The 134,859-nt window shown below is 46.6% G+C and overlaps 5 protein-coding genes across 5 annotated transcripts; 4 read left to right on the forward strand and 1 right to left on the reverse strand.

Moving 5' to 3' along the window:
• Positions 1 to 23,219: 23,219 nt before the first annotated feature.
• LOC104259219 (pinopsin) lies at positions 23,220 to 50,421 on the reverse strand. The gene is made up of 4 exons (XM_059822838.1): positions 50,079 to 50,421; positions 46,804 to 47,132; positions 30,564 to 30,797; positions 23,220 to 23,462 (listed from the first exon to the last, which is right to left on the reverse strand). The coding sequence occupies exons 1-4, from the start codon at positions 50,419 to 50,421 to the stop codon at positions 23,220 to 23,222; spliced, it is 1,149 nt and encodes a 382-aa protein (XP_059678821.1).
• A 27,123-nt stretch (positions 50,422 to 77,544) lies between these two features.
• Positions 77,545 to 78,477, forward strand: LOC104253048 (G-protein coupled receptor 35). Its single transcript, XM_009817848.2, has one exon. It carries the CDS (start codon positions 77,545 to 77,547, stop codon positions 78,475 to 78,477), a length of 933 nt encoding a protein of 310 aa, XP_009816150.2.
• A 4,094-nt stretch (positions 78,478 to 82,571) lies between these two features.
• On the forward strand, positions 82,572 to 83,519 carry LOC104252587 (G-protein coupled receptor 35). The gene has a single exon (XM_009817849.2). The coding sequence runs from the start codon at positions 82,572 to 82,574 to the stop codon at positions 83,517 to 83,519; it is 948 nt and encodes a 315-aa protein (XP_009816151.2).
• Positions 83,520 to 86,886: 3,367 nt separating this feature from the next.
• LOC104256901 (G-protein coupled receptor 35) lies at positions 86,887 to 94,240 on the forward strand. Its single transcript, XM_059822839.1, is given in 4 exon segments — positions 86,887 to 86,918; positions 91,662 to 91,923; positions 91,926 to 91,956; positions 93,279 to 94,240. Coding segments are annotated over 4 exon segments (1,287 nt in total).
• A 27,759-nt stretch (positions 94,241 to 121,999) lies between these two features.
• LOC104254925 (G-protein coupled receptor 55-like) lies at positions 122,000 to 122,926 on the forward strand. Its single transcript, XM_009808824.1, has one exon. It carries the CDS (start codon positions 122,000 to 122,002, stop codon positions 122,924 to 122,926), a length of 927 nt encoding a protein of 308 aa, XP_009807126.1.
• Positions 122,927 to 134,859: the final 11,933 nt, after the last annotated feature.

A 134,859-nucleotide genomic window follows, 5' to 3' on the forward strand; every position in this document is an offset into this window, starting at 1 on the left:
AGGCTGTGTCATTTGTTATTTCTCACAATGTTATTTTCTCCCACCTCCCCTGTTGGGGTAACCGGACCAGCCGCCCTCCTCGGCTTGGGCCGTGTAACGGGTGGCTGGTACCTTGCTGCAGGGGAGCAAGCACAGCCTGCCTGCTGTTCACCTGGAGGTCCCCCAAACCACCTTCTCCTCTGCAGTGCTCCTGCAAGAAGACAAAACGTCAACCAGGCTCCCCAGGGTCTTTCAGAGCCCTCCGTTACTTACGGGCAATAGTGTTGCACTGGGCGTGAAATTTCAAACGTTATGCTAACAGTTTTAGCTAGATCCAACATGTGATTCATTTACAATCTAAACAGAGTTTTACAGGAATTATGGCAGAGCTTAAAATAGGCCAGGGTTAACCCTTCTGTTTTTTCTTTTTTTGGCTACGTAGATCCAAATCTAACATAAATTGCAAGTGACGACAAGTCTGGTATTTAGAAAAGCCAGGTTTAAGTTAGTGGGTAATAATAGCTAGACTGTAACAAAAGCCTCATCCCACCTGCAGTCTCTAACCGTTTCCAGAGCATGAACAGCTTTCTATCCACGCGGAAAGCGGGAAGAGGGCAACACTGCCCTTGCCAGTTAGCCACTGAAGGGCTAACAACTGGGAAAGACGCTCCATAATGATATGGGAAGGGTGTGGGGTAAGGTCAGCAAGTCTGGGGAGGAGGAGAACGAAGGGATTATTTTAGGTTTTGATGTAGGAAAGATCTCTCCTCTTGATTATGGTGGTATTTCTGTTTCTGAGTAATGCTTAGAAATACTCGTCCTTAGCTGTAACTTCATTACTCCTCCCTGCAGAATAAACTAATCTGTAGCACTCGCAGAAGCTACAGGCTTTGAAGTACTGAAAGGGAAGGGGAAAGGAAAGGGAAGGAAAGGGAAATACTGGAAGGTGATGGGAACTCTAGGTTAATTTCGAGACACATCACCCCTGAATTGTCTGGACTTCAAGTTTAAACTTTGCATTATCCAGTATTCCACCTATTTCTGCAGCTGTGCTGATTAATGGGCAAAAAGTTTATTTTAGTATAACAGTGGATTGGTCAATAAACACTGTCAAGATAGCTTATTTCTAAGTGTGGGCTCTTGGGAGCACATATCGGTCCTTGCTTGCCATTTTGAAAACCTAGCTGATCCAGATTTAAAAAATAGCTTTAAAGACCTAGAATTCCAAAACCAGAGGCAGTTTCTGGAGGAAATCTCAACCTTTGATAAGACTTGCAATAGTCAAATATTATAATTTATTTAGACAAGGCAGTAGAAACTGATTTGTGATGTTAAGATATTAGGAAGTGAACGGGTTTTTTTCTCCACATTAGAAATATACCCATCTTACAAAAGAGTCTAGTCTTATGTATGAATATGCAATACGGAGCAAAGATTGGTCTTGATCTGGCACTCCAGCTGGAATCGTTTCTTCCTCTTTGCCTTTAGGTGTACTAGAGAGCATGGGGCATGGATGGGGAGAGGTTATCTGGTAAGACCAGAGCCCAGAGGAGGTGAGGTAAGTCCAGATGTCAGGGGCTCATGATTGAAGGAGGAAATATTTGGGCAATGTAGAAGCAATGACGGTATGTTACTGGCAGAGGAACACTGGCCTTCATTGTCTTTGAAGGAGAGCTTTCATTGTCTGGGCTGACAAAACTGCCTGTGGTTTTTTTGTTTTGCTTTCACTAAAGAAAAAGAAGGGAGAAAAGTCCCAGAAGTTCAAATTGTATGCACATGAGTCAACACACCTTTCCTCACCTCCCTGGGAAGAATAGAGTGAGTGAGTGGGAACTAGATGTGAAAAGACACTAGTATATCAACAGTGATGGTTAAAACAAATATACGCTGGCACTCTCTGGTGAGAAACACAAGCTACCCCAGCCACATATTCCTTTTGTTTTCTGTGTGTGCACCCAACTAAAGGTGTGGGTACAAGAAAGATGGCTTATTCTTCTCTGTTGTGTACCGTGAAGTCTGATGCGCTTGCCCAGCACTGCGGATGTTTGTTTTCACTTGTGAATTGTACCAGCCTGGCAGGGAAGCATGTTCACTCGCTTCGGGTGATGATACAAGGCACAGCGCAGAAGCATCAGGCTTCATTTTGGAGCAGGTAATTCATGTGCATGGCCAAATGTATCTTAGATCCTAGCAAATGCTCCAGAAACAATATCCCACAGGGATGGAAATGCCGTGGTGCATTTACAGGGGAGATGAAAGTGGGAAACAGCTTGTGGGGGTGTGAACATATTGCCTGCTGTCCTGAGAAGGGCACTGCCTGCAGTCACCATGTTCACCATGGCATCACCTGGAGCTGATGGGCTCACTGGGCAATGCTGGGAGCAAGCTGTGACCCAGCTGGCTTTGTGTCTCACTCCGCGTGAGAAGGAGCCACAAATCAGGACTCCTTCTTGAAGACAGAACTTGCAAGGAAGAAGATGTTCTTGTTTCTAGCTTGCTTTTAAAATACAGATGAAGGAAAACTGGTAAGTGGCCCTCTCTGCTCTGTAAGCAAATAGCTTTTCTTTGAACTAAACTCAACGAGCTGCTTAGCCGCCTTGTCTTGTGAAAGGTATGGAAAATGGGTTCAATACAGAAGGCTGTGGCTGGTCATCCCAATAATGCCACGGAGGGAGATCTGATGTCTTCTGGAGTTGGTAATGCACAGCTCATGTCATGCACAACTTGTCTGCTGTTCGAGAGTTGGGTGTGGAGGGCTTCTTCCAGGGGATTGTGCCAGAGGGTTGCAAACAGCACCCTCACACCATCTCCACAGAAAAAGGAAGGAGCCCTCGCAAGGGCCAGCTTTCGCACTCCATCTTTCATCCAAGTCCTGTGAAGTGCCTTCCCTCTATAGATAAGTGGCCCCTGCTCCTACTTATCCTCCAGGATGTCAGCTCTGCATTCAGCTGGGATCTCAGGCCTTAGTCCATCCGCTCCCACAGGGAGAGCTCTGAAACTTGCACGTTCATCCTTCGTTCACCAAATTTGCTTTTCTGAGTGTGTGCGCTGGCAGGCCTTCATCTGCCTGTGGGCAGCGTGTCTCCAGAGCAAACACTCCTACCCACCTCTGGTAGAGGGTGAGGTGGTGCAATAGGATGTTTGTGTCTCCACTTGTTGTATGAGTTGGTGTCTGTTTGTTCACTTGCCTAAACTTATCTTGCAGCTTCATGTGTGATAAAGGGAGAATTTCACACCAATTGCATCTTTTGACAGTCAGGTCAGACTTGAAGCTCAGCACTCCACCATTAACTTGTGTTCGGTGTACAATGAACAAAACTAATCTGGGGAGAAAATTTAAGCGATGAGTATTTGGAAAAAAAAAATCCTCTGTTCAGGGTATGTTTTGGGAGGATACATGGGTGTTTGCAAAGGCAGAATGGAAGGTGAACAGGGAAAAACTGACCTCAGAAATGGTTTGGAAAAGTGTGTGTCTAGTGCAATTTGTTCCAAATAACTCTCTGAAAGCCAGGGAAGAGGAGGAGCGGAGGGAGTAGACTGAAAGTGGTTTGGTTTGGTGCGAGTAACTTCTGGCAGAAACTAGATCTCTTTAAACAGAAACAGATAGTTCCCAAAACGCAGTGAACTTGGCTTGCTGTCTCCGTGCCAGCTCTGAGCATGCTGCTGGTTTTGAAGGTCAGTGTGCATTGAAAGCTGTCCTTCTGGGAACAAAATCAACTTGGAATGTCTTTATTTCCATTCATGCAAATATCTTGCAGTGCTTTTCCTGCCTGGCCGTGTTGTCCTTTACAAAAACAGTAGCGAGGCCCTTCCATGAGCCAACGCCGTCTCAAACCTGTGACAACCCCCTTTTCAGTAGATGCCGATGGCTGTTCTACATGTCAGAAAAAGTTACAATTTTAGCGTGGGAATGCGTAGTTTACGGTTCCAAGGAATTCTAAAACCTCATGTGCGTTTGTGAAGCCCCTGGGGTGGAAAGTAGTTTGCTGTAACAGAGCAAAGGGAGTTTTCAAAATCTCCATCGGGGTTGGTCGCTCTATAAGCATAGCAAAAGTTATCTCCGTGTCCTCTCTGAGCGGGTGGACTTGGGAGGATTCATGGGGTCACGGCTGTCAGCGCATGAAGGAGAAGGTGACACTTCTCAGTGGTGTGAACAGGCACATTGAAGGAGGACGGACAGCGCGTTGGCTCTGCTGTACTGGCGGTCCTCCTCTTCCCGTGCGCTCCCGCGGGCCGCGGTGGCTGTGCCTGCTGTGTGGCATCGGGGTGAACGGAGGGATGAGCTTCTACCCCCTTCAGCACAGGGGACACAAAAGTGGTCAGTAGTGGTATTAATCCTTCCGCATCTCCCTTGTATTGGTGCAGGAGAACCTCAGAAGGAGGGTCCTCGTAACGAGGTGATTAAATCAGCCAAGCTTTTGCTAATCCTGCTCCAAAAAAGCTCTCTGGTGGGTGTTATCACCCGTGCCAAGCCTTAGTAATTCACTCAGAACCCTCCACGGGGGCTTACCTTGTACCGCTCTGGTGATGCTGAAGTGCCCTAGGCCACTTCAGGTCTATAAATTTAACCTGTCAGAATAGAAGTATCTGAGTCCTTCTCTAAAACTGAAAGACTAAAAAGAAATGCAGAGCCCTGAATGGTGAAAATGATACTAGCACTTATTTCCATTCCCAAAAGAAAATACAGTCACTAATGTGTGTGAAAGTAGGCTATATTTTATTAAATGCCAGTTTCAGGTACATCCAGCAGCATAAAAATAGGAAAACTGAATTGCACACTCAACATGTGATTTATATATTACAAAATCAGTGTTATTTATGGTGTCTGAAGTGTTACATAAACACTAACCTTAACAAGTGTACGGAGGAGGAACTTACTTAGCTTTTTCCTGCTCAGCTGAGCATTTCATACCTATTCTTAAATGCTGAATAGCTACATTACCACTTAAAATACTTCTCAAAAATGGAGCCAGATCTTTAACTGGGATAAATCAATGAAGTATCCTGCCTTCAAGGAAGCTGTAAATCATTTTCATGAACTGAGAATCTCTTTCCCCTCTCAGTTGCCTGGTTTTTCCTCGGGTATCTTCATGGATGTTAACCTATTTGATTCTCTCTTGGTTTACCAGATATATTAAAGGCCCACGTTTCTTAAGAAAATGTGTGAGAGGGCATTTGCACTTGAATTTGGGAAGAAGGCTGAGCAAGCAGTTAAAGCTGGACCTCCTGCGTCTAGGACAAACTGCAAAGCAATTTGTTGTTAGAGGAATGGAGTTTTCTAGGTAATTTTGAAGGTGCTGTCTCGTCCTAGCTGCCAATTCAATGCTATTTGTATGGGCCCTGTGAATTGGAACTCAAGCAAAAGAAATTAAGGAAAATGATGAAGAAAACATCTTTATTTGTTAGGACTGAGATGTTCAAAGCAGTTTTAACAAGAAACAGCTTAATCTTGTTAATGTAGGACTGTCGTGGCAGAGAATTTGAGCCTGACCAGGCTAATGGTGACCAGTAGTTTAGAGAAACTCTTTTCTTATTTTTAATGACTGAGTAAATGTTCTAACTTGCATAAATAAGTATAGTGGTCTCTTATCTTCACTTTTCCTACTTCAAATTCTAGGCATTGTTTGCATAGGAAGGTTGGTGAGCGACTCGGGCAACGAGATAGCTATTTGGCATTCTTGCTTTTGAACGGCATGAGTTAATGCTATAGGTAAGTCGTGTGTCCTGGCAGCAGGTCTGAGCTCTGTGTGTTCAGCTGGTCTCCAGCTGTGCAGGTCTACAGTGGCTCCAGAGATGCCAGGCGTGTGGAGCACTTTTTCTGCCCAGTGCTTTCAAGACTTCCATAGGTCCCTTCTCCCAAGTGACAAGTGATAGGACAAGAGAAAATGGCCTCAAGTTGCACCAGGGGAGGTTCAGGCTGGATATTAGGAAAAACTTCTTCACTGAAAGGGTTGCCAAACACTGGAACAGGCTGCCCAGGGAGGTGGTGGAGTCACCATCCCTGAAGGTTTTTAAAAGACGTGTGGATGAGGTGCTTAGGGACATGGTTTAGTGGTGGACTTGGCAGGGTTAGGTTAACGGTTGGACTTGATGATCTTAAAGGTCTTTTCCAACCTAAATGATTCTATGATTCTATAGTCTTACTTAATAAGCTTTGAAGCTTGAGCTGTCTTTGAGCTCACCTCACACATGAGATGAGCCATTGCCTCTGAGCTTCCATATTGAGCTTGTGTCCAGGTCTGAGCTGTCCCTGTGGCCCAGGGGGTAGACACAGTGCCTTTTGGTCTGAATCATTTTAGTTCTGCCAGCGAGTGGAGGTGACTCAGCTGTAGCTGGGAGCGGCTGCTTTGCATGTAGTGGTCTGACTGCAGGTACTGGTGAGGGATGCCAACAAAAAGCCACAAAATGGGTATGTATTAATAAATGAAGCCTATGCAGTCATTGTTGGCTTGACTTCTTGTTGACCCTACCCAAGTTCTGTTGGGACACCAACATTGGGTGGGGTTGGCTGGGTGGGTGCTTCATGCAACCCATATTACAACAATGCCAACATCTGGGTTTCTCTTCTCACAAATATGAAACTCAAAAACAGATCCTCTGTGCCAGACCAATAAAACCATGTCCTCCCTAGCTGTGTCCTACAAGGAAGGAAGGAGGTCTCTCCAGATCTCAGATCTCAAGATGTGTAAAGCAAACAAGGGCAGAATGAGTGAATGTGGGTGGGTCTGGGGTACATAAGGATGCTTGCAGCTGGAGGATGGGCTTTGATGCGGGTGTGGTGCTCCACGTTTCATGGTTAAATTTTCATCCAGCTCTACACACCAGACCGTTGCCTCCTGACATCCTCCTGCCTGTGTGCTCCCATACAGGTGGAGTTCTCATTTACTCATTGTTTTAATTTTGCTCTTTTATTTAATAATGAAACTTAATGATGGTGCTATAATACAGCACTGTCTCATGTGGCAGAGAATGTACTTTTTTTTACTGTAGTGGAAAAAAAGCGCAAATGAGTAGCTTTGGTGGTATGTGTGAACAAGGAAGTGGTATGTCAAGAAATCAGCTATTTTCATTGCTGTTTGCCGTAAGATGGACAATACAGGAAACAGCTTTAAGTTCAATTCATTTTCAGTTCTCTTATATGGCTATTAATATTAAAATGAAGCTTGCGTTGTCCCTTGCCTCCCCCCTCTCTGACCGACCCTTGTCACCCTACGAGTGTGAATGGCCACGCTGCGTTTCCAGTCCCTGCAGGCACCCGGGGACTCATGCACCGCTGAAGGGACGTGTTTCACCCCACCACACCTTTCCCTGCCCTGGAAGGTCTCTGGGGAGTTGGAAAGAGATAGTGAAGGTCATGGATGTGTTTTTCCTTTATGAAACCTGTGTGTATGTAGTGGTCTAATCCTGTCGTCATTCGCTATCCATCCTACATTGTGAGCAGATGGTTTCTGTAGATCTGTGTTTGGTATTTCTGTAGCCTCAGCATTATGTGGATGCTTTATTCTGTAATCTTCCAGCGTAAGCAATAGAGCGTCTTTGGAAAAGCTGATACACAAATTAATAGCAGCTGAGCTGATACTGTCACCTGAAGTCACACTTTGTTTTTGCAAAGTGTAATTTGCCAGCATACTCCTCTGTTAGCTGAGGTCTTAAATGCCCTGCTGTGCCCAGCTGTAACTGGGAGTGGGTGGTCACAAGGGAGTTGCTCAGAGAAAAAACAATAAATAAATACAGAAAAGTTCTAAAAGTGGGTCCAGGAAAGGTCAGCCTCATGGTTTGCTGAAGCAGATGAAGCTGAGGTTGTAATGCAGCGAGAAGATCTTTAAAGGGTGGGGAGAGGGATACGACTGTAAATGGATTTTCAAGTACTGAGAAAGAGGTATTGGTTGTGTACAAAAATACACGTAGGAGCATACGCACACTGCTTTCAGCATAAGGAAACTGTATGGGAGGGCAGATTTATTTGCATCTCTGGTACGAAGAGGTGAATACAGCTGTGTATGCCAAGTGGTTTGTTCCAAAATCCCCATACTGCATCATTAGCTTAATCAGTCCAGACTCCCCAAAACAGTTGGGAATGCCTGGGTACCTTCTTGCTTGAGGTTGTTGATTGTGATGTAGTTGTATTTCAAAGCTCTTCTCCAGATCAGCAAAAACCAGAAACACTTTATATTTTGCTTCCAAGGAGAGCTGAGACTGCAGGGACTTCTCAAGACAAGGTTTAGAGCTGCAATGCTTGTGGAAGCACAGAGTCAGTGAAATCGGTCTGACCCTGTGCACAGAGAGACCAAAACCATCAGGAGTTTGCTTGCTCAAAGTGTGCCCTGGAGAGTCCCCCCCACCACTTGCCTTACTTTCTTCAAGTTAAAAATTTGCTCTATATTTATTTGCTAACGTACCTTTTGCTTTGATGCATGAAGATAGTGATCTGGCAGAGCTGACTACAGCAGTTCCAACAACACTGCCCTTAAAAACAGATCTTGCTTTGAAGTTGGAAGGTGTTTACTGCACCAAGGGCAGCAACTGGCACTTGTTCATTTCTCAAACAGTAACTAAAAACTTAACAAGCATCAGGAAACATAACCACGAAATGGCATATTTGATGAGAATGGGAAGAGCTGTGAAATGTTTCAGGAAATTTTATGTATATTTAAAAAAAAACAAACAAAAAAAATCCCATCTTAACAGCCATATATCTAGTGGGGAAAGTACTTGACAGACAGCTTCATGGGCTGGCACTCTGAGTCCCAGTTGGCAGTCATGAGGGTCCTATGTCAGTGTGATTTTGCTGCAGTATTAATATTTTAAGGCCCTTTTACTGGAGCAAATGTACAGGCGCACATCAAAAATCCTGTAGTGCTACAGAAGCTGTTTCCATTTGTAAACCTGAATAAGCCTTTGCCCGTTGCAGAAACTGGAGCAATTCCCCTTGAGTAATTGATGTGAGGACCCACCTCTCCACGAGGAGACTGCAAGAAGCGATTTTGTGCCAGCGTGTTGGGTTGCTTCTCAGTGAACCACACTTATGACATTCAGTGTGATTTAAGAAGTCTGTTCTTGTACTGTTGAGAGTCTGCCAGCTTTTATTGCCGTATGATATATATCTACATACACACACACTTGCACAAGGGGAAGAAGCAAAAAGCTGCACAACGAAGCAGCAGTGTCTTAAGCAAGAATGACAGTGAGGGGCATTCCTGGCTCTGGGGATAACTTTTGGGGTCTGAAGGGCTTTGCTATTGTATGTGCTTCCTGCAGCGCACATTTTCCCATAATAGTGCACTATGTGGCCAGATTGCACTCCTGTATTATACTTGTGATACTTGTTAGTCTGGTGTGTATTTATGTTTTAGTTTTGAAGTCTGGGAAAGGTCGCTAATCTCTCTTGGTAACAGATAAGTGCCTATGTGCTACATTCAGACCCACAAGCCGGAGGGTCGTCATAGGCTGAGGTTCTCTGTATTTTATGGCAGTGTGTTGTCAATGCATAAGAATTTCTATTTTTGCCACATATAGCCTTCCTTTCTTGTCTTTTTGGATAGGATGGAAGTCTCCAGGTGCTTTTCTCATACATGTATTCAGTATTTCATTATGAGGATGGAGCACAGGTTGGAATTTGGGTACTGGAAGCATTTGCACATGCTTAAAATATGAGCAGGTAAAATCGGTGGGAATTTTCACACTTAGACTAAAGGACGTGTAAATGAAAATGAGTTTCTTTCATTCAGCTACTGTTTAACAGATTTTGCCTGCCTTAATTGAGTTTCCAAGGTCAGTGCTTCCAATCCTTTCAGGTTGTGGTACATCGGATTGTGTTTTCACTGCTGCTTTGAAGACAGTTTGTCTGTTTAGTTTTGTAGTATTTGAAGTAACTGGAATTGCTAGTGTGGTCTAAAACTGCCTTTCTAATGTCTGTTACCACAGCTGTTCCTCAGTGTCTCTCTCAAGATTAGTCATTTGGTGCTTTTCAGTATCTAGCTGGAAGAGAAGAACTCGAAAGCAAGCGAGTCGATATATCAAATGGGATAAAACCACAGCCACCCCACACACACAACCACAAATAGATACTTCCCACAGAGAAAAATAGCATTTAAAAATACATTTTTAAATGAAAACAGCCTCTGGTATGTATTACAAAAAGTTTCACAGTTGCAACTTTCTCAGTACCAAGCTAAGGAATCAAGTATTTAAAATGAAGGGTCACTTGAATTGTTTGAGAGCCTTGAAAAACCTGATGGTTTTCTCTTCTGAAGAAATTTAGCATCACCCCAGAATGGCAATTGTCCTAGTTTGAGGAACTTGCCTAGCCCTAGTTTATTACTTTTAGTTTGAATACCAAAATAATTGCATCCCCAAATACCTCGATGTAGAGCCAAGGGGTGGTGTTGCAATGGCAGATGAGCTGGACCATGGATGGTGGGAAGAAATAACATGCCATGGATTCCTCTACGTTCTCTTGCGGGCTGCCGCGTGAGAAGGGGGGTGCAGCTGGGAAGGCGCTGCCCCCCATTGCCCCCCAGCCCCTTCTCCCCGCTGCCTCTGGGGCAGCAGTCCCGGTTGCGCGGGGGCTCTTGGGGCGGGGGGTTCCCTCTTCCTTGCTACAAGCACACGGGAGATGCACTGTCGTACAGGGTCAGGAGTCTCATGTTTCTGTCTGTTTTTAATAAACTGGGAGAAGATCACACCATTTTAGTGTTCATCTCAGCCATTTAAATATGGGCACGTGGCTTTACCCCTCTTGCACGTTTTTTTTTTCTAATTATAATTTTCTAACATACTTTCGTCCTGGAAGCCAGAGTTATTAATGTTTATCCTCCCAGGACTCAATGCCTCTGGTTGTCTCTGAGTCACTTTTCCAATTACAAATTAATTTATCCAGTATTGCTCTTCCCTGCTATGAGCAGTAACAACAAACACACCAGGCTCAGACTGAAATTTGCTGAAGGGAAGAAGTAACACGTCCGTGGTCTGTCTTTGGGGTGTGACTTTGTGAGAGGTATATTTATTGAAACATGTGGGATGTTTGGGAAGGTAATCGGGGGAAGCACGATGACTGATGTACCCCAAGGAGCTTTGCAGTGTGGAAGTGGGACCAGCCCCCGGGGTGCGGGGAACTCCCCAGGGGTTTTGTGCCTGTGTGTCTTCTCCCCCTCGCCTTCCCTCCCGACACTTGGGACGGCAGCTTTTAACTTGGCCTTGGCTTTCTCTCTGCAGAAGCTTTACTAACCTATTTGGGAGAAGATATAGATTGCTGAAGGCGTCTCGTGCTCTGATTTACAGATCAAACACAGACTTGCAAAAGAAATGGCTTGTTACCTGAGTAGCTTGAGATTGCTCTTTCCTCATTATGAAGAATGTAAATACTTACCTGTTTATGTTATGCAAAATAAAAAAAGCTGTTAAAAGTGTTCTTGAAAGATAGTGGTGGGAAAAATAAAGGCTAAAAAGCTTTAGTTGTTTTCACGGCAATTAAACCCACAGTGTCTGTGGCCCAAACGTTGGACTGACTGGCATGAATATCTCTTGGAGCAACAGAGCTGATTGTCCTGAAGAAGCCTGCGGGGAAATCGTATGCCTGAAACATGGAGAAATGGCATTTGCTTTGGGCTTGTCTGCCAACACAAGTCGGTAAGTCGGTATCTGAGGGGCATCGGCACATGAACCTGCCGTGCAGTCAGGGTTATCAGTGAAAAGACATAAGCTAAAATCCCCTTGGGGTCACTTGAACTGCAGCGAGGATGCTGCCATAGTGTGGTTGCACATTGCCCAAAGACAGAACTGACATCTGACCTAGGGAGCTGCTCATTAAAAGCTAACTGTTTAGGGAGCTGTAGTGTTGCTTGCCTGGATCTCAGTTACTCTGTAAATAAACCTCTGCCTTGACAGATGGGTCAGACCTGAACTCCTAACTGATGGTTTTCGTCGGGTTGCACCCATTCAAGAGAAGCACAACCTTGCAGAGCGTGTTAGTTCCTGCAACTGCTTCGCTCTTCTGATCTGCTCCAGCAGGTCTAGATGGATTTCCTCTATCCCCCATGTCTTAATTATTTCACTCTTATCTGGGAGCAAATTCAGGGAAGTACAACTAAAATAAACATCCCCTCTCTTTTCTTGGAAACGCAAATCCCTGTTTGGCAGACGTGTTTATGACCTTCTAGGTTAATGAGCAACTTTCTGATGCAGCGTGGGGGTAAACCTCTCCTCTAGTTTGGTATCAGATGGAAAATTCAGTAGATGAAGGCATTTCCCGCTGAGAGGGGCTCGGAAATTTGTAGAGTGATGAACAGCCTTGATAGAGATGTCTGCATCAGGCGGCTTTGTGCAGCACAGTTCCGCGGCGCAGGGTCATGGCCAGTGATGGAGTGAGGGGCAACTGCCCCTCTCCCGGAGCAGTGAATCACTGGTGTTGCTGGGGTGGCTCCTGACACCAAACCAGGAGCCAGTGCTCCCAGTTTCATCAGCAGTTACAGACTCAGCTACAGATATTTTGGCACTGAAAAGCCTGTCTTATAAATCTTATTCTCATTGATTTACTAGTGTGTTGTTTGGGGTTTTTTTAATGGAAAGTCCTTTTTTTTGGGGGGGGGGGGGGGGGGGAAGGGACTCATCTATTTAGGTAAATGATATTAGAAAAACAATACATAGAAATAAGATTGAATGGAACTTTTACTGTTGCTTTGATTAATCAATCTTCCTTTGTTCCATAAACATATTTGTATTCTATCATCTTCTGTGCTTTTTTGCAAAGTGACATTTTTTCATAATAAAGTACTGTGCTATGTTAGATAATTCTGATTATAAAGAAAACTTGGACTGTTAGTCCTCCTAACTGCATGCTTTCAAATGTTCTTGGATTTTCCCTAGACCTTGTATATCTTATGATACTCTTTTGAGATGTATATTACATATGTTCAATAGAATAACCAGCTGATTGTAAAAGATGTGGGTTTTGTACTGCCTTTGTACAGATCCAGCTATCAAACGCGATGATGGGAAGGCTAATGCGGGCATGATTGCCCTCCTTTTTCATGTTTTGCAGTAAAAAAGCACGATTTTCATTTAGTACAGTGAGAGATGATAGACTTCAACTTGATCAAACAGAAAGACTTTTCCACTAAAAATTAACTGCACTGAAAGAAGGGGTGGAAAATTATGTGGATAAAAGGAATATATTAAGACCTGAATAATTGTATTCCAAACCTTTTTATTCCCTGTTGCTTCAGGAAGAACAGCAATGCCTGGTAAACAGGAATTAAGAAGAAACTTCCTATAGGCGTACCTTATGTGGCGGTGGCTCGCTATAGGGTTTCTCCTGCCTTTTTCTGGAGTTGTCAGAGAAGTCTGCCTCCAGATGAAAGCAGCATTACTGAATGCCTTGCTGCTCTTGAGGAACGTGGCAAGTCAAGCACAGGGCTTTTAATACTGTACCTAAGACCAAATCCGAGCACCTTCGGTGGAGAAGTCCAACCCCACTCACAATGAGTGGGGTCTCTCTGGAAACCAGGCAAGTGTGAGGCAGTCTGGTAGGCATCTTCCTGTCGTGTTCAAAGCCTAAACCCAATAGTAAGTTTTAGGATAAGTCTTAATTAAAAAATCCTTCCTATTTTCTGCTTTAGTAAGTGTCAATCAGATGAGGCTATATTTGCCGTTAAGATGCTATGTAGTAGATTAACCTTATGGGTTTATTCTGGTATTTATAGCTGAATATGGTCCCATGTTTGGATTAAATAGGTTTTATCTGAGTTTACCACAGTTGACTCTGGCAAGTAGAGTTGCTTTGGCTTGTAATTGCTTTAACACCACAGTTCCACTTAAAGAGAGTGGTTCTTAACAGGTTGAAGAAAGCAACAGCTTTTGTTATATTGGTTAATCAAATGCTTGTTAAAATCCAGGAAGCCTCTCTAGTAGCAGTAGAGCACGTTATATTTCAGTTATTCCTGAGATTATTAACAAGGGTGGAGAAAATGGAGTCCTTCAGCAGACATCACTGTATTGTCACCAAGCTCCAAATAAGCGTTCATGAAATTTAACCTGCCTGACACTTCTTTTTCAGTGCTTTTGTTGGTAGGCCATAGACAAGTCACCTGCAGCCACCATTAGTTTTCCCTGAAGCACAGCTTATTTGGAGGTGTTGCAAACAGCTAAGCCCTTGTTCTCAAAGATCACGTAAGGAGAAATGCTGTAAGATATTTTTTTTCTTCTTTTTTCTTCCTACTTTTGTGCCTGGCATAGGTTTTCATGGGTGTCTGAAATCCTGATGTGAGAGTTTGCAGCAATTTAAAGTCTAATAAAACTGCTTCCTAACTGCCCTCTGTTTGGACACAGCTTTAACAGCAGCCCAAAAGAGTTAAATAGTACTGGGGATGATTTTACCAGCTCAGGAACAAATGGGCTTATATAGTAAGTCATAAAAGCTTTTTATAAGACATGATCATCCTATTGGGAGGAATAACTCAAACCTCAATTTCATAAAAACCTAAAACTCTCATCTTTATTTATACTAAAATTAAACCTGTTGTTCCAAGACATTTTCTACTTTTGGATTGAAAGGAACATTTTTGTTGTTTACCGAATTTATAAGTGCGTTATCTTGGCTTTTTCTTTTCTGTCTTCCTCTACCTCATTTGTATTTCAGTTTTAAGATAGCCATTTCAAGATGAAAACAATGATTGATGTTGGGTTTCAAAGGGGTTACCTGGACCTTGGCACATCGAATCTGCAACTGAGTTGGGCACCTTGGTTTAGCCCAAGCACGGCTGGGGTTGAGCTGTTGGTGTCTGTGCTATGGTGGGGCTCTGCCAGGGGTGGAGACCCTCAGCTGAGGGAAGGGCTCTGTGGGGAGCAGCTGTGGAGAGGTTATTATAGGTCTTACCACGGAAAAAGATTGTGAAACTTTCTGCTGAGATAGTTGAGATCGCAGTGTCTTTCATGCTAATTTTAAACTTTAAGATGTTTCTCATGGACTATATATAGACTGGCTGGCTCTTCAAAGGCCCAGAGGGACTTCTTCTGTAGAGCAGGCCTGAGAACTTCACCCGGGGAGACTGGCCAGGAACCCGTCTTTCATTTTTTTATACTCAAACGTACAGCTCACTAAACAAGCTGGATCCTGCACAGACTGAATGCAGCTCCTTAACTCAGACTGACCATACTGATGCTGAGGGCACTACTCAAAAGCCTTCAAGTGAAGCTATGTATGTGTGTGGGACTGGGGTCAGAGATACTGAGAAACTCCAGTACCCCAAAATCTTTACCTTTTGAAAACTAGGCTACTGGGTTATTTCCCGAGTGAAGATCTTCTCCAGCTAGCATGCTCCTAAAAAGTTAGGAGGAGGCCACATACATCCTCACAGACCAAGAACAACTTATTTCGGAGAAGTCCGTTTTTATACCTGACTTACTCAGTACACAATTGTTTCTTCCCTGATTTCTGTTATGCTGAAAAACTTGCAGCATGGCTGGATCTGAGGTTTTGGAGTTTAAGGGTGAGAGTTAAATCCCTCTTCTGCTTGGTCGTACATATGCAGAGGTTTCATACGGGAAGCAAACACCTCGGTCTGGTGAGGATAAACATCGAGGGGCAGAAATAAATATAAAGAAACAGGCAGTCCTCTCTGTAAGGTCATTATAGAAGGCCTTATACAGGAATACCTCAAGTTACTGACTGCATTTGGCTTACATGAAAGATAGGATCTTTTTCCTCTGTGTAGGAGTCACTCCCGTTTGATGTGAATGAAATGCCAAACCCAGGCAGCTCCACAAAGCAAAGGCAGGTAATTGGTCTTATAATGCATGTATAAATCTATTTCCAGTTCTTGTAATAAACGGGATTGTGTGCACTTTGACTTTAATCCTCTTCTATCTTTCATTTTACATCTTTATTTTAATAGATACTGAAATTCTGGCTCCATTGTTCATCCATTTTGGGCTGTGTAACTGCGTCAGCTGATAATTTAAAGCGAGTGAGAGAGATAGGATCCTCTGTAATCATTCCTCCCATGTCTCCTTTGAAAGGATTTTTTTCTTCTTGGATTACAGCGACTCCTGCTAGAGCTGTTTGTGGCTCACGCTTGGTGCGTTTTTACTGCATTTAGATCGTAAGTGTGACACTTGAATGAACCCTCATCAGTGGAGCTTTTTTCAATGTCTTTGCCTTCAAAAGCACTCCAGGCTTTTAAATCTCATACCTGGGAGGTATTTTGCAAGGGTTCATTAGGCATGAGCAGTAGGCTTTGATTTATTTGATGAAAACATGGTTATCATGTGTAATGCTGGCTGCTGTGGAACTGAAAGCCATGAGAAGTCTCATCTTTCAGCAGCATCAAATGTGACGTGGCAAATGTGCTGCCATTAGGATGTAGCAACAGGCATCCTTTGAGCTTGTTAAGATCTTTGGCTTCATTTTCATCTTTGATTATAGCTGTGGATTAGGGTACAGTAGGCATGCAACTGGGTCACGCTGTCTTGTCCAGAAGCCTTCAACAAATTTGTGGTGGTACCTCATTAAGGCTTTTGAGGTCTGGAGCATCTCTAGTGGCTGGGGGAGGCCAGCCCTGTGGCAGGGGCTCTCTTCCCACCCGCGTGCCCGTGTCGGTATCGGTGTGTCTGTGGTGCGGCTGTGTGGTGGGGGTACATGGTACCCAAGCCGGCGCAGAGCTGTGGGGGTGAGCGCTTCCCCCACTCAGCCCAGCCCTCTCTGCACACAGCGGTCCCCCTGCCAGGCACCCTGCAGCTTCTGTTGAGTAACAAAAGCAAATAAATACAATGGTGTTCACCTCACAGAAGGAACGGGAAAGAGCTGGCGAGAGCAGAGCTCTGTGATGGATACGTGCCCTTTGACAGCCCTTGACATGTCCAGAGCTGTGGTGCATTTTGCAAATTAAAGAGTGGATGCTCAGGGCCAGACCCAGGCATTGGCAGGGTAGGGACAGACTCTGTTGACAATCCAGTGTTTGCTCTTTGGGGGGCTTTTGGCTACGTGAGGACATTCAGGAAAGTTGATCTGAATTAACTTTTTAAAAGCAGGTTGCTTAACTTGCGTTAAACCCTCGCGTGGACTTGGATTTCAAATAGTCTCAGTTTACTGGAATTTACTTCAGCTTAATTATATCTTAAAGTGGAGTAAGGACCACTTAGAATTAAAGCAGCTTAATGCAGATTAACCAATTCATTTTAAGTCCATACCCGTTAGTTAACTGGGACTGATTTCCCTGTCTCTGAGCAGGCAGGTCCAGGGTCCCGGTGTCCTGTAACGTGGCACTTCTCTCCCAAGCAGAAGCAGCTTTTAAGTGAAGGACTCTGATGGCCTAAAACTGCCTCATCTTTACTTTTTCCCCTGCTGAAAATAGTCTTCCTCCCTGCTGAGGAACATACACTGTACATTACAATTAAAACCTCCGTTGTAATTAAATACTATCTACAAGACGCCCTCTGGTCCACTTAAAATTGAAAAATCCTGTGGAATGACCTGGAGAAGCTCTCAGTCTCTATCAAATTTCACCGGCAGTCTCAATGCTGCTGCTAATGTGTTCCTTTTGTGTTTAAATCACAACCGATAACTTACACTTTACGCAAGAGACAGGGGGTTCACGCTTACCCGTGCATTGCCATCTAGCCTTCTGGCAAAGAGCGTAAAACTAGTAGTGTTATTTTAAAGTAAAATTACATGTGAACGCTGCGGATAGAGCATTTGATGCTGTCTCCTCTCTCCTTCTATGAAAAGATGATAAAACTTCTTCTGCAAGGAAACTTAGGGCAAAAAAAAAGCACTGTGCAAAAGTCAGCCATGGACTGCAAGTCCGACTAGCCCTAACAGCAGTACTTGCTGGTGTTCAGTAGTCTTGAAAACAGGGCTCTGCTATTCATATCACGCAAAGAAAAGGGGCCACCTGGTGTATTCTCTCTGCTCTGGTTGCCAAAACAGCACGAAAATGCTGCAGAACCCTTTACGGGCTGGTTAAGGTGCTGGTGTCATTCTGCTGTAATTTGTCCGTCTGCTATCGAATTTGCTTATAGTTTGATAGGAAAAAACCAATAAATTTAGAAACATTTTCTGGGGGCTGGGTGTTATTTCAGTTGCCAGCTGTGTGACCAAAGAGCGCCGCTTTTTTTGGGTGATGTTTTCTAGGGCCTGTAGGAGAAAATAGCCATCTATCCCATGGAGGAGATAAATAAAATCAGTCACTACAGCAACTGAAGTAAATCTCAATCACGCTAAATATAGTTCTCCCCTGGCACTACACTATGTAAAAATAACTTGTATGTCAGCTCCCTACCTTTCTGGGTGCTGTCCTGTCTGATTCCTGCACTGACCAAAACTGGTCTGCTGCTTATTGCCGTAAACTCTGCAGAATAACTCAAGAGTGTGAGCTGGCTGTCCCCTCTCACGTGCCATCAGTAAAACCAACTTTCCTTGGGATTTACTTCCCTGCATCTCCTGCAGGTCTTCATCCTTCTCCCAAAGGACTTCTGCTCATTCTGCTTCTAACGTGGGACCTAGGTCTTTTATAGCTAAGCTGGTATTTATGTTTAATTCAAGGTAAGGGAGAGGGTGACTGAGAACAGGTTTGCTTAAAATTAAGATTCGGACTATGGGTCTGAAGCAAGCCCTCTTACAGTTGGTGAGAAAATCCCATTGACTGAAGAGACTTCAGCTCAGGCACATTTCTTTCTGAAATGGGGCCAACACTCAATCCAGATATTAAAGGAGAGAGTATTTAGAACTTCTTTCTATAATAAGTACAACGTGGTTCATGCCTCTGGTGGGCGACATGCAGTGTGTCCCATGGGTCAGTACAAGGCTCGTTCATGTACAGGCTGCAAACGTGGTGTTTGTGCTGTAGATACGTGCTATAATCATCCTTTGTTATTCTTGCCTGATGCTAAGAAAGGACATCTCTAAAAAAAAATGCGGCTACTTGGAATGGTTTGATATTAATTTCCTCTTGTATCAGTTTAGCTTGACCCTAAACTTTATTCTTAGACTTACATCCAAATACTATGCAAAGTCTCTCTTGGGACGTCCTAGGGGTTTACTAGGGATTGGTTCTACATGCAGTGAAATGCCTACTTTCAAAGCTATGTAGCATTTCCATATCACAAAAAAGGATGCAAAATAGTGCTAGGAGCAAATTTTCAGTCATTTAGCTCTTTTTTCAGATGTTAGAGGTGCTGAAGAGCAGATAAGAGAAGGCTGAATGCTTCACTGCTTGTTGAACACCCCGTAAGACTGCTTGTTACACTGCTACGATGCTTAGTTTTGAAAAAATTCCACGTAAATTGTTATGAAATGATCAGCTCTTTTAATGAGCACTGTTGCAGATAGCAAATTTACTTGCTGAAATGAAATGATGAGCTGCTCATAAATATCAGAAGATATAGGGCCGTATGCTTTTTGAAACAGATGGGAGCTGTACCTCTTTTTCAAGGAGAAGAATCTTACCCCTCACTTTAGAGGTGTAAGTTGTAATCTGGGGGTTTTTTGTGTTGTTTTGCTTGTGGTGGTTTTTGTGTTGTTGTTTTGATGGGGTTCTTTATTTAACAAAATTGATATCACCTAGATTGTATTATCCAGCCAATTGGTTAAAATATCCCAAATGCAACTATTGGGCAGCAGAAATGAAGTGCAGCTGCCGCCTCTCGGGGGTCATGTATGGGGAGTTGTGTGCAGGCTGTGGTAGTGAATGACGTGCCTGAACACTTCGATGCGCAGAGCTGGACTCCTGCTGGGTTTCTCGTGCTGCTTCAGCATAAAACTGCTGTCCGTACCCAGCAGCACCGGTGCTGGGCACAGCCTGCAGCCAGCCAGTAAACCGCTCTCATCGGCGGTGTTGAAAGCCCAGCGCGGCCCTGCCCTGCCTGTGTGCTTGAAAACCACGAAGGGCGAAGCAAGCATGCTTAAAAAACAGTTTGCATGCTCACTGGACTACGTGCTTGACGCATTTTCTGCTGAAGGGGTGTGTGCACGACAAAACCTTTCTGTAGCTCCCAGAACAAAAAACCTCTTGGACCTGCTATTAACCCGGATAGTACCATCCTGCGCTAACTCGTGTCCAGTGCCACTGGTTCCATATCCGTGGCACTACCTCCTTCTATCGCAAGGCTAAATATCATTTTCTGTGGCGGGCTAAATTAATGCTAAGTGTAGACAGAGAAAGCTGAATCCTTTTCTGAAAGTGGATTTTTGTTGTTGCTGTTACTGCACCCAACAATGGGAATTTATTTTTGCCTAAGCTTTGCCAAACTGTTTGCCTGGGAAGAACGCTGAAGCCTCCCAAATGTTTAGGAAGCATTAGAAACCTTCTGGGGCTGTAATGTTTTACAGCTGTTCTTTCTGGAGTATGCTGAGTGGTGGCAATCCCATTTCTCAAGTTGCTATTCCTACTCCTATTGCTACTGCGAAATTCAGCCTCAAGTCCTCTGTCAAAACAGCTTACCTGTGAAAGCATGGTGAGACCAAACTGTTCTGCTTGCACGTAGGAAATAAGGCTAGCGAGATACAGCACGAGAATTTTTTTATTTATAGCTACAACGTCCTGCACGTTTCCAAACAGCATTGGTGCAGTTATAAGCTGCTTGCTGGAGCAGCGTTGCAGGTGGTGTTTGCCACAGGTTACAGGGTTAATGGAACAGAAACTAACAATTTGTGTTGAAAACCTAAATATGTATCACAAGCCACAAACTATTTAACACCTCAAAGACATGTACCAGAGCCAAATTTGTATACTCTAAGACAGAACAGATTCTTGCATATACGAAAATCACCAGTCACATAGTTGCAAAACTAATATTAACGTAGAAACACATATTGAAATTTAATAATCCACCTATTGACAACATCAAGGAAAGGAAAGGATGAACTGAAAAATTCCTGGTGTGCTTTGTAATCTAAAAATAACAAACCACCCTTTAAAAATGTGTGCTTGGCAATAAATGATGTGTATTCATTAGCAGTAAGGGTGTCTGTTGCTTTGATTTCATCCACTAATATAACCTCAGCAGAAGCCTCACTTCATGGGTTCAGTTTCTGTATTTGAAAACATTTGGTGTTATTTAGGTTATTACTACAATTGTGGCTTAGGGATAAAAAAAGAAATAGGTTGTGCAGTAATGCGTGGGTATGAGAAGGCTTTTGGTAATGTTGCAAAGAAAAAATAAACCCACATCCCTGGAAGGAGAAGACAGCTTACAATCACCTGTAAAAAATCAAAAATATCTCTTTGAAACAGGGACTCTCATAGCGATGCGCACAGAGTGCTTCGTGGGGGTGAGATGACAAAGATGGAAACCAGCCTGAAGGACGTGGTAGCACTGTGCTGTGCCAGCCCTGCTGCTGGCGAACACCCTCTGCCTCCGAGGGGGCAGGCGAAGGGCTTCAGTATTTGGTGGTGTTATATATTCCTCTGAACGGGAATGACTTTTGATTGATTTGAGTGTATTTGGCAGGCCCAGGGAGGGGAATGCAAAGATGCAGGGGCTTGCATCGTCCCCGGGGGCTGTTCGGAGACATCCAGCCTGGGCAGCTTGGGGAACCTGCTGAGCCTGGGAAGGTTTTGTGGAGTCGTTTCTCAGTACTGCTCTCTCTTAAATGTGATATTCCATTTTAAGGTTGTCAATGGTCTGGTCTGGGGCTAGATGGTTTTAATTCCAGGAAAGAATTACAGGCAAATGCAGCACCCTCACTCTTGGGCACCTGCAACTGGTGACTGTGCAGAAGTCCTTAGCGGTTTGCTTATTCCCGAGTGTGATGTATGTACATATATATAGGGGAAGATCTAACTTGGGCAATTTGAAATGGATCCAACTCAAACAGTGATCAAAAAAATCCAATTAACTTTTTCTCCCAAATTACTCATTCACCCAGACCTCTGCGTTTCCCGGTTCTGGCTTGGCTAATAGAAAGTAATTAAAGCAGTGTGATACCAATTTTTGATATCTACCTTGGCAGTGGTGTGGACGTACTTCAGTATGAAACTTATCTGAAAGGTAACATTTCCCTGTAGTTTGGTATTTGAAAAGTAATTCTCCACAGAATGTTGCTATTTCACATTTTTTTCCCCATTTGGGATGACAAATATTGCCAAAATATTGGGATTGTGCTCAGACTTAATGAGGGAGAAGGTTGTTCCATGTTTGTTTGTTTTTAATTCTTCCTTCGGCTCTACTTCTGAGGCTTTCCAAGACTTTTCTGTTTATAGAAGATACCATCTGTCGCTCCCAAAGATGGTCCAGGAGGAAGATCCTCTAAAAGGTCCCCAACCAGCTTTCCTGATGGGGTCACTGGGACTATTCTGGGCAAAAATCCACCATACCTGCTATTGCTCAGTGCCGCAGGGTTTCATCTGCTATAAATGAATGCAGCTGCACTGCACACAGCCTACACCGACTGGCCTGGCCATTTCGGCCTCACAAATACTCAGGTAACCACACTTCTAAGAAGAGCTGCAATCACTCTTGCTTTTGTCTTAACACGTACAAACTGGCAGATTTCCAGAGGCGAGGGCTTTACCCGTCGGAGAGCTGCGTATTTGGAGAGTTGTTATGAGGAAATTATTCTTTGGTGCAGTAAACTGATAATTAAAAAAAAAACCAACCTGAAATACTTGGTTTCTCAAGTTTCAGCTGCAATTTTTATGCTTTGAAACATATCCGATATATGCACTTTAAATTTTAGTAGAGCTTTGATTCGTGACTGCAGTTCTTCATATTCTATTCACGTTTGTATTGAAAATTGAAGTGAGACTTTTAAGGTTCAGTATAATCCAAACCAGAGAGAGACCATCTGCAAGTTGATAGTTTCCCAATTAGAGAATAAACCTGTTTGCTTCCCCTCTTCGCATGTACATTTTTTTCTGGGAGCTTTTCTGCATCAAGGTGCTCTGGATCTCTGTTTTGTTGTTGTTGTTGGGTTCGGGGTTTTTTGGTTGGTTGTTTTTTGGCAGAAAGTCTTTAGAACATGGGGTTTGGTGGTTGGTTTTTTTTTTTAAAACTTTTTCTAGAGGCATCTGTGGTTTTTATTTTGTTTTCTTCCAAAACTCCCATAAAACTGGCGTTTGATTAGGGAAGAGACTTTGAGCAACAGGGAAATGGCTTATTGGCGAAACCAACCTCTGAGGAAGCAGATAGGCAATTCTTCATTAGAAACAAAGCCACAAACTGAGGTCATTTGGCAAAACTCTCCCGTCTGGACTCAAACTCCCCAAACACAGCAGCAGCTGGTGGCGTTTGCCCGGCAGCCTGCGTCAGGCGCTGTAGTGGGCCACCGGCACAGCTCTTTTAGCTCTTGGGGTCTCTTCCAGGGGCGGGTGGGGACTCCCGGCGGGGTCCGCGCTCTCGGCCGAGGGCTGCCTGGCCAAGACAGCCGCCGCGGGGCCGGCGTCGCCCTGTGCCCGCTGCAGTGCGCGGCAGGACCTGGACGAGGACTTGTTGCTGGAGTTTGCGGTGGCTTTGTTGCATCTCAGAAGCGCCAAAAAGCACCTGTAAAACTATCACATGCACATAGAGAACAGCAAGTTAGCAGGAATTTTATTCATTTCGCTTTTTCTAAGACAGGCTTCATCTTATGGTCTTTATATTCATTTAAATACCTGGAACAGTCCTGAAGAAAACATGGATGTAATAATATTTTGTATTAGAAGTTGAATTGTTTTGTAGAGAAAGTATGTCCTCGTGCGAAAAGGCAGCTTGTGCTGAGGTCAAGGTCTCTATAAGCTAAGGTGGGATGGGGTCCTGGGGAGCAGGAGCTGGGGGAAAGAGCTGCCTGCCTTTTCCATTCATCTGGGCACACAAACCAGGCACATCAGTGAAAGAAGAATAAATCCAAGGAAAATAAAAGAAGACGTTTTGGCCAATGATATGTCATGAACAAGGCAGTGTTAGCACCTCTGCAATATTTCAGCACTACAGGGAACAGGTAAAGTGCTAAAGTCCAGACCGGGCATTTTGCCTGCTTGCAGATTGGATGCTGTATTTATTTTGGGGCAGTTGGGTTTTTAAATTCATTTTTTAGATCAATTTATATTTTCATTGTCCCTTGATTAAAAAGTAGTATGGAGAGACTGAAATGAAATTTTCAGACAGGTCTGTAACAGTCATCCTGTGTTTTTAATTAATACAAATATTACTGACTATATAGTATTACAGAGACTAGAAAGGACTCAATGCTTTTCAGCCTGTTTTCAGCTTTGTAGGAGCCTGTTACCTGACTGAGCTGACTGCGTGCTCAGAGGCAGACACCGTTGGTCTGCCCCGGCACGGAGATTTCAGGGAGCGCTGGCGGATCACTCATGCTAGCCTGCAGTCAGGTTATTGATATATCCCATTACTAAAAGCGTGGTGGGGATTGAGGTAGTTGAATCGCCAATGAAAGCGATGTTGGCTGGTTTGATTCGTGTTTGACCAGGGAAAAGATGAAAAGTTGTGTAATGTGCTTGGTTTAAGCTCTCAGACGAGGTTGGTTCAACATCCATTATTCGAGGGATTTTTTCAGTTGCATGGCAAAACACACTGTGCATCTGACAGTGGAGGGGTTCTGTTGCATGAAGTTAAGGAAACTGCCTGTAGCAGAAGACAGACGTTTTTTAGATCTTACGGATTGTCTGCATGGCCTCCCTACACCGGCAGAGGCAAATACTGATAGCTGATCTCTCTAGGGTGAAGAGTCCAAACCCGCATTAATGGTAATTCTCTGTACAACACAGCTGATAGCAACAAGCTCTGACAACTCTTGCTATCAACAGCCAAGTCAAAAAATCACGCAGCTTTGCTTGCTGGGGAAAACGGCTTTTGAAAAGTTTCACACCATTTTTGCATCAGCTGAAATTTCTTTTTTAATGAGAAACTGAAATTTCTCAGGAATTAAAGACTTTTTTCCTAATAAAAATAATTATGATTTTTTCATCAGCCTCTCACCACTGAGCATTGAAATAGTAAGCAGCTTGAAAACTTGTGGGGAATATTGTCTATTTTTCTGGGGTTTGCTTTCCCCCTGCCTTCTCTTGTGGCCAAGTTCACGTGCGTGAGTGAGGCTCTTATCACCCACCTTTCTGTAGTTGCTTAATCACCAGAAAATTTCTGTTACTACCTAAGAGTCTCTTTTACCTGTTTAACCTTCACCTACCCCTTGCCTGGAGGCATTTGCTCCATGCAAATGTTACTTTATCTGGCCTGTTGTCTGATTTTATCCAGCCTGATCAGAGATTTCTGAACATTTACTGAAGTAGGGGCGGGAAGCCTGGACATAGAATTGTTTTAGAAATACCATGAAATCAGAGGGAGATGAAAGCTGCATCAGTTATCAAGGTTATCTCCTATAGATTTCCATAGCATGAGGAATGCTCTCAGTGTTGAACACGGTTATCTGGATCACCAGCATCTCCTGTTTGCGCCGTAAGTCTGCCTGGCACTCCTGTGTGCTCCCCCAGACCCCGGGGCAGGTGGGTGCAGCCGTGGGTGCAGCGCTTCTCCCGATCCTTTCTCAGCCCCGAGTTTGCAAAATGCCCCGGGAATATTTTGCAAAGCAAAAAGGCAGCAGGGGATGCTGCCGGAGAAAAACACCCCGGTTTGGGTGTAAGGGCAAGGGGGTGATTCTGGGGCAGGTCTGACGGTGCCGGACAGGCTGTAACTCCCTGGGTGCTGGATTGCTGCTGGCAGATGGATTTTCCTGCAAGAGCTCCTCTAGCGAGAGCTGGGCTGGCTCCCAGCTAGTCTGAGCTCCGGTGCTCGTCGGCATAGCTAGCTCCTATCCCGGGGGCTGCTGGCAGTTACCCAGGGGTCAAGAAAACCCCTTCTCAAAACAGGAATAAAACTTCTGTGACCAGTTAGATGATCCAGCAGCCAAAAAGGTCAGACATCTAAAATGTACATATAAATAAACACTGGCATTTTGAGTGCTGCATGAACAAAATACGCTACCTCTTGGGAGTTCCTCTTGTGACCATAGTCGTAGAGCTTAATTTAGGGATACGAAAAACATTGACCTGCAACGTTAGATAGGAAGAGCAGGCTGTGTGAGAACGTGGATGTGATGGAGAGGGTGGTGGAGGAAAGGTGGAGGGAGCACTGAGTGTTGTGCTGAAACATAACCTGAGACAACACGGGTTAACTTGTTTGATTATCTTGTGTGTTTTGGGGTTGGTTTGGTTTTTCGGTTTTGGGGGGGTTTTTTGCATGGCTTGCAAAATAATAATAATAATGACATAATAAATCTCACTTTATCCTGCTCTGTCCATCCCTCCTCCCTGCACATAGTTCACTTTTGAACCAGTTTTGGAGCCAGATCTAACAGAGGAATTAGCAACGCCACTCTTCCTGATGAGTTTTATGAAGACAGGCGGCTGGACAGAGGTGGGAGAACCGGGAAGAAACAGCAGAGTAAGCACGAAGGATCCTATAACCCACCAACGAGCCTTCCCTGGGCACTGCCGTGACGCAGAGCCTGCAGGAGCCTGCGTTTCCGTGGCTCCGCTGCTTGTGGAGCAGGCTCTGGGCAGGCGCTTGGTGTGTGTCCCTTGCGCAGAGGTGGGTACAGCCCCTGTGCTCGCAGGGGAGCCCGAGGAGCAGCGAGCTGCTCTCTTCAGGGAGCAAAGCGTTAGCAGAAAAGCTCAGGTGTTTAATGTGAATGAACATGTGTGTGAAACATTAAAACAACCTATGCCAGAGGTTTCTAATCTGAGGTGCTTCTGCTTCCTTCGCTCTCGAGTGTAATCAAACTCAGAGTATTGGCTTCTTGGTGGTCTGTACTGAATATAGAAACCTGAACACTGATCACTGCTAAAATACTAACTGAGCAATGAAAACTAAGTGGCATTTAGAAAAAAATACGTAACTAAGCACATACCTAACCCTAGAAGTAAAAGTTTATGGTGAACATAAGGAATATGTTTGACATGGAGAAAACCAGTTTAATTTGTGTCTACCTGCTGCCTCTAAGCAATCTATTTAGTAAAAAGATTAATTAAGCATCTATAGAAAAGATAACTCCTCTGCAGAGTCTGTATTGTTTCATAGAGTAATCCTTTCAGTTCATGAACATGTTAAGATTATCTGGTGATTTTTAAACTGCCTGTCTTGATTTACCTGGGGTTGCACGTGTTTGAAGTGATGCACAGTTATCTTTGTGGGGTGAAGACTGTGGCCATGGGAATGGGTAAGGTGCAGAGCAAGCTGGTGAGTGGCGACTCAGCCAGACTTCATGTCCCTGCAATGGGATTTGGGCTGAGATGACAGTTACCAGCTACTGTAGTTAGCTCAGGGCTTCCGTCTCTCCCCTGGGTACCAGGATCAACAGGTCACGCTGCTGCAGTTTATAAACTTGGCTCTGGCTGGTGCTGCTCCCAGGCGTGGGAGCAAGGCTTAGCGCTGCGGTAAGCACAGTGAAGCACCAGCAGCTGTTGGTCTCTTTGGATGCTTTTCCCCTGGTCAGGGACGGCAATATCTCTTCAAGCGTTCCAGGCAGCTTCATGAGAGAATTTATTTTTAAAAATAAATAAATAAAGGAGAAGGGAAAGAATTGTTCGTGTCGTAGGGAGAAAGCCTGGGAGTTCTGCAGGAGGCTGAGCATGAGCAGAGAAAGCAACGTACTCCCCTGAGCTGTTAGTGACAGTGAGTAGAGCTGATGGACGGTGTCATGGAAACTTCTTACTCCCTGGGAATTTCTCATGCCCCCGTAAAAACACCCACAGTTACTGCCAGACTTCAAATCAATCCTTTTCCATCATAATTTGTTTTCAAGAGAGAGTGATTGATTTACTACCTGTGCTTCCTAACAGCTTCCAAAAATTAATTAAAGTGGAAGACTTGCTGAATTCAGGGAAACAGATTATCCACCTGCTATAATACCAGAAATGCAAAGATCAGTAAAATGTGCCTGACTTAGCGGGCTGATGGAGCTGAAGATGGTTGAGGGACTGGACCAGGCGTGATGCTGTCTGCTTGTTCTCTGTAGATCTCTGTTCACCCCCACTCCTCTTCTGAGCTTTTATACTCCATCCCTGCGCAAGGGCTACCCCAGCCTCTGCCCGTTGTGTGCTGTGCATCGCCTTGTCGTTTCTTCTCACGAACAGCATTGCGTTTTCTTGCACAAGAAGATGTAGCCTACCAGGAGGGGAAAGGGGAAGGGGAAGGTTTTGTGATTTTGAAACCTTTTCCCTGCTGGATCATGAGTTTCCCCCGTGCCGGGTGTGGGACTACCGCTGGACCAGCACACGGTCCTCCTCCTCCCTGAGCGCGGGGAAGGGCTCGGGTGAAACCCAGCCCTGCATGGGAAGGATGTAAGCTGTCTCCAGCCCAGCGGGGGAGTTGCACACATCAGCTTCCCTCTCCCGGGATTGCTGGGTGCAGTTGACACTATTTGCCAAAATCCCATGTGTGCTGATTAAGGGAGAGTATATTTTCTGGTTTGGCCACTTCTGGGAACTTTTCAGACCAAGTACAACTAAGTGTACCGAGGAAGAAATCTGCTCTTTGAGCCCTGGGGGCTAATTAGCAGCAGAAGGAGGAAAGAAAAACAAATATAAACAGTACTGTAAGAGGCACGAAGGACAAAGGAGTTATAGGGCCCATTTTTACTGCGTCAGGAAAAAGAAAGGAGAGAAACCTTTGCACAGAGCGGGTGACAGAGGACCAGATAGATGGCCTTATAAAGCTTCTTCTACTCTATTCCTCTGCTTTATCTAATAAACAATTTTCTTCTGCAGAGATCAGACACTGGCAGCCTCCTGACTGTACAAGCCAGAATCTAGTTGAGGAGTGCATTAGCTTAACAAACATGAGCTAATACCATGTGTGTTTCAGGGGGTGCAAACTCGGGTCAGCAAGGGGTTTTCAAAGCAGTCGAACAGACACAAGTTGTCACGGGAGGGTCTGTCTTTGCCCCCGTGCCGCTGTGTGAAGGCTCTGGCATCCTCCGGAGCGGGCAGTGGCACAGGTGGAAATGTGACCCCGAATCTGCACAGCATCTTTAGTCTTCACCTCACCTCCATTTGAGGGGCTGGGAGGGCTCGAAGACTGGAAATGGCATGCAGGGCAATCAAATCCCAATTGAGGAGATAATCCTCCAAAATCCAATTGAGGAGAAATAGTCTTGCTACTGGTGCCTGGGTACCTGTTCCTGGAGTTTCTAAGGCGAGAAAATTAGGGTAGAAGCAAAAGTGGGTACTCTTATGCTGAACTGGCAGCTGCATGGTGTTCTGAAGCATTTCTCTCTTCTATTCTGTGTTGAATATAGTTAAAACCCATGTTCTCCTGGCATGAGTAGAGTCTTCACCAGAAAAAGAGGTGTTATTTATAGGCATCTTTCAGGAAGGTAGAAGTCCTGAAAGATTTCCAGGGGAGCTCCAACGCCTTCTTGAGCCACCTAAAGATGGGGGTTTCCGTTCCCCTTTGGCATCGCAGCAAAGCCGGGGAGTGGCTGGTGAGCAGTACCAGGGCGAGCTGCCAGCACCGCAGAGCCCAATCCCCGTTAGCCAACAGCACACTGGGGTCTCTTATCCCTGCCTTTAGCATCAGACCTGAGGTGCCACATCTGCCCTGAAACAGGGCTAACGGCACCCCGGTGCTGCCACCAGCAGCACGCCGCTCATCGCAGGGATGAGGGCGGTGCTCAGGACGTGCTGCTCTGCCTGCTGACGCTGACAGGGCTGAAATTCATCCTCTTGGATGAATAGAAGGGATCATTTGTTATGCACACAGCAATTTTTTTAGACAAAGTTTCCAAAGGGCATGAATCAATACATGATGTTTATTGTGAGATGGAGCTGGGCAGGCCAGAAATGCATGTCTTGCTGGAAGAGTATGGAGAATCACAGTTATTCACTTATTGTGCACAATGTTGAAGATATTATCAAGCCTCTGTCTTGTGTTTACCATCTGGTGAAGCTAGTCCTGAGGCCAGCCCTCTACCTGGAAGTACAGCCCCAGCTACATCTACAGCCCCTTGCCTGGTACCCTCCTGCCGTCTATTTTTTGGCTCTCTAAATGGCAGAGGGAGGGAAGGGCAGGATTTGAATCAAGCTGTGCGGTCCCCTGCTCCAGGGTCAGCTCCTCCAGCAGTGTTTTTAAACAGATCGCTGGTCGTGGTTCCCACCAGCTGTTAGGAGCGGCAGAGTAGGACAGAAGAGTGACTGAAGGATTTGAGAGGGGATTAAAAGAGTAAATTGGGAAAAAGAAAGTTGATGTAGCAAAGAAGAGGAGTTACTGTGGGCAAGGCACTATGCTGGGGCATGGCGTAGGGTAGCAAAGGCTCATGTCCTTACAAGACTTCATGTATCTGAATCAACTTCAGACAGTATTCTGATGCCTTCACGCTTGCCAGAACATTGATTTCTTCTCCTCCACGTTTAACTTGCTGTTCATCAAATTGTGTAGTGGAAAGGAAGGAACCATCAGTTGCTATTTTGGGAAGTTGGTTATCTAACTTCCAAAAGTCCAGACTCGTCAATTAAATTTGCTCCTCGTAGCCCTTTTTCTGTGCTGCCCTCTCATATGGTTTTTCAGTGATGTCACTGATACACTCTTTATTTCCCCTCATTATTTCTTTACTTCTTGTACACATTGAATCTGAGTAAACAGGATAGCATTTCACTTACCTGTTTGTTCAGAAATATGTAGATGATGGGGTTGTAGACTGTGCTGCTTTTGGCAAGGATGGATGGGATGATGCTGGCTGCAGGGGTGATGAGACCAGGTTTCCCAAACGTAGCTATTAGTGCCACGGTTGCATATGGCAGCCAGCAAAGGAGAAAGCAAATTATCATCACCACCACCATGATCAGGATGCGCTGCTCCCGGGTCCGGCCCATCCCTTTATTGATGCCACTCACCTGGGTGGGAGAGAGGCACAAATATACCATTAGCGCTGCTCATACTGGGAGCAGATGACAATGCATGGGAGATCCTGGAGTGGCCTCACTAGGGGCAGGGTTGGCAGTGTCACCTGAAATGTTGGCTGGAGAAGAGCTAGCCAATGTGGGCAGGGTTTGTATGTTATGTACCCAAAGTCACAGGATCACAGAATCACTACGGTTGGAAAAGACCTGTAAGATCATCAAGTCCAACCATCAACCCAACACCACCATGCCCACTAAACCATGTCCCACAATGCCACGTCCACACGTTCCTTGAACACCTCCAGGGATGGTGACTCCACCACTTCCCTGGGCAGCTTATTCCAGTGTCTCACCACTCTCTCAGTAAAGAAATTTTTCGTAATATCCAGCCTAAACCTACCAGCAGTGATGCTCCCAGTGAAGGATGAAATGCTCTATACCCAGAGGCTACTGGGGCAGGACAGGAGACAGGCAAGAACATGAAGAATGAGGGTTTGAGAGAACATTCTCCCCTGAATCCACTGGAAAAGTCAGCAGTTGAATTCAACTGATTTACAACAGGCTCCTTCTCTGGACTTGGGGCTCACGCATACTCGTAAGTAAATCATACTGATGTCTTATGCCTCACCCTTGTTTCTTAGTTTTCAGTGTGTTTTGAAAATTAGACCTTTTACAGGTTGTTATAATGCCTGCACTGCACAGTGCTGCAGTAAGCACGAGAAACTATTACAAGCAGTTTTATGGGGAATCCAGTGGGATGTGTTTGTGTGCTCAAGTCACCTTGAGACTAATTAAAAAACCAAACCAAAACTGTTCAAAAAGTAGAACATATCTGTAATTGCCTGCTGAGGGAACTCTAATACCGAGTACTTTATAAATATCCTGTTAAAGTGCAAATGAAATCTTTTATGACACTTGTCTGTGATTTAAAAGAAAAAAAAAGTGGTATTTGCCACTAGGCAAATAAAGTTGTTAATCAAAATATTTCCATTAGTGAGAGGTGAATATTTCATTCAGAGATACCCACAGGCATCAGTAGCTCAGATTTATTCACAGACATCTCAGACAGAAAGCTCACATTTATCTTCTTGTCTTTCCTGGAGTTGATATGAATTCTGTATGACATTTTCCCTGTGTTCAGATTTTTTGAAAGTCTGCCCCAACTTGGTATAAAACGTTACACAATGTTTAGGCTGTGGGATGAAGTAGAAGCAGCTGGATTGGGACACATGGGTACGGGGGTGGAGATGGAAGAGGAGTTGGATTTTGCATCATGTGTGGTTGATTTTTAGGCTCCTGAGAAGAGGTGCTGCAAGGCAGCCGGCTGCCAGGATCCTTTATCCCCACACAAAATCTCAATTTCTTTGTGCCTTACTGAGACCCTCCTGCCCACCCTCCCGTGCCAGGAGAGACCCGGGGCAGGTGGTGGGTGATGGCTTGCAAGCAGTGCACCTTCAGGAAAACCAAAGCTCCTTTTTTTTCTATTGATTTTAGAAAAGACAACCCAACAATCCTTTCCCCTTCCTGCAGGTAAGGTCAGAGAAGACAAATGTTTTCCGGATGTTTTCCAGGTCACAATCAGCCTGGTCTGAGGTTGGGCGTGAGAGGAGGACTCTGGAGGTATTTCCCATTTAATAACCTTTAGCAGAGCTCAGGTCACAGGGCAGCTGGTGTGCCGCTTGGTCTCCACATCTCCCTCTGAATATCCTGATGCTGTGTGGCACAGCTAAATGGGGAGAAAAAGCTGCTTTTTGTCACGGGCTGAACACTGACATAAAGCTAGCGGGGTATTTCTGATGGTATGTGTTCTGCCACTGCAACACACCCTTCTCAGGCAAACCTGTATCATGTATTACTCTCTTTACTTTTTAAGTATTTTCTCCTTTCCTAAAAAAAAGAAAAGCCTGCAGTTTTCAAACTGATGCTGTCAGGAAATGGCTTCATGGCTAAGTAAGGAAAGGTTTTAATTTCCTTGCCAGCAGTAGGAAATTATTATTTTCATCCTATGAGGCCAGAAGTTTTGAATATCCTCCCCCTTCTGTAATTCTGCTTGAAGCATTTTTGCTTTCAATTAAGAGGCTCCCCTGGTCAGCCAAGGAAACATGAGACCTTGATATTAATATTCAAGGCACTTGCAGAAAGCTTCTGCAAAACTAAACGAACTCAGCAACCTTGAAATGTTGCTGGTGCTTCGTCAGCGGATGGTGACTTGGATGTACCACACAACTCCTGGGCTGTACTGAGACTTCTGCTGTCGGATCGACTTCTGTAGATGGACAGAAGCAAAGAGCTGTGCGATGCTGAGAAGTGATGCTGTGGGCTTTTATTTTAATTTTGTCTCAATAACTTCCAGGGAAAGCAAAAGCACAAGTCTGGCCCAGGTAGCTTGCCCGTAGTTGCTGGGCCATAGGGATTGGAAAGTCAGCTGGGGTTGTTTCTGGCTTAGGGGTAATGGCTGCTGCAGGAATTCAGCACAGGGTTACCCTGGCCATGCACTGAGCTGGTGTAAAGTGTCCTTCCCTTCTGGTTTGGTCAAAAATCTAAACCTCAATCTGCTGTGCAAGAATTAAAAAAAAAAATTACTATTTCTGTAGGTTTTGGTATAGAAAACAGCTGCAGAAAATGTGCTTTTATAGTTTTATATTTTCATTGCTGGAAATTGAGTCTCCGTTTCTCCTAAAAATGATCTTTTCAGTTTTCTAAAATTTATGATGCCTCTGTATCACTCATTCCATATGTTGCATGTGTGGTCCAGCGTACCGAGTTAGCAGGATTGGGAGACTTCATCCCCAGTGTAGTTGGAGGCCCTGGTCATGCTTTGCTCTTCCAGTGATGTTTTCACATGCTTCCCACAGGTGTTAATTTTTACATGGAAAACTAACAAAAAAGTCAGGAATAGTTGGGAATCTCTGCAAACATCTGCCGTACCCAGTTAAGGTCCTGACCACTTCTCTCCTGGGCTCTGTTCTGCGTTCAGCCCCTGCCAAGGGCAGGCAGTGAAGGCTGACGTTGGGAACCATTGCTGAGTAGTGGAAAGATGGTTTCCCGACGGGCTGGAGTCACATTCCATGGCAACTTATGTGAGCAGAAAAAAGGCTAATGTAGTGGAAATGTTACTGTGCATTCATTCTGCATGTAAGCTGTCCTTTTCACTTGAGAGCTTACCATAACAGTCTTCACTGTGCCCTTTCCAGCTAAAACTCAGCTGAAACTTGATCACAAAGATGCCAGACACTGGGGCCAGTGAAGTATTTAATCCCATATATTATATAGGTATTTCTATATGAGCTGATGGAATATGCACTCTCTTAATGCAACCCATGACTTCGGGGGTTTGCTGGATGCAGCAGGAGTTTGTTGCGCTGCCTGTTTGCCTCTGCCTGGGACATTATAAACCATGACGTGCCTGTGCTATGAATTAATTTCTGCTATTAGGCAGCATCCATAGTGGAGATGGCCATGAACACAGGAGGACAGCTCCTGTGCTGCCATCTATCAGTTAATAGCTAAGTTACTTTATGTTTTCTACTACAGAGAAGCACCTCTAGATGGTGACTCAGCCTGCAGAAGTGATTCTTTTGCCTCTCCTTTTTTTCATTGAACATAATTGGGAACGTACACATCCATCCTCCTAGTGCAGGAGTGGAAATGCTCACAAATACAGTGTTTGTGTGGGGTGGCATGCCTGGATGTCATGGACAGGAGAAGGGCATGGATGAGAGACTAATGCAACAAACAATAAGAACAGGTTTAAATAGAGGTCACTGTGGACACAGCAAATTCCTGGTTGATATTGCTGACACATACTGTGCAGAAATAACAGAGTCATCACATTGTTAGGAAAGTAAAATATGTGTTTTCAGCAATGGATATGGAAATTGCTCAGTAACACCCAGGACCGGAGAGCACAGCTGAGTACACCCGGGGCCACCTGGGAGGTTTAGCCACGAAACTCCCACTGGCATTAATTCCTGAATCCCCAGGTTGATCTGAGAATATCAGCTGAGTGACTGACTGTGTTTTCTCTTGGTTTTTGTGAAACCACCATAGTATTTAGAGCTTGGAGAGTTGACAGGGACACTCACGGGACTAGGAGGATGATCCTTGAGAAAAGCTGGAATAAAGGGATATAGATAGAGGGAAAAAAACCTCAACAAAACTGGGTATGCGATGGCCTGGGGACACCAGCGGAGGCCCCTGGCTTTAGGGGAAATACAGCAAAGCTGCTGTATTTCCCTAGAACGGGTGGCACAGACACCCCTGAGCTGTGGCAGCAGCTGAACCATCTTCAGACATCACTGCCCGTTCACCAAGAAATAGTGCCTGAGAGCTATGAAATCAGATATACCCAGTTATACTCTGCCCTGGTGAATTAATAGCTGCACTTACTTGAATACATACTAGAGAACTAGACTATAACCTAATAAAGTTGCAATTAAATTAGATTGCTTGTACATTAAAGGTCAGTCCAATGTCTTCTAAAGTGGATGTGAGACTTCCTGATGGTCCCTACACATCAGCTTATGCCCTACTTTTAAGAATTGATAAATGTAGATAGTGGATTTGCAGTAGATACGTTGGATGCTTCAGGGGAAACTCTCAACCCTTTGAAGTGTTACTGTGCCGTCCATTCTTGGTTGATGCTTGTAACTCAGGTGAGGAGGTCTGTGGGCACGCACATCGATACATCTATGTGTTGCTTGGAAAGAGATATGAGGTGCTTAAAATGACATCAGGTGTATCCTGTGCACAAAGCAGGCTGCCGAGGGAGCCTGGCGAGCAGGGACAGGACATCCAGAGTCCATGAGACCTCCTGGCATGAGAATAGCTCACCTCTGCAAGCATGGGCTTGCTTAGCAAAAGCTGAGCAAAAATAAATGAAAGCCCAGCAGAAAGCTTCAAACAGTAAGTCAACAGGGTGCTTACAGAAAGGAAAGAAGTTAGCCTCGGAAGCTGTTGCGGGGGCTTAATGAGAATTTCCTTGAAGCTCTGAAAGAGTGGGCAGTGATACATACGGTGGCCAGTTTAACAGTAGCTTGTTGTCTCTCTTAATAATAAAAAAAGTTTTGCTTGGAGAGGAAATACTGGTGTTTATCAGGGAAAATAAATGGCTGATGCTACTATCCAGAAACATTGCAAGATCAGGTTAAATTTTATTTTTAAGGATGTTTTTCTATCCCTCCTAATATCTGAGTCTTTGTGTTATGCTTAAAAGCTGCTCACTGCAATCATAAAACCTAGAAACATATTACCTGCATTCATAATGAACATTTTTTCATATAATCTTTGATTCAGAGCTTAGGCTTTCTTAAATTCCTATGCATTCAGTGCCTTGTCATGAAAACAAGAGTAAGAAAAGCAAGTTGCCAACTTTGTGTTATATTTCCATTTTAATGCTCGTCCGTGAGAGGTGTGCTTTGCTCCTGGCAGACCTTGTGCTTTTACTCCACAAAACAGATTTTACATCAGTGTAACAGGTTTGAACCCAGCAGGTCGGACTACAGCACAGCACAAGGAGAGATGGGGAAAAGCAAAGCAGGAGACAGGACTTAAAATTACTTGAGGCAAAAAGCAGCAACAATGCTGGTTTGTCACTTGGAAATTTCTGCCTCTCCTATTTCCTAGTATGCTGTTTACCTGGTCTAGATCTGGTAAATTAACATAGCGTGAGGCTTAGCAGTATCATTGTCCTGATGAAAAAAAACCAATTTCCTTCATCTGAATCAAAGAGAAACCTTTTCTAGTGCCCCTTGTGCAATGCCAACTAAGCAAGGTCCCAGCTGGTTGGGCTTGTTGGGGTCCAGGTCTTTCCTATATGCAAGAAGGCAATTACCAAGCTCCTTTGAGATTTTTATATATATAAAACTAGAACTAGAACTAGCATGCAGAAATATATATTTTTTTAATTTTTTTTTCTACATGCTAGTTCTTTGGGTGTGTGCGATTCCTTGTAGAAGCTGTGAAATGGAAGAGGTTTATCAGTCCTCTAAAAGGCACAGAAAATGCACCACCGCCTTCTGCAGGGACACGCAGAGCTTCCCGACTCTGCCTTCAGTGAAACTGGGAGGCTCTTCTGGCTCCTGCTGCAGCCCCAGCAAAGCTGAGGTAGTGGTGGGGAGCAGAGATGGAAACTGGTTTAAAATAGTTGGTATTAGTTTCAGGAGCAAAAAATGCAATTATTCTCAAGGTTGGGAAACCTTCCTCAGGATTTCCAGGAAGGAAGCAAGCATGTCTGCGGGTGGAGGGCTATGGAGACTCTCGCAATAGCAGTTGCACATTTCTTCCGTGACCACAGCATTCTTGGTGCTTGGTTTCTTGCCTGGGACTAAGTGTAATTTTGTGGATAATGGAACACCTTATGCCCAGGGAGGAATAAAACATCGGTAAGAAACTGCTTTTGCCTCAAACCGCTAATTAATTTCAACCAGCATTCATCCTTTTTTTGCAAAAGAGATGTAGCCTGAGGGAGCTGAGCTTCCTGTTTGTATTCCCTTAGGAGATGCTCTGCTTTCCCTGCTCAAGGTTTCTGGTCTCACCTACACTGCCCCATGCCCACTTCTTGCCCAAATAGAGATTCAAGAGCGAATGTCTATGAATCACACAGCTAAGGGGTGGCACCCTCTCTTCTAAGGGCATGTGAAAATGCAAAGAAATTTTCAACCAGATGAATACTTTTTTATTATTGAAGCTTGATAACAGTCCACGTAAGTGATCTATTTTTCCAGCCAAACATTTCCTTTTTCTCTGCCTTTTTCCTGTGCTGTTTTACCTTTCACTCCCTCGGTTACTGAGGCACAATTTGGGCTGACCTGAGCATCTCATCGCTTTTGGAGTGCTGTAGAGACTTCTACCTCCCTCAGCTGTGCTACAGGGGAAGAGAATCAGATGACAAATATTATGACCATTCATGATGTGCAGAATGTCTTGTGCTCCCGAATCCCACTAATGCTTCTGCATCAGACTGTATTTAAAACCACACAATTTCAACCCTAAACGCAGTATATATTCATATACCTTAATGAGTTGGGTTTACAGAATATCCCAAGTTTGCCTGTTCATACGGAGGGGACACTAACAGCTCCCTTTTGGTGGGTCCAAATAAATCTTTTGACCCTCGGGCTGTGGTCTCGGTGCTGCCCAGCTCTAAGACTCGGGTGAAGATTTGCCTCCGCAAATCATCTTTTTTCCAATAAATGAAGGCTGTGGAAAATCTCCCATGATAAGTGTATTAACAAGAATGATACCGTGGAAATTTGGCCAAAAGCACTTAAAGCTGGCTGTAACCAAAAGAAGGTGGTCTCAGGCTGTGTCCTGTTGGAAAGGGATCACACAGCCCCTGCGGGGACCTTCACTGCGTGGGCAGAGGGACCTGGCCCCACCGCTACCGATTGCTTTCTGGAAGCTGCGGTTTCCAGTATTAACGCAGACCTCTGCCAAAGCTTATAGGGAGGCAAGGGGGGAGAGGGAGAAGAAGGAATCTATTTCCATCTGCTGTGCTGACGTCTTTGATCTCTGCTATAGTTATTTTTCTAATCTCTGAGAGGGCTTGGAAGGTGCCAGGTGAGGAATAGTAAGGGCCTTGTGCTGTGCAAGGGAGAGAGCTCTGTGGCTCGGACATGCCCTCGAGGTGCTCACAGCATCCTCTCGCACTCACCTCTGTCCTCACAAGGGTGGACCACGTGATTTAAGATTAAAATTTAAATCGAAATTCAGTTCCTCACTTGCCTTTAAAAACATAGAGGGCTCCGTAACTGTAAGGAGAGGTCTTGTAATCACTGAAAGGGGTTCATTATTCGCTTTAAATATCAGAATATTGAAATAACTCATTGTGGTTGATGTCTGCAAAAGCTCAAGTACCAAGTGCGGGCACGGTGCAGCGCTGCTGGGAGGTTTCTGGGTTCTAAGCATTGCCTCGTCCTTCTCCTACTGAGTTTTCTGTAACACAGTGGGTGTGCTTCTAGGCTTTGGGGTGCTTAACTGTGTAAAGCAGAAAATATTTACGGTTTGAAGGAAGCATGTCCTTTGGAGTTATTAATCTGCATAGCACATCTGTCAGTGAGAATCAATATTCAAATACTTCAGCACTTCTTATGTTCACACTGGTTTAGTTCCCCTCCTTCTGCATCTTTCTTTGATGCTTTAATCAGTAACGACTGTGATGATAGCACGTTCTTATTGAGAGTGGAGGTTTTCTCAAACATTATGTGATGTCTAGATTTAAAATCAAATATTAGCAGAAAAGATCCTCAGGATATGTTCACCCGAGACTGTCCAGAGTGTCCTTGGGGTGCCCAGGCGGGCAGGGTCAGTCCTGGCACACAGAAAAGCCCAGACCTGGCGGCTGCTGCCAGCCATGAGGAAGGGTGTCCTGGTGCCTCCCCTTCCCAGGGAAGTGGGAGACCCTGCGCTGGTCTCCCAAAGAGCACAGGCAATAGCTGTGCTCCAACATGGGTATGTTTTAAAAGCAAATTAATTGAATTAGTGCTAGCGTATGTGGTAACAGCCAAGTATATCTGCATAGCAGCTCTATGCTGATGCGCACTCTTAAGTAGGACCTTTGTAATTGCAGGATGTCTCAGAGAAGACTCTTGGGCTCCTCTGTGTGGAGTGTTTGCAGAGCTAAACCTCTCCTCCTAGGGAAGAAGGAGCCCTCCCTGTGAATCCAGAGAGCTGGTGATGTGCCTCTTGTATCTTCCAGGACACTCAGGTACAGTATGTGATCATTTGGGGATGAAACCTGGCTGCTACCGTGGAAAACCCGTGGTGTTTGGGGTAGAGCTGCATTAGGCTTGAAACAGCTCTGCGCTCCGGGTTAGTGGTTTGCTCTCCTTTCAGTCCCCTGCGGATCTACCCGTAGTTGTCTGAGCTCAAAGAGCAAGTGGGAGCCCCTTTGGTGCGGGCTGGCTGTCGGGGCAGGGGAGGTTGGTCACAGTCCCCCTGCAAAGGCAAGGCAGGGGGTCTCGCTCCCTGACTTGATTTTTTGTGGCATTTTTCTCTGCCAAGCCTAGAAGACCAGTCATTAGAGGAAGGATTGATGGATGAGACAGTGTTCCCCCAAGGCAACTGCAAATGAGAGGTAATTTTCATTTGTCTTGCTGACTTGGGGGGATTTTAACCAGTGCTTCAAGGACTGCTGTGAGGGGTGCTTCTGTAGAAAGAGGTAGGTGGGGTTCACTCATTTGCTGAGCCTCCTCATTGATTTTTTTTGCCTGTTGTTAAAATGACTTAGTTCTGTGGGCAGATTTCTCCCTTCTCGTTCCCACAGCACACTTTCCCTGCAGGGGAGGTGGTTGTGGGGTGAACCCCAGGGCAGCGATGGGGCAGAGAGTAGGATGGACAGAAATGATGCCTGGCAGGTAGCACAGCAAGGGATGTGAGCCTGGGCTGGCCCCGCAGCCCTGCGAGACACAGAAGAGTATCACGAAGAGCCAGTGGAGGAGGAAAATGTGGTTCCTGGCGCTGGCGGGTGACTTTGCTCTGGGAAGAAGGACAGTGCGGCTCAGCCTGCGGGGCACGGCTGCTCCCTGCTGTCCCGCAGGGTGGAAGTGCTGTGCGAAACTTAGCTTCCCTAACTGCAAATGCTTGAACACTTCACTTCAGAGTTTTTGAAGCACCTGCTGAAAAATATTTGAGCTAGTGGAAAACAAAAGAAAAGGTTCACAGCTGCTTTGTTTTCAACTAGAAAAATCCATACTGTGTTCATCAGGTAAGTGACTGCTGTCGGACAAACCTCCGCTGCACACAGAGTGGCAGAGCACAAGGTATGTCCCCTCCAGCTCTTCGGACAAGCCGAGGACAGTCGCTGTGCCCTCCTGCAAAGCAAACCCTACATGGAATCACAGTACCCAGGGGTGGAAGTGTCACCCCTTGCTTCAGAGCCACCATATGGCCTGTAGCATTTGTTGTACATGTGTTTTGTGTTCACACAGATGTCTGATTTTCCAGTGCTCATTGCTGCTAATGGAAGAGTTCCTCCAGCTCTGAGAAGGAGCACTTACTGCAGGGGAACCTGCAGCTGAGATGAACCAAGTATGAGCAGCTCTAATGAGCAGAGCTCCTGCTACCGGTCAAGTGGGAACATATAAAAGCATCCCACAGTTGCATTTTCACTGGGATTGAAGTCAAATGAATCAAAGCAAACCAATTCCTTGTTTATTTTGTGCGTGGGTGGATTTTCTTGTTTCTAAAGGTGATTGCTCTCTTCCATCACCGGGGCTGCACTGTTACTGCAGGCTCCTCTGGGTTCAGCTGTCTTAAGACTAATTTCTTTTATCTGGCATCTGAAGTGTTTCAGTGCTGAAGCTTTAATGCTTCCTGCCTTTGGGAATGTGTTTGTCTCACATCCCCAGTTCAGTCTCAATTTGTTCTGGGTAAGCACTGCAGCAGCATTAATTGTCTAGATAAATGCTTGCAGACCAGTGTAATTACCCTTTCCCCTTCTTGCCAGTGGAAGGAAACTGCTGGCAAACAGTGCTGGTTTCCCCCATTTTCCTCTGCCCAAGCTGTATGAAACTATTACCCCAACATTAGAAACTGTTGGATTAATTAATGAAATTAATATGTAACACATCAAATGCCTTGCTATGGTTCTTTTCCTTTCCGTAACACTTGCGGGACCAAGGCGGCAGAGGTCTGATGGAAAGCATGCCTAGATCCTGGCTTTTCCTGCCTTGCTTGTGATTACCCCGGAACGAGGGGGCTCAGAGGGCCCTGCAGTGGGTGGTGATGACGGTAGAAGCCTGGATATGCTTTAAGAGCCCACATGTGATTATTTCCACGGCACAGTCCCCAACATGCCTTTGGTCCATGTAGCCAGCATGTCTGGGAGGTGCTGGGGGAAGCAAGACTCACTTGGAGCTCTGCTCTGCCCGCTCACCGTCCCCATGCCAGCGGGCCAGCGCATGCATTGGCATGGGTGCTCATGGCTTTGGGCATGAATGTCCCCATGGGCCACTGGTGCTGGGTACCTGTCCCCTGGTTGGTGTGCCAGTGCCAGCTGGAGAAGACGAGATGGGTCTGCAGCCCTGCCGCAGAGCCTGACCTCTCATGGGCTTTGCTGCTTTGCTGCTTCTCTGCTTCTCCTTTTCTCTCTGTAAGGAAGGATGCTCTGGCGGGGTGGGACAAGAAGGGGAACTGGAAGTCTGGAAACTGGTCAGATTTGGAGTCTGAGGTGAAAGAGTGGCTAAACCTCCCTTAAACCTCAGGAGCTTTGCATCACTGAGCTTGTGGTAGTTTTACACCGATGTAATTCAACCCAGGGCAGGAGACTGTGCGGAAAAGCAGAGTATTGAGCCCGTGTACTAATTTCCAAGGATGAACCACAGTCAATAATTTGGAGGCAGGATTTCAGATTCATTTGTCAAGGAGCTGACAGGAGAGTAGCCTGTCAGTGAATTAAAGAAAAAAAAAATCCACGCTGTAATATAGTGATATAAAAGCTGGAATCAATTATATTTGCATTCTGACAATTCATGTGAGAGGACTCTGCCAAGCTTGTCAAAGACTCTAAATAATGACTTTTTAACCCCTGTGCTCAAAAAATCATTTGTCTGTTTCCAACAAACATTTTTAAGGCCTCCCGTCCTGACTACAGCTATTCTGAAACCTGGTAGCAGAGTGGTTGTCTCCTGCAAGTTTCATGGATGCATTGGGGGAATCGCTGCCGGTTTGTTGCTTTCAGTGAGCGGGTTATTTCCAGCGGGGGACTTGGGATGCAGACCACATTTGATGAGACAGTTTACCCAAACAGGTATGTACTTGGCATCTGTACACCCCATGCCTTGGGTTGGGCACGCTGGTGAAACCCAGGCATGGCCATAAAGATCTCTTGCTTCTCCAGGACATCCAGGAGCTTAGGTTGGACCTGATGCTGGCTATGGAGTATTTGTACTAGAAGAAATCCCAAACTATTATTTTTGGTAGCCTATAAATTGTTTGCATCACTGAAGTTGCCTTTGAGAGACTTGTCCATGCGCACTGTTTCTGCTGGCTACAATGGTTTTGAAGCAGTAAAACAATAGACACGACCGAGGATTTCAAACCAGCATGGGGCTGTGGATGGAGGATGCATCCACCTTTCCTGCACTGCCCAGCTTCACATCCCAGAGGGTTTCCCCAGCCGTGAGAAGCCGTCTGCATGCTTCACCCCGAGCGCTGAAATGGGTTAGCCCGACGTCCTTGAATCCTGCTCGGGCTCCTAGGACCTCCTAGGGCAGCGGGCTACGGTAAATAAGAAGCGGCTGTTGGATTTGCTTTTCAGCTGCTCACAGCCTGCTCAGGGGTTGTTGCCGGCTGTCTCCCAGGCTCTGTTTCACTTCTGTCATTTTTGTGAACTTCTAATTTGATCTGAGCTGAGGGATTACAGCTTCCCTGCTGTGGCATGTAGCGTGGATGGATCCTGTGTACTCATCTGAAGCTACATACTCAGCTATAGGGGAAATAACACACTCTCGAGACTCTGCTAACAAAACTAAGGCAATTTTAAAGCATCCTTGCTCTTTGCAGCAAACCCCAGTTGGCAGGTTTCTGCTAGGAGCTCTGTTAGGGGAATGGGACCGTCCATGGGAGGCAAAGCCGGCTCTTGCCATCCCACCGAGGTGCTGCGATGAAGCCCCCGGTGCAGGAACCTCAGGAAGGAGAGGTAAACCCTCGCACCCAGCTGTCTGCCACCGCACAACTTCATCGTGCTATGCAGCACAACAGCCTCCCCCCGGGTGAAGCAGCTGCCTTTGCTTTCACCTGGGTCCTGCACAGTGGGAGGTATGAAATCAGTATCAAAACAGAAAGGCTTCCTAGAAAGGAGATAATTAAGAGGAAAGCTCAATCTGTTTGGAAACCTAAATAGCCCTCATTTTCTAATGGCTGTTTTCAGTATTCAGATTTACTGTCAACAGCATACTGTAATATGTTCAAGCTCCTTTGGTATTCATTTGAAATGGCTCAGAGCGAACCCTTCCCTCTGGCCGTTGCCTGCCCGCCTGAGATGAGACTTGGGGGCAAAAATGGGTCCTCTCTTAGTGGTAACAATTTTCTTCAGGTTTAAAGAAACTGTGAGCTTGAAGCAAGATGGTAGGATCTGTCAGCTGCTTGCAAGCAGCACAGGAGAGTATGATAGCCTGGGCTGATTTCCAGGGTTTTAAGCATCCCTGCATATCTCCTGTGATGACAATCATGTCAGAAACCAGAGCGTGAAAATACAAATGTCAAGCGAAAGGATATAATTTTTCATGCCTGGCTGAAACCAAACTCCCTGATCTCCCACTGCAATTTTACTTCCGTAAGTGGTGCAGATAACCTCAGTTACGGGAAGCTATTCACAGCGGCAGTTGAAAGCATGATAAAAGGCTTACAGAGTATTGCCTGTAATTTGGGATCTCCTAAAAGCACAATTGTCTGTTGTTCACTTCCTTAAATATTTAGCTTGCATGTGAAGCTTATTTTTTTCACTCTTCCCCCCCACCCCCCCACCCTTACACACGCCAGGGATTTTGCTGCTTCTGCACCTTGCTGCGACGGGGGAAGCTGAGCAGCAGCGTAACCGGCCGGGAGAAGCCTGTGTCGGCAATGGGCACGCTGCCTGGGCCCAGGGCAGGAGGCAGGCTCGGGGGGTCGCTGCCCCCACAAATCCCCAGCCTCCCGGCTTCCCCTTGCTCTCCCGGCTTCCCAAATGAGCCCAGGCACATCTTGCAGTACCAGCTGGTTTTGACTTGCCCTCTTCATGGAAAATCTCCCTTTGTGGAAGGATAACTCGGATCCAAACAGAGGTATGTGTCCGGCAGATCAGGTATGATGATAGTGGTAGAGGCTGAGCCTCAGAACCGGCTCTTCTCCTGCGTGCTGGGGCTTCAGGAGCCCCGTCCTGCAAGGTCGGGTAACAAATGTAACACATCGCACACGCAGACTTTGCACAGACTGCAGAAAAATGGCTCTTCTCCCTCTGAGAATAATTTTTGTATTATTTCACCATGTTTTGGGGTCCCTGCAGGACTAGACAGCCCAGGAAAGGCAGCTCCTTGACCTTCAGACTTGTCACCCCAGTCTGACAGGGGTGCAACAGCCCCTGCCACCACCCTGTCCCCTTTCCATGCCACTGTGGTCACTGGAGGACCAGTTCATATCACTGAAGGGATCCCATCACTCACTGCATTTGCAGAGAGCTCTGCTGAAGCTGCTGAGTCCTGCTGCCGCCTGGACCGGCGGCATACCAATGCTCACCCTGATGAGAGTGTCCAAAGCTGTCCTTGAAGACAGATAGCTCTCCTGAGCCTAAAATTCACTTTTTGTGTATGTATGTGATGGATGCATCAGTGGGAAGAGTATTTAGTATGAAAACTTACACCCTTCAATGCTCCCACCGAGGTGCAGCCCCAGCAGAAATAAAGGCTCTGCCTGCCCTGGAGAGGTTAGAGACGGGAGAGCTTGTCCGAGCCGTGGGGATGACTCCAACATATTGGACAGCACAACCTTCCCGCAGCGGACAACTCTCCGACCAGGTTTTCTTGCTGTTTCTTGCTTGTGGAGGAGCTTTGGAGAGGAAGAGCATCTCTTGCAGGCATTACCTGCTCCAGCCTCAGCTGCTGTGAATGACTTGCAACAAGCAGCACCTCTAAACCAGTATTTTTAGCTTGAAAAGACAGAAAAACTGGAGTCTCGTGAGATCCAGCCGCCACCCCCCCCCAACCCTGTGCTCAGGGGACTGGTCGGTGGTGCAGGAGCAGCCGCAGTTCCCAGCAAAGGGTGACCAAAGAGGACTGAGCTCACTATGAAGAGGAACAAAAGGTATTTGTAGTGAGACGATGGGCTGAGAAAGGCTGAGGATTAACTCAAACATCTCCACTGATTTGATTTAATTCTGCCCCAAGTCTCCAAGCAATAATAAGCTTAAGTTAAATGTTTACATCTGCAAATGTGACTCACAGAGTGATTTTTATCTAATTCCCTCTTATCTTTCAGGCTCTCGCTGCACGAGCTGAGACAAAGCTGCCAGATGTCGTAGCACTGATGGAGCTGGCGCCCAGCCTGGGCTGGGCTCCCTGGGCGCAGGGGCCAAGCGCAGGTAGGGCAGCGAATGCTCACTTTGTGCTGGGGGCGAGCGGGTGGCCCAGCCTGCGCTGCCTGGTCCTTGCCTGCCCGCAGGCTGGTCCCCCACAGAGGGGCTGCCACGCTCATGGGTCCTCTCCAGCATCGCCGTGCCATGAGCAGGCAGTGCTGGTGCATCGCTCCCTAGGGCTTGTGGCTCAGTGCAGATGCTCTTCAGAAGAGAACAAAAACCTCCGCATCAGCATTTCCAGCTGCCTGACAGTGCTGACCTGATGGTGTTCGGTACCAAACATTGCATTGGGTGGGTCAGCACTATTAAAAGCAAACATCCCTTATCTTGGGAATAAAAGCTCATGGTCATTTATGGATTGGCTGTGTTTTGTGTGCAAGGGGTAAGCTTCATGCCGCAGGACTGCCTTACAGTGTGTATTTGCTAAAATCCATCCTCTTGCTTTGCCTGGATCCTGCCAGCAGCTGGATTATGTATGACTTCTTGTTAGCACCCTTTCTTACAGGGTTCACTTTTACGCTTTCAGAGCAGAAGCACTGATCTTCAGAAATCACAGCTCCCGCACCCTCCACTGATCGTACAGCCTCTGAACCTGCAGGTGATGCTCACCTCTCCATAGGCTTGCTGCAGATTTAAATCCTAGGACCAATCTCATCAAGGCAGGTAAGTCCTTCCTAGTTTTAATTAGGGGTAATTGGGAGTATCTTGAGTGGTCTGGCAAACTTCCCTCACCTGCGAAGCTGTCATAGGGACTTCCAGCTGCTCACACTTGAGTGTGACTTTTAATGCCCTGGTAGACTGGAGCCTGTCACCAAGGCAGTCACAGGAGAGCCAGTTTCCAAGGGTGGCAGCACATCTGACAGCAGAGAAGTTACAAAGGTGGAAAACGGTGGTCACTGGTTTCTGCTTGGTTTGGGGTCACAGTGAAAAGGTAGTTGAGGAATCACTTACCTGCCTTACAGCACACAGCAGCTTCCCATACGAATAAACAATAATGACAAAAGGGATTACAAGGCAAAAGATGAAAAGACATATGATGTAGGACACGTTGTTAGCGTCCTTTGAATGCCAGTTCACGGAGCACGTTGTCCCTGGTCCTTCTGGCCCATAGCTGCTCCAGCCAAAAAGCGGGGGGACAGTCCAGACCAAGGAGTACGTCCAGGACAGGATGATGCCTGTCCATGTTTTCCTGTAGTTTGTGGTATCGGCCTGTGTTGTTCCTGTCATGGTGCAGTAACGTTCGTAAGAAAGTACAGCCAGAGAGGTGAGCGAGACGATGCCTGTATCAAAACGTACATTCGTATTAGAAATGGCTGAGTTAAGGCTTTGACCTGTCTCGCGCAGCGATATGTCAAACTGAAGATGAGGCTGATGGCAGTGGCTTTGGAAACCCGGTGGGCAAGGCCTGGGGCTGGAGGTGTCTCCCCACGAGCAAGAGGTGCTGAGAGCCTGACCTCACTGAGTGAAAGCTGGGGAGTCTTTAAATGTGTGAAGCCAAAGTAGGTCTGTTATAAATGCTGACTGATAATTAAGCACATCTTTCTGCATGTATACATACGTGTGTGTGTGACCTGCAGCAAAATCCTGGTTTCGCTATCAGATTTGGTGTTGGTGCACCTGTAAGACTTAAGGATTAAAGATTGATAGCTATATTTGCCTAAAGTTCAGGGCTTATCCAGCTTCACAGCCTTCCTTAAGCATCACTGCTTTGCTTGAAATGATTACATTGGCTCTTTGCTTCCTGGGACTTGTGCCTTCTCCCAGGTATCGGGTTTTTTTCTCCTCCAGGAAAGGTATGTGAGGAACAATAAATGTCCATGGCCACCCTCTGTTCTCTTCCCTGTCCTTGCCCTCTCCCCAGATGTTATGGTCTCCAGGCACTTCTTGGACGTCTTCATACATCCATGAGTGCTGGAGACTCGCACAACCCCCCCAGCCCCATGCTGTGCTGGACCTCGAGAACATGGCGTTCTCACAGCAAAATGTGTGTGAGCAAGGGCAGACACAGCAGAGGAACAAAAGTGACTTTAATTAATGAAATTTCAGTTGTCGGAGACAAAAGAGGGTTCCGTGAAAGTGGGAAGAGGGTGTGTGTCACCAGAGGAACCTGCTTAAATAAAACTCCTGGTGACAACCAGGAGAGCTTTCCTTGCAGAGTGTCACTCCCAAGGAAACCGCAAAGTCAAAGATCCGTGTCTCTCGGTGTTAGACCAGAAAAAGTAGAATGAGCGTAAGGAACGTGGGCACTTTGTTGCTCGGGTTTGAAACCTAACTCGATTCCAAGGGCAAGAATTGCAGCTCATTAAAGCAACGCTTTTCGTATAAAGCATGATGGCAACTTTAATAGTCAGCAAAAATCCAAATCCTCTTTACAGGGTGAGGCACCTCTTCTGAGATGCGGAAAATGAGAGGTGCCCTTCTGCCTCTGCCAGCTCGGAAGTGCAGCAGTCTGAACCCCCCCTCAGGGAAGTGCAGCCCCCCAGGTTTTTCATATGGATTTATTGTGTGTGGTAACAAAGAAATGTAGATTAAAACATGTCATGAAGCCCGCTGTGCCAGCCAGTGCCCTGGCGGGCTTCAGCACGGCTGTGCAGAGTGCGGGCAGCTCATGAGCCCTCACAGACATTTACGGGTCTCTTGCAATTGGGGTACTGTCAGCAGATACGAATGGGGCGAGAAAACCACTTGGCAGCAAATCAGAGATTTCTTCTGCATACAGTAATGCTGAGGGGGAGGTAATTTCTAATGCTGATATTAGAGTTTGTAATTCCACCTCCACACACACCTCCCAGGCTGCATTTTGGAAGTGATGCTGGCAGGTACAACTGAATATAGCTGGAGCTGCTGGTTAATGCTGACATACTCTGCTTAAACTTTCCTTGGCATGTAAAGGTTTCATGTACATAAAGCCGACTTGCTACCCTGTATAACTTTATCAGGGAGAGAGGTGGCAGCAAACATCTAAACTGCAGCTGCAAATGTTGTATCTTTAGGGTGGGTGTAAGTGGTGTTGAGCATCTCCTAAAGCAGCGGTGTGCAGCCTGGATGCAAAGCTGAGCTGTTTTCCTCTGGTTGTTCAGGTCTGTTACTGATGGGCAGAGCGATACGAGTGCTAGCTGGGGGAGAGCCCCACGGATGCGTGCCAGTGGCTGGAGCGTTAAGGCAGGCTGGGAGAGATTTTCAGCACCGGGAAGCTTGAAAATATGAGATATTGCTTAACTTAGCTCAGAGCGACGTTGCTCTAAACTTCTGTTTCTGTAGCATAGGAAACACTGCAGAGCTGGGGAGAGGAGGCAGGGGCAGCTCTGCGGACCTGCTGTCCCCACAGCCCCCTCGCCGTCTCCACGGCGGCGTGGCTCTCCCTCCGTGTGCCCGGCTGGCAGGCGAGGAAGGGATAAAGGCAGAGGGGCACAGTGGATGCTCTTTCCCGCTTACCACCCTCCCTTGCTCTGCAAACATGTTTGCCGTGCCCGGAGTCACACCAGTCCCCAGGACCTGGAGCCCCGCACTCCCCCCTGCATGCCGGGGTGCTCCCGGGGTCCCCCTGCACCGACGCTGCAACTGCCCCACCACGCAGCGTCCCGGGCACGGGGCTTCGTCCCCGTCCGTCCCCCCCGCTCTCCCTGCCCCGGGGGGAGCACGGAGAGCTGCGGCCGCAGGGATGGGCAACGCCGGCCCGGCCCGCCCAGCGCGGCCCGTTCCCGCAGCCGGGGCCGGGGCTCAGGTCTGAAAGGCACGGGAGTGCCAAGAGATCCGGCTTTGGGGCCGAGAGCTGCTGCTCCTTCGGGAGCCGCGAGAAACGTCCACTTGGCAGCCTGAGAGAGGATTCCTATTTAAGGCCGCCTGGTGGGTTACGAGCTTCTTCCAGAAAAGCAGAAGTTGGGAAAGTTTAACCCCACTCCTGTGCCCTTCGCATCGCCGCGGAACTGCTGCCCACTCGCAAACGTGCCCCGTCCCACGCCCCGCTCCCCGGCCCGCGCACCCTCGGACGGGCACCCGCACGGCCACGCTGCCGGGGCTGGGCTCCTCACCCTCCGCTCCCCGGGAGCTGCCGGGGCCGTCCCGTCCCCGCCCCGGCGGGAGGCTGCGGGCGCAGCCTTGTCCTCCCGCGGCGTGGGTGCGGACCCCCGCAGCACCCCCGCTTCCCGGCCGCCCCCCGCCTCCCTCCCCGCCGGTGCCGGTGCCGGTGCCGGTGCCGGTGCCGGTGCCGGGCGGGTCCCACTCACCGCAGAGGGCGTTGGCGAAGCCGTGCCAGGCGCAGGCGGCCCCCGGCGAGCCCCGGCCCCGGGCGGCGGCGGCCAGCCCGAGCGGGGTGCCCAGGGCGCAGACCAGCAGGTCGCTGACGGCGATGTTGAGCAGCAGCAGGTTGATGGGGGAGCGCAGCGCCCGGTAGCGCCAGAAGAGCAGCAGCACCAGCAGGTTGCTGCAGAAGCCCAGGCTGCCCACGGCGCCCAGGCAGACCGCCGCCGCCAGCCGCCCGGAGGGGCTCAGGCACGGCCCCGGCTCCGGCCCCGGGTCGCGGGCACCGGCCGCGGCCCCGCAGCTGGGGGCGGCGGCGGGCACCGGCATCCCCGCGGGGCTCCCGCCTCGCCCGCGCCGGGCATTGCAGCGCTCCCGTGCCGGCGACCTCCGCCGCCTCTGCCGGCCCCAGCGCACCGCGGGGCGGATTGGCTTCGGTACGCTGAAGGGGAAGGCGCGCAGGGACGGTGCCCGCCGTGCTCCACCGTGTGGCCGTCAGCAGCTGGCTGCTCTCCGCTCCCGGCCCCGCTCGGCCCAGAGGGCTGAGGCCGGGCGCGACCTCATCACAGGTGTGGGTGGGGAAAGCGGCGCGGGGAAGCCGAGCCTGGCGCCGAGCGGGCGCTGCGCTACGGGCGGGGGAGAGCGGCCTTCCGCACTCTCCTGCCCTATGCTGCACCCACAGCTGCTGCTTGGAAACCTCCACGGAGGCAGAGGCCAGACTGGGGGATCTCGCTGTCTCGAGCAAGGTCTCGCAGTTGAGGGAGCTGGTGCAGAGCAGGGAATACAAACAAGTTCAGACCAGAACAAAAGAGTCGGCTGTGTTTAGGCACCAAGTGACACGGAACACAAAACATATATAGCTATAGCACTAAGCGGTGTATGTCTCAGCTTGGCCAGATAGAGCCTTTCGGAGTAAAGCTGTGAAGAGCGCGGGCTAATCCAGAAGCTCCTGTCATTAACAGAAAGGGTAAAGCTTGTGCTGTCCTGGGGTGGGGGGGCGGGAAATCACACTGTTCTACTCTAAGGGGATTTTCTCTATGTTTGCAAATAAAAAGGGAAATTGTCTCATTTCCTGCAGCTTGGTTGCTAGGAGCAATTAGTACTGAAAAGTAGGGCCTGAGGGGTGATTTTTTTCCTCTCCTTTTTTCTCTTTTTATTGGATGTTTATTATGAGCAGGAGGCAGTTCAGGGTATCTCTGCTTGTAATGAACTTTCACGTTATTTTTAAAAAAAGCAAATATCTGGACTTTGGGAAAGCCAGCTGCCTCTTGCCTTCCCGCTGGGATGCTAAGGGTGTGTTGGGTTAAGGATGGACACAGTCCAGCGGAGTGCTGTTGTCTTCTCATCAGCATTTCTGAAGACCAAGAATATAACTGGGCAGGTAGCACAAGCAGTCAGTTGGGTTACCTGAGAGTATGTATTTAGATGAAAAAAAAAAAGGATGGGAAGTATCTGATCCTCAAACTTAATTGAAAAAAGAAACCTCTGTCTGTATGATTTCGTGGTGCTTATGTGCTAGGGTTGTAAAACCGTAGTTATTTCATCAGATAGACAAGGCCGAAGTTAAGTCCTGATGAAGGTAAGGTGTGGTCTATAGCATTTCCCTCTCTCCCTGAGGGTGCAGCATCCCAGAGGCTGATCCTGGGAAATGGCTGCGCTAGAGGCTGATAAAATCTTGTCACCCCGCTTCAGCTAGCTTTCCGTAATTATTGCTGGTGGGTCTGCTTTTTGGGAGCCCATAGGAAGCAAGTTTCTGTCTGCTTTTATAAAAAATGTCGGATTCATTTCAAGATTTGCATGCCCCTACCTGTGTAGGTCAGAGGCAGGGCTCAGGGTGGGCTGCTGGCGGAGGGCACTGCCCGCGCCGGCAGGCAAAGGGCTTGGCAAGAAGAAATGAAGATGATTGGCAGAGTTCACATGTGGCTGCCTTCTTGGATGCTCAGGAACACTAGATAATCTGCATGGCTTGCGTGGAAACTGTAATACAATTATAAATATTAATAGAAGTAAAATAAATATTAAGATAAGTAAAATTCAGGACCAGTGGGTTTCTTAAAGGGAGCTTCGATTAGAGATGAAAAGAGGCTGTGGCCTCTGGTGGCAATAAAGCCGAGAGGTTGTTTCCACTGGCTTGAGACGTTTCAGACCATTTACTGAAAATGTGTCACATAATCATTTTGATAATACAAAGTTGCTTTGAACTGACCATTTCATTTTAAAAGAAGTGATGTGGTTTTCTAGGTGAATATTGTGGGGTAGGAATTTTCACTCCCTACTAAAACAAAACCCAACAAGAGAATATATTGGATGTGAAATTATATTCTCGAAAAGCAAACCCATTAAAAACATCTCTTGAGATGTCACGTTTATTTCTAGGTAATTCCTACCCATTTTTCAGAGGAGAAACAAGTTTCACCAGCAGCTGTGCAGTTTGAGACAAGTTCCCAGATGATCAAATAAACAAGTGTGCTGCTGCGCAGCACCTTTCCCGCAAGTGAGATGCCAAGTCCCTTTCCTGCGTTAAATCGTAAGTGAAGAGGAAAGCAAGGGAATGAGAGATTTACGCAAGGCAGAAAGATAGCAAAGGAGCATTTTGCACTTTGCAGAGGTGGAAAACTGGGCTGCCTATGTAGGACCCGTGGCCGACCATCCTCAGTTGCTCTCATTTTGGGGGTCCAGTCTGCACCCCTGGCTATTCTAAGCCCCTGATCACATCCCACTGCAATACAGACTGTAGGACTTTTCTCCTAAATTCCGTTCTTGTCATTGACTTGGGAACTTAATGGCATGGAAATTTATTCAGGTGTGCTCCCTAAGAGCCTGCAGCTTATTGCTTTTCAGCTGGATGGAAATATCAAGGTGGTGAAGTTCCTTTGAGGAGCAGGTCTTGGATTTTGAAGGCAGAAGAAAGGTATTAGCAAGGTTAAATGCATTTATCTCAACAGCTCTTTGGGGATGTTTCAGGAAGGTAAATTCTAGTTTAAAAAAAATTGCAATAGGAACAGTCAAGAGAGAAATGTCATTTGTTCACAAAAACCCAGTTTCTGCCTCAGGTTTAACAGCAGCGTTTCACCAGTCGAGGCGCGAAGGGTGGGCTGCAGCTTGGAAGAGCTGCTTGCAAAACCAGTAACTTTTGCAGCCCTGAATTCAGTAAGATTCTGGGATTTCTCAGCGCCGGGGCCAGCAGCAGCTATCTGTGGCACCGTGCAGGGATGACTTGTCCTGCAGGACCTTCTGCCGGGATGGGAGTGGGCCCCAGGGAGCGCAACCAGCCGGGGGGGCACGCTGGCCGGGGGGGCAACCCTGCTGCTGCTGCTGCCAGCGGGCCCTTCCCTGGGAAGGGGGTGGCCGTGCTGGAGGGGATGTGAACAGGAGACAATTCAGCCCTTTTCCAGGTCTCCCCTGCTCTGCAGAAACAGTGTAATATATAATTTTTACAATGCATATTTATGTCTTAGAAGGTTTCTGAGCTATGCTAGAGCTTGTGCCTGGCGAGGAGCAGGGTGCCCTTCGGGCACTGGGGGAGCAGCAGAAGTGCCTGCTGAGAGCGTCAAAACCATTTTCCACCAGTCTTTGCTGGGAGAAAAAAGAATAAATCCATATAGTCACATTTCTCTCTCTGCTCCATGGCTTATCTTCTGCTAGAGATCTTTTCCATCCTTCCTGCTGTGAACAAAGAAATAACACACTTGTCCTGAGATCTTTGCACCTCCCCACCTTAATTTAGGATTAATTTCTATACAACGAGACCTCTGTTATGCACGTGATGTGATGATTTGAGAGTTTTGCTGGCAACGCCCCTGCCCTCTGGGTTGGGCTGAGACCCCGTGCCCAGGAGCACCTCTCGCCCTGCCTGGTGCTGGGGGGGCTGCGGTGCAGGTGCGGGTGCTGGGGGTACCCCAGGGACATGCTCACCCCTTCTTGTATGGCATTCGGCACACATTTTGGGGGTAAATTTAGGTAAATTTAGGACATATTTTCAAGCAGAAGTGCATCTGATTTCACTTCGATTCTCTTTTCCATTTTATTTAAAAAAAGCCTATTTCGCTCTGAGCTGCCGCAGCAGTGGCGTGTCCGGAGGTGGGTGCCAGGGGCCGGGGCTGGGGCAGGAGCCGCAGCCAGCAGCAGGTTTTTTCTTAAATTTGTTGAAGTTTACCTATATTTTAGCAATGGCCACAAGATGGCAAAGGGCTCCTCCTAGTAAGCTGCAAATGTGATCACCGGAGAAAAGGGTTTTTCAGGGAGCCTGAATCTAGGCTGAGCAAAGGCTGCTTGAAAATGAAACCCAGGCATACGATGCCTATGAGACCTGGGCTTCAAGCCATTTCTGGGACGTGCCAGGCAGGCAGAGGGTAGTCTGCACTCCATCTCGCTTTGGCGTGTACAGAGCAGCCCTGTGACGGGGGGCTGCAGCGATGCTGAGGGGCCAGCGGGAGCTGGGAGAAGGTGATTTTCAGATCAATGTCTTGTTCAATGGCTTTGTTTTGATGGTGCCCTAGGTTTTATGTGGGGATGGGTAAATTCTTCACCAGGCTGGAAGATGCTTGTATTTGCTCTTGCAGGCTGGCTGATGCCGACAGCATGGTCAGCATCCACGTGCTGGGGCCGTGTGGTCGCCCTGCGGCAGCTCTCGTGGCTGCTCGTCGCGGCTCAGCTGAGCGTCACGGCTGAGGCAGCACAGGGCATGCAGCCGCTCGGGGAACCTGCAGGAGAGGTTGGTGGGGCAGCAGAAAAGGCAGTCCCCAGGGGTTTTGCAGCGGGTTCGAGGGCAGGATCCCAGCCACCCAAGGAGATGACGCTTCTGTCGGTGGACGCACTGCAGCTCAAAAGGCGGCGTTAGCAGCTGGGCAATATGCAGGCAGCTTTGCCGTTGGGCCACTGTGTTGAATATTGAGTATGTGTCCAGCTAGTATCCAAAAATGCATTTCCTACACAAATATTTTGATGTCTGGAAAGGGGCAGGAAAGGGATCCAGCCAATTCCTACTCGGTTTCACCACTCCATGGTTTGTGGTTCCCACTGATGCGTGTCCTGTAAATACCTTGTTCTGTCATGGAAATACAGCCTGTGTTGTGCAGGCCCTTGGCTGGTATTTGTGGGTCATTAAATAGATAGTGGAGACGTTGAACAGTTTTCACCCAGAGAGTGGAAAGCTGTCAGGGTGATGTGCTGGTGGGAGTGGGTGGCTGTATGGGAGCTGGGGCTGTTTGCTGGGAGGTGAACAGGGTACGGGGGGGTTTGGCTGGAGGAAACCCAGAGTAACCCCTTGCACTGCTAGTTTGAGCTCTTTATCACGACACAACGCAGCAAGTCCTGCGGAGATGATGTGGTGGCAGTACAGCATGGGGATCGTGGTTGTGGGCAGTCCCCAAGGGCCATCGCCTCGCCGAGGGACCCCCCACAGCAGTCGGCCCGAGGGGATGAGTGAGACCCCTGCAACCCCAGTGATTCCCAAGGGCCCTGAACAGCAGCAGCAGCCTTCGATGGCAGTGAAGTCAGCAACATTGTGGCAAATTATCTTTTCTCTCTCATTAATGATAAGAGAGGTAATAATCCTCCTACTGGACTAATTACAGCCAGTGAAAAATATGGTAATGAGATAACTCCCATTGCCAGTATTTGAAGACTTACAATTTACATGAAAAAAGAGGCTTATGTGAATAGTGATTATTATTTTGTACATGGCTATCTCTTGTCCCATCTATTCTGATCTCGGTAAATCACAGTGTAATTAATCATAGAGAATTAAATGCTGCAGGGAAAGGACTGGGAAATTATGTAGAAGCAAAATTCTGGTTGGTTTTGGCTTAAAGTAAACTTAGGTTGTCTGTCACAAAGAACATAATTCCTGCTCTGCTTCCTACCTGCCAGCTCTTTCTTGCTGCTGTCGGAAATCAATGTCATTTCCCCAAAAGTTTAGCAGTCCGACTGCTTTCTGGGTGTCTCCCTGGCATTGCACGGCTGGATCTATGTGGGCTTGGAGGTAGCTCCCCAGTTCCTTGGGAGGCGTGTTGGGGAGGTTGGGGAGCTCCACTGCCTCGTCCATCCTTGCTTGCAAAACACTGTAGGAGGTCAACCAACCAGATGCAGGTTATGGCCAGGTATCTGCTGGAAGGTCATCACCCCCCTGTGCTGGGGTCAGGAATCGTAACGCTTACCAATATTTCCCTTGCCAGAGCTGCACATGGTTGTCTGCCAGTAACATGTATATAAAATCCTCTCGCCATTAATTTACCTTGTCCTGGATGTCTGGACTCCACAATTCCAATTACTGCAAAGGGTTTCTTGCCCTCCACCCTTTGGGTTTGGCCAAAGATGGTAATGAAGATGTGTTTTTGCTGTCAGATCTGCCTCAGTTCCTCCAAAAGCCACTCCTCTCACAGCTCGTAGTTGAACATTTAATAAGTGTGAAGGATCATTTGATATTATCTATCTTTTTGCTGTTGCAGCCCCTGATTATATCTCATTTTTATTGCCCAAAATAAGGTCTGCTAGCTAATGAGTTTCCGAATGATTGTGTGAGTAATTCCTGTGTGAACAATTGCTGCGCTTTGCTATAAATGGCAGGCTTAGAACACACTTTTCTATTTGGTTCTTCTTATTCTCATTTCAAATTTTGGGTTTGTATTTTTTGTTTCTTAATGATCTTTTTTTTTTTTAATTCTTTATAAATCATCATCTCCTTGCAGGGCTGTTAGCCCCAAGGTATCTTAATGGGCCTTGGTAAGTTTGAACAGTGCAATGAGTAGGTGTAATCTCATTATTTTGATATAGATCATTATAAATATTAGTCACTGCTTTTAGGGAGCACTCTTTAATGAGAGTCCTACTAGGTTTTCGGTAGGATTTTAGTGAGGTGCTGAGTGACTAGAATGACCTATTTTTTTAAGCACCCGAATGCTTCCCATGGGATCCCTTCGGGATTTCCCATCAAATGTATTTTGCTGGTCCTCTACAGAGAACTTCGTCTCCAAACTTCTTGCTGCTGTGACTGCAGCAGCTTTGGTCTATTCACCCTTTTCTAGCCAGTCATGAACAGTTTTCAAATTAGAGTGGTTTTAACTAAAACTCAAACAACAGTAGCCATGGATAGTAACGAAGCCTTCAGGAGCCCTATTAATTAGCAGCCAGTTCTCCCCAAGTTATCAGGAATGGTTTGCAGTGTGTGGACAAATGGCAATAGCTGAAAACACTTACAGGCAGTGGAGATTTAATCAGAGGCTCAGGACAAGCTTTGCCCACAGTAGTGCTGTCCTGGGACGCAGCTACAGCGATGCTGCTCCCAAGGGTGCCTGTGGGGAGGTGAAGTGCTGGCAAGGTGAAGATGGGGGGAGGCAGGAGCAAGCATCTGTGCCTGCCCTGGAGGTTCCCAGCTGGCATGGCTTGCACCGAGCCATTCTGCTGCCCGGCAGCATGCATGCATATACACGCACACAGAGTTTATCTGATTCCCCAAAATACTCCCCTGCTAAAATGAGACCTCCACTGGGCTGCAAGTCCCTGTGCTGCCCCTATTTGTTGCCTGTTGCTGGTTTGGTGGTTGTTCTTTAAACAGCCCCTGATGCTACATGAAATCTATGTGGCTTCCAGTAATGTCTCTGGTCCAAGTATGGTCATGAAGAGGAGTGAGAAAGTAACACACTCTATCAAGGAAATATTTTGAGGTCTGCTTGGTTATACTGATGTTAGAGAAATTTAGTGTAGCTCTGTAGCTGCGGCTCAGCTCTCCCCACAAGCTGTGAGCAGCCTGTATCACTCTGCTTCCCAGACTGTAGCGTTTCAGACGTCCCTGCAAAATGTTGCTCTTGGTGGTTTTTATTAATGCAGGGCATAGTGTGTGCTCCTCTCTAGGCTTTCAGCTCCACAAAAAGATGGGGCGTTGTGGAAAGGGTGAGCGACAGCACTATCATCCTTATGGAGCCACCAGAGCTGAGAGATAGTGTCCTCCTCCGTGGAGGGGAAGGGGTCTGGGGGAGGAACGTGTGACTCAGGGAGCCTGGAAATTAAAACTGATGGATACCAAGCTGGAAAGAAGGTTTTAGTTTAGCACTGAGAGCAAATAGACACGGACCAAGAAAAGGCAAAATAAACTCTTCATTGCTTAAGATCTTAAAGCCGGTATCATCTGTCTGAAACAGGGCCTGGTACAGAAACAGGGTGCTCCCCGCGCAGAAACCTCAATGGAAACCAGGGAAGGGCTTTGGCTAGTTGTAGTCACTGACCTCTTTCCTTGCCCCGTGGCCCAGGCAGGTGGGTGGACGGCAGGTGAATCTCCCCCGGCACAGCTCGAAGGCTACAGCAGAGCTGTGACGTGAAAGGGGTCTGCAGGATGCACTGCTGTAAAAAATGTATCCTATAAAATTGGTCAGTGACACACAGAGTTCACAAATGTCATTGTCTCAAATGTTAAAAGGGTTAAATCTTATTTTCTCTGGGGTTTTTTTTGTTTTTCTTTTTATGTGCCTGGTTTTTCTGTACAGTAGTGGAAAAATCACAGTCCCCAAATAATTGCTGGTCCACAACTAGCCTGCGTAGCAAGAGAACCCCAAAGAGCCTCCCCGGTCTGTCCTCTCCCCCAGTGCCCCAGCAGGACTTCACACAGCAAAGCATTTGCCCCCCGTTAAGCCACAAGCCATGTCTTTGCAGTGACAGCTGTATATGTTTTGGGATGCAGAAAGTGTCAATACTCCCTTCTCGGGGGACTGGGAGTAGCAAGGCTGGATTCGCACGCAGCCCCCCGCGGCAGCAGGGCATCCAGGGCAGCATCAGGCAGCGCAGGGAGATTACTGACATTTAAGGCAGTTTATTGCATTATTTGCCGTACAATGGGTCACGAAAGAGAATGTCAAAGAAGAGGGTAGATAATAGGCTGTGAAAACAAAGAAAAAGCTTAATGGCTTTTTCTTTGCCTCTTTTTTCAAAGCCTATTAAGGCTTCTGGAAGTGTGCTAAAAGGCAAAGAGGTCCCTGCACTCTGAGTGTTACAGACATTTCCAGAAATTATATTTTCAGAACTGGGAAAGGGCAAATACAGAGGGAGTCTCTTCCTTTCAGCCATCTGATGCTGCTGGGTGCACATGAAGCTGCCCTGCTCCTGTGGCCGTGGGCCATGGGTGCAACACGGTGCTGGCTCCTGGCAGGGCGGTGCTTGGAGCTCAGAGCTCGGGGGGACACTGGCTGTGGATATGACTTCCTCAAAAACTCCCAGCTGAGAGTTAGACAAAGCCATTTAATAGGTTAGAGATTAATCGCTCACCTCTGTGCACTCATGGCTGCAAAACATGGGTGAACATGCTGAGCCTGGTGTCACCCTTCAGTTCCCCTTTGAAGGGTGCACACGTGCCGTGGCCACAGCACTAAGCAAAGGTTAAGGCTGATGAACAACCAGGGTGTCCTGCAGCACTTCAGCTACACACAGCTGGACCCCAAGCATAATTCTGGACCTGCTGTTTAACTCTTTTTGTCCAGCTGCAAGTATTTAAAATGTCCTCCAGCACATCCGCAGTCCCCAGCAGTTCAAGTCTAAATGTCTTACAGTATGGGAAGGTGAATGTGGTCCTGCAATAACTGATTTTTTTCAGGACAACTATTTACAGTCTGTAGGAATTGCATTAAAAGCAGGAATCTTCTCTTTAAATGTATGTAGACTTTTCTTCTGGGGAGCTTCGAAACTTTGCAGCGGTGACTACGCTGTAAGAAGCAGCTGGGCAAAGGGAATGCTTTCCCCGGGGCAAGCAGTTGCGCAGTGATCTATTACAGCCACTCCTCAACACTAGCTGAGCAGTGACACTAATGCCATCGACAGAGTAAGCTCTGTCAGCAGCCACCCGACAGGAGGGCATGCTGTGTGTGCGCCGGGAGTGCACAGGCAGGTTCCCAAAGTGCTTGCTGGTTTTGTGATGAGTTGCAATTTCCGGAGTTTTCCCTTCCCATTCCCAGTGGCTTTGTCTTGTCCTCCCACGCCACTTTGCCACGCTTCACTGCAGGCTCCAAGGACCTTGTCCCCGTATGGCTGGGTTCAGTGGCACTCTGAGTGCTTTGCAGCTGGGCTTGCCTGGGCAGCGTGCAGCATCCGCAGAGCCCGGCTTCCCGGGGGCTCGGGGATCACCAGGGTGTGACAGAGGCGTCAGTAGAGAGGGGCCTCTGGAAACACGGCCTCTGCCTGCATGCACCCCGCTGTTATGATAGTTTCTTGAAATTAGGGGGTTAGGTATGTAGCTGTCCCTGGGAGTGGCACCGGGGCTACCGGGAAAGGGAGTCAGCGGAAAAGATTGTGTGTCATGGTCTGTAAGCCTCTGTCAGATAAGGTACATCTGAAGTCTTATAACTGTAAAATGTCCAGCAGATAATTTCCTTTACTGTGCTAGGAATCTGCAATATTGCTGCGTGCCTGGCAGGCTAGGAAATGTAGATAAATTGTGGTTCCCGCACATGAAAGCTATACATCCCTGCTGTGGTTCAGGTGTCGTTTTTCTTACAGGTGAATGGCACGACAGCCTCAGGCCTCCTGCTCAGCTGGGGGGTCCTGCCGTCAGCTGCACCAGAGGAGCCTTGCTTCCAAGACGTGACACTCACTACTCTGATAAATGACCAGTTCAAATAATAGGTCGAAATAAAAGTGTGAATTTCACCAGAGCCAGTGTTATTCACACTTGATATTTATGGTATTGATGGGAACATCTGCCAGACTGACCTTAGTATCGTAAATGAGCCAGACTCCCCTCTTTGGCCACATTAAAATCAATTTGAGCCTCTGTTCCCCGAGATGAATTTAACTTTGGTGTCAGCAAAGCACTTTATCTCAACATACCAAAGACAAGCTTCGGCAAGGGCACAAACCCACCAGACATGCCAAAGAGCATGAGGGCAAGAAGTCCTTCCCATAAGAAAGAAAGGTAATTGTGGCTTTTGGTGGTTTTTTTCCAAAGAGCTGAGGAGACTCTCAGCAGCTGTAGGGAAATGTCTGCATTCGCAGGGGTTATAATGTGGCAAACCTGGAGTTTCTGGTTCCCCACCCCAGGCACTACACCAGCCTGCATGCAAAATGAAGATCAATCGGTGTTGAGAGGAGAAGCAATGCAATGATCAGAAATCAGAATGCAAATCAAGCAGAAATTTCCTGTGATGTCAGGTTTTCAATGAAAATAATGTAATTGAGTGGAAGGGAAAGGAGGAACCACAACTTTTTGAATTAAGCATGGAAGCAAGTTGAGCAAATAATTTCTTCCCTGTTCAAGCAGAGGACATGTTTTTGCTTGGATTTACTGGCACCAGCTATTTCTGTACGAGGATCTAGGTCTGCCCAGCTGTTAAAATGTCACTCTCAATTTATGCTAGTGTAGGAGGGAACAAAATACAGCCTGCATTTGGTGCGAGGTGCATGAATTTGGAAAGGTCAAAGGAAAACCTGTGTGCTCGGAATAGTTCTGGAGAAGAGGGCTTCTCCCAGAGCGGTGGTTTCTGCTAGGGAGAGCAGTCCTCTGCTGCTCAAAGGCAGCCCAGAGCAGGGCATGGGATTGCTCACGCTGAAGGAAAGCCCGTCTGTGTGGCTGGTGCCCCTTCAGCAGTGTACAGAGCCCATGCAGTAGACCTTGGCATGGTGTCACTGCTGAGGGACATCTCACTGAACATACGCTGGTTTACATGGCTAAGATGTGCTCACAGTCACCTAGGATCAATGTCCTTCTTCCTACGGTGCTAAGGGTTATGGGCACATTAACAATAGCTGTGTTTTAGCACCCCAGAGTTTCAATACAACAAATTTATAACTCTACCACCTTGTAGCAAAGTAGAAAATTGCTTTAAAAATTAATGTAATTCGCAGAGAATTATTTCCTGTACCTGCAAGTTTTTAAACCTTACGGTGCAAAAAAATAACTATCGCAGCTGAGTTTGCTGTATGCCTTCTGGTAATACCAGCAGAAGAGGATGATTTTTCCCTGACCTTTTCCTTCAGGGAGGAGAGGAGAACTACTAGACGAGAGACTTCATCTGTGTGCGAGACACACTGTACAGGCCATGGCGAGTGGAGTGACTGCACATCTTAGTTGAAATGCCAGAAAGATACCGATTCAGTGAAATGAATAAGGCATGTTTGAGGGGCTGTGGTCTGACGGAAAGAAGCAAGTGTCTGAAGTCGCATCAGCAACTTGCAGCAGCACATGTGTCCTCAGAGGTTCCTGCTGCAGCATGACCCAAGTGTTCACGGGTTTGCTCTGTATAAAGTATTGCATTAGAGGGTGAATTTTGAGAGTGCATTTTAGGCAGTGCCAGCGGCAGATTTGCTCAGAAACCTCGGGTTTCAGGCGCGGATTTCTCAAGAGCTCCTACATGTGCAGCAGTGTTGCCATCAGCAGCAGATGGAGACTCCCAGCAAGTAACTGCAAAGTGTTATCTCACCAATGGTTAGTGCTGCTCTGCTAACGCAGGCCCCTTGCTGGGAGAGGTGCTCAGTGCTTTAACCCACCGCAGGTCTCTTGAAGCAACTGGACAAGTGCTAGCAGAGTTGGTCACATCACTGTTTCAGGGACGGGTCCTGCTGAATAAGGAAGTCAGGAGATACCTGTGATGTTTCCCGGGGTCCTGAGGACTTACCTTCTGCAGGAATGTGCATTACCAAGTCCCTGTTTCATCCACAGGTGAGCATTGGGTGCCCTTGCTGTCCCCTCAGTGCCTGCTGACCTCGCAGGAGGTCTTTAGTTCTCCAAAAACACCAATACTGTGATAAATGAGAATTTTAAACCATTGAAAGTATTTTAAACCATTAAAACTAGGGAGAGGTAAAGGGGGAACCTAAATAAGAGTCTGTAGAGTCTATTACAACAACAAAACTCGGGCAAGTCTAAAAGTCGCTTGACTAACACCAAGTAAACCCCTGCCCTGAATAGGCAGAAGATGGCATTGAAGTTGTAAGAAGGCAGGGTTTTTATTTATCTGCAAGGCTCGGAGTCTGTATCACTAGCATCTGTAAAACACATTGTGCTCAGACATTTGCACAAGGGAGTTGTGGGGAAACTTGCTGCTTTCCTGAGTAGGAAGCTGTGGTGAAAGGCTGTTGCACAGATGAAACGTCACAGAGCAAAGCAGACAAAGCCCCAGCCACCAAATGAACTTTGTAGTTAAATGGGATCCAGCACAACTTTATGGGTTTCTTGGTTTTCCCTTCCTCATGTGCTCCCTGACGCCAAATTTCCTGCCTAAGTGTTGTTTCTTCTTTTCTAGAAAACATGAAGGTCTTCAAGCAGGAGGTCCATGGAGGGCATGTGTATGCTGGGAAAGCTGTCACATTTTCAGGGCTTGGGACAAAAGGCTGTCTGTGGCACGAGGGCAGGGGTTTTAAGTGTTGCGCTGCATTGAATTCTCACCAGTGACGAGTAGTTGGATGACACAGAGTAAATGAGTGATTAAGTAAGAGTGAAAATGCCTTGGTGCAAATCAGTGGCTCTTTGTGGGCACATTGCTTTCAGCTCCACTCCCTCACACGTATTTTAACTGTGAGGCGCCAAAAGCCAAGATGTCCAAGCTCAAAATTAAATTCCAGTGGCAGAGCCTGGAACTGAACTTCCCAAACCACATTTTCCTTGCTTTGTATCTGTGCAAGGTGGAAGTATGCCCACCTCCCAGAGCATGTGCTTGTCGGCTAGGTTCACATTCTTTGCCGCTGTGTTTTATTCTCTGAGTGTAATATGTCAGCACAGCTCCAGAAAAAGGAAAGTTTGACATTTACAGGTATGCTTATATGCTTCCCTGTCCTAAAAAGCTAAGCAAACATGAACAACTTAATCTTTGAATGTAAAAGGCAGTTCTGCAAAGATTACCAATCAATCCAATCACTGACATACTACATTTTTTGTAAGTGCACAGACAGATCTATAACTCACATCACCCAGCAGGCTCAGAGTAGCGTCATTTGCTTTAAATCCTGTTATTCCAATTGCACGGTTTAATTATATTGAATGCTCAGGAGCATACACAGGAAGGAAAAACCCATTTGTCATCATTAGCTGGTGTGCCCTCCAGCCCCGGCACTTTGGAGCTGTGTAATGTTATTGATGGATCTGGTGTATCTCTGATCGGAAGCAAGTATTTAGCCACTTAATCCTTGATGAGACATTGATCTTCATTGGAGCTGGGACAGATGCTTACAGTGCTCGCACGTTGTAACATTACCCGTCTGTTCATGCAGGAGGGATAAACAACATGCCTAAGTCCTTCAGCACAGTCCTGTCATGTCCTTGGTTAGCTGGGCACAGCTTATGCCTCACATATGGTTTGGAAACCGATGGTGTGCTTGAGGCCAGGCAGGGCTTCACGTGTTGGGTTTTGTAGTGACGCTGGTAGCAGGTCTGGCGCAGGTCACCTTGGAGGACCAGGTGGAGACCACCATCCAGCGACTCCTCCATGCCAGTCTACCCTGCTGGCGGGCGCTTCCGTGTTCCTGACCGCTGGCGCTTCAGGGACCCTCCACCAAATGCTCTTTGCTGGGTTTCCACCTCCCTTCCATTCAGTGCCGCCGCAGTGAGGACAGTGCCCAAGCACTGCTGAGCAGTGGTGGTTGGTGCCAGCGCATCGGCTCCGCATGCAGGCAGCGCCCTGTGTGATGCTGCAACACGGCCGCTTTATCAGCCGTTGCGTTACATTTTTTCATGCAGTTCTGTGATTTTTTGCTTATCTGCTACCTTCCTGTAGCATGGCTCACCTCTCCAGCAGAAACGTGCATGGTTATCTGGTACGCAGTAATGAAGAAGAGATTAAAATACAACTGCTTGGCACTAATAATCTCTGCTTAATCTCTGTCTCTGGAGTCAGTTAGCTCATGGACCTGCTGAAAATATTGAATTAAAGGGTGAATGAGTTATTCTTAAAATTTCATTTATTAAACTTATTATTAAACTGTATTCCTAATTTTTTTTTTCCATTTCAGGAAATGGAAACCGATCAGATGAAACATTTGCTTATGAGTGTTTTTGAGATCTGTGATAAAACAGCAGCTTTTTGGCACAGATGCATTATCAACTTTCATGAATGATGTGAGGTGGATTTGAATCTAATTTGTCACCTCTCCTTTGCTGATTCATTGCTAGTTCTTAAATGATGGGATAATTTTCTTTCTGAAAAACACATGTTTACAGAAAACTCTTCCCCCTGTACTTCTGTGAACCCACTGACTGCTTTTCTGCCTCTGGCATTCCACAGCCAAAGTTTCACAGTTTAATGGTGTATTGGGTCTGTATGGCAGGGTATGGTCATTTGTCCATAAAGGCTGGATCACCTGAGGACACGGGACCCTGAGAGGTGACTTTGGAAACGAGAAAAGGGCCCTGTATCATTAGCTTTTGACTTTTTTCCTATGCTTTTTCTATTTGTTCCATTTTGCATACCTGTGCATGCACAGTGCACCGTTAGCTCATGGTCTTGAGCAGTGCTGTGCTGGAGCCACTGACCACCTCAGTACCGGAAAGGCTGATGGTGTGCTGATTAGCCACCCCTGCCCCTGGGCCGAAGCAGCAGCAGTGTGGTGCCATGCCCCCCTTAGCCGGTGCAGACACCGGGCCCGATGCAGTGGTAAGGGCTGGGTGGGGCTTTCTCGTATGTCCTGTAGAAAATGACACCACTCGGGGCAACGGAGCCATTTCTGTAGGGGAAAACCTCTCAGCTAAACTGCATGTTCTCATCTGCATTGATAAAAACCAAGATGTAATGTAGTTTAGAAGACAAGTGGAAAAATAAGCATGGGGGAGGAAGGGTAATGAATCCAGAGGGCAGTGAGTTTTAAGGACACCTTTATTTCAGGAAATCAGTGTATATACATTTCAACCTAGTCTATGCCGGTAACACTTAGAAGACCAGGAACAAAAAAGTCCCACGGGCAAAGTGCAAAAATATAAGCAAAAGCCTCTAACACTCGCATGTGCTACATTGCAGGAGTGATTGCTCCTCCTAGTCTGAAAGTGCCTCTGTTCAAATGTAGAAATGGGGAGGATAACTACAGGCAAATTACAGACTGGTTGGTGAAAACAGAGGATAAACTGATTTGTTCTCCTGGGAGCAGGATAAGGTCAGGCCAGCATGTGTTGCAGTTACCAGATCTACCTCTGCTCTCTTCTGTTGCTTCCCATTAGCAAAAAACAATTTTATTTTTTTTTTAAATTTTTTTTTGGTGTGTCTTGCAGTTCAGAGAAAGAGATAAAAAATCTGCTGGAGCTCTTGAAATATCAGGTGCCTCCACCCAAGTGCAGGGTGCTCAGAAACAAAATGGTTCTTACATTTACATAAGAGCAAAAGGGTTTTTTTCAGCTCAAGAAATCAGTGATATGAGTTTATAGCATAAACATTAATGAGGCTGAATAGGCTGGTGTACAGCCTGAAGAGCACTAATGATCCATTCCAGTATGTGTGCAGGTCATACGTAAAAGTAATTCAAACCAGAGGCACCTGTATAATGTATTTCTACAGCATTGTAGATGTATGGTATTGCTGCAGCCGTTCCTTGAATAAAGCATGGCTGGCTTTACAATTAATGCTATCCTTACATCATCTTTATTTTCCCTCTCCTTGGATATGTGAACATAAATTGTAAATAGATTAAGCTTTGAATTTGGAATTTTAATAAAAGTGAAGACCTTCCACACCCAAAGGATTGCACAGCAAAGTGACCTTTCAAATTGATAATGTAAGAAAGAGATGCTTATGGTTGAGGGGTGGGAAGTAAAGAAAAAAAAAAACCAAAACAAGTTTAAGAGTGTTTTTGCCTTGCTGTCATGGAAAAGGTGGTACCTTCAAAGGTCACCCAAGCTGTCTCGTGAAGGTTTGCAGCATCCCATGTAGGCGTTCCCCCTGTTTCACACCACAACAAAAACCACATCGTCTAGTCCTGCTTAGTGTACTATATTTTAGCAAAACACAAACAGATGTAATCTGTGTTTGTTTAGCATCCTCCAGCACTGAGATTTGGTAGGAGACTGGTGAAGAATGCCAGGAGAATACACAGGTCCTCAGGAGGACCCGGCATGCGCAGCCTTCTCCTGTCTTCCTTGGAGGAACGAAGCCCTGTGTCCAGGCTTGCAGATGCCACTGGCCTGACACTTGTCCCAGTGCTATTTGGCTACCACCATCCAAGAGGTCCTCTTCTGCCATGTGCTTGTGTCCCCTGGCCACTTCCAGCCTTTGTGCATGGTGGAGCACATCAGTCCTGACCGTACCACCAGCCTGTCTACATCTCTGTCCCCACATCTATGGTCTTCTCCCCCAGCCACCTCACCCTGCTGGCCTACACCCCTCTTTGGAGTTCTTTCTTAGGCCACCACCTCCAAATTAGCTGCTTCTCACCTGCACCTCCAACCCTCTGCCATGAAACACTCCTCCTTCCCTTCTCCATTCTCCATGGGCTGAGTTCAACCTCCTTCTGGCACTGGCACCGGCAGCCACCACCTTCTTAGTCTTCACCACTGACTGCAGCCTCCTGCATGCTTGTGGTGGCACACGAGGCTGAGCCAACACCATCTCAGGCACCATCTCTGGAGAAGCTCATCTCCTCTGCTTGCCAAAGGCTGTACCCTGCAACCCAAAACTGTGGATGCTGCCACCCAGCACAGGGCTGGTAGGGTCTGTCCCCTGGGGGACACCCTGCTCTCCCCAGTCCATGAGGGGGGCAGAGCTCCAGGACAGGAGGCAGTGCATGTGAGTCCAGCCAGGGATGGATCCCACCACACCTACCTCAGCCGGTCCTTGGGGCTCAGTGCTAGGACAGGTGACCCACGACATCCTGCTGTCTCCATCTGAGGGGGTCACCAAACCACCTGCCTCCATCTGTGGGAGCCACTCAGGGCTTTCTGTCTCGCCTAGTGGAGGCTGGGCAGTCTGTCCTGCTGGCAGCAAGGCCACCGAGAGGTGCATGTCCCTTCACATCTTGATTTTGGTCTGCAGCACCCACCCCATCTCTGTTTCTCAGAGATGGAAGGATGCATACTCAGCCATCTCGTCTCCTACCTGTCCTCCTAAGACCTGCTCGTGGATGACAGAGCTTGGATGGACCCTGCTGACAGAGCTTGCTCAATGATGATTTAGGCTATGGACAGGGTTTCTTCCGCAGGCTGCCCCAAACTGTACTCAGGCCCCCCCAGGGAGACCTCTGTGCCCTACAGGCAGCAGGACGGGTGCCCACCACGTGGACCATACCATCCTACAGGAGCTCCCTGGCCCCCACCATGCAGTGAGACAACTACACCTGCACGTAGGTGGGTGACAGGGTGTAACCTGTGAGTCACCACTCACCCCCGTCCTGCCTTGCACGCAGGGCTCATCACCGAGCTCGCACATCACCGTGAGTGTGGGCACCACCAGCGTGGGGACAGCCAAGGCTGAGGACTTTGCTTTCCCTACAAACAGAGGGAACAGGAGAAACCAAAGCTTTTGTGCCCACCTTGCCATAGAGGGGACCTCTTTAGGAGTGACAGATAGGTGGGCATGGCTGCCTTGGTAAATACAGCCGTGCCAGCATGCATGGGGGCAACCTGCTCTCTTCATCCTGGTTTCGCTTGTCTAGCAGTGACTGAGACAGCAGGACATGTTTGCAGAAGGGTGTATGTGGCAACCTGGGTGTTTCCTATGACCCATTAGATGCTTTTCAACACAATAATTTGCTGTGCTGCCAGTCCGGAGTACTGCCCTGGGATATCACCCTTACACACCGGGGTGATAGCACTGCACATGTATGCCATGGAAAACGTGATCTGAAACACCTTCACAACTGCCTGGCGTGTTTCACACAGGAGCTCTGCCTCAATGTGGCAAAGGCCATGCTCAGCCCCTTCCACTACTCTCGTGATGCCATCTGTGTGTCCCCCTGCCCGGCACCCTGCCCGTGCGGGCCACCCTGGCAGCTCACACAGACTGCATGTGGGGCTGAGCTGCCACCTTGCCCAGCCCCACAGCAGCACCCGATGCTGCCACCTTTTCCCATCCATTGCCCCACTGCAATGGGGTGTGCAACAGCCGCTCCACGGGGGTGCAGGGGTTCTACAGTTTCCGACTCCCCGGCTCTGCTTGGGTGACAGCTCACCTGCACAGCTGTGGCAGGGGATCAGCCTCTCCCCACGCCGGGTGTCTGGCCACGTCGCGGCAGGGCTGTGGGCGCGACGCCCCCGGCAGTGGGCTCTCTGGAAGGTACAGTCTGGCTCCCAGGGCTGACAGCTGCGTTTCTGCAGAGCTGACACTCCTGTGACTCATCTCGATGCTGTCTTGCACTCTGCAGACACAAACACACTTAACAACAAGTCTTCCCTGGAAGGGAAAGCACTGTGCTTTGATGGTTGCCACTGCATCATTTCCTCATGCCCCACCTTCAGACACTGAAGCATACTGCTGCCCCGAAGCATCACCTCTCACAAAGGCCCAGGGAGGTATTTGGTCCCTTCCCTACTAGCCTGTGGCTTTTGTGCACTTAGCATTTCAGACTTCAAAACCTTGTCTACCCGTTTGGGAGATGGGTGTCCCTGCCTTTCTGCTTCCTCTCAGTCAGTGCATCCACTCTGCAGCTTCAAGGGGCTGCAGCAAGCACGCTCAGTGCAGCATTTCTATTTGAAACTGCTCCTGTCCCAGGCACTATACCCAGATTTTTGGACAGCAGCACATAAAGTTGAGCTGGCATCTTCCATAGGAAAGCTTAGCCTGCTCGTTTTATTTTCCCTGCCCAAAGCAATTTTTTACTGCTGCTCATCTCCTCTCTTTTTACAGCCAGGTCTACATGTGAGCTGGCTCTCATGGTGTGCTCTTCCCTTTAACATCATTGACTTACTCAAACGTCATCCCTATCTTCAGGAAAGGCAGGAAGGAGCATCCAGAGAACTACAGGACAGTTAATCTCACCTTGATCCCTGGGAGGGAGCAAGATGAAATCTTGGAAACCATTTAAAAGGATACTAAGGACAAGAAGGTGATTGGATTCATAAAATCATGCCTGACCAGCTTGATAGCTGCCTCTGAAGAGATGACTTTACTTGGTGGATGAAGTGAGAGCAGTGGATGTTGTTTATCTCAACTTCAGTATTGAAAGCCTTACTGTCTCCCATAATACCCTCATAGACAGACTCATAAAGTACGGGCTAGATAAGTGGACAGTGAGGTGGACTGAAAACTGGCTGAACTGCCCCACTCCAAGGGCTGTGATTAACAGCATGAAGTCCAGCTGGTGTCCAGACCCTTAGCAGAGTCCCTTGGAGGTCAAGACCGGGGCAAATAATGAAGATGCCTAACAATAATGGCCTGGTGCTAGGACAGAGTGCACCCTCAGCAAGTTTGCAGATCATACAAAACTGAGGGGAGTGGCTGATACACCAGGGGGTTGTGCCACCGTTCAGAGGCACCTTGACAGGCTGGAGAAATGGACTGACCGGCACCTCGTGAGGTTCAACAAGGGGAAGTGAGAAGTCTTGCACCTGCGGAGGAACAACCCCAGGCAGCAGTAGTCTCTGGGGCTGATCGGCTGGAAAGCAGCTTTGCAGAGAAGGATCTGGGATCCTGGCAGAAACCAAGCTGTCCATGAGCCGGCAATGCACCATTGCAACAAAAGCAGGCAACAGCAACCTGGGCTGCATTAGAATGAGCATTGCCAGCAGGTCAAGGGAGGTGATCCTTCCCCTCTACCTAGCACTGCTGAGACACATCTGGAGTGCTGTGTCCAGCGCTGGGCTCCCCAGTACAAGAAAGACATGGACTTACTGGAGCACGTCCAGGGAAGGGCCACAAAGATGATCAAGGGACTGTAGCATCTCTCATAAGAGAGGCTGAGAGAGCTGGGACTGTTCAGCCTGGAGAAGAGAAGGCTTGCAAGGATCTTATCCATGTGTATAAACACCAATGGATAGAGTAAAGAAGACAGAGCTCTTCTCAGCGGTGACAGTGAGAGGACAAGAGGCAATGGGCACAAACTGAAATACAGGACAGTCCATTTAAACATAAGAAAAAATGTTTACTCTCAAGATGATCAAACACTGGAACAGGTTGCCCAGATAATTTGTGGAGACAGCCTTGGAGATAGTCAAAACCAGATTGGACATGGCCCCAGGCAACCTGGTCTTAGCAAGGCATTGGAGTAAACCTCCGGAGGTCCCTTTCAACCTCAGCCACTCTGTGAACAAGGCCATCATCCTGGGCTCCCAGTCAAAAATAACTCACAGCATCAGCTTCTGTTTGAGGAATGCAGCTGCAGCTACTACAGTTCCCACAGCCTTTCCTTTGTGATTCCCTTCAGACATGTCTTTCCTGGCCTTAAACACCTGCAGTGACCCTCCAGTCCCTCTTTTCATGCTGCGACCCAAAGAGCCACTGCAGCGTTTCATATCAGCGTGCTTCCCCGCCTTCTTCTGCCACAGCACCTCACAGTGCCAGATGGTATCTGAAGGTCTTATCAGTGTGTGGTTCAGAGACATTTTACATGGCTCCTACCTTACGCACTGATGGTTTGTCCTCCGTGACAGACAAACCTGGGGGCTTTGGATGCCTGGCTGCCTCCCGAGGGCTGTGATGGGCACGCACATGTCTGTGGTTATAGGGTGGCTGCAAGGTGCGTAAGCCTTGTGGTGGAGCAGTGGAGTACCCATTGTGCTATTTTATGAGCATCCAAACACCATTAGCATCACTGCAATGAAGAAGTGTTACAGCTGGTCAGTTACTAAGAGTCAGTGGGCAGCGACAAAATTCCTCACTACCTACATTGCATGCTGATTACCGACACCAATTAAACAGCCCACCACTGAGCCCTTTGGGGCTTACAGCTCTCCCTTCCCCCTCCACTTCTGTAAACACAGGGTCCAACAAGTGAGGCTTATTGCCACCCACGTGAGATGCCAAGGCCTTGGTTCAGTTGACAGCATGAAGCTCTCGGGTGCTTTGGCTGTACCTGTGCTCAAACAGAAGTGCAGGCTGGAGCCCTGCCACTAGCTCCATCGTGCCCATCTCCTGCTCCATTCCTGCCCCAGGCACCAAACCCATCCCAAGGGACCGTCTGGGTGCAGCAGTCTCAGAATCACTAAGGTTGGAAAAGACCTGTAAAAACATCAAGTCCAACCATCAACCCAACACCACCATGCCCTTTAAACCATGTCCTACAATGCCATGTCCACACGTTCCTTGAACACCTCCAGGGATGGTGACTCCACCACCTCCCTGGGCAGCCTGTTCCAGTGTTTCACCACTCTCTCCATAAAGAAATTTTTCCTAATATCCAGCCTGAACCTCCCCTGGCGCAACTTGAGGCCATTTCCTCTTGTCCTGTCGCTAGTCACCTGGGAGAAGAGACCAACACCCACCTCTCTGCAACCCCCTTTCAGGTAATTGTAGAGAGTGATGAGGTCTCCCCTCAGCCTCCTCTTCTCCAGACTGAACAACCCCAGTTCCCTCAGCTGCTCCTCATAAGACTTGTGTTCCAGACCCCTCACCAGCTTCGTTGCCCTTCTCTGGACATGCTCCAGTACCTCAATGTCCTTCTTGTAGTGAGGGGCCCAAACCTGAACAGAGGATTCGAGGTGCGGCCTCACCAGCGCCGAGTACAGGGGCACGATCACCTCCCTGCTCCTGCTGATCACACTGCTTCTGATACAGGGCAGGATGCCGTTGGCCTTCTTGGCCACCTGGGCACACTGCTGGCTCATATTCCGCCGGCTGTTGACCAACACCCCCAGGTCCTTTTCTGCAGGGCAGCTTTCCAGCCACTCATCCCCAAGCCTGTAGCGTTGCATGGGGTTGTTGTGACCCAGCACTTGGCCTTGTTGAACCTCATCCAATTGGCCTGGGCCCATCCATCCAGCCTGTCCAGATCCCTCTGCAGAGCCTTCCGACCCTCGAGCAGATCAACACACCCGCCCAACTTGGTGTCGTCTGCAAACCTACTAAGGGAGCACTCAATCCCCTCATCCAGATCGTTGATAAAAATATTAAACAAGACCGGCCCCAAAACTGAGCCCTGGGGGACTCCACTTGTGACCGGCCGCCAACTGGATTTCACTCCATTCACCACGACTCTCTGGGCTCGGCCATCCAGCCAGTTTTTTACCCAGCGAAGAGTGCACTTGTCTAAGCCACGAGTCGCCAGCTTCTCCAAGAGAATGCTGTGGGAGACAGTGTCAAAGGCTTTACTGAAGTCCAGGTAGACAACATCCCCAGACTTTCCCTCATCCACTCAGCGGGTCACCTGGTCATAGAAGGAGATCAGGTTGGTCAAGCAGGACCTGCCCTTCATGAACCTGTGCTGGCTGGGCCTGATCCCTTGGTTATCCTGCACGTGCCCTGTGAGCACCCTCAAGATAAACCTCTCCATAATCTTCCCCAGCACCAAGGTCAGGCTGACAACCATCTGAGGAGGGATGGAGAGACTTTCTCCAGCCTAGAGAGAGAGCCTACACTATGTGCCAACCTGCTCAGTGTGCCCATTTCCCCACCCAGAGCTGTGCAAGCATGACTCAATTCAGCACTCAGCTGAAGGGCCCCGCACCTCCAGCTGCACTGGGTGATCTAATTCCAGATATCGCATCTTCCTGGCCTTGCTTAGCTCAGGTTTCAGCACAGCATTTCAAATGCACAGTTGCTGAGTACCTCTGCTAGCTGTTAAACACACCGTTTTAGAAAGCACTGAATGATGAGGTGCTAGACCTCACTGGAAAGTATTGCCCCCATTTATTTGGTCAGCAGATTGACATTCAAGACCAAACTGACATGAAATCTTCTCCTACGCAGGAGGAGGAGGTGCTATAGAAACCCTCAAGTACCAGTGAGCTGTTGGTCCCAGGCACCTGTCCTGTGCATGCAGCCCGTGGCCACCCTCCAGCCCCATCGCTGGCCCCAGCTGGCCCTTCTCCTCCTGGCCGGGATGCGCGGCTGCACAGCCCCCATGTGCCCTGCCTCCGGCGGGACCTGCTGCTGATTTTGTGGCATTAAACCTACAGGTAACATCACTGTTTCATTCTCTCTTGCTCTCTGTGGCCTGCTGCTCAGGGTCCTGCTGTGGGTGGGAGGAGGCAGAGGAGGCTTAGATGCCCAGTTTGTGCAGGGCAGTGCAGTCCCTGCGATGCAGAGGTCCATGCCGTAGGTTGCAATCTCTGAGCCTTTCAGTTTCTGTTCTTACTCCAAGGTGTTCTCTGGGTACTTTACCTGGAAGATCACAGCATGTTACTTCCTAACAGCAGCTGGGAACTGGAAGCTAAATTAATCCCAACATGGGAAACGAGTGATTCCAAAAGGTTTCTTCTTTTGTGTAAGTGAACCCTTGCATCCCCTTCCAGGTCTTTCAAAGCAGTTCTGTGGTTAGGGTGACTATGTGACTGTTATCAAGGGATGCAATGATAGATGAGCCTGAAAGAACACGAGTTTCAAAAATGAAAAGAAAAAAGTGCTGTGCCTTAGATCACTGTGTTTGAGAGAGCTGTGAACAAAACAGCAAGGTCAGAGCAGGCAGTTTCCAGATTTCTTTATGCTATTTGGAAACAGAGAGGAAAAGCCCCTCACCAAAGTGCTGCGGCAGGGCCCTCACTTAGGGCTGTTCTGCCACGGAGGCAGTTTTTCTGCTCACTCTTTCTGGCTGTGCCTCCCTCCCAGGTCAGCTCACTGCCCAGGGCCTGGCCAGCAGTGCCTGGGGTTAGATTTACACCCCTGTGAAGTACTGCCCTGTCCAAGTCTATTCTCACACCTGTGCAGCATATTTATTAAATCTTTGCTGACAGCTACCCATTCAATGTATAGGAATGTTGATGAAAATCAGGGCAGTTGCCACAGAGGTGGCAGGTTTGAAAGCAGTTGATGCAGAAGATGTCGTGCTGTACCCCGTACTTCCTACCCCATTTTCCTTCTTCCAGGTCCAGGTCCCTTCCCTCACCCACCAGAGCTCCTATGCTGTCCTTAGTTATTTCACCCACCACATTCACCCTTCGTCCCTCTGGTGTGTGCTCACTTCTGAGCTCCCCCCATAAGGAGGAAGGAGGATTTTACATGCAAGACTCCCTCTCCAGTGCAGCTGCTTCCCCGTGGGCATCCCGCTGGGAAAAACACTGGATGTTTGCCACCACAGTGCTACTGTGACACTCACTGTGCCTTCAGCCTCTGCCTTGCTTCTCTTCCTCCAAGCTCTCTGTTAAGGGTCTGGAAGAAGCCTGTTACTTCTTGAGCTGTTGGAGGAAATGAGCCCAGCCCTGGCCTTCCTCCCAGCCGGTCACCAGCCTCCATGGTGGGGGACAGCTGCTGACCAGCTCTCCCCAGTGTATGGTGGGGGGAAGCAGGACACACTCCACAATACTGGTGACCTTGTCTGTCGAGCCCCAGCCTGCTCCTGGTCCTCCGGCAGCAGCAAAATGCTGTTTTACAGCTGTCTCCAGTCTTTTCTCACAGCTGCAGGTCGCTGCCTAGCCCCTCTGATGCTGCAGCCATCTCATCTACCCCACCTTAAGCATTTCCAGCAGCCACAGGATATGCTAGCTTATCAAACTGCATCTCTTTAAAGACATTTTGTGCTTAGCCATACCTTATCGGTGCTATGTGGCCTGCCTTAAAACCCTCTGTTCGTTTCCTCCCTCCTCCCGCCAGTCTCCGGGCTGCCTCATGGCCTGGAACACTTGCGAGCTGTGATGCTGGGGACTGCATTTGGGCCACATCGCCAGCTCCCAAGGTGGTGTCAGCCAGAGCCCTTTGACGCTGCAGAGCACACCAGCCTGGTTTGCCTGTGTTGTACTTCAGCACAGAGGCTGCTGCTGATGTTGCCTACCACGGCTAATGAAAAGCAACCTGGGCATCAGCCGTGCCCGCAAAGACATCTGCCTCGAGCAGTTAGTGAGCATAACGATGTGGCAACTTCTGCCCTTGATCTAAGATGTTTCCCTGCTGCTACTTACTGTAGTTCAGAGAGGTTTTCCTCAGGTGACGGCTGTCAGCTTCCCTCCAGGGTACAGGCAGGGAGCTGCAAGCCTCTGTTGGGAGTCCCAGACCTGAGCACACAAGAATCGGGAGAGAGCTCTATGCAGGAGTCACATTAGTGTCTGCTAGTGCCCCAGACACTTATGTAACCCCCCCAGCAATTGAGTTATTTGTGTGTTTACCAGTTACTTCAGAACTGAAGTCTGAATTTGCAGTCAGTGCCCTCACCAACTGACCACAAAGTCTGCATTGCTGGCAGAGGCAAATAACTGCTTAACCAGGCATGTTCAGTCATGGTGTCCCTTCCTACATCTCTGAAAGCTGTAGGATTTCACCAGATCCCTCACCACTCCCCTCTCTTGTTAGAGTGGGAAAAAAACTTATTTTAAATTAAAAGGTTAAATTTTTTCCAAAGTGCATTTAGATGCAAGCAGAAATTCAGTGACATATACACAGAATCACCAGTTCGGAGAATTGTTTCATGTGTACGTCACATAGAGCCACTTCGCACAGGATGGGGTCTGATGAAAGCTGATTTTTATCAGCCCACAAACTCACTCTTTACATAAGCAATACTCTTGCAAAACATCTAGCGGCCAGTGTGGTAGAGGCTCATTACCTCCTACTTACATCTTGTGGATTTCCCAGGGTGCCAGGATGGCTGCCGTGAGCAGGAACTATCTAATGCAGCCCTTAATGGCAAGTTCCTTGTTTTGTCCCGATGTTTCCTGTTTCAGGTGTATCTTTCTGCTTTACATCTGCAGACTCATACTCTCTCCTGGAACGAGTGGGCTTAAAATCAGGTTAGTCCTTCCACCCCCCACTCCCCTCCCAAGGAGGAAGAGATGTCTCACTCACTCCCTTAGTGTTTCAAGCATGCCTTTGGGGTGCCGGAGCTCAGATTCAGCTCTGTTTTCCTCAGCTTGGAGCAGGAGCTCCAGGTTCACAAGGCAGTCCAAAGGCTCAGAAACCTGCCCAGTTAGAGCCAGAGCATGAGGATGCGTACCAAGCAACATCTGCTATGCCCTTGCAGCCCTTGCCTGTCTTCCAAGCCAGCAGAACTGGTAAAAGAGCTTTTGCTCATGGGTTGTGCTGGGCTTTAGCTTTCGTTGCTGCAATCTCCACCTAGCTCAAAACCAAGCTAAGGGTAATTTTACCTCATTTGCACAGCCTGGCTTAAGGAATTAGTGTTCACATTGTCCCAGGATGCCTCTGCTATCTACGGGGGCTCTTCTAAGTGCTACTCCACGCCCCCATTCAAGATCCCCCTATTTAATAAAGGCTGTCTGCCATGTCCTGTTGGAAGTGTAGCTTGAGATATTTACTCATAAACTGAGTAAACATAAACAAAGCTTGACAAAGGATGCATCCCAGTTACAGGCTGACTGAGAAGGCCAGTTTTGTAGACTCAAATTCACATTCATAACAAAGTAAATATTTACTTAAATACCCTTTTTTATAGGAGCCATACATCTATTAAGAGGTAGGAGGAAAGTCTTACTATGTCTTTTCCCATTTCAGGTCTCAGAACATCATACAATATCTACACATCAGGACGATGAATGTGTCCAACAACTGCAATGTTACAAATCTGGAACTGTATCACCATGTTCGTCTCATTGAATTTGCTTTGTATAACCTCATTTTCTTTTTTGGAGCACTATTTAATGCCCTTGCCCTCTGGGTGTTCTTCTGCAAGGTAAAGAAGTGGACAGAAACCAGGGTGTATGTAATCAATTTAGTCTTTGCAGACTGCTTCGTCATCTGCACCTTGCCTTCCATGGCTTATTTGCTCTGGAATAAGTCAACCCGAGATGAACTCTGCCAGTTTATAGAGGCAATGTATTTTATCAACATGGTAGTGAGCATCTACATCATTTCATTTATCTCCATCGACCGATATATTGCCATAAAGCACCCCTTGAAAGCCAGGACCTTCAGGTCTCCATCAAAGGCTGCCCTTCTCTGTGGACTTCTGTGGGTCTCCGTGATAATTGGTGCCACCTTAGAGCTTTGGCAGAGACGTGCCGGTCTCTGCTTTCAGAAGGATACCACCATGCCCGCTACTCAGAGACTGCTTTCCATTTTCTTCATTTTTACTCTTCCATTAGCAATCTTGACTTTTTGCTCCACAGAAGTAATCAGGAGCCTTAAGAGACGTCTGAACACAAATTCACCAGAAGAGAAATTAATCCAGAAAGCTGTTCACATCATTTATGCAAATCTGATTTTATTTCTAATATGTTTTCTGCCAGCCTACCTTGGGGTACTTGCCAGGTTCATAATGGACAGTGTCGGAGCTACCTGCTTCCTGCTCCAGGTTATGAAGAACTTCTCCTCTGTGACGAGGTGTATTGCCACATCCAACTGCTGCCTGGATAGCGTCTGCTACTACTTCGTGACCAAGGAGTTCCATGAAGACTTTCTACTGCTCAAACCCAGCACTGAAAAAGCAGATCAAGTCCACCCCTTGCAGACACACACTTGCTAAAGGAAGAGGGGGAGCAGGGGGAAAGAAAACCACCAAACCCAAGAAACCCCACAACAACTCTGTAACATCAAGAGAAGATACTGCTTCAATATTATTGGGATAACCATTGCTTTTTCTTCCTAGGGAGATCTTTGTTAGGTTTAGCATTACTAAGGTAATTGTGATTTATAGTCTATGTTTCTATTAAACAACTTATTTCACAGAGGTGTGTAGAAGCGTCTATGTAATCGCTGGTCATCAATGTGTCTCCATTCCACCCTCCAGCACCTACTTGTTACTTTTACAGGAAGACAGGTGAGCCATGTATGTCTCCCTGTTTTAGTTCATTTTGCACCTAAAGTCAATCGATCCTTATTGCCAACACGTACAAAAGAGTACATCATATTTTACTTCATTGTGTATTTCAGGTTGTTTGCATTGATAAAATAATCCAGTTTATTTTTATTATATTCCTTTGACAGGCTGGGGAGGTCTTAGGTGGTACCAGCATATTACTAAGCACATGGCCCTACAAAACAGCCTAGACTCTGCTGACTGCCCTTCCCCTTCAAGTCAATTGGTCAAACAGATGTGGAGGAACACTTTTAGGATGACAGCAAGATTTGTCCAGTGCCATAAAGGCACCAAGTCCAGGAGATTTCAGAGCTGAGCCCTCCTGCCCGCTCCCCTTCTGCTGCACTGCGGAGCCCTGGCACAGAGACACCTCCTTAGAGCAGCCATACCCAAGGGGCTGCTGCTCCCACCCTTTTAACTCTGTCTAGACCCTTGCCACCTGTGCATTGCTATTCCCCGGGTTTATGTTGTGGCACCAGGCTGGCCCCCAGGTTCACCCTCCCCACCACAGCTCAGCGTCAGAGTATCACCCCCCAGCTGAACCTCACAGCTGGACACAGCTGGGTCCAGGTTTCTGCAGCCTGCCGACATTGACACCCCTAACATTCCATGAGGGAAATGCATTTGTCCATGAGTCAGCAGCCTAGAAAAGTCAGGCGAGATGGGGAGTGGGTTGACCCCCTACATGCTACTCAAATGCTCCCTAGGACTGGGTTTTTTCTTTCTAAATATTGAAAAAATCTCCAAAATGGCCTCCGAGCTCTGCCCAGGCAATGCTCAGAGTGCTCCAGGAGACAGGGCAGAGCAGTCTTCCCTGCCCACTTACGCAGTTTCCCCTGTGACCTGCATCTGCGTTCAGGGAGCCCACGGCTGCTGCTCAATCTGCTGGCGTCACCTTTGTGGCCGCAAGCTCAGGAGACGTGAATTAATTGGACAAATCCTGAGGGAGTCGGAGTCTGGCTCCCGTCAGCTGGCTCACATAGATGGGACTGCAATTGCTGCAGCCGACAGAGAGCAAAAGCCATCAAAATGACTACAAAATACCACTGGGGCATGTTCTTAAACATATTTCTAAAGGTCCTGACACCTACAGTGTGCTCACTGCCATACCAGTATCTCTCGCCTGTGCCTGATTGGCAGTGACTGTCATTACCAGCTTGGGCTTTCCAGTGATGCTCATGAGCAGTGTTAGACACCTGACTGCTTCACAGAGCTCAAGCAGGCCCATAACGTCTGTCACGTTTCTTGTAAAGACACTGAAGAGAAGTATGCTGGGTCCCCTCGCCCTGAGCTCACTGTCACAGGGTGCACAAGCACCAATGTGCCCCCTCACAAGGGCCATTAGCCCCCACACTGCTACCTGCCTGGGGCATGCTCTGCAACCGCACCGGAGGTTGGATGGGCTGCTGTGCTCCCTGGGGGCCCTTTCGCTGCCAGAAGGGCAATTTACAACCATTATGGGTTTTATTTCAGAAATTATTTGTTTTCCCATGACTGAAAATATTAAATTTTAATTGCTAGTTTGTGTGAGGTGGAGGGTGGGGAGTGCAGACTGGGTGGAAAAAATTACGGTGAAGGCTTGAGCTGATGTGAGTAGAACAATAGAGGGCACCAGAGACTCCACTGTCCCAAAAAGGTGATAAATGAAGCACTTTTGGGGAACAAGAGTTCATTGCTGTGCTTCAGTGCTCCTGAGCTGTCAACAGCAGGCTCCCGGGCAGCTGTGCCCTGCGCAGAGCAGCACCCTGCACCAGCACCCGCAGCCCCAACAGATCGCCCCTGCCAGGACACCCACATCTACACTGCAACCTTTCTGAGGACTAAACCCACCTGACGGCCCCACAAGAAGCAGGTAATGTCTTTTAATTCTTCCCACACTGATGTGTGGCAGTGTGCTCTGCTCAGTACTTCAGGATGTGCTTTCTCACCTCTTAGCTGAAGCGTTAGCCAGGGCTGCCTGCTTGTTAACATACGGGTCAATCCTCAGCTGTACACAGATGCCTCAGTTTCCTCCTGCTTTCACAGCTGTTATGCCTCACTGTTTTGCAGCCGCATGTGTCATTCAAGGGGGTCTTCATCCCTCGCTGCAGTTTCACACCAGTGCTTCTTACCATGCCTCTTCTGCGAGCCTAGAGACACCCGGCTCCAGGCATGCTGCAGCCCGGGGACCTTAGGAACCACCACCGGCTCTATGCTTACATGGGGGATTCGATGGGGCTGGGATGCCCAGCCCAGCCCGGAGGACTCCGCTGCTCCTCGGGGCAGTGCTATGCGCGCAGAGAGGGGCTTTTTCACTGCAGGATGACTGCGGTAGGCTGGCAGGGAATGGCTGCAGGGTAGGTGGTACCACAGTGCAGCCAAGGACCTGTGAGACTGAAAGCCCAAGAGAGCCAGGACACCGTCTGTATGTTAGTTCCTCCATAAATTCCACCCTAAAAATGACTGTATCCCTGTGGTTCAGTAATGCCATACCAGTTCTGGTGCTAGGGCAGGTGCTGCGCTTTCCTCCGTGGTTGCCAGATCTGTCTCCCAGTCTCAGACACTAAAAACAGTTCAATTAGTTCATGCAATCGGACATTTTCACTACAGTTTAGATGTCGATGCTTAGAAGCCGCTGACTTATAAGGCAAAGTTTTTATAAGAGATGGTAGGAATCTGGGCATTTTCCTTCCTGCCTCACTGTAAACACTTCCTTTATGAGCTGCAGGCTAAGTCTGATTCATCCTCTGCAGCCTCCTTGCTGGTAGCAGAAGCCCTGAAATATTTAAAGGAATACCAGGAGATAGTCTAAGTTCTTGGATTTGTGTTTTCTGCTCTAGCAACATTTTGGCTTCCTATCTTTGTAGGCTGATAGTAGACACGTGTGCTCACTTTCCCTTCTCTCTTTGGAGACCTGTTAATCTGCTAGGGCTGGTGGTACCCATGCTGAGCTATTCTTCCCCAGCATCCTGCAGCGAGAGGAGCAGGTTCATGCTTGGGGGCAGCCTGCCCACAGCAGGCACCCCCCCACCAGCCTGCAGCAGCGTTCCCACTGCCCCCAGGAGTAAAGCCACCTGAGCTACCTCATGGCTGGAAGGGCTCAAGTCCTGTGGAGGTTTGCAGGCCTGGCAAGACCCAGAGCAAACCCATGGGGTGGCTTCAGCAGCAAAGCAAAGGCCTTGGAGGAAAAAGGGGGAATGCTGCCCAGCTCTGCTTCGGGCTGCCCTAAAGCCAGTGGCTCTCTGATAACTACAGCAGTAGCAAAGATAAAAGACCATAAATTACCATTCTGCTTTGCAGACCATTCGCTATTACCCAAACTGTGCAAACCAGGACTGGATGGAGGGCAAGGCAGGCTTAACCCTGTAATAGCTGCAAGAGAGTGTGGCCTCTATTTTTTTGTGTTAGCTGGTGGTGAGTGTCAGTGTTACTCTGATGGCTGAGGGGCAGATGGTGCTGATGAGCCATGGAGCCCCTCCAGGGTCAAACACTGGAACAGGCTGCCCAGGGAAGTGGTGGAGTCACCATCACTGGAGGTGTTCAAAAAACGTGTGGATGTGCCATTGCGGGACATGGTTTAGTGGGCATGGTGGTGTTGGGTTGACGGTTGGACTTGATGATCTTACAGGTCTTTTCCAACCTTAATGATTCTGTGATACATACGTAGCACAGGGGTGCGAGAAGCCAAGAGAGTGGGGGCACTGCAGCAGGACCCAGCCCAGAGGACCTGTTCCCGAGCTCGGTCTCATGCCTGCACCCTTTTCTTGCAGAGACGCCCCAACATGGACAACTGCCCCAATGACAACAACACGCTGCAGAATGGCATTGTGCTATTTCAACTTATCGTCTACATCCCAGTGCTCTCTTTGGGGATCCCACTGAATGTGATTGCCTTCTGGGTCTTCTGCTGCAAACTCAAGAGCTGGACCGAGACCAGGGTGTACATGATCAATCTCATGGTTGCAGACAGTTTCCTGCTCTTCGCCCTGCCTTTCCTGATATATTTTACCAAGTACAACCATCCCACAGACAAGCTGTGTTTCACCATACAGAACATCTATTTTACAAACATGCCTATGAGCATCCTTATCATCACCCTGATAGCGATTGATCGATACATTGCAATCAAGTTCCCTCTAAAAGCAAAGCTTTTTCGATCCTCGCTGAAATCGGCTTCTATCTGTGGGTTTCTTTGGATAACGATGATAATTTACTGCTACTTGCATCCAAAATTTCATGAAAGAAAGGAAGAAGTCTGCCTTCAGAAACAATCTATTCAACCTAATTTTTTCGTGTTATTCTCCATTATTTTTGGGTATTTTATTCCCTTAGGGATAGTGATTTTTTGCTCAGTACAAGTCATCAAATGTCTCAAAAAGAAGATGGCCACAAGCTGCCATGAGACAAAGTTAATCCAGAAAGCAATCCACATTGTTTCTGTGAATTTGTGTGTGTTCATCATATGTTTTTCACCTTTCTACATCACACTGCTCCTACGGTTTGCAGTGGATGTTGCTGGAGCTTGTTCTCTGCTCTCAGAAGTAAGAGCCTCTATTCAGATCTGTGCATGCTTAGCAAATTGTAACTGTTGTTTGGATGCATTTTGCTATTACTTTGCAGCCAAGGAATTTCCGGAATTTCCTTCTCTGTTCCCCACTTGTATATCAATGAGGTCCAAGATGAACCAAAGCAACGAGTCACAGCCACCCACAGATCAAGTCATGATATAAACAAGGTGTCATGCACTATAGGTGCTAAGAGCCACAGTGCTGCTGAGGTTCTGAGGCAGAGGGAATGGGACCACCTACATATTTGCAATCATTGTAGGTACAGGCATACCTGCAAAAAGGGGAAACCCCCTCCAAGGGGTCTGATATTAACTTGAGTTTTGTCCTTCTGTCCTCAGTGACCTGACTCCAGCTCTGCTATCGTCTCAGATTGTTGTGTTGCAGCTTCAGGTGTCTCCTGGTCAAGAGGGAGAGCCACATGGTAGGGAGAATAGATGACAAAGCCATTGTTTCCGCGATGCACTTATTTGTACATATCATGCAGCTAAACATAGGAAGCGAAGCACCCTTACAGCAATACACAAATCTACTTCTAGTACTGTCACTTAAAAACAAGAAAAAGCCCTGTACTACAATGCCAAACCTAATACATCTGTGCTGCTCACATCAGAGAATTTGCCCATACAGTGGTAGTTTCCTGCCAATCTATATAATTTTGAAGCTTGCAGCTATTGCCAGGATGCAGCTATTGCTGTGCATGGAGTAAACTGCAGGAGTCAGACAGTGGCCTGAGACTATTGCCCCATTCCTGCCGTATAATACTTGTATTAGTTTGTGGCAATGCCCTGGCATTTGTGAGACTAAAATCATTGTCGGTATAAATAACGCCATTACTGTATGGAAAAACTGAGCTACCCAAAGCGTTGTGGACCACAGGACATATCAAGTATAAAGTTGTGAAGATCTGATCTCACCCAAGCGACTACTGTAAGCCCTGGTGACAGGTTAATTGTTGTACCTTAATGGGATCAGATCTTCAATAGGTGTCCTGTCTGGTGACAAGTGATTGCATCTGCCCGACTTGTCGCAGCCTCACACTGCAGGAACGTGGATGCCCACAAAACAGCAGCGAACAACACAAAGCAGGTGCAGCCCTGATCCCTCCCTCACCACCTATGAAGAGTTTTCAGGGGAGGTTTGGTGACAGTGGGGTGTATAAGGCCCTTCTGCAGAAATAGTGCAGACCCATGGCTGAGGGCTTCTCGGCATTGCCCTGTGTGATGAAGCATTGTTTTGGATTTGGTTTTTTTTCCACTTTCAGCTGCTTGGACAGTGCACAGTGGGGGTTCAACAGCTCTCCTGCACCTCATTTTGAGACATTTAACTCTTTCCATGCATTATACAGAGAGCCTTGATCTCCCCTAGCTGGATCCCGGACCAGGCATCAGTTTTAACGTCTGCCTTTCCAGGTATCAAATACCTCTATAATATCTGTGCTTGCTGACTATGCCCCACGTATCCTCCCACCCCACAGGGAAGTGACAACAGAGCAGCTCAAAACAGTTAAGCCACAACGGGAGGCCTTGGGGCACTGGAAGAAAGTCACCCATAGAGAAACCTGGGCTGAGAGGGGAGCCAGTGCCAAAGCGTGACTAATTCGTGTTTATCTGCATAGAAATTTCACCTAACGTTTTACCAGATAGTCACTTCAATAACTTAAAGTCAGCTTGGGAAACATTATAGAGTTTTTTAAATGTGTGCGCTAGCTGTATCTCAGTTGCCTTCATGGTCCTTGACTTTCGGTGTCTTCTGACCTGTAAACCCCTAAAAAATTCCTGCAGAGAATGCAAACCCATATTCTGCTCATTTAAACCTACAGACAATTAACTTTCTTAGTGACAACTTACAAATAGTTCCTTTACAAGTGGCCTGTCATCTTCTAGTGTCTGCAGACCACATGCTGAAACCACTGTTCAGACACTGGCCAAACAACATAGGAAACGACTATTCCCATCACAGAAAGTACTCCCCATCCAAATGTTAGATCTACCTGCTTTGTGTCCATTTTTTGGCAGAGGTCCCACCGTGATGGAAGCTGCACCAAGCAACTGCAGAATAAAAATGGATGAAACTACTCAGATCATTTAGCTGATCATTTATGTCCCAATTTTCTTCTTTGATGTATTATTTAATGCTCTGGCCTTACTGGTATTTCACCGCAAGCAGAGCAAAAGGGCCGTGTGTGTATGTGACCAACTTAATCATTGTATACTGTTTGGCCCTCATTCTGCCTTTTAAAGTCTCTTTTCAAAGACAGAAAAAGATACAAGAGACAAATAGTGCCTGATCTTAAAAACCATCTATTGTTTAAGGAGATGCATGAGCGTTGTCACCATTGTAGCTGTCAACAAATACGCTGCAATTAACTATCCTCAGAGAGCAAGAGGCTTAGGGTCCCCGTTAGTCCATTCTCCTTTAGGGTGTGTCATCAATCTTTATGACAGGCATCACTTACGTGTCCAGGCAAGTGGTGCTCAGCAAGGAAAGAGACTTCGGTTTTCAGAAACAGCGCAGAGGGTCTTCAAAAACACTTTTGGCTCTGGGATCCCCTTCTGGGATTTTGCATCTCATTGGTTATAATGAATGCCTGTTCCAAACAGATTATTATGAAAATTTTTATTATTTTGAAAGAAGATGAAGGTTGATTCATATCAACCTGTTATCCTACTGTTAATCCAGAAAGCAAACAACTTGTGTTTTCTGCAAACCCAGTCATGTTCATGTTTTCTCCCTGTTACCATGAGGCACCTTTTCCAATTTACAATGGGCTCCAATTAGGTCATCTATTCTCAAATACAAAACAGAAATGCTTTTGTGCATGTGGCCTCATGTATGGGCCTCATGGTATAGCAAATAGTAACTGCTGTTGAGATGCCATTTGCTACTGTTTTGTAACTAAAGAATTTCAGAGCACTTTCTTCTTACCCAAGCCTATAGTTTTTAAATCGAGGAAGGATCACAGACAAGGCACTCTATTAAACTAAACAGCTGCTGTAGTTTCACCCCAGCAAGCAGCTAAGCACTGCACGGCTGCTCGCTTACCCCCTGTCAGTGCCAAAACCAGTACAACAGCTGGGCTAAAGAATTTATAGTTGGCATTCCTAAACATAGCCAAGCTTACTGCATATAGAGCTGTATGAAGTGAATGGATTTTTCTTGTAGGAAGCAAACCGAGGTCTCCCACCATCCATGTTCTAAATTTCAAAAATTAAGTGTTCCTTTTTCTTATTGTAAGTTTCCTTATTGTAAAGTGGAAATTTGTTGACTTCATAATCCCTGTGAACATTAAGTAGTATTTTTTATTGTTTGTACTGAACGCTACGAAAACAAAAAAAGAAACTTTTTTCCCACTTGCAAAAGAATTTTATCTCATAATAATATAACTATAAACAAATATTCATTTATTGACATTATACATCAGAGTCCTCTATTATTAATGCTAAACCTATACTGGAGATTGTGAGAGGAGACTTAGCTACCATGATATAAGATCTGCCTTACAACAGGGTATTTATAGTGCAACCCAAAGATGACCAAGGAACTTTCTGATTACCTGAAGATGTACGTACTACCTTGGACAAAAATTATTATCTGGTTTACATGTCAAGTTATAACGATGTATATGGTGGGTTTCTGACCCCTTTCTTCACTCTGAACAAAACTTCAGCTCCCTGAGTGCTCCCAGTAAATGGAACAGATGAGTTATCAGCACCTGGGCCACAACAAACTACCACCCATAATACAGCACTGGAATAGCAATCCATGAGGACAGCGACATGGTTATCCGCAAATCTTTCCCATATCACAGAATCACTAAGGTTGGAAAAGACCTGTAAGATCATCAAGTCCAACCATCAACCCAACACCACCATGCCCACTAAACCATGTCCCGTAATGCCACGTCCACACGTTCCTTGAACACCTCCAGCGATGGTGACTCCACCACTTCCCTAGGCAGCCTGTTCCAGTGTGTCACCACTCTCTCAGTAAAGAATTTTTTCCTAATATCCAGCCTGAACCTCCCCTGGCGCAACTTGAGGCCATTTCCTCTTGTCCTGTCGCTAGTCACCTGGGAGAAGAGACCAACACCCACCTCTTTGCAACCTCCTTTCAGATAGTTGTAGAGAGCGATAAGGTCTCCCCTCAGCCTCCTCTTCTCCAGACTGAACAACCCCAGCTCCCTCAGCCGCTCCTCATCAGACTTGTGCTCCAGACCCCTCACCAGCTTCGTTGCCCTTCTCTGGACATGCTCCAGCACCTCAATGTCCTTCTTGTAGTGAGGGGCCCAAACCTGAACACAGTATTCGAGGTGCGACCTCACCAGGGCCGAGTACAGGGGCATGATGACCTCCTTACTCCTGCTGATCACACCATTTCTGATACAGGCCAGGATGCCGTTGGCCTTCTTGGCCACCTGGGCACACTGCTGGCTCATATTCAGCCGGTTGTCAGTCAACACCCCCAGGTCCTTTTCTGCAGGACAGCTTTCCAGCCACTCATCCCCAAGTCTGTAGCGTTGCATGGGGTTGTTGTGACCCAAGTGCAGGACCCGGCACTTGGCCTTGTTGAACCTCATCCAATTGGCCTGGGCCCATCCATCCAGCCTGTCCAGATCCCTCTGCAGAGCCTTCCGACCCTCGAGCAGATCAACACCCGCCTAGTGGATGAGGGAACAGCTGTCAATGTTGTCTACCACATCCACAGCCTTTCCCTCATCCACTAGGCAGGAGAAGAGAGAAGGAGATCAGGTTGGTCAAGCAGGACCTGCCTTTCAAGAACCCATGCTGGCTGGGTCTAGCGCAAGAGTCTGGCTAACGGTAGTGGGGAGCAGCAGCCACAGTCCATCAGCAGCTCCAACAAGCAGGGTTGGACCACTGCATTCTGTTCACATTTCAGCAAGATATGATCTTCCTGTCCCTCAAAAGAAAAAGATGCTAACAATAGCTTAAAATTAGGCTTGAGAGAAAAAAAAAAAAAACACACACACAGGGAAAATTCTACAAAGTAATCCAGAATCTTGCTTCTAAGTGAGTAGCCATGAGAATTAGCATTTTTGGCCCTTCTAAGCAGGGAAGGCAGGGGCTGGCATAAGACAGTATTTTGCTGTTTAGTGGCATTTGGGCAGGCCTGAAATTTGAGTTCTCGCCAGAGGTTTGGGCTCCAGCAGCACTCCTCTCCCGGGGGCTGAAAGACACATATTGGTGAGTTCTGCATTTTAGCGAGTGGGGCGCTGCTTTCAGGTTTTGGAGGTATCTCCGCGTCCCTGGTTTCTCAGTGTAGCACAGTTGTTCCAATCACAAGCATTACGCAGCAGTCTCCAGGGAAGTCTGCAAGCACCAAAGCAGCGGTAGGCAGCTGGATGGCACAGGCTTTGCCATGCCCTCGCCAGTATGTTTGCACAGAGATACACAGCCGATCCCTTCATTATTGATGCTGCAGGAGTATGGAGAAGGCTATAGCACAGACAGCCCTGCAAGTGCGTAAACTGCTGCGGGTCAGTTCCTGTGTGTTGCTAAGGAAGGGGAAAGGGGAAACAGTCTCAACAGCCAAGGTTGGTCATTGCGTGAGGCTGATGTAGTTAGCCTAACACTGCCATTTCACAGGCTTTCCATACCAAAAATAAGACTGACACGTTCTGCTCCCAACCCCATAGTTTTGTTTTGGTCAAGATCTGCTGTTGCAACATCACGTCTTCCCATGAGAAAGCCAGGAAAAAAACCACACAGGGCAGAGGCACTGCAGAACCCAAATGCCACAGGGTAGTGCAGTGTCCCATGTCCCCCTTGCATATGTGGAGGGGATATCGGTACCTCTCTTACCTTGCTAGAGGCCCTGTCCCACTGTGATGTGCCAGCAGCTGTAGCCAGCAGAGCACAGCCTCTGGGAGGCAGAGGAGACAGATCTTCCCTGGCAGGGAAAGGAGGCAGGAACCCATCAAACCTGGGCTTTCCTGTCTATTAGCAATCTGTACCAGGAGCACAGGAAAACCTCATGAGAAGGGCTTTCTTTCGCTAGGAAACAACCTCAGGCAGGACATCAGGCAGAGCTTGCATGGGAAGGAAAAATGATCGTGCGGAACAGAAAAAAATCAAGAAGAGTAAAGATCAAACGGGTCTTAGCAAATTCTTCCCTTAGATATGAAAAGCTATACACAAATTACAAGCAAAGAAGTGAGATCACCCAGTACTGCTGCTGATAAAAACAACAAAATTGTCCAGGTATGTCCTGAAAACTACCTGATTACTTTGTCACAGCTTTCAGTAAGAATGAGGAACCCGAGAAGTCCAGAATTTTAAAGGAATTGGCACATGAAATCTCACACCAGCAACAAAGCTTTTAAATAAGTCAGCCAAAACAGGATCGGGGACAGAGACCACCAAACACAGTCCCTTCTCTAGGACAGGGGAAGAAAGGGAGGGTCTGGCCCGTAACAGCTCTACTATGTTCAGACCTGAAAAACGTGCAGTTTCACAACACATCTGAACAACATGAAATGGGAGGGAACAAATAGAAAGGCAAAAGTTAAGGGGTGCTTGATCTTACAGGAATTTTTTGCCTCACTGGCTTCTTCCACTAAGAAAATCACTTTTCCAGCCAAGGTGTGGTAGACACTGGTGTCAGTAAAAGGTCCTTCAGAGCACATTGTGAGTGGTAATGCAGTTAGTACAGGCACTGGTACTCAGTGGTGCCCGGACTACCCTGCCAGAGAGCTGCCAGCAAGGAAGTGAGAAAACAGCACCAGTGTCGCCTGCACTGCGCCACATGGTGACAGCACTCATGGGGCTGAGACAGGCTGAGAACTGCAGAGGCAGGGGAAAATACCAAGTGAGCATCATTGGTCCATAGCAGAGGTGATAAAACCTGAGACTGGATGGAAGAAGGGGGCCATAAGCATCTGCAAGAGCCTAGAGTGTGGCTGATGGGAAGCCAAGGTGGAGAGAAGAAAAGCATGAGGATCCTGACCCAGGGGTGTCCAGGAATCACACAGGGACCTGACAGCCACACCAGGAGGCATGTAAGTTCTCCGCAGATAACACTTCATCATAGCTTGCCTACTGGTAGCTAGTGTTGAGTTGCTCTGACATATCCTGGTGAACTTGCTTATCACAGCCAGGTGCTTTATGCCTGGTGACATGGTTTGTCCCTCCCTTGAAGCCTCACCAGGCTGATGGGAGACATAGCTGCCCTCATCTGGCAACCACAGCACCAAGCTGTGGATGGGAAGCATCACACTGGGGAGATGCTATGAGCTGAGCTCCCTCCAGGCTTGATTTTGACTGCTCATGGTTAATACTGGTAGTGATTGCCTTGACATAGACAATAGGGTTGTGTGGACAACACTTGAGGATGAGACAAAGTGAAGTGTTTTCTGTACAGTGGTGAAACTATCACAACCCAGGAGCTGGATGACTTTGAAAACTAAAGTACTAACAAGGACCATGGTGTGAAAATGATGGTGGTTGGGGATCAACGAGCTGGGTGTACTAATAGGTCAGTAACTACTTATTAGCATCTACCAAGAAGCAGCCACAAGAAAGGCAAAAGCAGTCCCTGGAAACTCAGAATTATTTAAGCTAAGCTCTATACTGTCCATACACTGGCAAGGAATTAATCTCAAAGGCTGGTTTGTAATGCACAGACAGACAATGCAGAAATGCTCCTGAAGCTGCTCTAACGTAACCTGGAAAGTGGGAAGGGGAAATGTGTTTGTCCAAGACAGCAATTCAAAGTACGAACAGCAGGACCTTTAAGCTTGTTGATCAACTTATCAGAGCTCTTCTTATAAATGGGTTGCAACGGACAGCCGAGGAGGAGCCCCTGGCCCGCAGGTGCCTGCAGCCGCAGAGCGGTCACAAAGTCGGCAGGTCACAGCGTCACGGTGCCACGTTTTCTCAGAATTGCTGGCTGATGAGAACTATGGAAGACAAGAGAATTACCGTGATTCAGAGTGAAACCCAGTTGTAATAATCACAAAACTGGCTGCAAACCACAGCCCTCACCTCTCCAACAGCTCTGTGAATTGGACCGGGGGCCCACCGAGGCTGCTCTGTCCTGGGGCTCAGCAGTGTGACAGCAGTGGCAGTCCCCGCTCCAGCCCCAGCAGGAGTGGCAGTCTAGAAGGCAGAGAGAAGACCTCGGGACCCTCCAGGGCAACGGGTCCCCTCCAAGCAGTATGTACAGCCTCTTGGGTGAGGAAGGTCAATGGGCATTGCTCAGTGAGACATCAGGCACTGGAAAGTAAATCAAAGGAAAAACCCAAAGCCATTCCATCGACAGAAGAACTGCTGCAGGGCCGCATGGCAGACGAGCATTTCACCTCGCTGCAGGACTATTGCAGGCTCCTCAGTCAACAGGAGGTGGTACGAGCCATGCCAGTGGTGACAGAGGAAGCTCAACCCCAGGGAAATGCGTTGAGGAGGGGCGGGGGAGCTTCCTCCACCAGCCTTGCTGCTGTCACAGCCATCGGCAAATGGTCATCACAGGACACCTTGCTGGCCATGTGCCCGGAGCACTGCTAGGAGGGCTGATCGTGCCTGCATGTCACACTGCAGCTGGTCTGGAGGAACATTCACTCTGTCCAAGGACAGCGAGCGAGCAGGTAATTCCTCCTGGCTATTTGCTGACCTGGTTATTTGAGCTCTGCAAAGCACTGGTGGTGGAGAAACTGAGAGGGCTGGAGCCTGTGTATTTTCAAAGGCTTATTTTGATACTGGCCACATTAGATGTGTTTTGGATGCTTAAGCGCTGCCTCAGCCTTTGCTAGATCTCTCAGTTGTCTGTTATGATCTACCCTTGTATCTTCTGGGCTCATAACTCATTCCTGTGTCCAAAGCACAGAGCTGCAGCAGGTATTGGCTGTAGCACATTCCCTTACCTCCCGAAGAGGTCTCCTGACATGATTCCTCAGCAGCATGATTTTCAAAGCTAGCCGTGACCCGCAGATGCATGTAGATGCTGCAGCACTGCCCTATGGTTCGCTCGCTCGGGATGCTTTCAAGCCCCGGGAACCTGCACCCGTGCAGCCATGTTCCCCTTGCAGGGAAAATCCAAAGACATCTCAGACCTCCCAGGTCTTTTCTGTCCATGAACAGTTGCACCTGGAATATACTCCTGCATTAACTTCTCCAAAGCAGGAGGGCAAACAGCAATATTGCCCTTAGATCCGGGGTGATAAAACCACCCACTAGACCAGATACAGCTCATCGCTCTATTTCATGTGGCTGCTGATCACATTTCTTGCCATGGCATTGGTGGGATTTTTTGTCTTGGAATTGTGGCAGATTGCTCTAATACTTCTGAGATGAAGACCAACTTTCATGATCCTTGAAAGGCAGCATGCAGACCCCAGTACTCTGATTCTTGCTGCAGACCACTAAATGCTACCACTGAGCACAGGACTCAATGGCAGCTAAAACTAATGAGAGATGTACTAATAATTGCTCTTATCGCTAATGAGAAGTGATGCAGAGACAGCTCAGGACTGAAGGAGAGGACAGCTGTCCTTGTGCTGAACATCTCCCAGAGCATTTTGAGCTGTGAGGATGCTGGCTGGCTTCTCCCGAGCACCACTGTAAGGGATCTGTATCAGATGGTTGTAACAGCTCACATAATTCCTAGCTGCAGTTGACCTGCTGCTGCCTGATGTGAGTCTGGCCCAGAACAGAGGCCCAAGCGTTTTCCCCTGCTGCCCTCCGTGAGCAGTCTTCCCTGCATGGGACCCAGTGAGAACCTGCGCTTTTCTCCTCCATAACTGATCAGGCTCATGTTCTGCTCCCTCCCCTTCCCACTAGGTACCCTAGAGCCAGCTCTGCTCTGCAGAGTCATCTCCGCGGTCTGGTGGTCTGGTAAAGGCCTGAACTATCTGCATTAATCACTGATTCAGCCAAGAGTCTAGCTTCTAAAAGGTTTAATCTTTTGCAGGAACTGTGCCTCTTAATACCCCTAAAATGAACCTCAGCAGCTGCAATATCACAGCTTATGAAAGCTTTCCACTTGTCCAGCTGTGTGTTTACATCCCGGTTTTGCTTTTGGGCATTTTGCTGAACATGTTGGCGCTGTGGGTATTCTGCTGCAGACTTGACAAATGGACAGAAACCAGAGTATACATGGTCAACTTGGCTGTGGCTGACTGCTTGCTGCTCTTTACTTTGCCTTTTAAAACTTTATCCCAGTTTCATCAGCTGAAGGTAGGTAGATGGTGCCTGGTTCTGGAAGGTGGCTATTTCATAAACCGCTTAATGAGCATCGGTATCGTCACTGTCGTAGCAGCTGATAGGTACCTTGCAATCAAGTACCCTTTGAAAGCCAAGGTGCTGAGGTCGCCACTGAAGGCAGCTTTTGCCTCTGGATTTCTTTGGATAGTCATCATCTGTGTGATGTCCCTTATTAAAAAGTTAGAGGACCGAGAACAAGATGAACTTTGCTTTGAAAAATCTTCAGTTAAGCCCTCAGTGGTCACACTGTGTGCTATTATTGTAGGGTTTTTCATACCATTGATCATCTTGAGTTATTGCTCCATACAAGTCATTGCAGAACTCGGGAGAAAGAAGAAGGAAAACTGTCGCGAGGGAAAGTTAATCAGGAAGGCCATCTACATAGTGTCTGCAAACATGGCTGTGTTCATCGTCTGCTTTTTACCTCTTTACCTCGGGCATCTCCTTCGCTTTTTAATGGACTCCATCAGCTCCAACTGCTCTGCAATACAGAGGGTTAATAATTTTGTTCACCTCGCCTCAGTCCTCGCAAACACGAACTGTTGCCTGGATGCTATTTGTTACTACTTTGTCAACAAGGAATTTCAGGAAGCATCTCCCAAGCTAGTGAAGTCCAAATCGGAAGCCAGTGAAGAAGCTGCAATTCAGCTCCCATGCGTAACACATTAGTGCAAAACACGTGCAGCACAGATTTTATATTTGCTATGTTCAAGTTCAGCTGGGACTCAATAGCAGGCTTTCACACTTTCTGCTAATGGGAAGGCTTCAGACACATGAAAATTAGCCCTGATTCAGACAACCACAGCAGTCCAGATCCTGATGTAATCAGATAGGTTGCCACTGGTAATTCTCTGCCTCATGCAAATTTGAGTAAAATGATAGCTTTCCCCTGCAAAAAAAGTCTTTCATTTGCCCAGAAAACCCAAAACAAGTACACCCAGTGGTAAAGAGGATTATTTTTTTGTCCCTCTCCCCCACCTTGGATCAGTTTTTATGCATCTGTAGCTGTGACAAAGAAACAGAGGTTATTCCAAATACCAAAAAAGAAAAAAAAGTCAAAGTGAAACCACTGCGGGAAAAGAAAGAAGGATGTCTTTGTAAGTCACAAACATCTTGTTTGTTAGTTGGTAATAATGCATAATCACAGTAGCAGAGGCAGATTTAGCCTGCTTTAGACAGCTTTACAGCACCATTCATACTACATAACAGTTACAAAATGGTCATCAATTGCAATACAAGGTCAGAAGAAATTGCAATTACTTGTGCTGGGGAAAAATTTACATCAAAAGTGTTTGAGTCAAATGCATTAAAACTACTATCCAAAGAGTTCGGGCAGGCAGCGGGAATAAGGACTCTGTATTAGGGGTCTATTCAACCTTATAATGTAAAGGACTGTCTAAAGAAAGCGGCAGCAAGCTGTTCCAAAGAAACCAACATAAATAAAGTCATGTTACTGGCACAGAGCTCAGTCTCGTAATGAGTTAAATGGAAAAGGTGGGAGATCTGGTGGTACGGGACCTGCTCTGCTGTCTGTCCCCAAGAAGGACAGCTCATCTCCCCGCTGTCCAAGCGAGGGGCAGAGGGTATGAGCTGCAATGGAGACTGGGATTTTCAAAAGCAGAGCGGTGCATGCCACCCTGTGATGCACTTACCTACTTAGCTGTTTGTGGGTAAAACCGGTAACTAGCCCCGGGCCACATGACCCTGGACAGGACATACCAGGCACACACCTCTGCTCACACCTCCCCACCCCAGGCTGGGCTTCCATCCGCCTGCGCACGCTGGGCCAAACCCTGCCGCCACATGAGCAGCCTTACAGCCCCCCCCCCCAGCTTGCCCTTTGCATCTCCTCCTCCTCAAGGCACATGCCAAAAGGAGGAAACTCCTCAAGGAGAGACCCTGCTGCAGACAGTCGTTGAGCAGAGCCCTCCATCCACCCGGGCAGTGGCTGTGCTGCTGCCCAGCAAAGCTCATGTCACTGGCACAAGACAGCAGCAAAGCCCTGACAGCTTCCCGAGGGGATGCAGGCTTCTCGCCATGCTTGCCAGAGATTCAGGTAGAAATGGGGATATCTGCTCTGTCATCACCAAAATCTGAAAGTGGGATCTCACCTTCGCTCACTGCACAACAGGGAGGGGGAGTAGGAGAGGCTCTGGCTGCAAAAAAGACCTTTTAAGGAGGTTGGTTTCTCCCCTTTTCCACCCATATATTTTCTTTGAGAAGATCAAAGCAGCAACGAACAGCGCTGTGCGTGCACAGACGGGTATCTCCTCCCAGCTCAGCCCAAGGTGTGACACGGCCCTGGCAGTGGTTTCACACGGCTCAGCCCGGTGTAGCGAGGCTCACACTTTGCCTTCCCCAGCCCTGCGTGCTGATGGGCCTCTCCTGCATCGCTGTAGTAACATACGTACCTTTGTGACTTGAATTTGATGGACTGCTCCCAAATAAGGCTAAACATACCTTTAAGATTTCCTCCCCAGTATGGGATTTGTGTGCTGAGAGCACAGTTATTTGAGAGATTACCTGACTGCCAGTGTGTTTTTCCTACACCTCCAGTCTCACCAACACGGGTGAGAGCTCTTCAGAAGTGAAAGCTCTGCACAAACCAAACTGCTATTTTAGGTGCGCAGGAAAAAAGAACTTTTCCTCCAGTAACTGCTAATTAAATGGGTGGCGGAGATACAAAGCTGCCTACAAACAAAGCATTTCTGAGCAGATTCTGCTAAACCGTCTCACTGTGAGTAACGCCCCTTCCTCTAGCAGCCATTTGCCCAGAAATACATAGCATGAATGCCGGGCCAAAAACAGCCAAACTTCCTCACCACAGAAACCTCACACCAAAGCCTCTGTACGGCCGTGAGTCCTCAGGTGCTTACTGAGGTTTGGAGAGGGAGGGAGCCTCCAAGGGGCTGTGAAGGAGACAGTTGGGCTGTGCCGGTGCAGGATGGCGCTGGGCAGGGAGCGCAGGGATGGTCCTCACTGCCACAGCCAGCCTCCGCAGCAGCTCTGAGCGGGACCAGTGCCACTCCTAATGACTGCCCAGGAGCAGTTGGTTAATGAGAGCGAAGAGGCAGGAGAGCATGTTTCACTCTCAGAAAAGAGGTGTGACAAACTATCCCTTTGATGCAGGACCAAAACCTCTGTTCTGCTTCATTTGAGCAGGGTCTACCCAAGTATAGGGCAGTCAGGCATTCGGACTTGCTGGGGCTGAAATATGCGGCACAAGGACCAAGAAACCTCCTCAGGCTCCCCAGCTAGAAAACTGGATTATGCTGTTCTGTCTACTCACTTTTTTTTTTTTTTTTGCTTTTTCCACCTGGAGCTTTTGGACTGATTTAGCAGGAGTGTCCTCTAAATTCATAACCCATCTGGCCAAGCTCTCCCACACTGTACAGAGAAGAACTAAGTGGGGAATTAAGCAGTGAGGAGGCAGCAGCAATCTACAGTAGCAGACACTTCTGGTGGGCTCAGCAACCTCCAGGGAACAAGGGGAATCCGAGCACTTGCCAACAAGACACCAATCCTTCCACCACTGCCTGGAAAGCAGACAGCCCCCACCCCACGCACAGACAGACTGTAACTGTCCAGGTGGAGCAGGCCTTGCCTGGCTTGCTTTGATCTTGCTGCAAAAACCTAGCTATCTCATCACATCCACCAAGCTTTCGAATATCTGCAACTTCACCTTCGTAGCATAGGACGCACTCTGTCTTTCAGACTTCCCAGATTTCTCTGGAGCCAAGTCTGGATAACATCAACCTCATGCTTTCCAAGTGATGAGGGTACAGGCGTGAGGAGAGCTGGAACGTACGCCTCGCAGGCTGGCCAGGGCAGGTATCTCCCACCATGCATGACCACATCCTGCCTTCATCAGGCCACGCTGCCCTCCCAGCAGTTGCAGGACACAGGTAGGCACAAACATCTTGCGCTGGCATCTCCTACATTATAGTAATTCTAATTCCATGAACTGATGACAGAGCTGGACACAGCCAGTTTGATACCCTTCACAAGCCCTGAATGGACTTGTTACAAAAACAGATCGCTTGAAAGCACAAGTGGAGCTGCTGCAGCACACTGGAGGTGGCTGCACAGGCAGGACACACACAGAGTGTAGGAAGACATCCAAACCTCCCTCTAACTTTCACGTTGTTGCTCACAGAGGCCTGGTAATGTCTCACACCAGTTTTCTTGCTTGGGGCTTTACATTTGCGGTTGCTGTCACATTTTAAATGAGCCCTGCTGCCAAGTACTGAACCAGGGCAGCTGACCGAAAAATGAGAGTTCAGCTGAATGTCAGGTGTGGGGGGAAAGTGTGAAAGCTGTCACCAAAAAACTGTGACATGCTTCAAAGATGCTTTCATCAAAGACAGAAAAAGAGGGCACTTCTGGGGAAGTGAAAATCAGGGTGGTTCATTATCGTTAGCTTGAGACAGAAGCACTCCTGTGTCTCTCAGTTTCTGAATGAAGGCTCACGAACATCACCAAGTCACTCCAACAGGATGAGCTGTCCAAGGTGGGTACTGCATGCGCCAGCCGGGAACAGCATCTGACACCATGCACTCCTTGTCCTCTAAGGTGCTAAAAGGCTGCAGCATCTGCAAGCCTGTCCATCAGAAACCCTGGCAGCAGTCTGCCAGGAGCTTTACTAACTTCAAAACTGCCGTTTCACTTCCGTCTGCTGACATTTTTCTACCAAGACGACCACTTCATACTTCTGCCTTTCTGGCCCTTGGCTTTCAAGCCAGGCTCCCCGCTTTGGTTCAGTAAAAATTTGGCACAGATATTTCAAGCCTAACTTTTATCAGCCTCAAAATTGCAAGAGCGAGTCTGTAGGTCTCTTGCCTTTGGTGGGTGCCACAGGCCACAGTCACTTGTTTAACCCTTGCCCTATGTTGCTGTGTAAAAATGGGCTCCAGAACCATCACGTTTCCACCAAAAGTCACGTTGCACCGACTAGGGACCGAAGGACCAGCTTTTCTCAGCGCCCCAGCAGAGACACTCTGCATCACGTCTCCACCACAGAGATGTCGCATCTCAGAAGGGCAGACACCATCACGCACACCCCACGTGGGTCACACAGCTCCTCCGTGTTGTCGCAACTGTTTCACGACCTGCCTAAGTTAACATGTTTACGCTTCTGCCTGTCACAAAGGTTATTCAATAATTTCTTCTGAGCAGAGCCCCAGGTGGCAGAAGGAAGGGGACTGTGGAATCTAATCTGGTTTCACAGCAGAGAGGCAGCAATGGACAATTGCTCGCCAGCCACCACAGGCAGGGCAGGGCAGGGCAGGCAGGTGGTCAGGAGTGATCTTGGGGCAGGAAGAAAGAGGTTCTTGTTTAAGCTATAATTTAATGGTAAATTAGCTCTTTCACTGCTGCTCACTTCCTTTCCTTGCTGTTATTCTGGTGAATGGAAGAACGTGGCTGATGTTCAATACCTTTCTACTCTCCCAATGGCAATTGAGTAATCATGAAGAATTAAGCCCTTTATTTTATCACTTTGAGGCTGCTTCTTTTCATGTTCTGGGCACCGACCATATCAGACTTGAGTGTCATTTAACATGTCCTTAGGGGCAGCCTCCAGTCACCCACAGTGCCACCCGGCGCCCAGGGGCCGGGGAGGCAAAGCAAGCTCTGTGCCTGGGAGGAGCGCACCCACCAGCTGTGGCCCTTCACCATCACTGGGATCTTTGCTCTCTGCCACTGCGGTTACACGTTTTCATCTCAAGTGACACAGGTATATTCACAGCGTTTTAGCAATTTTAGAGAGGGGGTGGTTTTTGGCTTCTGTTTTGTTTTTAAAGAAACAGAACTTTGAAAAATTTCAAAGGTGCAATAAAGTGTGCAATTTTAAAAGAGGTATCAGACTTTAATAATATGCCTGGAATTTTTCTCTTTTGCCAGCTGGATGGACCCAAATGGTGGATTTTGTCCCTTTGGGAAGAGCAGATGACACTTTCAGCAGGCAGAGACCAGCAAGGGGGAATCTCACCTCCTGCCTCCTGGAGGGATGGTGGTCTGCAGTGGTCCCAGCTCTGGAAGAAGGGACAGAGGAGCTCAGATACAACAGCACTGCTCCAGGTATGTATGTTTGGGGTTTTTTTGGTTTGTTTTAAGATTCTTCTGTTCTAACCTCTCACATCAGGGTCCTCAGAGCTATTTCAGTCCCAGCAAGGAGGTCTCAGTAGAGGCAGATGCTTGACCAACTTCCCCGCTAGGTAAAGCGCAATCTAGGAAATGGAGGCCCTGCCAAAAAGTTCCCATGGAGGCAATGCACTTCCCTGCATCCAGGTGCCCACCTCCTGCTGGGCTGCCCAGGGCAGGGCCACCCCAGCACCCACCTCCCTGGACACCCACTGCCTTCCCCCAGTGAAAGGAAAGTGGATCCCACCACCTGCCTGCCTGGGACAGGGATCCTAACCAGGCAGCATCCCCCACTGGTTTTCAAAAAAATAAAATGAAGTTTAAAAATAAAAAGAAAAGGCCTCCCATGGAGATGAGAGCATGGCAGAAAAAGCACTCTGTTTCAAAAAGGGTTCTCCCAGATTTTGCATTTACAAGCACACCCCAGGTTCACTCTGTGCTGCTGGTGACAATTTATCTACACGATCACTGTGAGGCAGATTTGAGGTGACAATACTGGAACCAGTTATGAAATCCAGCACATTTATGGTTTTTGATTAATTTACATTGGCTTTATTTTTTACCAGTGAACTCCAGGCTGATTTATTTCCACTGGTGTATTTCAACATTTTCCTCTTCCTCATAAACACACAAACCCTTACCCTAGTTTCTCTTGAAACATTTCCCTGTTTAACTTTTTAAATGTTTTATTTTTTTGGTAAAAGTGACCGAAGGAGGAACTGCTCTTCTGCTTTCAGATAAGGCTGTGTAAGCCAGATGCTAAAGAGCGTGCGTCACTTTTGTGCTTGGCCAAGTTTCTTCAAATTTCCAGCTGCACAAAAGCACAGCACGGCAGCTGGCATATACAGAAGAAAGAAATCACAAGAGCTTCTTTTTGTGCACTTAAAACCACCCCAAAAGGGCTGGCGAAAGCCCCAGTGGAGCGCAGGTTTCTGCTGGTGTCAAAGGAGCAATGGTGACACGCAGCTTTCTGGTGCAGTGCACACAGCTCCAACAAAACAACCCTTCTTTGCTCCATCGCTTTTGGCGGTGATGGTGCCGGTTTGCAAGCCCTGTCCCCAGTGCTGGGACTGACCTGTCCTCTCCCCCTGCGCAGTTTGCACCTGGATCTGCACTGGAGAACCTCTCCTCCATGGAGGGATTCTCAGGGAGCAATAGGAGTCTTTCAGGCCCCTCTGCAAGAAATGCCCTCCCTTGGCTCCAGAAAGTGTGCACATACCTCCTCCTCCAGACTCTCTGGCATGGGAAACCCCCACCCCAGCGCTACTCCCCATGCCCAGCCTGCCCCAGGATCCTGCTGCAGCTGGAAACTGCCTTTATGCCTTATATTGCTGTGACAGAGGAAAGAAACGGGGGTGTAAGACCCACGTGAAAATCTAGCTTTAGAAATTGTTGCATTAGCAATTACCCTTGCCAGAGAGTGAACTGTGCTGCACAGCTCTGCTTTCTTTTTACCTTTCAGAGGCCTTCCTTCCTCAGATGGCTCCGTCCTCAGCAAAACCCAGTGCTTGGCAGGATCACCCGACATCTCTGACTGTCCAACGTCACTGCAACATGTCACAAGCTGGACTGGCCTGCCTGCGAAGGCCACGCAGGATCCAGCTGTTCAGCAAAACCACCCGGCCTCCCCTGTCATCAGCTACAGAAACAACAGGTTTCCCCTCCCCTGGGAAAGGCTGGACATGACCAGGGTAAGGCAATGAAAGAGGACAGGCTACCACAGCCGGAGCTGGTGGGGAAGGTCCCATGCCTTCAGGGCTTCTTCCCTGCGATATCCCCAACCCAGCCTGAGGGTACCCAGCGCAGTTCTCAGTGAGGAAGCATGTGCACCACAAGAATTTCCATAAATGCAAGGAAAAGAGGGAAAGAAAAAAAAAAAAAAAGGAAAAAAACCAAACAAACCAAACCCAAAATAACACACAAAACCAAAAAAACTAACCGATCTACCTGTCATAGAAAAGGTGACTTGTGTGACAAATTCCTGGGTGTGCAGAGATGTGGCCACCAAACAGGGAGGAAAGAGGTGTGCCTTAGAAAACACACCGCTGCTTCCATCAGCCATTTGGGTTCATCCTTTCTGGATCTTGGGGATGGTTTTTTCCTTTTTTTATCATCATCTTCTCCTGTAAATGACTCCAAAAGCAGCTCAGCCTTTCCAGCAGTCATAGGGGCACATTCTGGTGGCCAGAGCTGGTTGCTGCCACTCTGAGTTATCCTGACCAGTGCCAAGCATCCAGCCCCAGTATGGGCCAGTCGTCCTTGCCCAGGGCATTTTTTGGTCTGTTATCAACTACAGCAAAAAATATCTGATAGAAAGCCAAACAAAAAAAAAACCCTAAAAACAAGCAAACAAACAAAAAACCCACAACAAAAAAAACCCTTTCTGCAAGAAGTACCCAACTCTTCTCTCTCTCTTTGGTATTGTCTCACTCACGCTCCTTTTCTGTTCCTTTTTTAAGAAAAACCGTTCCCAATCTAAAGCCAAGATGCAATGGTCAGAATATGTTTACTACAAAAAGGACCACCAAAGTCAGGGATCTTTCCAGGAGGCCTGGCTGCCCTGAGTACCTACCACCCCAGCGGTCAGACACATAGAGGTGTGGGCACACTGACAGCCTCAATCATCACAATGAATTTACGCCGGGCAGAATTTGAAACCACAGCATGAGGACCTTTTTGTAACTGTGAACTTGCAAAGTGCTGAGCTGTGCGAGCCCATTCCTTCCTGCAGCACCTTTTGCTGCCCAACCACCAGCTCCACTGATGCTGTAGAGTGTGGCACTGCTGTGAGCCAGGGGCATAATGAAGGATAAGCAGCAGGCTTGGCAAACAGCAATATGTTGGGGGAAGTGCATGCAAGTTAAAAACATACACTTTCTCTTATCAGCAAGGTCAATTCACGGATAAGAGCAGTAGGTGCCAGAGCTTTTCCTCAGGCCTGTAGTTACCCTCTTGCTAAATATATTTATAACCCACGCTGACGCAGGTGGTTTCATGAAAATCCAGTGCTTTTCTCTAAAAGCAGCACTTACTATTAATTCTGATGCAACCTCACCCACCTTTCCAGTGACGGCAAAGGCCAGTCTAACCCCTCCCAACAGGTGCCAATGCAGGGCCAGCGTGGTTTTGCAAGACCACTAATCACCCTTGGCTCAAGCAGGCACTGGGAAAGCTGGGACTGGGAAATCAGACTCTCCTGGTGCTCAGTGAAGCCCCTTCACTGTCACAGCTTAACAAAAGAGCCCACAACTGAAGAGAAGAAAGGCAGCCAAGAGAGAAAGGTGATTGGCTAATAGACCCCAACCAGCAATTCTCTTCCCCAAATGGAGCAATGATTATTCCAGGTCTGCTCCTCCAACCCACCCGTGCAGGAGTGACAAGCCCAGCAGGAGAAAGTCCCTAGACCGGAGGGCCAGGTCCCCTCTGCACCAGCATCCCTCGCTGACCCATTTTATTACCAAGCTCCATAGACAACTTGGCACCAACCTGCAAAATGCAGGAAGAACCTTCTTTCACCTTCCTCATCTAACCTTTTGCTTCTCCACCTTGTGCCAGAGTAGCCTGTCTCTGATCAACAAAGCCTACGCCATTAAATGATTTCTATAGCAGATCTGACTCAATAAATGACTTGTACCCTACATGTTAGTAACTTAGGGAAGGTCAACTAACCAGAAAGCTGTCAAAAAAAAAAAAAAGGAGGGAAGAAGAAAATATTTGAAGATTTTAAGACAACAGCTAAAGAAGTCTCCATGAATCATGCTCTATCTTTTCTAAAATCATGATTTGAGAAGAAACATTGTGAACACAACCCTCAGTCTCCGGTTGAAAAGTAAATAACACATCAGTCAGCGTAGAGAGAAAATACTCCCTTTTTCTGCTTTATTCCCTGTGCTGGTGACAAAAAGTAGCAGCATAACATAAAGGACATAAGAACAGAAAGCAAGTAAGCATCTAGGAGAGACACAATGATGGAGAAATGGCAGTGGCTGTGGCAGGCAGGAGAAAACAAAAACTTCTGCATACTTTTAGTTCCTGATGATTAAGCTTGTAAAACTAGAGAAATTAGGAATTCCCCATGACTAATATTTCTGAGCAGAGAGCATGGGTAGTTTACCATATATATTTTTTTGTATAAACTGCTTTATTTTCTTGAACTGCTGATTCTAAGATGTTCCACATGAACGACAAAGTTTATTAATATTCTGCAGATGGGACTTCCAGACTTAAAGTAGGCTTCTTTTTTTTTTTTTTTTTCCACAATACAGTGATTAATCTCTGTGCTCAGCTGCCTTTTCAAGTGTCTGAAGGAGTTATGTTCCCACGCTTCTCTCTGGGTCTTTTGAAGACAACTTCAGTCACTCGTAGCCAGATCTTCTTCCTTCGGCTCAGATTTAACTCTGCTGCACAGTATTAGCAATTTCTGCGAGTCTGAGCTCCCCTGTCAGTACAGAGCTCTTGTTTGTAGGCAGCCAGAGAAGCACAAGTGCACAAACTCACTGCCTCTCCCACGCACCATGAGGAAGAGAGTTGTGCATGGAAATCAGCCTCTCGCAGTACAGCTCACCTCCTCACAAGGTTTTTTCCAGTTGTAGTCAGGCTAGTAGGAAGCAGAAATCCAGCACACCCCATGCTGTCCCAGTCCTTGCTGCAGCTGCAATGCTGCCTATCTACAGCATCTGAGCCCAGAGAAGGCTGGATTTGCAGGGCCCTGGCACTACACCGCAAAGCTGGAAGACCATCCCTGCTGCGGCAGGCTTCCAGCCTGCCAAATACTTTCCCAGATCACTGCAGCCTGTAGTTTAGGAACATCCTAAACCAGAGATTGCTTCTTTATGTAAAATGGCCCACCAGGAGCTTTTCTGTCTTCCATGAGCACACAGGATCACTTTTTGTACCCGTAAAATTATTTTTAAAATTAAAAATCCAACCACACCGTCAACATCTAGCTTTCACAGTGTAGTCAGCACGTCCTTGTACCTGCCAGAGCCTGGTGCAGCATCGCATCAGGCAGAGCAAAAAGGAGCCAACTGCAGCCAGCGCCTACCAGGTAAATCCTGAGCTGGATACTGCTCTGAATGGAAAACATCTGCACCCACCTAGAGCTGCCAAAGCTAAAGATTGCTCTGAAACTCCAACAGGCCCAAGTTATGCTGTTATACCACAGGGCTGCACAGAAAGAGTCAAACCACTAGAGGGAAACCTGACCTCTGTCTGCAACAAACTCTCCCGCACCCCTGGGAGAGGAAGGGCAGAAGGTGGCCTTAGAAAGCAGGAAAAGGTGTTTGGGGCCAGACTTCCACTGGGCTGCCCGAGGGCAAGTCCCTGGGAACTTACACCTTTGCTCCGATGTCTAGAAAGACATTTAAAAACACTCATGCAACAGTACATCTAACACATCTGGAAGAGAAAAACCGCTGGAAAACGTATTTCCTAGATGCTTTTCCCCATCCTCCTTTAGCCAGTTTCTTCCCTCCCACAGGTGTTTATGCAGGTAGCCTGGGAGACCTCAGCTCACCTCAAAGCCAAGTAAATGGGATTTGGTAGCAGAAGGAAACCCAAGTTGGGGTTAAATGAAAGGGAGGGGGGGAAAGAAACATGGTTGTGAAGCAAACCATCCATCAGTATCAGTTTTGTTACTTTTGAAATGCATTCAGCTCCTCCGCAATGCCTTTACACTCATGCTCTCACTCTGCTCACTTCCATGGGCGAGGGAACGGCAGATTTAAGGTGGAATTGGAGAAATATCTGCACATCTGGCCAGTTGCCACTGTATATCTGGGTGCTCCAGAACAATCCCAATTGGAGGTTTAGGCTCAGTGAAATGATTTGCAAAGGAACTTTTTCTTCTGGCCTAGAAAATTTAAGCACAGCATCACATCTAAAGCCCCTTTTTGCAAAGGCCAAAATAGGTCACGCTTGGTGCATGCATATGAGGTAACCCTTGGGATCAGTGAGGAGTCCAAAAGCACAAGACTTCAAGGCAACAATGCAACAGAGCCTGGCCCCAGTGCACACAGCGGCCTGCGCCTGCCCGTAACCTAATGCAGCACGGCTCTCGGTTGAAAGCATTCGGGTGAGTTATTAAAGTCCCTTTTCCACAGCGTTGCACCTCCAGCCCTGAGGCTCCAGCAGCTCTCAGTGCTGTAAGCCAGTGACCGCCAGCTCCATCCACTTCTGCACCCCTCTCTTCCCAAACACTCACCCCAGCGCTAAGCCTGGCTCTCCCACACATTTGCCTAAGAGCTCTTGTGCCGACGACACTCCCTCATGTGGTCTAGGTCTGACGGTATAGTGAAGATGCTGCTCAAATGCTAGAAACACTAGATGAAGGGGCAACACTTAGAAGTAATGCTCTGACCACCGTTAATTTACTTGCAATGCAAGCAGCACACCCGGGCAAGCTCACATCATTAAATTTCAGTGCAACAGAGCAGAATCTCACAGTCCTTGTCATAAGTAATTCTCCTAAACAGTAGAAACAAGGCATTTCTTTTACTGTTAAGCAGATATCTTGTTTGTATCTATTTACTACATTCTTTTCCATGTTCCATAAAATAAACTGTGGACAACCGGGAGAAGAGTAAACTAGCCAACCATTAGTAGTAAGCCCCAGGTTTGTCATCTATATTACATGCAGCTGGATGGTATTTCTACCCTTTTTTTTTACAGCACTAGCAATTTTGGCAGCAGAATAACGTAAAAACATTTAGACATGGTTGAGTCAAATGATACAAAAGTATATACAAATGATCTACCTTCTTTTGCCAGACAAAGCTCCATGCAATGGATATTACCTTTTGTAATATCAGAATTAGCAGTGGAACTTGGAATACCCTTTAGCCAACTCCTGAAAATCATAACATGAAATAAGATACAAGCTTCCTTACCTCAATTTCCAGCCAATAACCCAAAAAGGACTGCTTCAGTGAAGCTTACTCTTGCCTACAGCTGACACATGACAAAGAAGCATCTGAAAAAAAAATGGCATTAATTCTTTTCACATTCTTTTTTGTCCCTTTTTTTATAGCTCTCTGTTGCTGGGTTTCTTTTTATAGAGTGCAATTATGTATGGGGGAAACTCCTGACTTTCAGTCAGCTGTGGCCACTGCTGAGATCAAGGAACAAATCTGTGCTAAATTAGGCATGGAGTAAAGCAACCTAGTGATTATACCACCTGGTAAAGGGCTACTGTCATCATGCAGAAAATAAGGACTCATACCAAGGTAAGAGTTTATGCCACTCTGGTATTACATTGATTTGTACTCAAAGTGTGCAATCAGTTAGGGTCTCCTCTGCCCCCCTCAATGCTAAGACACATACAGCTGTTACATTATCCAAGGTGATTTCTAATCACCTCAATCTTTTGCCTGTGAAAGCACATACTTGCACAAAAGGCAAAAAAAGACCACCTAATGAAAGACCAGCTCAAGTATTCCTATGTTATAACTAGCAGAATTTTGTCTAACCTGCTTTTAATAACACCTCACAGCAAGGGGTATTTCTAGTTTCATCTATCTTCAGCATTAGAAGGGTTTATTTTAATTTCCAGCTGCAGTGTAAATCCATTATTTATTTTCCCATCTGCAGTAGATATAGCAAACTATTTATTCCCTTCCCCTTCATAACTACCATTTATGTATTTGAAGACCTATTTTTGCTCTCCACACTTCAACATCTGTGCTCTAAATACACCCAGCTACTTCTGTGCTTCAGACATAGCTCACTATGTTTGCTTCCGTTTTCTAGGCTCTCTCTTGGATTGGGCTGGGTTTTTTTCTTTCTTTCTTTCATTTTTAAGAGAGGCACCCAAGACTGAATATAGTTCTTCTAAAGCCTTAACAATTGCATACCCCATAATAACGTTGACTTTTTTCTACAATAGCATAATCTTCCATTTCATTTCCAGTCATACTCCATTTGCAGTCTACTCTAAGCCCCAGACCCTCTTTTGCAGATCTGCAGCATGTCAGGCTCACCCATATCTCACGCTGGTGCTCGCAACTATTCCTATATGTGTGCAAAACTTTGCATATGTCTTTATGCCCCATTGAATTCTTTCTTTTCCAAACCATTTATCCAACTTGTCAACACCATTTGAAATACTAAATTTCACTTCCACTGTCTTGTAGACTCTCTCATTCCTGCAATGACTAATCATGTTGTAAATAGAGTTAAGTCTTAGGTTAGGAAGTTGCAAACAGAGAAAGTAATTTTCATAATGCTTCTAATAATATAGGGAAATATCATTCTAAAAGAGTATGTTCATAGAGTTATAAAAACTACATCCATTTGTTTTGTACCATTATGACTTATTCTAGTCCCTACTAGTAGACAGCCTACACAAAAATCTGGAAATATTACTGCTTTCTTGTGAAAACTTTATTTCATGTGCCAATTTCTTGACTATAAGTTGTCGGACATCTGTGAAAGGCAGGGTGAAGGTAAAGCCCCCTCCCACTGGCTGCAAAAGCCAGGCGCTTCTACCCACCACTGCGGGAGATCAGAGAGAGAGGACAGATGCTGCACCTCTACAAGCTGCGAGCTATGCAAACACAAGCAATACTGCTGCTGTGCTTCAGAATACCAAAGCTGAGAGGCAACATGGTTTTGGCTTTAAATTAACCTCGGTTTAAGAGTTTTTTGTTAAACAATGGGGAATGAGGGACATCACACAGAGACACAGTGTAATGTCACAGCCAGGCACCCTGGGGCTCCTTGGGTGGCTCCTATTTCACCCCACACCTGACAGCATAACTCTGTCAGGGCTAAAGTGATGACCAAATTGTGCCTTTATGTTTAATTAGTGACTGATTAACACATCCCCCAGGCGAAAACTGCCCTCTGCTGCTCAGCACCAGAGGAGGCCCTGAGCCCTCTCCCACCATGGCCCTGAGGAGGGCTCTGTGGGTGTCCATCACTCCGACCTTCTCTGGCAGCACTGCAGGCTGCAGCGTCATCCCATGGGAGCAGAGGGTCTGACCCCATCATCCCGTAGGCGCAGAGGGTCTGACCCTGAGAAGACCCCCCAGCACCCACTCGGGCAGAGTGGCGAAGGCCTGACTTATGATGGGACTCTGGTGGGCTGCAAGTCCCTGGCTCACTAGCTGAAGGCATCTGCAGGGAAGCTTTGCTCTTTCAAGCTGGGAGATGACCCTCAGGCTGTGGTCCGGGGTGTAATGGCGTGCCATTTGAGGAATACTGCAGATTTAAGGTGGAATTGGAGAAATATTTGCACATCTGGCCTGTTGCCACTGTATATCTGGGTGCTCCAGAACAATCCCAATTGGAGGTTTAGGCTCAGTGAAATGATTTTGAAATGATGCAAAGGAACTACTTCTTCTGGCCTAGAAAATTTAAGCACAGCATCACATCTAAAGCCCCGTTTTGCAAAGGCCAAAATAGGTCACGCTTGGTGCATGCATATGAGGTAACCCCTGGGATCAGTGAGGAGTCCAAAAGCACTAGACTTCAAGGCAACAATACAATTAAATCCCTACGTGATGACCTACCCTCACAAATTTCTCGGGCACCTCAGTACAAACCCTGTACAACTACCCTGGTCTTAACAATCACCCTTCCCACCCAATGCAGGAAGAAACGTGGTTTATTCAGAGCAGCCTGTAACAGCACAATAGGTTTTCAGTAGAGGCTTATGCACCCTTCATCCTACTCCAAAAAGATGAGGCAGTCCCTTAAGACAAGCGTGGTTTGTACCACAAAACCCAGAGGCAGTCCTTCTTGGAGAAAGCGAGCTGTCAGCATATGTTCAGGACCTTTATCTGACTCCTCGAAGGCCCCCATGCCCAGGACCCTGCAGCACAACAAAGTCCTACATAACGTACAGCAAGAGCCATCCCTGGGAGCAGCCACGTTGGTTTCTGGCCTCCGCACTTAACACGGGCCAACACACCTCTAGCTGGATGCAAAGTGATAAAAGCGCATTTTTAAAGTGCAGAACATCCTGCCTACCGCAGACAGACAGACACACACACGCTCACACCCCCCAACCCCTGGCAGGCAGGCTGGACCACTCTGGGTTCCAGATAATTGCTGGGTCTTTCAGAGGCTGTGTCCACAGAAACTCAAAAGTTGTCATCTCAGGCTGGTATTTCAGTAACCTGGTAAAGTTACTTGCCAAAACTTCTGTCTCCTAAGATTTTTTTTTAAATCTTAGCTTTTCTCTTTGTTCAAAAAAGTCTGCATCTGATTGTGTGATAGTTTCTGCCATTCTAGAATTAGTTAATTTGAGAGGTTTTCATCTGTTTGAGGTTTTTCACTTTCCTGCAGATTGCTCTCTTGATCCCTTTCATGTTACAAGGCTTTTCTATACAGACTATTTATAGGAATTCACCTGTGCTAAAGCGAAGGGACCTTTTCAGCATTCCAAATAAATCTCTAGCACTTGGTTTGAAGTGGAAAGCTAGAAGATTATCATTGTAAGTAGCATGATTATACTCAAATGAAGTGCAGTTTTATTTCTAAAGCCATCCATTCACTCTAACTTGTGTGTAAAGACACTTGGCTATGGCAGGCAGCCAGAACAAGGACAACCATATCGACTCAGCTAGACTACCATTACACCATCAGAAGGATATAAGTATCTAGCCACCGTTAGGCTCAAACACCACAACCTCTCTGCACACAAAGGAGGCTGAATTCCCACTCTCAGTGAAACAAGCCGAAGTGCCTTTCCCCTTTGGAGCCGGCTGGGCTAGCAGCACATTGCAGCATCCCCACCTTGCCCCTCCTTCTGCAGCATCCGAGAACCTGAGACCAAGACGCACCAGTTATATTATAAATAGTAATCATATGCTGATAGCAAGGGCAGATAACCTACATACTAAGAAGAAACAAGCTACAGCTGATTGAACTTACCTCCGTTACTGTCCTCTTCAGATGCCAGACTTGAGGATGGCCAACTCTCTTCAAGGCAGAGTCGCCTTCTGCACTGGAATAAATAAGGAAATTTACTCAGTTGCCCTTTCCAAGGAAGAACAGACAAAGCCATGTTTTCACAAAGAGACATTTTTTCAGCAGCATAAAACAGAGCTCTCTCTCTCAAAGGCTGGCTATGTTATTAAAATAAAAAGCAGTCGGCCAGGACAGATTAGGAGAGGTGAGAACAAAATAAAGCTCATAAAGTAAGTGTTCATGCAACCCACCTGTACAATGTAATGACTGTTATTAAGTCATTATGACATTGATACACACACAAATATATATTTTATATAGACACATATGGGGAGAGAGCACACCACACAGAGGAAAAGTCAAGTTCCACCTTGCTGCCTCTTGTCCCATTTACAGGCATAAACTACCCCAAGATGGCACTGTTGGGTAGCATTTCCTCTACCAGCACCGGCAACCACTCAGAACTAGGTTCTTGAAGTAATTGCAGGGATCACTGTACCATTTTCTTAAACTTTCTTTTTTTTCTTTCTTTTTTTTTTTTTTCCTGTCTGACTACCTCTCCCTGGGCACTTTCTACTACTCAGCAGCACTCACTGCATCTCCACGTTAAATAAGTCAGTGATTCAAGTTGGGACTTTGGTACCTTGGGATCTGTCAGGACACTTTATGGAAGCAGTGCGGTTGACAGCAATTCTCATACCCTCAGATCTAAGTGCTAAGATGAGGGGGGAGAGTCTGTACTGCCAAATGCACCCTGCCAGTAAACTTGGCTGTGATGGAGCAATTCGTGCTATAGTCTGCAGTAACCTCAAGAAAAACACCAAGTTAAGCAAACACGTGAGCCATGGACATGCTAACTGCCATCGCATAGGTGAGACAATACCAGTATAAGAAACAACCCCCAACTCACGTCACAAATAGCCTTGTCCCTTGGACAGCAACATTTATTTTGACCATACTGCGAGGGGCCAGAGCTGGTCTCACTTCTCTGCAATCCTTCAAGACATCTTGGATCAGCCTTATTAATGCACAGCTGAATACACACTGGTCTGAAAACAATAGAAAGGTAGTGGCAACTTGGTAATACATAAGAAAATGGGAAAGACCCAGAGTGCAAAGATGACACACATTAATTAAACAGGGCACATCTCAGATCTGGAAAATGTTACTTTTAGGCCAGCCTGTGATTTTCATTTGACTCTAATCCATTGCAGTTACAGGCTCCAGTGTGTACGGTTCCTGCCTAGAAATGCCAGTCCCTACACTGAGGAAAGATGGATGAGGAAAGGAAATGGAAAAAGGCAGTTTCCACAAAAGTCAGCTCTTTTTCAGTCCAAGCCATTCAACAGAAATGGATCTTTCAGAAAGCTGTAGCATTGAGAGTGCATAAACCCTGCAGATGAGGCAGCTCCTACCCCTTTGTGCAGGGCCGTCTGCTTGAAGGTTTAGGAATGACTGTGCAAGGCACAAGCGTGCAGTGCGGCTGCTGCTGCTTTCCTGCACTGGCGTCTCTCTGCACCAGACTGTAGTGATGGTTGTTGACTTTCATCAGACCAGATGGAAGATGGTGATGTCAACAGTGCTCAGGTAATACTCGGTATAATGAAAATGCAAAGGAAATAATTCTCATTATGTGTTCTGTTACCAAATGCAATGCAAAGGCTGAGAAAAAAGTGTTTTTCTAAGAAAAAAAAATAAATCTAGATACATTATTTATCACAGTATGTTATATGGTATAGATGGGTGAGCATAACATGACTCTCTGATCTGATCACTGCCTGTGTCAGGAAAAAGAATAGTGTGCAATAGCCACACGCTGCCAACTGGAGTGGTGAGACAGAGTGGAGAAATATCCTATTTCACTGCAATATGATGTTAAAACCCACAGGAGCCTGAGTGCTCAGGCCTGTCAAAGAGCTATGTGGTGTCCCTGCTCAGGTACCAGGTTTGTATCCACACGGCTGCTAACCATTAGTTCCTTTTACTAGATGATTGTGAAATTAGCTGGTGGTTTCATTTGAAACCTTAGTTTTGTGCACACCTACCATTTCCTTTGGTAGTGCCACTGCTCCATGAGCACAGCATCTTCATTAAACAAAAGCTTTTCTCTGTTTTAAGCAATCAACACAGCAGCCTCGCATTTTTCCCTTTCCAGGGGGCTCCTCAAAAGGTACAGTCTGTATATGTCCCATGGAAACACCTGTAAGAATTGCACACATCTTGGTGGATGGCAATTGTTGTGGGCTCTGTTTCACCAGTGCCAGCCCAGCTATGCCAAGCAACCACAAACCCTCTCAACTGGCCAGCTGGCACAGGTGGGGTGTGCTGGTGAACCTCATGGAGCAGACTGCAAAGCACATTTGTGCAGGAAGCTCTGTGTCTATTCTTACACAGTTTCACTAAAGCTCAGCTCGCAGCTTGACTGGCTGCTCCTTCCTACAAATACCTAAGAAAAGTTACAGCCTATCGGTATGTCCATGACCAGAATTGCTTTTGGCCAGACACAAGCTGCTCTGTCCCTGCCTCGGAGGAGGGATGGACTGGCCATGAAATGCATGTCCTCACTGGCACCTGGCTGACAATGGCCATGTCTAACCAACCCCTTTGGCTCTGAGAGATCAAATTGAACTATGGTGAATCAGATAAATTTCAGCTCAGCTGTAGACTGTGGGTATCTGAAGTTATGAAGGAGATTCCACCTTGCATACTTGGTGTCCTGGTGGTGAATTTCTGAATCAGACACAGCTGAAGATATTCTGTACCTTAAAATATTACTCCCATGGTTCTGCTCACTCAACCATATTAGCGTGAGACTGGCTGCTCACCAGACTGGCCAGTTCCTTTTCTCTCAACATACAACTCTAAGAAACCTTTGTAAGGTTTCTCAAATGTAGTAAGAAACAAATCTACACTCATAGCTGGCCAGCTCCCAGAACAACTGCACTTTTTGCTCTGTCCTGGGCTGCTTTTAAAGGTCTCTGCCTCGTCTTAGAGAGGCTGAATGTGTCCGTTCCCCATAAAATACAGCAGTTGCCAGGTTTCCTGACTTCCAGTTTTGCAGTCTCCTGCACTTGCTGCAAAAAAGTGGCTACATGAGAAAAACTCAACCCTCTAGCCATCCACAGTTCCCAACTGTGCAATTAAGATACCTTACTGTAAGCCAGGCTTTGATTAGTTATGAAGGTGAGGAAAAGAGTACTGAGCAACCCAAAGAGCACTAACGTGACGCGCAAGGCCCCCAGATAAAGAAAACAGTTTGTATTCCAACCCAAGTACAAACAACAATATCTAAGTCACCAATGAAAATTGAGCTTGTTCTTTAATTTACCTGTTCTTTAGACAGAAAGAGCATCAAGGTACATCTTCGGGTAGGTGACAGCATCACAAGCTCTTTGTGTAGTTCTCCTTTCCAGGAGTGTGCTGCTGCTCAGCTGGAGTTAGATGAAGTCCCCAGCATCTCCCCTCTTAAAAGAAGGAGGCCAGCCCCTTTTGTGGTATTAAGCTGTGGTAGCCTGCTCAGAACAAGACAACTTGCTAGCTTCACTCACTTTGGCCATCCAGTTTTTGAAACCTTTAAACACACACAAAAATATCAGAAGCCAGTCACAGCACAACACAGAAGACAACTTAGACTCAGGTCTGGGCTGATAAGCCTTCTGTTTCCCCACTGCATCCAGCACTCTTCACAAGAACAAAGACAGTTTTTCACTCAACCCCTGGCTCTCTACTGGGCAATGTCTTTTCCTGACTCTCTTTGCTCTGCATGATTAAGTCTTTTTATCAAAGATGATATTTTATAGCTGTCTGGGAGAACAACAAGTCACACATGCCTTCAGAGTGGCACAGAAACACATTGGACTCCACCTTTGAAACTTGATTCATTTGTGCTCGAGCATCCTAATTCTAGACCTGAGACCCAACTTATTCCATTCTGGCCATTAAGTACAAGCAAACACCTATTTTAGACATTTGTGAAAGCTGAACTGCAAAGCTGCTTTGATATATTTTCCACTAAAAAAGAAGAACAGCAGAATTCATGATGCTGTAATGCAAATGAATGTGGTTTTGCACTGTATGAACATGTTTCCTCTGAAACAGATTTTGATTCCTTGAAAATGGCAGTGCTGCCTGCTGTTGCCTGACTTAGGAACAGCAGCACTTACTGCACCTAGAGGATAAAAGATGGAGAAAGCTCACCAACCTCTACAAAAAACCCAAACAACCAACCCACCCACTCATCTTTGCCATAAGCGTTATAAATTTTTTGCTCATATACTTCTTTTTAGTTACTCAGAGTTTGGTTTAGGTTCTTCCAGCCCCGATTCATTTGCTAGCCAGAACGCAATATTGGGAGAAGGATAAGGTTGGTAAGATTGTTGTCTCTAGGCAGGGCAAACAATATACATCCAGCACATTTTAGTCGCTAATTAAAAAAAATAAACTGAAACAAAAAAAGCCCTTCTCCCTCCCGTTGAAAACCTCAGAACCATGCAGCTGCCTGGGCCCCTGGAATTCAGCAGTGCTGGGTGATAAAGGCACTGGGAGCAAGCAACAAAGGACTCTCTGAAATAATTCCTGCTGAGCATATGCATATATAGCACCTGGTGGGAGAAACTACAAAAGCAGTCACCAAAGACAGGGGCAAACAAGCTCTAATTTCTCAGACAATAACCTATTTGCAGGTGTGGGAGTGAGTCATTCATAACTTGCCCTCATTAAATATGCTCTACATAAAAGTTGTCCTAATTTAAACCAGCAAAAGGCCAGCCGGCAAAAGAACAACTTATACGCACACCAACAAATTACATTACCTACAAGCAAGGAACCCACACATATCACAAGCAAATTGCCAACTTAGCAAACACGCCGTTGATGTGTGCAGAAATGCTGACTTTCTGTTTAGCTCTGCTGCACCAAGTGATACTAAATGGGAAGTTCACAGAGCCACAAGGAATGAACCTAGTGCTGGGAGTGAAGGCAGCACAAAGTATTACAATTCATTTTTAAGCTAAGTCTGAAATATGCCTGAGGTGAGAGGATTAAAGAAGCAATCCCATTTCAGGGGCAACATGACGCAGAATAATTCATTCAAAGGTCACACATAATTGTAGGGTATTAGTTTTCTGCTAGTATTTTGTTGCACTCTTAGATTTCTTTTCGTGACTCCAGATTCATTACAGTCCATTGCTGAGACTTGTAGCTAGCCCACAACTCTGAGAAGACAGATGTTGAAAAGCCGTTGAAACCTCCCAATTCCATAACGTGTTTCCCAAATTATATGAATCATGTTGCCTTCATTTCCTCTGCCACGTGATTTTCTTATGAGGTTTACCCAAACTTTGTTTATGGGTTCTGCTTTTTTTTTTTTTCTTTTTTGCATCAAATCTCATATTTAGATGAGACAGGTAGAAAAAAATGTGTTAAGAAATTGCAAGTTTTTTCTTCTCCAAGTCCTATGGTGCAAATGCTGGTTCTACTTTTCCTCCAGGAAGTGCAGAATTTCCCCATAAAGACCAAATTACCTCCAAAGTCAGGTGACAATTTGAAAAACATCATTTAGAGCTTTTTTTTGGTCTGTATTTACTGCTGCAGCAAAGGGTTGCAGTGTGTACAGTAAAAAAGCAGTCCACAAGTCAGAAGAGTGGCTCTTAGCACTAGCAAGCAAGTTTCACACTTCAGCCAGAAGGGTTCCAGAGAGAAACTATTTGCAATTTCTTTACTGAGAGTGGTGAAGCATTGGAACAGGCTGCCCAGGGAAGTGGTGGAGTCACCATCCCTGGAGGTGTTCAAGGAACGTGTGGACGTGGCATTGTGGGACATGGTTTAGTGGGCATGGTGGTGTTGGGTTGATGGTTGGTCTTGATGATCTTACAGGTCTTTTCCAACCTTAATGATTCTGTGATTCTGTATGAAGTGTCCATATGACATACACAGATAAACCCCTACTTACAGTTTTATTCTTCTGCCAGTTTTATTGCTTGGAGATAAAATTACTATGTATGAGAATGTCACGTTGTCATCAAACATCATTTAACTTATTTTCTGTAAATTATGTCACTTTACGTAACCATGATCATCTCTTTGATGCCAGTCCCAACCAAGACGCAGCTGGCCAGGACCTGAGTTGATCAGCAGCTTTGTGTCCTTTGCTATGTCTCACCCCTGTCCGCTATCTCCTGAAGACCACAATACCCTCATATTCCTGCTGTTCACTCTTTGCAAGCACAATTACCTTTCCAAAAGGTGTACATTGCATGACACCTCCCAGAGCAGAGAAAGCGCTTCAGACTCCATCAGGAAAGTCCTATTGATGGAAAAGCCTTGAAAGCTCATTTCAAGAAAAGTGTGTCTTGGCTACTATATGACTCACATACACAGCACTAGTTTAGTCCTCCATATACCTCACTCCTCTCACCAATAAGCATTTGTTTGCTGACTTGCAGTTATGAATCAAACACCTGAACTGGCTAAAACTGGCACATGCCCTTTAAATAGCTTAACAGCTGCATGTGTGTAAGTAGCTGTATCTTTCAGAAGGATCTGAGTGCTACTGATCTCCAGTATGCAAATTGAGCAGAAACTGGGGGAAGAAACCCTATTTCTATGACAGCCTCTCCTACAACTTTCCACTTCCCCATCTCCCCTCCAGCTCAAGGAATAATTGAAAATTTGGAGGTAGCCACCACAAGCCCATAAAAGCTCTCAGCTGCTTCACACCAGGTAAAGTCCAGTCCAAAACGAACCCTGGCTTCAGAGACAAACTGTTCCCCACCCTACATTGACTACTGACTGGAAACAGCTGAGGATTCAAGTCTTTACACTCTTTCACCTTCACTTGTCTATATAAAGAAACAGAGAGCATGTTTTGAAATAGGGAAGAAAAAAAAAAAAAGAGAAGAAAAGAAGGATGTGGTTATGCCATTTAGTAAGAGTGCTGGTAGGGTATGGTCTGTAAGCAAATGCTCTCATGCTCTATAGAACAGCCTGGACTGAAGCAATGCTGCTGATCTGCTTGCTGATGTTCAGGTAAAGTAGTTCATACTTTAACTAACAACTTTTTTTTTTTCCCAATAATTTAATAGCAGCATTGATTGCAGAGCACTATTTTTAAGCTAGTTGGATGACTATTTTTTATAAAGATCAAACAGTAAGATCAAACATGTAGTGTTGCTTAGCTTAGAGCAGAAAGAAAGATTTCTGCTTTAGTGATAAACTTAAATGTATTCTGTTGCAATCAAAATACTTAGAATAAAATGATAAGAAATTATCCAACTACAGATTAAATATATGGCAGATGCAGGACTTAACTGCTCTTCATTGTGCTAAGCCATCTTACTCTTCTCCTGTGCATCCACAAGAGAATAATTTATATCTAACATGAATAATGTTCTAGAAAATAGACATAAACAAAGTCTGCTTCATAGCAGTAACATTACTTGGTTTGTATTGATTAGGAGGGTAATTACTGTAAATGCTATAAAAGTCCTTGCTGAAGCAGGGACCTGAATTTTCCTCATTCCTCTTTTGTAGTTTAGCTAGATTAAGAATGATTGGTGTCCTGTGTTCTGTCATCTGATTATAATTTCCTTACTATTAACGCTACACCTACACTTACAGTAAGTTATAGATTTTATGATGATGATGTTCCTGCTAATGAAGCTTTCATGGATAAGAACATCCTTAATCTGTCATCCCCAATCTGTGCTAACACACAGACTTTTGTGAATCCCAACTAGCTCGAATAGGAGCTACAAAGAGGAAACCATTCACGCATCCCACCGTGCCGCAAGGAACCTGGCGAAGCTAATACTGTAAAACCTTGCTGTTCCATTTTCTAGGTCAGCACACCTTTGCTGCTAGCTTAACCACAAGCTCCTGCTATCGGTAAACCCAATTAACTAGTCCATAGGAAGTGGAAAAGCCTCACTCAGTAGGAGAAATAGAGACCAAATGGAGCAGTGATGACATAGGGTCTGGACCAGCTAAGACACTCTCCCTCAGGTAGTGTTAATTACAGGCTTTTATGTTATCTTTTGGCTTCTAGAAGTTGTCTGAAACAATCCTAGAGCTGCAGGCGAATCATTTAGGAAACTCGTGGAGGACGGAGGAAATTTCTTCAGAAGACTGGAAAAGAGCAAACATGGTACCTGTCTCTTAAGAAGGTGGAAAAGAAGGAGTTGGGAAATGGTAGATCACTAAGCCTGGCTTCAGTATTTGGAAAAATATTGGAATCACCCACCAAAGAATCTGTTCGAAAGCAACCAGAAGACAAGACAGCGGTAAGTAACAATCTGCACAGATTCATCTGAGAATGACTGAAATAGAAGTAATTTGACTTTCTTCTGTGACACACTGACAGCACTGGGAGATGGGGTGTAGGAGGGGGAAACAGGCTTCAAACACTACCTCTAAAGAAATTCTCATAAGCAAACAGAGGAAACATGATCTGTATGAAGCTTCTATGTGACTATTGAGTACCCACTGAGATACTAATCAGTCTCTACCATACAGGAAAGATGTATTTGGTACAGTTCAGTATCTTCCAGATTCAGTATCATTAGTACTTTTATTAATAATTTGGAACATACAGTAAAGATGATGCTTTGAAATGACTGCAAGGTTATTTGTCAATGAAAATGAATCTTCAACTAATTTTGGGCAAACATATTACTCAGTGTGAACTGAGTTTGCAAACAATTCCCTCAGACTACTCAAGATGTGAAATATAAATTTGAGGAGGGGCAAAATGGTAAAAAAAAATATCAAGGTTTTGAGAATCAGGCACTCCATTTGAGTACTTGAAATTACCAGTTTAAAGGCTGCCTAACATTTTTTTGAAATTAACCATTTTCAGGAGTAATGCTATATGTAATTTTGTACTAATGAATTCTAAAGAAAAGGCATTCAGTGAAATAGAAACCCAGTAAGAGTAGAATCAAAACTCATACTTTTAAGAAATACCACAAGCAATTTTCTGATATTTTTATGTAGCACACAAAGTGCTGGATTAACAGGTGTTGTCACTCCCCCAAAATGTTTAATGTCATCTGATTTTTCCCCAGCTAAACGGATGCTCTTGGTCACAGGACACACATGCTCACACAACAGCTCAACACTCCGATTTCCTCTTACCTGTCTTGCCTTCAGGTGACAGCAGCATCTGCCTACAATAATCCTTTGTACACGTAACATCAGTGCATCTCCAACTTCAGTGGAATTATCTCACCTCTCATGTACCACAATCACATGATTTTCTAGCCAGCTGCCACACATTGCTGGCTCAAAGGGATTGACTCAATTTCAGATTTACTAACAAACCAAGGTTTTCTTTTTGTTCTCATTTCTGACAGATAAATCCACTGATAACAATCAGATTTCCTTTTGCTATTTCCTAAGTTCACAAACCTGCCACAGTCCCACTCATGCGGCGCAGTCCAGTTGTCTGGAAGCAGCAGTGGGATCTGGCCCCTGACCGACAGCACCTCCCCACAGGTCACACTCGCGCCTACAGTGGAGTCACTGGGGGAAACACTGCCAAGTAGTAGTCTCAGTGACTTTGTGCATCCCCCTAGAATCCTGCATCCAGCCTGTTTGTAGTCCTCATCAGCTTTCTTGCAACCATTTCCTCACCTACGTAACAGCCCTTGTTCTAATCCCCAGGTTTTCTAGTGCTATTTAGTTATTTCTAGTACACTTTACTGAAATGCGAGTGCCTTCGATCTTCAGCCTTTCCCTTATCTGAAAACGCAGGCACTTCATCAAAGAAGATAATGGTCTGGCAAGATCTGTCAAAGCCTTATTTAGTAGTTTTTCTTAAAAATCTGTACAACGCCTTGACTCAACAGTTACAGAATTGCTTTAGTCACATTTGACACTCTTTTCTTCAACAGATAGACTAGATTGATCCTTTTCCAGATACACTAATAACATACATACTTCGTAGCAATTACTGGGTTAGACCTTCAGCTTTACGTACTTCTTATTTCCGTAGTCTGAGCTGGAAAGAAACCGTTCTCCCTAATACAAGCATGTTAAGCTCTGAGTGCATTCTGTGTGCAGATACAGTTATTCCCATTATCACTCACTGATTCCAGTAAGTCATCCCGCCTCTGACCTCCAGCACAGTACCAACATCCCTATGAAAAGCAGAGGTATAATTTCAAGGCCATCTCCTCAGTTAATATTTAGCAGATCTACTTTTTCTCCATTCTCCTCTCTCTCTTTTTTTTATATTTTATTTTAGCCATGTAAACAAAAATCTTTCACTAATTGTTTTTTGATTTCTTTAGCAAAGTCCAGCTCCATTTGGTAGTGCTTATGAGCTACCTGTCACTTTTTGTCCTCCAAAGCAGAGATTCCCCTCTTGATCAAGTTCTTAAAACCTCTTCACTTACTCCTAACATTTCTTTCGAGCTACTTGGTTGGCTGAGCTGGACTGGAAACTTTAACTACCAATTTCTTCTCCTTCATTAGGATTTTTTGTGATTTTGATTTAAAGAGGTTATCAAAAAGCACTTTTAAGGCATAGTTTGTTAAAGCGTATGTCTATTTTTAAGAACGGTGATAACACTTTTTCCACACAAATTACACTTTTTTGAAGAACTGTATTATTAAGATGTCATGCCTTCCATTTGCTAATCTGTGCCAGATTATCTAAGATAATCAGTTAAAATTTAAAGTACTTGCAAACCCAAAATTTAACCAATGCTGAAAGTTAAACACAAGCTAGAAAATGTGCTTACTCAATTTGCACCTAGATAAAAGATCAGTCTTCTTAAGCTGACCTTCTGAAAAACTGCATCGGATACAAGCACTATAAGAAATTAAAATATCCATATAAATGCGGGTGTAGTAAAAGCACATCAGCAAAAGCCACATAGGGAATCACAAATATAAGAATAAAATCCCAGCTATCAGTTTGACCTGCTTTAATATGGAACAATAATTTCATTAACTTCTGTGTGGTGAAGGAACCAAACGTAAGTGTTATGGAAGTTTCAACAGATGTACAAGTTACTAGCAACAGCCAGTACACTTTAGAGTTTTTGAAAACATATGTTTGAATGGGTCAGTCTCTTCAATATCTGAATGGTGTTATCTTAAAGGGCAGGGCATGGTAGTCAGTGGATGCTGACTACCCGCCATTGAGAATCGGGGTCCTTTATAACAGATCAAGCGACTCAAATTGGAAAGAGAAAGCTCTGTGCTTGAAATGAGGATTCACTTTCAGTAATAGCCAAAGACTGATCAAGTGTACAGCTCAAAACCAAAAAAGCCCAGAGCTGTGTTTGATAGTATCTTGCTCTGATACATCAAGGCATTAACTGGGAGCCTTACACATATCCAACCTGTTCTCTCTGTCGTTTTAGGGAAGAAATGACCAACAGCAGCGGGGAATGCAATTTTACAGACATCGACAGCTTAGCAAAGGCCCTGCGGTTGGGGATCTCCATCCCCACCTTCATTCTTGGGCTGGTTCTCAATGCCCTGGCCCTCTGCGTGTTCTGCTGCTTTTGGAAGAAACAGACCAAAACCTCAGTTTACATGATCAATCTCGCACTTGCAGATGTCCTGCTACTTCTCTCGCTCCCGCTCAAGCTGTACTACTCTATCACAGAAGCACCCGGAATCCTGTGCTCATTCATAGAGTCTCTGTATTTCGTCAACACATACGGCAGTATCTTCATCATTGTCTGCATTACTGTCGACAGATATATCTGCATAAGGCACCCATTTGAAGGTCGAGCTAACCAATCCCCCAAATGGGCTATCTTGATTTGCTGTTTCATCTGGGCAGTAGCTTGGCTTTGCAGCAGCCCAATGTACGTGTTTCACAAGAAACATAATTTTAAATGCTTTTACAACATGTCAGAACAGGCGTGGAGCATCCCCCTCATTGTTTCTGTGGAAATCTTTGGATTTCTGATCCCGCTCGCAGTGATGGTTTTCTGCTCTGCCCAAAACATCTGGATTCTTCTGAATCACAAAAGTCAAGCTAAAAAGAAGGTAGAAGGTAGTGGCTCCTTACGAGTCATTATCATCAACCTCGTGGTGTTTTTGGTGTGCTTCACACCTGTCCACCTTGCGATCTGCCTACAGTGCCTGGTAAGACAGCACGTGATAGTGGACTGCAGTCAGAAACAAACCATCAGCCTCTTCATTCAGGTGTCAATGATATTAGCCAACCTGAACTGCTGCCTGGATGCCATCTTTTATTATTTTGCTGCAAAAGAATTTCGTGAGAAAACACACCTGAAAAAGGTTATTGAACTATGTCCTGTCTTTAAGCCTTGTGCCATATGATCGGACTGCCTGCGGTAGAAGAATGCCTCTTCCTCAGCTCCCACTTGCCTCACAGGACGCCGACAGCATTATCCCTGACATAGCAGTAGACTCACTTTGGCCATGGCAGGGAGGGTGCAGAAGGGAGAAGGACAATGTTTTTCCAGTGAATGTGAACCTGTTCCATATTTTTCTTCCCTTTAAACATGAAAGAGGAAAAAATTTGGAAAAAAGAACCAGCATTAGCAAAGTGACGGAGTGACACCAAAAGAAGCATTAGCCTTGACGGTACCTACTAAATGTGAAAGGCTTGCCAGAGGAAAACTACCCAGATCACTGGAATGCCACTTAAAATCAGCCTTTGTCATTGCTGCGCCCATTTTCCTTTTGCCAACATGATCAGAAAGTTGTTGCCAACAGCGCCAAACAGAAATAACTACTCAAAACCTTCTTTCTAACTTAGAAGGTATCTGAGAGTTAAAAGGCAGTATCCGGCCCACAGTCTGACTCTGCTCTTTCCTTCTGTAAATCTTACAGAAGGTCACTGTTGGAGCTCATTTGCTTTGAACAGCTTGGCCAGCCTCAGATAACAGTGAATCGTCCTCCTGTAAGCATTATACACTGGTCAGGGCTGCTACACAGGACAGCAGCCCTGCTCTTCCGTGGAGGACAGGCTGCCCAGTGTACAACCCCAACGGAGTATCTTGGGTACCAGCAATTCCTTGAGCAATAAACATTTATGATTTTCTTTGCTGAGGAATCAGCATGGGTTTCTCCTGCAATTTTAAAACTGTTTTTGCACATGAAAACCAAAAGAACCCCTTCAAATACGGCATTTAGTGAAAGACTGTATGTGATGAACTGTATTTCAACATCACTGTATTTCTATCAAAGATATAATATGACACATGTATGAAATTCTTCTGCCTGTCTTCTCACTCTTTCTTGGAGAAGGGGAATTAGGGAAGCAAGCCCTGTATCACAGAAAAGTAAGGAGCGCCTGTCTGATATATGCCTCGCTCACAGCTGGAAGACTGGACCAGCTCTGTCCACCTCATTCCTTTAAGAAGTCCTTCTAGCCTGTACTGTACACTTCACAAAATGTCTCTGGACATGTCTGAACCCTTCTCGGTCAGCACTTCTGGTATGTCACCACCCTTATACCGTTTGCAAGTTTAGCTCTGAGTCTAAACTAAAGGTTTCCTTGTTGCAATTTAAGCCTACCATTTCTTGTACCATTACGTTGGCATGGTTCATGCTCCTAGCCAGAAACACTTTCACATCAAGAAATCCATTTCTGTGCCTTTTAAAAACAGCTGTAAAAATGGTCTAAGATTGCTTGTAATCAAGTCTTCATTCTAGGGCAGATGTTCCCTTTATTCAAAATGTGAAAAGAAATTACCTTCTGTCTGGAGCAAATTAAAAATAAAGGGGGGCCAGTTTTGAAAATACAATGTGCTATCAGTTAATTCCCATAGAAATGATTGATTGTGCAAGTGGGCAGCTGCATATATCTAATACTGGGCCTAATGTACAAGTGTTTTAAAACTTGTTAGTACTAAAACTATGACAACAGCTGAGGCACGCAAAGGAGCTCAGCAGCAAAGAAAGGTTTTTATCATCATCTTTGCCATTATCTGCAGAGGGGCAAGACGAAGAGCTTTCCAAAACAGTAGGTTTTCAAAACATTATTTGCTACTGCCTCAATCATTCAGAAACTTGCAGCCTTTTCAATATGAGTTAATCTTTCTTTTTTGCACCTTTCACGTTACTTTGCATATGAAATATGTGTGAGAAAGAACACGTTCTACTAAATAAACTGTATATATGAAGTGTAGGATTTGAAAATACATTTTAATTCCCCAATCTGACAGCAGTGTATGATTCTTATCTACCTATTTCATCACAAACTTTTACCATTTTCTCCTTAAAACAGCTCCAAGACTTAGTTGGAGATTTTCCTTCCCAGGCACTACTTCAGGTTTATAACTATGGCAACCAAGAACAACTGAATAAACAGTAATAAACAGAAAAATTAAAACCAGGAAAGATGATCACACCCAGAAGTCTGGATAACTTCATAAATTTTCTGTGGAAACCCTCTCCACAAATTCTTGACAATCCCCCGCTAAGTCCCCTACAATCTCTCCTCCAAAATGCTCTGAGCTCTTGCTTTTATGATTAGCTGACCATCTGAAAATTTACGTTACCATCGATGCAATTTGTGACTCTGCAAAAATACAGCACTTTAAGGTACAAAGTATAACACTGGCCTTTTTAAGTTAAAGCTTTTCATGCAGACGCAATGGGTGATGATAGATGCACACCCTCTGCAAGCCTGTGCACAACACTAAACCAGTGGTACGGCTGAGATGGCAGAGCCTCACTCCAGAGGCCCTATAAACTCCAGGACAGGGGAGAAGAAGCCTCTTGAAGTACAACAAGGAGAAACTTAGAGTACCGCACCCACGGCAGGAAAACCCCGTGGGCCAGCACAGGCTGGGAAAGTAGGGCTGACATAGATGTCCTCCCAAAAGGACAACCGGGGGCACCGGGCTTGATACAAGCCAGTGGTACCCCCTCTGTGTAAATATGGCAAAATTGATACCAGGACTCACTAAAAATGGGGTCAGTGAAAAAAAAAAAAAAAAGACAGTTATTAACCTCCTCTACTTGAGCTGGTAAAGCTTCACTGGAATAGGATGTCCAGCTCTGGGCCTCCCAGTTCAAGAGAGATGGGGAGAAACCAAAGAGGTTCAAGCAGATGGTTTGCAGGATGGTTGGGAACAGGTCTGCAAGGAGAGGTTGAGGGAGCTGGACTAGTTTCATCCAGCATGCTGGAAGGCAGTGACAGAGATGCTGGAGCCAAGCGCTTCCCAGTAGTTCCCAACAACATAACATGGGATAATGACCCTTGGTTCAGGTTCAATATTGGGAAAAACTTCCTCACTAGGAGGGGCACGCAGCACTGGAAGGGGTTACCCAGAGAAGCTTTGTGATGCCCTCTCTCAGAGCTTTCCAAGACATAGCCAGACAAAGTCATGGCTGAGCTGATGTACTGTTGGAGAAGGAAACTGGCTCCAGAGCTCCCTTTCCACTACTCCGTGACTCTCAGCAAATGCAAGTTTGTTTATTTTTTTCTCCTCCAAGACAAAAAGCCACCTCTTAGTGCTGCTGATGCTATGGCACTGGTTGTCAATAGCTCTATTGCAAGCACAGCACAAGACTGAAGAAATGCACGAGCTGCCTAAAAACTACTAGGCAGCAGCAACTGTGACCCGTCGTACAGGGCTATGATATTTAAAGTCAGGACTAACGAAGCAGTACCTTTGTCTTCAACTCATTTATCACTAAGTACTTGGAAAAGATAATTTTCTAATATTCAAAGGAATAAGTGCACATATGCAGTAGGCAGAGAGGAAAACTGTGTAGGGACTCTCAAAGATCATTTTCTAATATTCAAAGGAATAAGTGCACATACGCAGTAGGCAGAGAGGAAAAGTGTGTAGGGACTCTCATACGCATGGGTGGGGAAGAAGTTTGATCTGCCAGGGCTAGGGAGACAGCATTCACTCATGCCATGCTCAGTCAGTGGTAGAGTCTCAGCACACTCAGGCAGGGAGAGACTTCCACTTACAGAAAGAAATCAATGTAATTTTCTCAGTGAAAGGAACAGAAGTCAGTTTATGAAAATCAGCTGTAATAATGGGGAGTGGTGGGATCCACTATGTACAACTGGTCTACAGACTCAGTCTGCTCATGTCATACATGGCAGCAAATTCAGAGCACAGAATCTGAAAGTTAAATTGGACTACTTTCTTCCCATTTATTACCACCAGTGCCACTTCTTTCTTGGCCAAAAGTGATTTTACATGTAAGTCCATTTCTCTAAATTTTGCCTGTTATATGAGAGCAGGCTGTCTAAGCATACTTGAAATTTCTGAAAGAAAGAAAGAGAAAGAAGGACGAGAGCCCAGCTGTGTTAGTTTTACAGGGCTATTACAATAGTCAAATCTTTAAGTACAAAAAGAGCAGATCTTTTGAGCAAGAAGGTGTCACTTCCAATTCATCGCTTTTCAAGATAAACTTATATTTAAAAAAATACGCTTAAATTCTGTCTTTGACCTGCAGCTAAGATTACAATTCTTTCTAAACCAGAATTTTACGTACAGACTCCTCTGTGAAATTTACTGTTAACTCTAGAGAATCTCCAGTTGGTTGTATTTTTATACCAAGACAAAAGCAATGAAAAACCTCATGCAGCTTGAGAAGGTGCACAACAATTTTGTTGATGAATAAAACTGAAAAGCATTTGATATTTTAAAAACAACAACAAAAGCCTTCCTGAGTCAATACACAAGTTCACAATTTCTATATTCAGACTGCACAACAGAAGAGGTTTCTTCTCTCTTGATGTTATTCTTAATACACAAGAAAAATGGTAGGAACCTGAATGTGAACGCCTCACATACCCAGGTCTCCTCCCAGGGACTCAGTTGTACTGTAAAGTCAAAGAAGCATCGTCCTAGTGGGGGGAAAAAAGAAAAAATAATAATCAAGTGCTAACCAAAACCACCCAAAATAATGCCTTTAAAAATCACATTTTCAGTTCTGCTCTCTTCTGTAAATTGAACAAAACCAGATGCAATTAACCACAGTCCTTAAAGAGCAGCTGTATTTAACCTTAATTTTTCTAAGGCTGTTTCAGGACACTCAAATGAGAATAGTCACAAAAAGCGATTTTGTTTTTATCCAGTCAAGCTTCTCTAGCTGGGCCAAACCCCACACGTCTTCACAACACAGGAGAGGGCTGGCTGCTCTCGAGGGCATTTTTATCAACGGCAGATTACTCCACCAACATCCTGCGATTAGCCTTTGTTCAATAGTGAATGTGATCCCCAAGCTGCATTTTGTAAACTCACGCAGCAATTGAAACACCGTAAAGCATAAAAGTAGTTTGGACAAAAGGAAAAAAACCAAAACCCACCCAATAAAAACTCAAAACCACACATGGTTTGTTCCCCAAACTCCTTCCCTGTCCCTTTGCCTCGTGGGTTATATCATCTTCCATTTCCCAGGCCTGCTTGGGCACTGAACTTCAGATCAGTGCCACTCTACTAACTTCTAATGCTATAGAAGTACCATCAGAATAATGCCAGACTATTTCAAAAGCAATATTGCCCCACAAGTCCCTTTGAAATAACATATCTAAATGATCTTTAACCAAAAAATTTATGTAAATTCAACTGGTTTAATAGCAAGTAGAGGATCTAATATGGAACTTCTTTTTATAGCCTTCATAAAACTGCTTTTATGATACTACATGATTTACCAGCTGGAAGGCACCTGAGGGAGGATCCAAGCCTAGATCAAAGCCCTGACAGTCTCCTGCCTTCTAGCAAGGGGCTGTGGTGATCATAGGTGGACACGCACCCTGCAGAGGCGGTCCAACATCATTTCATTATGATTAAATACATTAGTTAAAAAACATAAACCAGACAGTTTTTCCATCTGAGAATGATCAGCCACCGTTTCTTCCAAAGTTTTACTCTCAAAGAAAGCCTAATAAATGTCAGTCTAGCAGTTTATCATACCAAGTAATTTCAAGTGCTCAGAAATCTGCAAAGTGAGATGAGCAGCCACCTCACCGCCTAAGGCAGCCTCCAGATCACAAAATGAAGTTGAAATGGGTTTGAAGACTGAAACTGATCTTCAGGGAGATATCGTCCTAAACCTCACATCTTTCTGTGCTGCTCTAACCAATATCTCACTCAAAGGTTATTCTCCAACACCACAACTTAACCTGTCCAAAATGCACACAAACGAATGAAAGATAAACCGATGCTACTCAAAGATACAGACTTCTGCCTCGCTCATCAAAATGGTTTTGCAGGTTTTTTCCCCCTCACATTCAGAACATTTTCTACTTTAGACTAATTTCTTCCTGCAAGTCTTGGGCACGCTCTCCATCCTTCCACCCAAATGCAAGGAGAGGAGCTGAGGAGAGGTAGCATCCTTTGAGGAACTGGGGAGTCTAACAGGAGAAAACGGAGAGCGCAGACCCCACCAGCCCTGTGTACCAACCTCCCCAGCTGACTCTGGCAGCTTCCATGAGAGGCTGCAGGGACCTGCTCACCACCGGAGCGGCAAATGGCAGTGGCTCCGACAAACCCCTTATGGAGCCAGCAGGACAATGAGACCTTGGCTGTTGCACGCCAAAAGGGGACTTCAGCTTTCCCAAGGAGAACTGTCTTTATGAAGAGGGGCAGAAATGTGCTTGCCCTGAGCCAACTGAAAAGAAAACCGCCCATCTTTGTTATTTACACAACAGTACAAATGGGAAAGCTGGCTTGGTTAGATTTCAAAACAGCATGCTTGCTAAGCATGTAGAGAAACACAGAGACAAGCTAAACACACACTCTTTGCTCTGGCTGCTCTCCCCACACTGCCAAAACATGGAGCATGAAGAGAATAGCTCAAAGGCTCAGTTACCAAAAGGGGTAGCAGCTTCTTCTCTTACTCTCTAACCCGCCGTGTCTGTATGGGGGAAGGAAGGCCCAGAGGAAGAGGAAAAGAGGAAGCTGCAGCATGCAGTGGAAAGTGGTTATTGCAGGGGTGAGCTGAGCCCTGCTGCCATGGGAAGGATCTTCCTGGGCAGCCCAAGGTGGCTTCAGTCCAAAGATGGAAACCTGCTCCTGGAATAAAACTGCAGGAGGCACAGAAAGCCCCTTTGACGCCTCTTCCTGCCCAAGGCAAGATTTTTGTGCTCTGTGTGCATGCCTGCCCAGCACTCTCAAAAGTCATGCCCTTTGCCCCTACACCTCACATCACGGCTCCCACCTGGCCCTCGCACAGCAGACGGACCCTGCTTCCCCGTCAGGACGCGGCAGAGCCAGACTGGGCGCACCGTGTGGTGCCCATCTTGCTACCCAGCGGAGCTGGCGACTGTCACAGGGATGGATGCTGAGACAGATCTGCATAGGCTGGGGCTTCCTTCAGCTACCGTGACTGCTTTTGAAAACAGCTAAAACTACTTCTCCTGTAAAGGTGGGTGGGTGAGAGAAGAAAACAAAAACAATGACCTCCAATTTTTTTTAAAGTTAGGAAATATTAGTCTATGGAGAATATTAGGTGAGCGATCTTGTGCTGCTTCTAAACCCATAATTGAAATGAGTTTCTGTTGGCAAGAGAGCTATTTGCATTAGAATATCAACCCTAGGAGCTGCTTGCTACAAAATCTCACCATGTGATGAGCTTTTGCAGTTCTGCTAGCTCAGTATTAGCCACAAAGCTCCAGAGAGAGAAAACTTGCCCCTTCAGCACAAACATGTCAAGTTCACGCAATCAATCTTCTGTTTCTTTTTAATATCAGGCCCACACACAGACTAAAGCATACGTTAGCACTGAAGTACACCTTGCCAGACTAAGAATAGTTGCATTGATAGAATGTCTTTCATCTGAGGAAGTCAGAATGACTGAAGATGAGAGAGACAATCCTCCGCTGCACAGACTGCTCTCCGTCTAGTGCCGGAAACATGGGAAGCGAAAAGGGTGAACCAGACGGGAAGTAGCCAAGCAGCCAGTGTAACTTAGGTCCTGCGAGGTGATTCTATGTCCCTGGAGTGGCACAATTCATTGCCTTTGGCCTTGTCGGAAATTTTGCTCTCATTTATTTAACTTAAAATATCTATAAAATAAATGTTGGCAGCACTCACTGCAGCATACTGCATGATAGAGGGATCACCAGAGCCAAATTCATGCAGGAACCATGAATTTTTGATTTACTTAGTTTTTAAATCACTGCCATTTCTGCCTCGCCAACAGGTCAGAGGGATGGCACTGCATTCCCCAGCACCCATCGCTCCAAGGTGAGGACTCATCCTCCCAGGAGTGAACTCAGCCACCGCTGGACTGCACACACCCCAGTCCAACAGACCTGCAGTAAATCTGCTCTGGGGCACCAGGATGTCATCTGCGTGGTCTGATCTATACTGTCTGACACACTTCACTGCAAAAAAACCCTCACCCAGCATCTGGCACCTCCTCCACACCATGCCCGGTTGCTTTTATACACGCTGCCTGTCCTGAAGGTCACAGTGCTTACCCATTTAAACCATAGAGGCAGCGCCATGGGGAGGCAGGGCACACTTGCAGACCTTGTGGCAAGTCTCAAAGCTTGCCGGAGATGCAGGTGTTTTGAAGCAACCACGTCCTGCAACTTATCTCCTCACCCCTGCTCGCCACTTCCGCAAGTCCTCTATTAACCAGCGTTTTGGGCCCCAGCCCCGGACCCACATGCAGTGGCCAGCTTCCCGTGGGGCAAGGAGCGTCCCATAGACATGAGAGATCCTATCTCGGCTGACATACGCTGCCACCATGGCAGCCCGCTCGTGGCGTGCTCCACGGCACCCAGCTCGTGCCCAGAAGTGCTGCCAAGGGCTGGCTGCTCCTTGTAAGCCATTACATTTGTGGGAGGTTTGAAAAATCAGTTGTTCCCCCCACACACACACTTACTGAAGCACAACAGCTTCAAGGACAGGCAGATTTCCATGTTAAAAGAACTGCTTTTTTGTTCAGTTTTAAGGCCCTCGTCTACCACTTCCTTTTTCGTATTTCCTGAGACCTGGCAAACTACAGTTGTACGTGAAAGACATTGTTTCACAGTCAATCTTCATTCAGACCAAGTCTGCATTTACCTAGTTCAGTGCATGGGTAAAGTCTTGTTGCAGTTCTGGAAACTGCAAACAACAGCATTGATGCTTATGATCACCACATCAAGATCACAGACCAAAACCACTGTTCTCCTTTTAAAAAACATAGCTTTAAGTAAACACGTGAGACATTCCAATTAAAGCTAACATAGAGAGCAGAGAAAGGCTGTAGGTTGTCCGGCCATATGAGCAATATATATATTAGAAATATAAATATTTTATCTTTTGTACGATGTGCTGAAATGAAACTAAGGTTTCATTTTGGCCCCCCACAGCAGTGCCAGGGCTCAGTGTCACTTTTCAGTTTCCCAGAGGTGCTCTCAGCAGCTGTATTTCCTAGCTGCATTTTACCACACTGTAAATATGCCACACTGTCCCCTGCAAAACAACTGCTCCCCCCTCCTACCCTACTGTAGTGCCAAGTAAAGAAACCGAAAAGGCTCCCTCAACAGTCAGTGAAGAGCTTCTGGCATCTCCAGCGAGCAATTCAACTTTTTAACATCTGGATTGCCCTCAACAAGAACCAGTCTAGCCTCCCCAAGGACAGAGGGCTGCTAGGACATCTGGGCTCTCAGATCACATGTACTCGACATCTGTTAGATACCTGCATATCTGTATGCTGCAGATGAAACCATACAGCTGCTTATTAAGCATCTCTGCCACCCCAATCAACTCATTACTGAAAAAGATGCAGCCAATAATTACACCAAAAGCTATGTGAGCCCTGGAAAGGAGACCACACATGACTGCCTTGTAGGTTAGTAAGAGTTCAAACAGTCATTAGTATCTGTATTAAATCTACTAATTGCCTGCTTTTACTGGAAAAAATGAAGATTCTGGTGTTCTTCTGAAACCTTTGATCTGTTTATTTACTGAGTAAACATAACTACGATTCATCGCCCCTTTGCTCAAGTTTAGGTTGGCTGGGGACTTTTCCTCGGTATTTCCTAGAATCGTATCAATGCTTGTGGAATATGCCATTTCTTTTAAAAGATCCTAATACCTGGGCTTTGAACCTTTTACAGAACACTGCCTTTTCTCCACTCCTACACCAAGTCTTTTCCAAAGGGAAGTAATGCCAGTCCAGTGAAAGCAAGACTCACTCCCGGTGCCTACAGCAATTGAAAAAAAATGCTGAAACAGTGTAAAGTCATCAAAATAACCGCATCGAATTCTTGCACATCTCTGTCCCTCTTTTTCCACTGCACTGTATCTTCTTAAGCGTGCCCAGCACATTACAGTTCCAGTAAAATCAGAGAACTCTGCGTATCTACAGCTCTCTCCTCCTAACTTACTGAGATCATACTGCAAAGCAGGGCCCTGTGACACAATTGCCTTGAAACTATGGGAGATCACTTGACTGGTTAAAATACCAAAACCCACGCTGCAGCAAGTGTGATTTTTATTTTTATTTACGTAACACCAAGCACTAAGCTCAATAAAGACAGTAAAATTATTACAGAAAGTATCACCTTCAAAACCTGTTTCTCTTTAGGCTTTTGTAGTAGAAACACACAAGACATTCTGAGAACTAAATCTTTTTCTTAAAAGTAGACAGCATGATTCATTCTGAGTCACAAACTTCTCTAAATGAATCTAAATCACATTTGCCCAATTTACATAGCAAAACCTTCTGTTCTTTCTCCTGGTTTGACTTCCAGTGCTGGAAATTCAGCTTGGGGAATTCAGTTGGATCATTTCTTATTTATACATCCCTGTCAAACAAATTCTGTGCTGGCTAAACTTTGTAAAAGTCCATTTCACTGCTGTTTTCTGGCAACACACAAACATAAGAAGGGACCACAGCCGATGCTAGAGCCAGAGCCTCACCAGCAAGGATGCTGACAGCGTGTGAGAACAAGCACATGCTCCCTTTCTATGCTCATGCTGGAAAGCAAACGCCTGCTCTCTCTTACACCATTATTCATTTAGAGCACAGCCTAACGCTTCAAGTGTCATCACTTGCAGATTTCAGTCTAACTCAGTGGGAATTGCCCCTGTGTTGGCTCAATACTGCAGACAGGAGAAAAGAGAAGAAAAAAAGTCCTATCATGAAATAAAAATATTCTGGTATCTCCTAACGGCACCAAGTACCAGGTCTACTATGTACAAAAGGTGTTCAGGTTGATCTTCAGGATAGAATTCACTATCACCACCTTCGGCCTGACTCCAGCAAACCAACCAGTGAGAGTTCTCCCGTATGAAAAGCTGACAAGATTTAACATGTAATTTTTTAACAGGGAGCATACATCACGCTCTGTCTCCCAGCGCCCAGTAGGCGGGAAATAGCAAGGAGACATTTCCTTACTTTCAGCCTTTAGCTACATCTTGCCACCAGCCTTCTGCCCTTGAAACACCCTTGGCCACACAGCCACGGTTTGTTTTTTCTGTCTCCTGCTTTAAGCTGCTGCCTCTTGACTTTCTGCTGCATTCTTCCTACAATTCGACCCCTGTACAAATCAAGCGGTGTGACCAGATAAATCTTTCATCCTGTTTGCACACAGTCCACCCACTGATGGAAACGCTTTTCAATGCCAACACCAAATGTTTTTTAAAATTAATTAGAACTCAGTGTGGCTGACACCATCATCAATCCCTGTCAATGCCAGAGTTAGCATCTGCACCAGGGACTCACCATCATTAGTCTAGTCTTCAGGTCCCTGTTTTTTCGGTCATCACTAAAATAGAAACAGTCAGCTGTTCCCTCAGTTCATTTGACTGGAAGGTGGAGAGCGTACCCACAGCTTCAGTGAGATCTGTAAATGCCTAAAGATCAGAGATACATTAGCAGGAGGTGCCTGAGCTTCAAAATAATTTCAGTCTATTGTAATTTCTAAAGTCTTTTAAAAATAGTTGATTTTTTTTTTAAGTGGTTGTCTACAGGTTTGAGCTTTTTGCTTTTTCTTCCTGTAACTAAAACTCACGAACCAAAAGATTAGCCCAAAGATGTACAGACATCACCTACCAAGATCAAAGGTGTCACTCAGCTTTTTAACCTAGCTGGACATAAAGTCACAGCCCAATTTTAGGCATCATCATGAAACAGGTTGTTTCCTTTCTGGCAGGCTGTCAGGAGCAGTGGGGCAGCACCTGGGAGCATCAAGTGGCCATACCCTCCCCACAGGGTGCATCCTGCTGCACCTGTGCCAGGTGAGCAGAACGGGTGGCCGTGGGGAGCCAGGCTCAGCCTGAGCCCTGGTGCCCTGGCAGGTCTGCAGGGATACAGCCAGGCCAGGGCTGTGC

This window comes from Gavia stellata, chromosome 11 (genome assembly GCF_030936135.1).
Source record: "Gavia stellata isolate bGavSte3 chromosome 11, bGavSte3.hap2, whole genome shotgun sequence".
NCBI lineage: Eukaryota > Metazoa > Chordata > Aves > Gaviiformes > Gaviidae > Gavia > Gavia stellata.

Coding starts and splice junctions, on each gene's coding strand:
- LOC104254925 (XM_009808824.1), top strand. CDS start 122,000: ATGACCAACAGCAGCGGGGAATGCAATTTTACAGACATCGACAGCTTA.
- LOC104253048 (XM_009817848.2), top strand. CDS start 77,545: ATGAATGTGTCCAACAACTGCAATGTTACAAATCTGGAACTGTATCAC.
- LOC104259219 (XM_059822838.1), bottom strand. CDS start 50,421: ATGCCGGTGCCCGCCGCCGCCCCCAGCTGCGGGGCCGCGGCCGGTGCC. Junction 30,798..46,803: donor TGCTGTGTGCTGTAAGGCAG/GTAAGTGATTCC, acceptor TCTCCCACCCAG/GTGAGTGGCATCAATAAAGG. Junction 23,463..30,563: donor ACATATTTCTGAACAAACAG/GTAAGTGAAATG, acceptor TGCATGTGATAG/TTTTACAGGTGCTTTTTGGC.
- LOC104252587 (XM_009817849.2), top strand. CDS start 82,572: ATGGACAACTGCCCCAATGACAACAACACGCTGCAGAATGGCATTGTG.